The 144,179-nt window shown below is 38.5% G+C and overlaps 2 long non-coding RNA genes across 3 annotated transcripts; both read right to left on the bottom strand.

The window, feature by feature from the left end:
• Positions 1 to 62,953: 62,953 nt before the first annotated feature.
• LOC138739950 (uncharacterized) lies at positions 62,954 to 130,125 on the bottom strand. The gene is made up of 3 exons (XR_011342601.1): positions 130,083 to 130,125; positions 76,258 to 76,308; positions 62,954 to 63,194 (listed from the first exon to the last, which is right to left on the bottom strand). It is a non-coding gene; the product is annotated as an uncharacterized lncRNA (long non-coding RNA).
• Positions 102,122 to 129,790, bottom strand: LOC138739949 (uncharacterized). Of its 2 annotated transcripts, none has more exons than XR_011342600.1 (2): positions 129,674 to 129,790; positions 102,122 to 103,028 (listed from the first exon to the last, which is right to left on the bottom strand). It is a non-coding gene; the product is annotated as an uncharacterized lncRNA (long non-coding RNA). The 2 variants fall into 2 exon arrangements; XR_011342599.1 differs by lacking the exon at positions 129,674 to 129,790 and adding an exon at positions 129,520 to 129,659.
• Positions 130,126 to 144,179: the final 14,054 nt, after the last annotated feature.

Here is a 144,179-nt window from a genome sequence, read left to right as displayed (position 1 = left end):
CCCTGAAGGTAGAATCTCATGTGGATAGGGTTGTGAAGAGTGCTGTTAGTATGCTGGCCTTTATAAATCAAAGCATAGAATAGAGGAGTTGGGAGGTGATGTTGAGACTGTTCAAGGCATTGGTGAAGCCAAATTTAGAGTACTGTGTGCAGTTCTGGTCACTGAATTATAGGAAGGATATCAACAATGTAGAGAGAGTGCAGAGAATAGTTACAAAAATGTTACCTGGGTTTCAGAATCTAGATTACAAAGAAAGATTCAGCAAATTAGGTGTTTATTCTTTCGAGCGTAGAAAGTTGAGAGGGGATTTATAGAGGTATTTATGATTATGAGGGAGATAGATAGAGTTGATGTGGATAGGTTTTTTCCATTGAGAGTAGGAGAGATTGAAACAAGAGATCATGAGTTAAGGGGCAAAAGTTTAGAAGTATCATGAGGAGGAACTTCTTTATTCAGAGAGTGGTGGCTGTGTGGAATGAGCTTCCAGGAGAAGTTGTGGCGGCAGGGTCCATTTTGTCATTTAATGAAAAATTGGATAGATATATGGATAGCAGGGGAATGGAAGGTTATGGGCAGGGTGCAGGTAGGTGGGACTAGAGGAGAGCACTTAGTTCGGTGCAGACTAGAAGAGCCAAAATGGCTTGTTTCCATGCTATAATTGTTATATGGTTATATGGTTAAGATCAAAAGCATTATGGAAAATGTAGGGATTATTATTGTTTCTTTTGTCAATTGGTTCCTTAATCAATCCATTAAAGAACATGTTCTTTTTCTTGAGGAACTGGTTTCAATTCTTTGTTGATTTTTGGGTGATTATTTTTTGAGAGTATTTCCTTCTTCCATGGCTGCTTTGATAATTTCCAGTTAGCCACTAAAGTAAATTTATGAATTGATATGAATGGGTCAAGCTGGGAAATTAAAAGCAATAGATCATCCCATTTCTCCTTAAATACGCTCACAATGGACTGAAGAAAGTTAATTGATAGAAATTCACTTAGTAATTTATTAAATTTGACCATCATGACATTGACCTGGACATTTGTCCTCTATCGTATTCACCCATTAAACAGAAGTGTCTGGAATGTATTAACATTGTAATTTCGATGAAAAGAAAATTTCAGAAATAGAGTTTAACATGCATATAATTGAAGGGAAATTCCTCCTGGAATTCCAATCTGACTGCCAAGCTATTTTATAAGCTCTCTAATATAGTAGAAAAAGCTATGTTCAGAAAGTCCTAAATTTAAGCCTGTTCAACTTAAAAAAAAAATCACTATTAGATTATGAACTCTGTGCTTGCTTCAAAAGAAATTTCTTGTACGTCAGTTTCTCTCTAAGGAGAAATGAGCCCAATAACAGTGTTAAGTAAATTCCTTGTTTAAAAATCAAATTTTACTTACTGGTGAAACAGAAGAAGCAAACACCATCACAGTGCCTGAGTCTACAGTGTTTACATTTTTCAGGGATTCAGAGTAGTATCTAGGTATATGATACAGTACTCACTTGGGAATCAAAGGTTAGGAACTACAAATTCATGGGTGTCACTATCTCAAAGGACCTGTCCTGGACCCATAATATAAAAAAAAATGTTTTTGCAAAGAAGGCATAACAGAACCTCTGCTTCCTCTGGAGTTTGTGGAGGATTGGTCATATCATTAATAACCTTGGCAACTTTGTTACAAGATCAAACTAGCAACCACAAAGAAGGCATATCACACAGGGGTAAAGATGAGCAATTACTTTATTAACCAAAATTCACCTTCAAACTTTAATTCAAAATTCCCCCTTTTATAACAATGCCCACTGGTTACTATGCAAATTTCTAGAACAGTATAAAACTAATAAATTCCCCAGCCTAAATATAACATATGTAATTAAAATCTAAGTTATATTTCCAACCAGCCCCAGAAGAAGATTTTCTTCTTCCATAAGAAAAACTTAGACACAAAACAAACACAAAACACACAAAACTTCGATCTCAACCGAAGCAAAGATCATAAACAAAATTCAGTTTGTTCGGTAAACTGAAGCCAAAAGATCTTTGAGAGAGAGAGAGAGCGAGCACAAAATTCAAAGTTGTCTTGTGTTGCCTTCAGAGAGAGGAACAACAGGCTTGGTCCGGATCCTTCTGGTTGCCTTCAGAATGTTCATCCTTTTTGAAATCCCCAACATTCTAAACTGTCCTCCAGACAATGACTCATGCTCTGGGCCTTCTTCCACTCCGCAGCACCACCCAGTGGTGGTTTAGCAGCCAAGTCCAGATTTTTTTTTTCATTTCCTGTCTCCCACTCTCTCAACAGTCCACTTTCACCTTGTCTCTCTAAGGCAAACTGTCACTTTTTAACATAAAACAACACAACACATAGGCCAATACACAACACAGAACTCTGTAACAACTACAGATGTGTGGTGAAAAGTGAGCTGACTGGATGCATCATGGCCTAGTATGGGAACACCCATACCCCTGAGTGAAAAATTCTGCAAAATGTAGTGGACCCTGGCAAAACCCTCCCAACCATTGAGATTATCCATATCAAATGTAGCCGTTGGAAAGCAGCGCCAATTACAAAGGATCCTCAATTCCCAGGCTATGTTCTCTTCCCACTGATGCCATCAGGAAAGAGATACAGGTGCTTCAGGACTCACAATAAAGAATAGTTACTACCCCTCTAATATAAGTCTCTTGAACAATACGGGATACTATATTCATTTAGGGAATCATTAATGGGACCTTATGCTCATTATTTATTGCTGTATATTTATATTTGCATTTGCACATATGTTTACTGTTGATAGTTCACCATGTTTACATTTGAGTTACTGGTATATAGATTTGCTAAGCATGGCCTACAGGAAAAGAATTTCAGGTTGTAAGTGATGTCATGTATGTACTCTGACAACAAATGCAACTTTGAACTTTGACATTTTTAATTTCGATTTACATCCTCTCTCTCCTCTTTTGAATCCTCATCAAAAACTTTACCCCTTTGACATAGACTCTCCCTTCCTGCTAAATGGTTCTTTGTCTTTTGCTTGGTGAGAGGAATAACAGCAAATATGTCTGGGTGAAAAACACTGCTTTAAAAAGTCAACATTGCTTTGAATATTTGCTAGCCAATGTTCTGTGGCATTATAACTGGTGAACTAATCAGTATTTCTATCAGCACAGCCCCAAGATTAAGCAGGCATCACATCACTAAGGTTTAATTCTATCATTTACTTTTCCTTCAGAACTGTAACTAAAAAAAAAAGCGAGGAGAACAATGTTTCAGTTTGTTTTGTATTTAAGCCAGCTTGGAAGTGTACGGAAAGTGGCACTCAAGTTGGATTGTTGCTAAAACCCCTGGCACTGATCCAATGATCTGATTTGGGTCAAGCACCTTGACATGATGGTCAAGAAAAAAACACACCAATGCCTCTACTTCCTAAGATGAACAAATGTTGGCATGTAACCCTTGTTCCTCAATAACTTCCACAGGAGCTCCATTGCTTCCTGGGTGCTTCACAGTGTGGCACGAGAACTGCTCTGCTCAAGATCAGAAGCTGCTAAATGTAGCTCAGGATATAATCTGAAACTTCCCAAGATCGGAGTCCATGGATTAACATTTCCTTTGGCTTGGAAAATATTAATGGATCCTTCACTCCTGGAGACACATTTGTTCTCCCTTCTTCGATGGGAAAGAGAAATTATGCGCCACAGACTGAAAGACAGTTTTTCCCCCAAGGATAACATGCCAAATGAACCCCATAACAGTATTATCATGCTGTCTGTACTACCAATCAACCATAATCAGGCAGAGAATTGTGATTAATAGGCTTTAATCACCTTAAAGTGTCAGCACAGCTTTCATGTCACTGGCCTGGTTCCAAGGCAAGTACTGAGGGAAGGATTTGGTTGTAACAGACTTTATGGGGATATCTGGGAGGGAGGAGTCACAGCTTCAGGGGGTGGGACAGCCCATACAATACATACGTACATCTATATACCTAGTGCTAGCTCCACATTCACCTCTCTTTTTTAAAGAAAGTCCAGCGGGGTGGTGTGGTTTACTGTTTGTTGCAGCTTTGCGATACTTCAAAGTTCCTTATAGATTCAGTCTGTCCGATGGTCTCGTCTGTCGCTGCAACCATCGCAGAATCTGCTGTGGCACTGCTGTTGGTTCTCAGGCGGTGTCTTATGCAACAGGCAGTGCCCTTGGTGGCTGAGGGGGTGTTGGTACTGTGATGCTGCTCGAGTCAGTTCTAGTTAGGGGCATAAATTTGGGCACCAATATTGGGGCCAGTTGGTTGGGGTTATTGGGGGAAAGGTTTGGCTGGTCGGTCAAGAGGTCTCCTAAATGAGCCAGCTCGCAGCTGGAGGTCCTCTTGACCATCCTGATACTCTGCATAGACATATTGAGGGTTGGTGTGGAGGAGGTGGACCTTCTTAACCTGAGGGTCAGTTTTGTGGTGTGTGATGTGCCTTCAAAGCAAGGTTCATCAGCCAGGATGGTAGTATGGTTCTGGATGCCGATTTCTTGGGGAAGGAAAAAAAGCCTTTCATGTGGTATTGTGTTCATGGCCATACAGAGAAGGGACCTGGTAGCATGGAGTGCATCAGGGAGGGCAGTCCTTTCAATTTAAAAGCTAAGAGATCCACCTCCAAACAGTGGCATTTCCCTTTCTACCTGCCCATTTCCCTGGGGGTTATAGCCCATGGTCCTGCTCATGGCTATGCCCTTGGCCAATAGATACTGATGCAGTTCCTCGCTCATAAAGGAGTACCCCTGATTGCTATGGATATAGAAGGGGTACCCAAACAGAGAGAAGGTGATGCGTAGTGCCTTCATGACCATGGCCGTGGTTATATCCAGGCAGGGGGTGGTGAAGGGGAAACAGGAGTATTTGTCCATGATGTTTAGAAAGTATACATTTCTGATGATGGATGGGAGAGGTCCCTTAAAGTCCATGCTCAGCTGCTCGAAGGGGTGAGTGGCTTTGATAAGATGGGTTTTGTCCGTCCAGTAGAACTGGTGTTTGCACTTGGAATAGACCGGGCAGTTGCATGTCAACTCCTTGATGTCTTCGACCAAGTAGGGGAGGTTGCGGGCTCTAACAAAATGGTAGAGCCTGGTGAGTCTGGGATGGCAGACATTGTTGTGGAGGCTTTGGAGGAGATCCAACTGCTTGTTGGCAAATGTCCCCTTGGACAGGGTATCAGGATGCCTGTTGATCTTGTAGTTGTAGGTGGATAGCTCAATTTTCCACCTCAGGATCTTGTCATTCTTAATTTTTCCACACTGTTTCTTGTTGAAAAGAAAAAAAATGACTGGACATTGCCTAGTCAGCAGGATGAACAATTTTCCGGCCAGATAATGCCTCCAATGGTGCACAGCTTCCACTATGACTAGGGCCTCCTTGTCGATGGCTGAGCTCAGGGCCCTGGAGGGTTCTGGAAAAAAATTCTACGGGCCTACCCACCTGGTTGAGCCTGGCAGCCAGGGCAGTCAGATGCATCTCTATCCACCTGGAAGGGGATGGATTCATTGACAGCATGAATCACTACCTTGGTGATGTTGCTCTTGATGAATGTGAATGCCATTTGGCCTTCTGCCGACAAGGTGAAAGTGGTCAATTTGACCTGGGGGGCAGCTTTGTCTGCATAATTGGGGACCCACTGGGCATATAGGAAAAGAAGTCCAAGCACCTTTTCAGGGCCTTGAGGGTCTAGGGTAATGTTAGTTCTAACAGAGGGATGAATGTGGTCCAGGTCTGGCCCAGTGATGGGCAGGATGAGCAGCTGTAGAGTGTTAAGGATGCATTTCTTTTGATTATAGGTCAGATTGAGGCTTTTGACTGCCTGGAGAAAATTGTGGAGGTTGGTGTCATGGACCTGGTGGTCATGACCACAGATGGTCACATTGTCCAGTTAGGAAAATGTGGCCGAGTCATCGACTATGTTGTCCATCTCCATCTGGAAGATAAGAGACCCAGTTGGTGACACTGAAAGGGATGTGGAGGAAATGGTAGAGGCATCCATCCACCTCGAAGGCAGTGTATGGACTGTCCTCTGACCGGATTGATAGATGGTTGAGAAATCCTGGAACTGGGTGATCTCATTGTCCATGTTGGCAATATAGGGAAGTGGGTAGGTGTCCAGCAGGGTGAAGCAGTCAATGACCATTCATCGTTTCTCTCTGCTCTTTACCTCCTCTACTTTGGCTCTCCATGGGCTGGTGCTGGATTCTACGACCATTTTGCTAGGAACCGTTTGACCTCCACATTAATGAATGCTCTGTCCCTGTTGTTGTACCTTCTGGTCTTCGTGGCTACCAACTTTCAGTCAAAGGTAAGGTTCTCAAACAGGAGCAATGGTCGGACCCAGAGAGTAGAAAGGCCACAGGTTGTGTTCGGGGTTGGTGGGGGGGGGGGGGGTATTGGCCAGTTCAAAATTTGCAGACCGTGAAGGGCAGGTGGGGGCTAATAAATTGCATGTGGGCGCTCTGTAGCTGGCACTGGAAGTCCAGAATCAGTATGACTGGCACACAGAGGTACAGCATGATTAGGAGTTTAAAGTTCCTGTATTTTGTGACCCCGCACAGTCAGCGTCATGGTGCAGCAGCCACTGATCTCAGCCAAGTTGGATTAGGAGACCAAGGAGTCCTTACATTGTGTTGGGGTTACCACAAGGGAGTATTGCTGTACTGTACCTGGGTGGGTGAAGCTCTTGATACTTCCCATGACAAATAAACAGTTCGTAGGGTGGCCATTTCCCTTGACTCTCATCATGGCTTTGCCCAGTTGGTGCAGGCTGTCTTGGTTGAGAATGATGGAAGCGAGGATCTGGTCTCCGTCCAAGTCAATACTGTGTTTGTTCGGGGGTGCTCACCAAAATGGCCACTCCCATGTTGTACACATGGTGCTATCCCTTGCCAGCAGAAGTGGAGCTGGAAGTGATGCCTCCTCAGCTTGTCATCCCCTGGGCCCCATCGATCCATCCCCGGTCACCAGAATTGAAATCTGAGGTAAAACTGGCGACGGCTGTTGGCTGCACGCAGCGCTGTTGGGGGAAGATTGCAACCTACACAATTTCACGTAGTGCCCTTTCTTCCCACAAGTGGATCATGTGGCACTTTGGGCTGGGGAGCTCTTTCAGGGGTGCTTCCTGTGACCATGGAAGTAGCACTTCTGGCATTTGTTGGTGATGGCAATGATATGGGACCCTGCATCCCAAGATGGTAGTATCCGTGTCCCCCACACAGCGGCCGCGTTGCACTGTCTCCAGTGATTTAGCCAAATCCACTACCGCCTGCATTCTCTGGTTGCCCTTTTCCAGGAGTTTCTGTCTGATGTAGTCAGAACTGAACCTGGCCACGCACGCATCCCATATTAGACCTTCGAGGTGGGCAGCTGCAGTCACAGGCTCACCCCAGCTGCCACAGTGCCCATATACACTCGTCAATCAACTCACCTGGTACTTGTTTTTGGCTGCCCAGGAGGAAACATGCATATATGATTTTCATTGGGGCTCGATACTGCTTCTGCAGGAACTCCATCATTTCAGAGTAAGTAGTAAAGTTTCTTATCACTTGAAAAACCTGGTGGCTGATTCGAGTGAAGAGCCTTCCCTCTTATATCCTTTGCTCCACACATCGCTGCGCATCATGAATGCGTTGAGGCAGTGCACACACTTGTCGAATTTTGTCGAGGCCTCTGGATCCTTAGGGTTTGTGCCTAATCTATTCGCCCGTATTACCTAGTCCATGGTCTAAAATTAAATTATACTACCAATCAACGACAATCAGGCAAACAGACAGAGAGTTGTGATTAATAGGCTTTAATCACCTTAAAGTGTAAGCACAGCTTGAATATTGCTGGTCCAGTTCCAAGGCAGGTACTGAGTGAGGGTTTTGGTTGTAACAGCCTCTATGGGGATATCTGGGATGGAGAAGTCACAGGTTCAGGGAGTGGGCCAGCCCGTACAGTACATTAGTACATCTATATACATAGTGGTAGCACCACACTGTCCTTGCTTGGTAATCATTAATCTTTCTTTTCATTGCCCTTATATATTCTCTAAATTGTGCTCCTTGCACAGATAAATGAACATGGTAAACTATGAGTCTGTTCACAGAAGGACCCTTCAAACTATGTATTATCTGACAGAGAATCCAGCAGGTCACGATGCAAACTGTTCAGAACAAAGGAATTTCCATGTGTTTGCACATCGGCCTATCAGACACACCTCGAGATAATGCTGAGCTCCACTTCAGGTGGTGAGGCATGGATGATGCTGGAAGATCAATCATGAGGAAACTGATCCAATTTGGGAGCAGTGGGCGATGCTGGAGAACCAGTTATGAAGTGTATGCCAGTACACAGTGGGTGCTATTTTGGCATACAGCCAGGAGAGACTACCACATCTCATCCATTCTATACTTAACTACACTAGTGTTCTTTTCCTAATTAATGTACTGTGCCTATCTGCTGTTGAGGGGATGACAGGCATTTTTAATTTAATCCTCACTTCACAATGAAAGTTGCAATCATCATTCATTCATTAATTAGTGTCTGATATCAATGATTTGGGTGTTACTGTTTTGTAGGTGTGTGTGAATGTGTTTCCTTTTGTGAATTTTCCAATGTGTAAATAAAGACGAGCTTACTACTAAAGGGTCCAGGATTTGTTGCTTCTTGAACCCTTTGAAATTGTTCTCACCATCAAACTATTCTGTGGCAAATGTACTTAAACATAACTAACAGAATAAAGTTAGTAAAAGACAGACCACCTTCACTGTCAACATATTCGTGAAAAAAAATTGACCATGACTTAATGAATACTTTTTTTAAATCATGAAATGGTTAACTTCACAAATACATCCTATCTTGACTGAAACTACCTGTTGAAAAATCAGCAAACTAAAGCTAGAAGTTTTAACTTTGAGCAAAAAAAACATACAATGTAGCAAAAAAATTGGAGGCATTAATTTTCCAAGATCTCCTTTATATTGAAAAATGCCATTATACATAAGTGACCACAAAAGTGCAGTTTTCAACTTTTGCTACTATATTGTCTGCACTTGTGTAACGATATTAGATCCCTTCAAATATTGCAACATTTGAAATGTTACCATTTTAAAGGTGATGTTTTATTGAAGTAGGTATGTCCTTGTCTAATAGTTTGTTTCTGATTTACAGACTTTTGATCTATTGTTAAATACGTGAGTTCATTAAAATTTTATACAATATAAATACATTATGTATTGTTCATTATTTTAAAAAAAGTATATATTCAAGGGTTACAACACAATCTGCATATAATCTTTGCCTTGATATTGAAGTATACTGAAACCTCTGAGCCACATCCTTTTTAACTTCATTTGCACAATTGATCACAAACATCAGTAGAATTTCCCTTTGTAAAATTTTAACATAATAAAGGCTGTTTTACTGGCATCTCTTCATAGCAAAAGTAAATAGAATCCTATAATCCTGCACTGAAATGCCAATGTCAGTAAATATTTTGAAAAGCTGTCAATATATGAAGTAAGGAGCTTTGCTGATTAGATGGTTAGTATGTTTACAGTGAAGTTTGGTAGCTGCCTACCACAATGCCTGGAATGACAAGGATCATTCCTATTAATTGGATACCCACTATTGTGACACTGTTGCATTTAATGAAAGCACCCAATCAAGTTTGCCTTAAACAATTTCAAAACTGTTCAAAAGCAAGTCTGATACAAAATCAGTTTAACATGCAGAAAAAACACAACGTATCCAGTTAATACGTTCATGACAGCAGCTTAATTGAAACATTGGTTCCGTGAAACCCAGTTAACACAGACTCTGACTCCATAGATAAACAGGAGGCTATAGGGACAAGGGAAAGAGCTCTAATTTTCCGTGAGATGGACATAGATTTGTCAAGGGAACCTCGGAAGAGATTAAACAAAATCTATGAGGTATGTACCCTGATTGTCTTTCATTATGGTTACTATGTCCCTTTTTTGTTCATCTGCAGTAGGCACTCTCATTATAGGGATCTCTCAAGTAAGTATGGACTTCATTAACTTGAAATGACAGCCCCTCAAATGAACTCAATTAACCCTCCTATTCCCATGTCCACTGATCTGATCAAATTATTACAATATTGTTTACATTGGTTTACAATCGATTCAGAATTTAAAGAGATAATTTTGAACTCAAAGTCAAAATTAATGAAGTAATTGGACTGAGAGAAATCACTGTTTCAATTGAAGGGAAGGTTAATTTTGAGAAATAGTTCAATGTTCTCCTTTCAGTGTCAGTTTAAGATACAAGTTGCATGTTGAGTCGATTGAAATAAAGTTGATGTGCAGGATGAGTAGTAAAAGCATGATCATGAAGGTAAAACATGAAAGTCGGCAGACACCTTGGTTGAAGTAAAAACCATGCTGGAGAAACTCAGCAGGTCAGAGAGTAATCTTTATGATCATAAAGGTTACGGAGGGATGGGGAGAGAAGGTGAGGAGAGGTGTGGGGAGGTGCGATAACAGGAGGTGTTTGCTCTCCTGAAGGATGTAGGAGACTGGGGGCATTTCTAATGACCAATGTCAATACCTGCAAGAAGTGTTCGAGCTCTAGAGGTTGACAGTTCATTTAGGGAGTTGTAGAAAGAGTGGTGACAGAAAAGAAGGGTGGCTCGCTGTTGGTAAGGAGTCAGTATGTTCTCCCCATGTCTGTGTGAGTTTTCCCTGGAGGCTTTGGTTTCTTCCCACCTTTTGAAACATTTTGGGGGTGTAGGTTAATTGGGTATAAATTGGGCAGCACAGACTCGTGGGCTGAAATGGCCTGTTAACATGTGTGTATCTAAATTTTTAATAGATTTAAAAGTGATTCCCTTCAGTCATATCAAGTATCTGTGGATCCTGCTTCTGTAAACTCCATATCTGGAGGAACTCTCTGTCTGTTCCAGCAGTGAACCTGAGCTCCAAGCATCCAAGTTGCCCGCTTCAGTCTCCACCTCTGAACTCCCAAAATGAAGGAAGTTGTCAGCACCTGAGAACTTTGGGAGGCCTTGCTCACCATTGGCACCATCACGGATCCCAAACTCGACACCTGGTTCTCACGAGCCAGTCTCCTTCTGCCTGAAGCTTAATAAGAGTGCTTAGGTCACCAAACCCCTCAATGCTCTAATGCAGTGGTCTCCTGCCATGTAGGGTCTTTTCTCATGCTTCTCTGGCTCTGAGGGTGGAGGAGGCAGAGGTTGGAGGGGGAGTAGTGTTGGGGTTTAGATGAGCACCTGACCTGCATAGCCACAGAGGGCTATGGACCAAACAATGGGTAAAAGAATTAATATAGAAGGGTGGCCATTTGTCAGCATAGACAAGATGGGCTGAATGGGCCCTTTCAATGCTGAGAATTCAATGGATCCATGATTTTATGATATCTTTGGATTTTCTTTGTTCAAAAATGTAATTAACAGGCTGAAATTCTCCATCTGACTACTCAATGGCAATTTGAGATGGGAAATAAATGGCTGACACATAAGTGATGCCCACATCACTGGAAATAAAGAAACTAAAATCTTTAAAAAAAAATGTTTTCATGCAATAAATTGTTTACAGAAGCAGATGTGCACCTTTAATTGTTTGACAGTAAAGCTTGCATAGCTGGTAATTTAGGTGAATGGCAAGATGTCAATGGACAATAATATGAAAGCATTTTAACTTTCAAATGTCCCAGCACCAGCGTGTGAGATGCTTGTGGTACTGATGCTGCTGCGGAAGGCTCAATGTTAGTTACCAAACACGAGTTGCTATGGTTAGAGTTACTACTTGCGGATGCTGCAAGTGAGCGCCATTTGCAAATTCTTCCCCATTACAGGCGAGGTGAACGTGGAAAGAGTTCACAAGTAAATAATTCTGCTTCCATTGTAACCTGCCATGTGCAAAACAAATTTCATCTCACAATTATATGATTCAATAATCATTTAGGATAAAGTATCACATAGCTAATATTTGTATTGAAAATGTTAGAACATATAACATAGAACAATACAACACATTACAGGACCTTTGGCCCTTTGATGATGTGTTGACCCATATATTCCTTATTTAAAAAAAAGTACTAAACCTTCCCTACCCCATAACCCTCCATTTTTCTGCTATCCATATGCCTGTCTAAGAGTCTCTTAAATGCTTCCAATGTTTCAGCCTCCTCCAGAATCCACAATTCTCTGTGCAAAATTCCCCAATGCCTCTCCTAAACTTACCTCCCTTAACTTGGTATCTATGTCCTCTGATGTTTGCTGATCCTGCTCTGGAAAACAGGGACTGACTGTCCACCCTATGGCCCTCTTGATTTTGTAGACCACTATCAATCTCCTCTTATCCTTCTGCACTCCAAAGTAAAATGTCCCAGCTCTGCTAACCTTGCATCATAAGACTTGTTTCCCAATCCAAGCAACATAGTGATAAATCTCTGCACCATCTCCATTGCTTCCACATCCTTCCTATAATGAGACAACCAGAAATGAACACAATACTCTAAGTGGGGTCTTACCAGAGATTTGTAGAGTTGCAACATGACCTCTCTAATCCAAAATTCAATTGCTTTATTAATGAATCCCAACATCCCATAGGCCTTCTTAACTATCCTATCAAGCTTTACGGCAACCTTGAGGGATGTATGGATTTGAACCACAAGGTCCCTCAGTTCATCCCTACTCTTAAGATACACCATTAACACTGTATTCAGCCTTTTAGTTTGGTCCTTCTGAAATGCATTACCTCACATTTATGCAGATTGAACGCCATCTGCCACTTTTCTGCCCATCTCTGCATCCTGATTGCATCCTCTTGTAACCTTTGACAAATTTCAGCTCCATCACAACTCCTTCAACCTTCATGTCATATATAAACTTACAGACCCACCCTTCTGCCTCTTAATCTAAGTGATTTATAAATATCACAAAGAGTAGAGGTCCCAGAACAAATCATTGTGCCACTCTACTTGTCACTGACTTCCAGGCAGAATACTTTTCTTTCACTATTACTCTCTGCTTTCTTCCTATGCCAATTTCTTTTATCCGTGCAGCCAAGGATCTACTGATCCTGTGCCTCATGACTTTCTGTACGAGTCTCTTGTGGAAGACCAAGCCAAATGCCTTGCTAAAATCCATTTAGACAACATCTACTGGCCTTCTTTCATCAATTTCTTTGGTTACATCCTCAAAAAACTCAGGTTCGAGAGGCACAAACTTCCCTTCACAAAGCCATGTTGACTATCCTTGAGCAGACTCTACTTCTCTAAAAGTTCATAGATCCTATCCTTAAGAATCATTTTCATAAGTTTGAACACCATTGATGAAAGATTCACCAGTCTATAATTCCCAAGATTCTCCCTATTTACCTTTTTTTAAAACAAGGTTGACTAGATTTGCTATTTTCCAATCCTCCAGCACCTCCCCTGTGGCCAATGGGGATTCAAAGATCATCGCTACTGCCACAGTTAACTCTTCTCTCACTTCCCATAGAAGCCTGGAGCAGATCATATCCAGCCGCAGGGACTTAACAATCTTAATGTTTTAAGAAGATCCAACACTTCCATTTCCTTAATCTCCACGTTGTCCAGCACACAGGCCTGTTCAATATTGACCTCATCATGATCAAAGTCCTTTAGTCTTATGAATACTGACAGAAAGTTTTAATTTGGAACCTCCCCAACCTCCTCCATCACTAGGCACATTGTGCCTTCTTTATCCTTTACCAGCCCCATCTACATTCTTGTCATCCTTCTGTTCTTCAAATATACACAGAACGCCTTAGTGTTTTCCTTAATTCTATATGCCAAGAACTTCACATATCCTCTTCAAGCTCTGCTAAATCCTTTCTTAAGCTCCTTCCTCTCTACCATATATGTCTCATGATCCCTTCCTGCTTTCTGCTTCCTCCATCTAATGCATGTTTCCTTCCTCTTGACTAGTTCCCTAACCTGTGTCATCAGCCACAGTTCCCTTTTCCCATTATCTTTTCATTGTTCCAGTGAAATAAACCTATCTTGAACCCTGCACAAGTTGTCCCTAAACTTCCTCCACATTACTTTTGGTCATTCAGACTTAAAAATTTGTTTCCAATTTATTCTTGCTAGTTCCTGGCTCATCCTTTTATAATTAGCCTTTCCCCAGTTAAGTACTTTCACAGCTTGACTGTTTTTATCTTTTTACATAGCTGTTTTGAAGCTAAGGAATTTGTGGCCACTCTCACCAAAATGCTCCCCCACTGAGAGGTCCACCATCTGACCAGGTTAATTCCCCAGAACCAGATCCAGTGTGGCTTCTCCTCCAGTTGGCCGGTCCATATACTGTGTCAGGAATCCTTCTTGTACACACCTGACAAATTCAGCCCCAGTCAGTAGATGCCATTCAATATTTGGGAAGTTGAAATTACCCATAAATGCTATCCTGTCTTTCCCACACCATTCCAAAATCTGCCTGCTTATCTGGTTCTTGACTCTTTGGGGGTCTATAGACTACTCTCAGCACATTAATAGCTCCCTTCCTGTTTCTGACTTTCGCCCACACCAACTGAGTGGGCACTCTCTCTTCATCGACCTCCCTGTCTATAGCCATGATGCTGTCCCTGACCAGTAATGCAATTCCCCACCCCCCCCCCCCCCGGCCTCTTTTTCTACATCTCATCCTATTCTTTTTAAAAATCTAAAACCTTGTACCTTCCTCCAGCCAAGTTTCAGTAATGGCCACTACATTGTAGTTCCTTCATTTCAATAATAATGCTGCAAATATAGTTAATCCCAATTAATTAGACATTCATAGGAATTTCTATTTTACTGAAATGCTAATCAATTACTCCATAATCTATATTGTAGGACACTTCATATATTTCCAATTATGTACTAGCACTTCAATCCAGTACATTTCATGAACATCTTCATCTTCATCTGGTACATCTATGTGTTCACAGTAAAGCAACATTTTTCTCATGTAAACTGTCAAGTTTATTTGACGCTGATATTTTCAATTGCATCAAGAGCCTGTCAGCAGCAATTTAAACTGTAGTAATGACTAAAATAAGGGGTTTAATCAATGTTGAGCAAACAATGAGAAACTGGAGGATTTCAATGGGTCAGGCAGCATCTATGGGTAGAAATGAACAGTCACTATTTCAGACACTGATAAAGAATCCCAGCCCAAAACATTGACTCTTTATTTCAACCCTGACTCCTTGACTTCCTCAGCAGCTCACTGATGGTTCAAGCTTTCAGCATCCACAGATTTTTGTTGTTTCCCTAAATAAATATCATAAAGTACATCATAAAAAAATCAAGAATTAAAAATCTGTCTCTGGAGATCTGCACTTCATTTTTTGTTTGGAAGTCTCAATTTCTCTCAAAGATTTTTGAGTGGTTCCTTTTTCCTCAGTGTTGTGACTTCATGCCCAAATTTGAATTGTATATTCGAATTTGTGCTATATATCATAAATGAAATCTTTAGTACTAACAGGTATAAAATTTTATGTGCGATCATGTGCCATGAACAATCCTCTGTTGGTTGAAATTCAATGATCACCTTTGATCATTCCATAGTATCAATAGCTTGATACTTTCAAGCAGTAGTAACATATGATGCAATGCTTTATCATTTTTGTGTTATGTAGGGTCCCTGTACAAAAACAAAGGCGAGAAATCAGACTGCTCAAACTACAGGGGAATCACGTTGCTCTCCATTGCAGGCAAAATCTTCGCTAGGATTCTACTAAATAGAATAATACCTAGTGTCGCTGAGAATATTCTCCCAGAATCACAGTGCGGCTTTCGCGCAAACAGAGGAACCACTGACATGGTCTTTGCCCTCAGACAGCTCCAAGAAAAGTGCAGAGAACAAAACAAAGGACTCTACATCACCTTTGTTGACCTCACCAAAGCCTTCGACACCGTGAGCAGGAAAGGGCTTTGGCAAATACTAGAGCGCATCGGATGTCCCCCAAAGTTCCTCAACATGATTATCCAACTGCACGAAAACCAACGTCGGGTCAGATACAGCAATGAGCTCTCTGAACCCTTCTCCATTAACAATGGCGTGAAGCAAGGCTGTGTTCTGGCACCAACCCTCTTTTCAATCTTCTTCAGCATGATGCTGAACCAAGCCATGAAAGACCCCAACAATGAAGACGCTGTTTACATCCGGTACCGCACGGATGGCAGTCTCTTCAATCTGAGGCGCCTGCAAGCTCACACCAAGACACAAGAGAAACTTGTCCGTGAACTACTCTTTGCAGATGATGCCGCTTTAGTTGCCCATTCAGAGCCAGCTCTTCAGCGCTTGACGTCCTGCTTTGCGGAAACTGCCAAAATGTTTGGCCTGGAAGTCAGCCTGAAGAAAACTGAGGTCCTCCATCAGCCAGCTCCCCACCATGACTACCAGCCCCCCCACATCTCCATCGGGCACACAAAACTCAAAACGGTCAACCAGTTTACCTATCTCGGCTGCACCATTTCATCAGATGCAAGGATCGACAATGAGATAGACAACAGACTCGCCAAGGCAAATAGCGCCTTTGGAAGACTACACAAAAGAGTCTGGAAAAACAACCAACTGAAAAACCTCACAAAGATAAGCGTATACAGAGCCGTTGTCATACCCACACTCCTGTTCGGCTCCGAATCATGGGTCCTCTACCGGCACCACCTACGGCTCCTAGAACGCTTCCACCAGCGTTGTCTCCGCTCCATCCTCAACATCCATTGGAGCGCTCACACCCCTAACGTCGAGGTACTCGAGATGGCAGAGGTCGACAGCATCGAGTCCACGCTGCTGAAGATCCAGCTGCGCTGGATGGGTCACGTCTCCAGAATGGAGGACCATCGCCTTCCTAAGATCGTATTATATGGCGAGCTCTCCACTGGCCACCGTGACAGAGGTGCACCAAAGAAAAGGTACAAGGACTGCCTAAAGAAATCTCTTGGTGCCTGCTACATTGACCACCGCCAGTGGGCTGATAACGCCTCAAACCGTGCATCTTGGCGCCTCACAGTTTGGCGGGCAGCAGCCTCCTTTGAAGAAGACAGCAGAGCCCACCTCACTGACAAAAGGCAAAGGAGGAAAAACCCAACACCCAACCCCAACCAACCAATTTTCCCTTGCAACCGCTGCAATCGTGTCTGCCTGTCCCGCATCGGACTGGTCAGCCACAAACGAGCCTGCAGCTGACGTGGACTTTTTACCCCCTCCATAAATCTTCGTCCGCGAAGCCAAGCCAAAGAAGAAAAAAGGGTCTCTTGTGAGCGAAAAAGTGCTATATGTTGAGTGTTTTCATTTTATTTGCTCATTATGCAACAAAAATTTTGCAGGGATTACCAGGAAATAATGAAACCCGAAGAATCTTGGAACCAAATATGAGACCAAGCTTGGATATATTAAAAGAATCCGGATATAATGTAGACAACATTTTGCACCTTGTTTCATTGGGGATTGATTGGAGATTTCCATGCAAGACTGTATAGTGTAGCCCAGTGAAAAGTGGTAAATATGTTGCTTTTAGACTTTAGACAACATTGGAAAGATCCAATATAGATAAGGAAAAGTGTTAAGTTCAATCATACTCGTACATCTTCTTTCCAATATAATTTTCAACCATTCATGTGAAGGAGGAGATGTTGCATTAGGTAATGATCAAATCTGTCAATGACCAGTGAACCATTCAAGCTTCTCAGTTGCCTGAATGGAGATTGAATCTTTCAGATTCAACCTTCCAACAGTTTTTACTTTCAGGGAAATTTTCACCAGACCAATAGAAAGCAGATAGTCCCGCTGTGCAAGAGCAAACCTCAACAGGCTTAGGAGGTTGGGGATGGAAGAAATATAATGACATCATCATGAAGGGAAGTTAATCTGATATTCCCTGTTAAACTTAATCAAGACCTCAGATAAAGTATACATTTTTTTTAAACTTTATTTATTTGTTCAAAAAACAAATAATATATGATATATACAGCAATTAAACACGAACATGAACATTTAAAAAAAAATATATATAGAATAAAAAGAAAAAAAAAGAAAAAAAAAGAAAAGAAAAGAACCCCCACCCCTTCAGCCAACTCTCCTAAGGAGCCATAAAAAAGAAAAAAAAAAGAATATTTTAAAAAAAGTTAAATATACATATTAAAATCTAATCAATATAAATTGAAATGTAAATATTCTGAGTATAACAGCCACTTATTAATTAAAAAAATTACAATTATCATGTGAAACATACGTAATTTTTTCCATTATTAAACAATATGTCATCTCATTATGCCATCTATTAATATCAATCATATTTGTATCTTTCCACATACTAGCAATAGATTTTTTTGCTACGGATAAAGCTAAATATACAAAAGCAAGCTGGAACTTATATAACACCACATCTGACTGAAAATGCAGACCTTTTTTAAGCAAAAAAGTTAATTAGTTATAATAGCTGCAAAGTTTATGTCAGCACAGTTTCATACATTGTGAAAAAAATCCTGCACATTATAATTAGGGTCAATGTTGTACTTCTGGGAACAAGGTTTCAAAATTGTATATAAAAAATAATGACTGAAATGGAAATAATAATGCTGAAGTTTGATGCCATTCATATTGGATAAATAACTATTTATTTGTATTTGTTTGTATTTATTTACTTGTATAAGATGTTTTCTATTCTTTCATCTTCCATTTGGGCAAAATATCAAGGCTCATTACAGTTACCTGGGAAAACAAACGATGCCATGCTTCCAATCAATCCTATGTTTATTCTCTCTATTTTCTATCGACTGGCCTAATTCAAATCCACATCACAGGCCATTGAGACTATTTGGTGAGTAATAGGAGCTCGGACTCCAGGAGATTCAGGAAAGTAAGCTTTATTTTGGGTGTGATGTAGCTATGAATTAAATAGGTGTAAGGTTTCTACTCTTCTCTGAGTGTGTTTCTAACCTCTCCTTAACCCCCCCCCACCCTCCGCCAACCACTCACTATCCACCTCAGCCCATCTCCCAAACAGATTGTTCGTCCAGATTCATATCTATGATCTGCTGCCTCACTTATCACAAGCAATGAAATAAATTAGATCTGCAATCATTGTCGTTGAGAAGAGTTGCAGGTGATCTTATTGAAACATCAAATCCTCAGGAGGAATGGCAGGGAAAATATCAAGATATCTTACTGGGTGAGAGAAACATAAACAAGATGACATAATTCCAAGACATGGAATGGTCGTTCCAAGCTGAGTTGAATTGGAATAATTTGTTGCAGAGGGTGCGAATCTCCAAAACCCACTCTCATACTGGATAAAATAAGGCTATAGCATCATCGTCAAGTCATCTTCAAAAAAGAAAGTTGATACATCTCCAAAAGATCAGGGAATTCAAGGTTATGAGGAATTGGCACAGAGATTGGCCTTGGTGCAGATCAGACATCTATTAAACTGCAGTGTCTTCTTGATGGACCATGACCTACTCCAGCAACTATTTTCATTTTTTCAACTCTAATCTGCCAGATTGAGAAGTAAAACTGATTCAATCAATGCAGAAGTTAAAGACTCCCTGGTCTCACAATTCCAATTAATTATATATATTCTGCATTTTTCATCTTGAAATATGGGATTCAAGCATTGCAAAGTCGCACATGTATTAATTCAGGTGGTTTGCACTTTTCCTTTAGAGATATTTTCTATTTTCTGCATGATTGTTAAGCAAACAGTAGCTGACAGTTATTAGCATAAGATGCCTACATAGGGTATTAAATCTTCATTAGCATGTACTTTATATAATCATTAAAATTCATTTGGCTTATTTTTGTGTTTGGCAATTAATATTAATACTTTAAAAATGTTGAACAATAGTTTTGCACCACCAGTCAGCAAGATCTTTTCTGTCAGCATATGAATTGTGCTAAAGTAGCAAATTTATTTGATTCAATCCTTGAATAGATTGACCAGTAACTTTGATTATAATAAGCTATAAATGCAATTCACTGTTCACAAAAGAAACAATACAGCATATTTTCAGATAAAATTGTCAAAAAAGCATTGTGCATAGTTTTTTTTTAATGATCTATGACTAAATTTGAAAATGTAGGTTTCATTTCACCAATTTTGCAATATAACCAGGTAAAAAGATCATCATGGAAAATATTATAGTCTAGCTCATTAATTCTCAAACCACAGATCACAAATCACAGAAACATTTCTTTCTCCTACTTGCTCTGTCACTCTCTGATCTCAACAGCACTGCACATCTCATTAAGAGGTTGATTTATTTTTACATTGAGGAAGAGCTTGTCATTTTCCTCATACCTGTCCTGCCAAAAGGAAGAGTATGAGGAAGAGAGAAACAGAGAGTGGTGGTGTGCATTAGTCCTCAAGGAAACAGTTTGGGAGTTCCCACAGATCCTAGTTCAGAACAAGCTCTGTGAACCTTGAACTTGGTTTGAGAGGTATTTGATTGATGGTAGCATTCTTACAGAAAGTATAGTTCAAAATCATATACTGGTAATAACAAAACAAAAAATCTTGTGCTCTGCCAGAGATCTCTGTGCAAGTGTATCGCCCTGGTGTTCCCGACTTACCATGTTTTCTTTCTCAGAAGATGTGGCCTATCAACTGTCGTGAGACGTATTACTTGCATTGCTCTTCTGAACAGACAAACTGTTTGTGCAGCAAGACTGCAGTCATGAGAAACACATGGATAATATTAGTTCAAAGGAAATATCAGCTTTCATAACACACACACACACACACACACACACACACACACACACACACACACACACACACACACACAAACACACGTACTTGCGAGTTCCTCTCTAACTATTAAAGTAAACTAATGAATTTCAGGGTTAATTGGGGCATAGAATAAATCATTTTCTGAAGACAGAAGCCTTGACTGAAGTACTTAATGAGATTTCATTACTGTCTTCATAAAAATAGACAAAGATAGTGTTATAGCTGAGGGTGAAGTAAAGATTTTTTTTTCCAAATGGAAAATTAATAGAAAGAAAATGCGGAATAAGATGACAGAACTTAATTGGCATTACCCACTTCAGATGGAGACCTTCTGTCAAGAACAAAAATACTGCTATTTTGTAAAATTCCAGGCTAATAAGGGCTTGCCAACATGGATTTTTTATGGAAAACCATTAATGTATGAATGACCAAGTTAAGGAAAAGCAATTGATGCTGTTTGTAGGAATTTTTAAAAGGGAAGTTATGAAATTCTGCAGAACAGATATTAAAAAAAATAGAATGATGATCATTAATCTGAAGTGGAAAGTGATAGGAGGCAGCGGATATTGGTGAGTTGCTGTCTGCCTGGCCCGTGGCATACAGTAGTGTTTCCCTTTCACTTTGTCTTAATGTTGGAATGGGAAGAACATTACCAAATTTTGCAGATGATTGAAAGCAAACATATCTTTGAATTAGGGACAAAGTATGGCTCTTTAGGATGGTACAGTCACACTGCTGAAATGCATTGAAGATATCAATTACTGTGGATAACTGAAATAGAAAATATAATATGGAAATTATCTACAAAGAAAATAAAACAAGGAAGGCTGGAAATAGTCAGGAGGCCAGACAACATGTGTCCAGAAAGAAACCAAAGGAAAAAAAAATATATAAAGAGTTATTACTTCAGGTTGATATTCTTCCATTAAAGTAGTTTGCTGGCCTGAAACATTGACCCTATTTTCCTCTTTTGCTTGCTTAACTAGTTCAGTATTTTCTCATATTTTCTACTTTATTCCCAATTTTTAGCATTTGCAGGATTTGAGATTTTGATTGTGGAAATAGCATCAGTTTGAGAGAAAATCTACAGGTCAGCATGCAAAGGATGTGGAATATTTCAAAGCTGATTGGGAAACTGAGCAAATCTACGGACGCTCAGTGTTGAAAAAATGCATCAAATACCAAATAAAGTTAACTTCCCAAATAATTTGAAATATCATCTTGCCATCAGTTGGAGATTGGTGTACAATTCTGGAGATTACACAAAGAAAGTAGATCAGGACTTTAGAAAAAGATTAAGATCAATTTTAGTATGATAACACCATGTACAGATGGGTCCTGGGTTACAAATACCCTGACTTATAGACCACCACATATGAATGAGCTTGCATTACATTCAACATGCAATGTACATGAAAATGTTCGATCCTACAATTGCCAAAACTCATTTCCTCTCTCTCTCTACTTCTAGCTCTTGTCCTTTCCTGTCAATCTTGTGCTTTTGATTCCATTCATTATAGCTCGATTGGCGTAATGGTTTAGCGCAATGCCTTTACAGCGTCAGTGATCAGGACTGGGGCTCGAATCCCATGCTATCTGTAAGGAGATTGTATGTTCTCCCCATGTCTGCATGGGTTTTCCCCAGGGTATCTGGTTTCCTCCCACTGTTCAAAATGTGCCAAGGATGTACATTAATTGGGTGTAAATTGGGTGGCACAGGCTTTTGGGCCTACATGGCCTGTTACAGTGCAGCATGTCTAAATTTAAATATTCCAAAAAAATTACCAGAATGGATCTGTAAGTGTTTAGTGAGTCAAGCAGAATACCTAATATATTTCATTGATTTTCCCAAACTATTGCATTTTTTAATTTAGAAAAAAAAATTAAAAGTGGTACTGTTGACACTTCAGTTAAATTTGAAAGAAAGCTTGGAGGCCATTTATTCAACAAATTCATATGATGTAATTGTTTAACTGCTGAAACATGGTAGCCCAGCTTTTGTTTCCTTTTTTTTGTTTTGTTTCTTAGTTAGGGGGATATTTTTGTAATAAAATTTGATTACTTTTCATGTTTGGCTTTTAAGAGATTGGAAGACTCAGTTAACATCTGTGATTGTATATGTTAACCATTGTTAAGGCAATCCTGATCACTTTGTATCATTCTTGTGTTTATTAATCTGAAACTTAACAAAACAGATTGAAAAAGAAAGAAAGAAAGAAAGAAAGAAAGAAAGAAAGAAAGAAAGAAAGAAAGAAAGAAAGAAAGAAAGAAAGAAAGAAAGAAAGAAGATTGGTTTAAAGCCAAAATGGGTGGTTATAATAAATAACAAAATGTAATGGAAAGGTTAGCAACTATTAAGCAAGATCTGATGGATTAAATTTAAGGAGCATGGCAGAAAGAGAAAAATAAATAGTAAATTTTAGTATCAAAATGTCAATAATTCCATGGAAAATGGAAAAGTAAGCTTGAGTGATGTAAAAGAAAATAAAAGGTTGGGTGTTCACATTTGTGGTAAGGCTATGATGGTAAATCTGATGAGGCAGAGGGCTCTGTTACAACGGTTTTGAAAGCAAAGGCTGAGGTGAAGAATGCATGTCAGAAATACTTGATCACTCGCAACTCATGATAAAGAGCCCCTGCTTCTTTTTTTTTTCTGTAGCTGCAGAAATGAGACAGTCCTTCCAATATTTAACACAATTATTGGTTTGTAAGATATCATACAGTATGTCAGATGTTGCCTTAATATCTGACTTTCACTGAATTGTTTTAATTGAATTTCCATTATAGTCATTTGGAGGATCATAGTTGACTATGACTCATTCTAACAAATTCATACTAAAGTTAAGCTGAGTTTTCGCAAGATTGTAAACATTATTAAACATTGTTAACCTTATTTAAAAAAAAATAAATAATTGGTGCCAGTTTTATAGTGGTTAAATGTATTTCATGCTCACAAGCAGTCTGTGCCTTTTTTGTTTAACATTTTTTACGCTGTCCCCTAGCAACTTATTTTCTTCAGGGACCTAACTAATTTATCTTTGCTCACCAGGTCATAAAGTGCTAGTTTAGTTACTTTTGTTCTAAGAAATCAATGATACAGAGAATATTCCGTCATATTCTATTGACCGTCTATTAACATTTATTAACTTGTAACAATTTTTCACAACTTATAACATTAACAATATTTAATATTGTTTAATAAACTTTAGAACACTCAACTTAACTTCAGTATGAATTTGTTTGAATGAGTTATAGACAACAACAAGATTATTTTTACCCTCTAAGCGACTATATTGGAAAGTAGTCTCCATCAGGCCACTAAAATGATCAGAACAAATAATGGTCTTCATTTGGTACTTTTACTTGGTGGAACATTGCTTCAATGTCTGCAGTGATGACAACAAGTTCATTATAGAATCTAGTTAAGACTCCTATCAAAGTAGTGGTCAAACCTATACCTGGTAAGAGCTGAGAATTTAGTGAAACTTCCCGAAAGCTTGCTCCACAGTCAAATACCACTCAAAGTATTTTTTTATATAGATGCAAATCCTCATGGTGTGGTAAGTACCATTTATGCTGTCACAATATTCCAAGATATACTCTAGTACCTTTTCTGCATAACCTTAAATTATCATGTCAGACACACAGTTGGTATAGTCTGAATGAAAGGAAATATCTTTCTTAAATCTTCTCTTTAAATTCAGTGTACATTTTTCGACAATACTTCTTTTATCAGGCATGCAAAACTCCCTTTTCTTTAAAGGTAAACAATGCAAAAATGATTAATTATGTAAATTATAACATTAAAATAAAATAAAAATGCAATAAGGCAGAGCTCTGGGAGAACTACACTGTTCAGGGTGGGAACTTCTCAGCCAGTGCCAGGTGTTGCTCATTCTCCCACATGAGGTCCCTTCTCAGATGGTACTTGAGTTGTCTGAAACTAGGGAAGAGATTTTTTTCAGGGCACTTCCATTCAAGTCAAGTGCTAGCAGTTGTGGGCCTCAGAGACACAAAGCCTTACTCCCGTCCACTGAGAATGCCAAACTTTCACAGGTGCTAGGTGATCAATTCAGCTCCATACAATCTTACAACCACTCCCTCCTCAATCCTCACTAAAACTGTATAGATTGAATAGTAACAATTACTTCTGCCCTAACACAATACTAAATTCTGGATGGTCTGGTACAGAAAAACCTTGAAGAAACAATTCAGGAAAGGCCAAGAAAGGCAGATAATATCTGATTAAAATGACTCAAAGAAGAGATCAGATCTAGGAACCATTCCAACCAGGGCAATACTTGCAGGGCTCCTACTGTGGGAAGCTGGGGAAAGGGTTTTTTTTTTAAATATTTGTTATTTTTACAGTTCATCCTTTATCCTATGTTCAATGTAATATTTAGTCTTCAGTTTTAGTTCCTCACTAATGATCTTGCCATCTTTGTTATAGTTATGGTTCCCAAATATGTCCTGTAGCAATCTGTCGCAAAAGACAGAGACGTCCTTTGTTTGCTCCACCTGTGCCACAATGTAACTAGAAAACTCCTCAAATAAGATCTCTTCATCTTTGTTGAGGTCCAGTTCCTCATGCATCTCCATTCCAGACAAACATTCACTGCATTGGATGTGAGAGTTTATCAATTTCAGTGATTCAGTTAGCCAAGTACATTGTATGATAATGATGGTCACGCACATTGAGGTTTATAATGGGAAAGGCGAGAGTGGCTCCATTAAAGCCAACCTTAAATGGAGTTGACTGTTGCACTATGGTGAGCAGAAAGTACATAGTGTGGAGAAAAGTGCTCCATTAGGAACTAGCAGACTTCGTATTTTGGACCGATAGCACCTCTGTGCTCAAATACATCAACAATCAGACCACCAGGTTTCAAACTTTTGTGGCTAACAGAATCACTGAAATTGATAAAGTCTCATGTCGAATCTAGTGGAGATATGTTAATGTAATTAGCAATCCTACAGATTTGGCTTCCCGAGGTTTGAAACAGAAGTCTTTCTGTAGAAGAAATCAATGCCCGGACACACACATTTCTTCTTTGAGAAAATATTTGATTTTGAAACATTGGAAAGTCATGTCCGCTGGATTAATAATGCAGTGATTTCAACTTGCCTTCTCATGCCTGAGCATACATTACTTTGTTCACCTGGATTTCTATTATCTGATGTGGTACAGAATCATAATTATTTAATAATGTGAAGCATTAGCTCCACATGTCTTTCTATAAACTCTTCATGACTCATTGAATATTACAAGCATGTTTTGATTTTATGTCAGGTTGATGGCATCTGCATTATTTTATTTCAGTTCAATGGTTCAGTTAGGTGACTGAAGGAAAGTGAAACAAATCAATAGGATGACTAATTATAAAAATGACATTTTAACTCCTAAATAAGTCAGTCATAAAAATTATATAAAATTATGGTCATGTATCTATGTACAGTAAGTTCCATGGACCATCATGTCACTGCTTCCAAAAACAGGCCACAGGTTAATCTGAGTCCTAGATCATGATCCATAGCCAAGTAACATCTGAAATGTTTAAAATGTGATGAGATGGAAGGGGTCCTCAATGATTTTGTGTTACTTTCACATAGTGAAATCTTGATCCACCATAGCATTTGAATGAAATAATTCCTACACAATTCTCTTCACTATCAATGAGTTTAAATCAATGCACATCCTCATTGTATCTCCATGAGATGAGATAAGATTGTATCAATTTCAGTGATTCTGTTAGCCATGAAAATTCGAAACTTTGTGGTCTTATTGTTGATGTATTTGAGCACAGAAGTGTTATTGGTCCAAAATATGGAGTCTGCTAGTTCTAACTGCAGCTCTTTTCTCTATACTATGTCCATTCTGCTTGCCATGGTGGCAGCAGTAATCTCCATTTGAGGGATAGTAGCTGGCTTTAAGGGACCCACTCTCGCCTTTCTCATCACAAGCACATTATCTTAATTAACTTTTCTCACTGTGTCCTTGGTGCCACAGAAAACATTCTTCTTCTGGCCAGTGTAATAAATGTCAATTCCCTGACTAGTGCTCTCATTTCATTCCTGTGACAGGATGAAACAGATGGTAGCCGAATACTTCAGGAGTGGTCAACTAATATTTAATAACAATGATACTACCTCATATCCGTGCAGAACTAAACAAGTTCATTAACTTCACTGCCAATTTGTGCCTGGCCCTGAAATTTATCTAGACTATTTCTAGCATCTCTTGCCCTTACCTTGATCTCTTGGTCTCCAGCTTTATCTCAGGGGAGGAAGTATGCAATGATATCTATTACTAATACTCACAGCTATCTCTTCCTATCCTCTCTCATGTAAAGGCACCATCACTTTCTCCAAGTTCCTCCCCAGCACAGTATCTGTTCTCAGGTTGAAGCTTTTTACAGTGAGCTACATCAAAGTGTGGTATGTCCGCTGCAGAGAAATGGATCAGAAGTTAATCACCGGACCATAAGTGTGGCAGAGTGGGTTGCTGGAGTTTCCCAACTGCCACGCCCCGTGCCATCGACGTGAACTATCTGGATCATTGTCTGAAGATGGTGCACAAAATCATTGAGGACCCCTTCCATCCAGCACACAGCATCTTTCAGCTCCTCTGAATAGGGAAGAGATACAGGAGTATCAGAGCCAGCACCACCAGGCTAAGGAACAGTTTATTCCCACAGGCAATGAGAATGCTGAACAACCAAAGGAACAACTCACACTAACCATCCAAGAATCTCATTTGTACATAACAACATCTATGTATTTATTTATATAGATAAAATATTTGTCCTGCATATGTACTGTTTAACTGTATCTGTGTTATGTTTGGTTGTGTGTCTGCATGCTCTACACCAAGGGTCTAAGAATGTTGTTTCGTCAAGTTGTACTTGTATAGTCAGCTGATGATAAACTCATATAAGTTTAAAACAACACAATAAAACACATAATTAAAGATAATTCAAAACAATATAAATACATGTGGCATTTAAAATTAAAAAAAAAGATAGGAATCACCCCTCCCCCTTCTATCCTTCTACAAAGAGAAGAAGGAAAAAAAGAAGAGTAAAAACAGGACAGGAGACCCTCAACAGAGGTGCCTATTACTTTAAAATATCTTATAATATATGAGACTTTAAGGAGAAAGGGAATGTCAGAGCTTCATTTGAATATGAACACCCATATTTTGTAAATAACAGCTCTATATCTTCCAAAATATATAATATTTGTCTCTTAAAATATAAGTAATTTTCTCAAGTGGTGTAAAACTCCAGACTTCAGTGTGCCATCTTTCTATACCTAAATCTATATCAGACTTCCAAGTTATGGCAATACATTTTCTTGGTATTGGTAAAGCAATTGGATCAAACTTCTTTTAATACATAATCAATTTCAACTTAGGTTCAATATTCTTAATATCAATAAAAATAATATTGGATGCTGTGCAAATTTAATCCTCATTATTTGTTCCAATAATTTACCCATTTCTAACCAAAAGGTTTAACGTAAGAATGCAAAAATGTGCCAATTTCCTGTCTACTTCCAAAACGTAAATCCAAAGGGTCTGATTCAATTTTGTTTAATTTATATGGTGTTAAATATAACTGATGAATAAAATTATATTGCAAGATTCTATATCCCACATTTATTGTACTTTTCATATTTTCTCTACATACCCCAATCCAATCTCATTCATCTATTTGTTTATTCACATCTACTTCCCACCTTTGTCTAGAATTATGAAGCCCTATTTTTTCAGACATTCTTTTGAATTAACCTATACATCATTGAAATAAATTTCTTTATATTTCCATTACATAACAATTTATTTTTGTCTCTGTGTTAGTACAGATTCGATCACCAATGTGTATATGTATAGATTGTAGTATAGGACGATTGTGATTGACTGAGAGCATAGCCATGGCTACTGTGATTCGCTCCAGTCTTCTAGTTAATAAAAGCCTTGGTTTGAATCAACAAGCCTTTGATTCTTTTCACACACTCTACAGTCTCTACTGGTAATAATGACCTTTGACCATATATTTCACTTCAAAATTTCATAACATGATAATAACAAAATCCAGTATTTTCAGGTATCTTGAACAACATCTTCAGTCTGTTAAAATAAATATATTTCCCTGCTTCAAAAAACATCTTCTGTCTTCTTTATTCTATTGTCAAATCTTTAAAAAAAAATATTTCCCATGGAAAACAGAATCAATTTATTCTGAAATAATTGTGTTTTTTTTTCAGACAATAAACCTCCTCCCCCAATCTCTTTATCAACCTTATTCAAAATCTTAATTAAATACTTCAATATAGGAGTCTCTCTATTCATTGTTAACAACTTTAAATTCTATTTATAAATAAAATCCTGTGGGTTTGGTTCCACCATTTTGCTAAGTTCTATATATACCCAAGCTTGAACTTTATTTAAATCATGCATTATATTAACAAAATGCAACTGGGTATCTTCATAATAACTCATCAAATTAGGGAGCCGAAAACCTCCTAAGTTGTAATTCCAAGTTCATTTATCAAAAAAAAAAACACTCTTGCCATCTTTCCTTTCCATAAAAATGTCCTAACACAAGCATTTAATTCTTTAAAAAATGTTTTTGAGTAATTGGAATAGGAATCAATTGAGAAAAGATATTGTATTATTGGAAAAACATTCATCTTTATACAATTCACTCTACCTATTAAAGTAATAGGTAACATATTCCATCTTTCCAAATCTTCCTTTATTCCTTTTAATAATGGGAAATTATTTAATTAAAAAAAAATTCAATTAATCTTCCACCCTAATACCTAAATATTTTATTCCCACACCCCTTGCATTATCCCCTTTTACTAAAAGCATAATTTCACTTTTTCCCCAATAAATTTTATAACCAGATTCTTCTCCATATTCTTTTAATCTAAATTTAAATTGGTGCAACTAATTTAACAGATCTGTTAAATAGATCAAAACATAATTCACTTTAATACACATTATTTTTGAATCCTATTTTATTAATTCAGCAAAGGGTTCAATTGCTAATATAAATAAAGCAGGCAACAGTTGATAACTTGGTCAACATGATCTATTCAATTAAAAATTTGTTTAAATTTGACCATTAGTCACTACTTTTGCAGTAGGATTCTATATATTGTTTTAATCCAACCAGTAAATATTGACTCTAACCCAAATTTCTCTAAGACTTTAAAAAGGAAATCCTATTCTAATCTACCAAAAATTTTTTTTCTGCATCTAAAGCCACTGCAATACTTAAATAACCTCTTTTTTTAAAACTAAATGTCTTAAACTAATCAACTTTGCCTCATTATCTGCAAATTTCCTATTTTTAAAAAATCCAGCTTGATCCATATGTATTTATTTAGGTAAATGTTTTTTATCAATCAATTTGCTAAAACTTTAGCTCAGTGGCTCTATACTTTTTTTTCTTTCCACTCACATTCATCTTTAAATGTTCCCAATGCCATGGGTACTCTGTGATTAGTAAAGGATTTATTAAGGTGGTATGTGGGTGGAAAGAAAAAGTTTAAAAACCACTGTTTTAATCATCCCTAATTGGTTATGTGCATGGTTTCATAACTCCAAAGGAAATGGGCCAATGACAATTTTTCTCAAGCAAAATATTTCAGTAACAATTGGGTCTAGAGCAGTGATCCTCAACCTTCCCTTCCCACTCATATACCACCTTAAGCAATTTGTTACTGATCACAGAGCACTGATGGCATAGGGGTTACTTAAAGTGGCAAGTGAGTGGAAAGAAAAATGTAGTGAACAACTATTTTAGCTAATATCATATAATCAACATTTAATAATTAAATCAGTCTATATTAAACTGGTTTCATTGAATCTCTGTCTTTCTTAGCTAGTGCTGTAATAATTGCTGTTAAAAAAGAATCCAGAAGAGAATGTTTTTTTAAATGTTTGATTTAATACTTCCATCAATGGAGGTATCAAAAGATCCCTTTATTTTATAGAACTCTACAGGAAACCTATCTTCCCCTGATGACTTACTATTTTGCAATGAACTCATTACCTTAATTACCTCCTTCATTGTACAAGGAGAATTCAAATCTTTGTTTTTCTTTTAAGGATTCAAACTAGGTAAATCTATTTGAGATAAAAAATATTAATTTTATTTTCATCTTGAATTGATTCTGATTGATATAACTGAGAATTAAATTTTTTAAAACAGTCATTTATTTCTTGTGGTTTATATGTAATCGTCCCAGAATGTTGTTTGTTTAGCTGCATTAATTATTCTGATTGCCTGTTTTGCTTTCAATTATCAAGCTAAATTTTTGTGAGCTTTCTCCCAATTCTTAATATTTCTGGATATTTTTAGATGAATTTTTCAGTTCTGTATGTCTGAATATTTTTAAATTGAAGTTTTTTTATTTATTATTTGTCTCTTGTTTTCTTCAAAAGATTTATTTTGCAACTTTTTACAACTCTTCTATATTTTGTTCAAACTGATTAATCTCTTTCAAATAATCTATCTTAATTTTAGCTGAATAACTAATAATTTGTCATCTTAAATAAACTTTAAGTGCTTCCCATATACCAAATTTATTCTCAACTGAATTAGAATTTATATCTAAAAAATATTGAATTTGTTATCTTATAAAATCACAAATGTCCACTATTTTGAACAACATAGTATTAAACCTCCATCAATATGGTGAATGCTTTTTTTAATCATGCACTTTGTAAACAATTAAAAGTGGAGAATGATCTGATAATATTCTAGATTTATTTTAGACAAAATTAATTATTCCCTGCAGAAATTAAAGAAAGACATTTCTTGATTAAGTATTATGTCTATGGGAATAAAAAGAATAATCTCTCTCCTTAGGATTTAACTTACATCAAATATCTATTAAATTCAATCCCTTCATCAAAATCAATGTAATTTTAGCCATTTTACTTTTTTTTTACCAATTTAGTTGATTTATTAAATATAGGATTCAAACAACAATTAAAATCACCACCTATTAATATTTTTTTTCACATGAATCTGACAAATGTATAAAAAAGTATCACGTAAAATTCTGATCATCTACATCTGGTGCATAAATACTCATAAGTGTCCACATTTCAGAATAACTTTGACAATGAACCAAAATATATCTTCATACAGGATCTATTATAACACTTGCATTTTCACCAATAATGTTTTCTTTATTAATATTACAACTCCTCTTGCTTTGGAATTTAAGGATGAAGTTACCGCTTGTCAAATTAGTTTTTTTTAAAGTGCTATATCAATTTTTCCTTCATTCAGATAAGCATATATTCTATTTTTTTTTTAATTTTTCTATGAAGCCCATTAATATTAAACCTAAGAAAATTTAATGTTTTATTACTATTCATTATTTAAATCTAATTCTCTTCCATTCCCACCCTCCATCATCCAACACAAGAAACTCATGTGAACATCTCTGTCCCAAAGAAAAAAATATAGAAAAAGAAAAAAAAAACATAGATATAAACGCCCCCCCCCCCCAAAAAAAAATGCTGTAAAAAATAAACAGCACTACCTCCCTCAACCATACAAGTTGTGGCTCCCTCCACAAATGGCACATGATGATAAGCAAGCAAGAAATCAAGCATCCACCTCACTGGGAAAGAAAATATTAATTATATTCAAAATAGTCTTTCAGCAGCCAGTTCCAAATCAGCATTTACTTGATCATCATTGATTATAACTGTTTGACTTTGTTCTTCTGAACTTGTTTGCAACTCTGTTGACAGTATAACTCTGTAATGGTATGGCTCTCTTCAGTGTAAGCTGTATCTTTATGATCTCCCTTTGCATTTCTCGTTGATAACTTATACCTCCTGCTCCCTAGTGTTCTTCTTTAATTGAAGGAAGAAAATTTACAAAAACCCTTATTTCTTCCGCTGCCACTCACAAAAAAAAAAATCTAGGTTGGTTATTATCTAGAAACACCTTTAATGTAGCTGGGTTTCTGAACATAAATTTATAACCTTTCTTCCAAAGAATTGTCTTCATTGTATTGAATTATTTTCTTTAATTCACCATGCTTACTCAAATCAGTATAAAAGAAGATGTTATTCCCATCAATTTCATTCCCATCAATTACCTTTGACAGCAACTGCCCATCTTTGCTGCCTTCCTGTCTGTGTGTCTCAGTTACTGGACTCCTCCCTGGTCTTCTTTGGCTCCACGATCATCTCTGCCCCCCTCACTCATCCTGAAGGATGGGATGGTCGGGGCAGGCTATGGCGGGTATGGTTCCACCTCATCCAGTTCATGAGGCAGTTCATGGACCTTAGTATCAGTCATTCCTCATAATTGGTCAATGTGTCATTTCCACAATCTGTTCCCCACTAGAACAGAGTATGAGCAGGGGCTCAATTTTTGTAAGATTACTCCTACAACCCATGGGTCTTTATATTTTCTATAATCTTGTACCAGAACTCTCTAGCCCACTTCTAATGTTCTAAGTGAGGTTTGTGGTGATGCTGTCTTTTGGAAGCGGAGACCCAGATCTGGATGAACTGTAGATAGCCTGGTCCAAAGGTTGCAGACAAACTTTAGTTCTGATGGGGTATGTTTTGTGGTAGAATGTGGCATGTTTCTATACCCCAATAGGAAATCTGTGATTTTGAATGTCCAGGATTTTCATGGTTTTCATTGCTATTTTGAATGTTTGCACAAAACATTTGCTTCCCTATTAGTACTTGGGTAATAGGGTGTGGACAAAATATGTCTGATATTGTTGTCGTGCATAAATTTATAAAAATGTTCTAATGTAAATTGAGGCCCATTGTCCATAACTAATTCATGAGACAATCTGTAAGTGGCAAAGATAGCTCGTAGACAGCCAATCATGCGATCTGCTTTGATGTTTTTCAGCTGTGAAACTACTGACCATTTGAAGTGTGCATTTACAGCTAGTAGGAAAGTTTCACTGATGAATAGTCCAGAGAAGTCTACATGAATCCAATACCAGGGTTTGGATGACCATTTCCATGATTAGCTTTGGCATGTGGTATTTTTGGCTGCATTGTCTGACATACTTTGCACCAGGCATGCACCTGGGCGAATGCCTTCAATCCTACCACTCCAGAATGATTGTAGTGCAGTTCTGATAACATGGTAGGTTGTCATTTGGCTGGAATAATTGTACAAGTACTTCATTATAAATATCCTTCTGCTGTCCATTTAATAATTTCTTCTCATTGTTCTGTCTTGGGTAGCAGCACGGCTGTTGAGTGTTCCTGGTTTATGTTTTATATCATAGTTATTTGCCACTAATAGCATGGCCCATCTTTGAATACTGGCCACAGCTAATACTGGTATACCTTTGTGTGGCCCCAGGATTAATGTAAGAGGCTTGTTGTCTGTGATCAGGATGAATTTTCTTCCATAAAGACTTAGGTCGAATTTTTTTACACCAAAAATTATTGCCAATCCTTTTTCTAGTTGGGTGTAATTGTGTTCGCTTGTGGTTAATGTTCACATAGTATACGGTACTGGTTGCTCACCTTTTTCTGTGATTTGGGATAGTACCGTTCCTAGTCCCTAGTACAGCATCCACGGCTAATGTAACTTCTTTACTTAGGTTGCAGTGGATCAGCACCTTATTTGTTAATGTTAGTATTTCCTTTATTTGATTGACTGTGTTTTTAGTTTCTGTGTTCCTATACCATGTTTGATCTTATGTAATTGGTTCAGTGGGCTGCATAATGTAGACATATTAGGGATATGTTTTCGGTCATGATTAACAAGACCTAGGAAGGACTGTAATTTGAATTTGTTGGTTGGGTATGGGGCCTTGTAAATGGCTTCTGTTCCTGCTGGATTCATTTGCACCCCCTTGTTGTTGATTGTAAACCCAAGATATGTTACTGAATGTAAGACACATTTGTCCTTTCATAATCAGCCTGTTGTAGTCTGGTTAAAACCTTTTCAAGGTTTTGTAAGTGTTCACTGTCATTTCAGCCCGTGATGATGATATCATCTAGGAAACACCCAACTGAGAGTCCATGTAGTAATTTAAATCACAGGTTCTGGTGAAATTCCGTAAAGCCCGTGTGTACAGGTGAATAGTCCCAGATGGCTATTGATTGTTACATATTCCTTTGACTTTTTATCCAATTCTATCTGTTTATAAGCTTGTGACGAATCTAGTTTTGAGAATTTTTGCCCGCCATTTAGTGCTTGGAACAATTCTTCCGCCTTGGGCATGGAGTGTTTAGGTATTTTGTGTGATGGATTGATGGTGACTTTGCAATCACCGGAAATGTGAATCTCACCATTCACTTTTTGCTCAGGTGTGATGGGCATGGTTCTAACATGCCTTTATGTTTTAGTCTATTTAATTAAGCCTCAATTTTCCCTTTCATAGCAAATGGGACTGTTTTGGCTTTGAAGAATTTTTGTTCTTCATTATCTTTAATCGCAGTTTGGCTTAAACACCTTTGATTTTCCCCAATTCTTGTTGGAAAACCGTTGCGTGGTTGCTGAGAATTTGGTTGAGTTCTGGCTAGGAGGTGTCCGTATGGTATACATTTAGTATTGAACCAATTTCCAGCCAGTCTAGGGGAATGTGTTGTAGCCAGTTTCTTCTGAAAAGTGCTGGTCCCTGGGTATCTATGATGTAGAGAGGGAGTGTTTTTAGTTGCTGTTGTTTGTATTGTACTTGGACTGTACATTTTCCAAACACTTTGATTCTGTCTCCTGTAACAAATCTTAGAGTTCCTTTACATGTAACGGCATTAGGGACACATCTGCCCCTGTGTCGAACTCCATCTTCAGGAGGTGTCCGTTTATTTTTAGCTGTATAAAGATTGCTTCGTTTTCTCCGCTTATTCCTCAGATGTGTAATATCTCAGGAGCTAAAATTTCAGGAATTTGAAGGTCAGCCGTTGGGCTGTTATCATCTTTGTTGCTGGGTTGTCTCTCACTCTCTCTGCAATTGTTTTGACTTTAGCTGCCTGCTTATTTGCAGGCCACCTGCACTTTAGTAGCAGACATTTAGCTTTGATGCGTCCTTCTGTTTTGCAATGGTTACATTTAGAATTTTTGAAGAAATACTTTTCCGGTCAGTGGTTGTTTTTCCCACAATGGAAAAAAAATTGTTAGCGGGAAGACCTCCTGACCAGTAGGTCTAGTTAACCCGCATTCAAGTTTTTATCTGCCATTTCAGAGCTGCAGGCAATTTTGTATGCAATTTGTAAAGTAACATCTTCATCCATTACTAATAATTTTTGCCTTGCTGAGTAATTTGCCAGCCCCATCACTAATCTTCCTTGCAGTGCATGATTTAGAAACTGCTCAAAATGACAGTGCTCTGCCAGTTTGTGCAACTGTTTCTCCTGGTCCTTGTCTCCTTTAATAGAATTGTGGCCTTTCTGCCATAACAGGTGCTTTGGGGCTTAAATGGTTCCTTAAAGTTGTTCATAAATCATTGAATGTCTTCATCCCAGGATCCTCTGGGGCCAGCAAGATCTTAAGGAGGTTGAATGTTTTACTGCCCATTAAACTGAGGAAGAGGACACAATTTACTGGACCTTCCACAATATTGTGGGCTACGCAGTATTGGTTAGACCATTCAGCGTAGTTATCCCAACTCTGTTCTACTTCGTTGAATTCCCTGAACTTTCCCTCTGCCATCTTGGCATGCTTTCACCTTAATCTTTTGGCGGGAACTTGTTGGGGTTGTACAGTAGTTGTTTTCTATTGTTTTCCTTCTCACAGTTGGTCAATGGAGCGTGTGTAGGGTTTGCTTCATTTTTTGTCACCACTGTTGTGCATGCACTCATTCAGTTAAGACTCAGACATGATGCTTCCTCATCCTTTATTATATTAGACTAACATTTCTTCTGAAACACAGGGTTATATATATGGAAGGGTGACAACATTATGTGGGCATCAGGATTCCAGCAGAGGGTGGGCTTGTACACAACACTTTATGTAGCGTGACTGAGAGCACTTAAGACAAGAGAGAGTACAATACACTTATATTCAATAAGAATAACACGCAATATACTTTGGGTAAAATTGGGGTTTTGATGGGGATCCAGGGTTTATATCAGGAAATGTGGGGGTGGAGTTGGGGGAGCAGCCAGTCCTTAGCACATCACATCAGTAGTGAATTCTCAGTTCACTACACTTGAATAAATGTAGATTCCCCTTTACTGTCATTGATAAAACCTACACCCATATTTCAAACTTGTGCTCTCACTACACCTCCCTCCAGAAGGTGAGTCACTTAAGTCCTTGCCCCATGTTTAACCAGCAGTCTTAGCATCTGTCACATTATCCTCCGATGCCTCCATCACTTCGGCAAAATCCTAGTACCAGATATTTCCCTCCCAATGGCTACTGGTTTTGAGCAGAAAATTCTCACCAGGGTCTAAGTTATAGAGAAATGTTAAATAATTTAGGTCTTTATTCTTTGGAACATGGAAGGTTCAGAGGGGATTTGACTGAGGTACTTAAATTTTTTTTTGCATGTAGAAAGAGTAAAACAGTTTTTCTCTCTGAGAGAGAGAGAGAGAGAGAGAGAGAGAGAGAGAGAGAGAGAGAGAGAGAGAGAGAGAGAGAGAGAGAGTGAGAGAGAGAGAGAGAGAGAGAGAGAGAGAGAGAGAGAGAGAGAGAGAGGATTTCAGTTCTGCAGTTTTACAGTCAGCAGCAGCTGAGGCCGGAACAGGACAAGCTGGCAAGCTTGTGAAAACCCCACTTTGGAAGATGGGTTGTGTGTGCTTAGTTCAGCCTGGTCAAAGCCCTTGTGGTTCATCCAAGAGGAGAGGACTGGATGTCTAATGTTTCATTTGAAATAAGAGAAATGAAAAGGAACTCTGGTTACCTGAAAGAAAGAGGTTATCATCTGGAGAATCCTGAGGGGGCAAGTTTCTTCATCAAGACACTGAAGTGGCAGATGAAAAAAGGAATCAGTTGTGGGCGTCCAGCAAACAACAAATCTCACTCTGAAAACCAACAAGAACCTTCCTGAGCGGTAACCATTTACCTTTCAAGCACTAAAGCCTGGTGAAGATTCATAAATGTTAAATTCTGTGCACAGTATAAGAATTTCTTGCAACCAGTAAACTTGGAGGAATGAGAAGTAAAATTGGACTGTGAATCAAATAACTTTTCTGAACTTATACACATCTTACATACATGTGCGCTTAGAATAAGAAGGGGGTTAAGTTACATTAGTTAAGTCAATAGTGATAAGTTAAATTGTGATTCTGTTTTCATGTTTGAAGATAATTTAAAGTAATTTTTGTTTAAGTAACTATTTGTCTTGGTGAATATCTATTGCTGCTGGGTTTTGGGGTCCTCTGTGCTAATTACAATATACATATGGATGGAAAGGAATGGAAGGTTACAGGTTGAATGTAAATCAGTGGGGTTAGGTGGGAGAAAGTATTCAGCATGGACTAGAAGGGCCAAGTTGGCCTGTTTGTATACGATAATTGTTATACAGTTAAATAAGCTTCACTAGTCCACACTTCCCTCCCCTCCCACACTATTAACTTCTCTGGCAGTTCTTGCTTTAATTATGAATGGCATGGTAAGCATCACAGTTAGCACCAGTGATCAGGACCAGAGTTCAAATCACATGCTGTCTGTAAGGAGTTTGTCCGCACTCCCCATGTCTGGGTGGGGTTTTCCTGGCTGCTCCAGTTTTCTGGCACCCTTTAAATCATACCGGGGGTTTAGGTTAATTGGGTGGCATTGAACATGAGCCAAAATGGCCTATTACCATGTTATATTTGTAGAAAATGACATAAAATGCAAGACTTGATCTTTCATCTTCCAACTCACCTCCATCCAGGGCCACAAACAGACCTTCCAGGTTATGCAGAGATCTACATATACATCATCCACCTTGATCAGTATACTTAGTGTGATCAAATGTAGATTGGGTGACAATTTCTACAGCCAACTATTTGAAGTACCTCATCCATTCCTGCACAGCTATGTCTGACCTCAGCTTCATCGATTGTCAGGGTGAGGAAAATGTAAACGTGAGCGACAGAAAATTGTATTCCTCCTGTACAACATTAGGCATAATCACATGAACATTAGGCATAATGACAAGAACATTGAATTTTCCAATTTTGGAGCATGTCCCATCCTCATCCAGTTCTATTGTTTCCATCTCTTATTTACACATTATTGAACTTGTTTTTTTCTCTCCTGCTATCTCACATCTTTTGCCCTTTACCCTATTACCATTTGGCCCTTCCACCAGCTTATTTACCTCTTTACATACATAATATCACCTCCTTTTTACCTTCACCTCAATAAAAGGTCCTGACTTGAAATGTTGACTGACCATTTCTACCCATGTATGTTGTCTGACATTCTAAGTTCCTCCAGTAGAACACAGTATGTTCAAGAATCCAGAGTTTCTATTTCTCTCATAATAAATACAGTTCTGTCATGTTCTCTCTGATCTTGTGTTTATGCCTTGACAACTAAAGGCAAATATCTTGTATCCTAAATAACACAGTACTAAAATGTATTTCTACTTATAGAATATTGTGAACATGTACTTCCAAGATAATTTGTTGTGTATTCCTTTGCTTTATCTGTCTTTCCCAAACACATTACCTTACTTTTTGAAATTGAATTTACTTTGAACTTGTGTGCCTACCTAAGAGGTCATTGAATATCTTCAAAATGCCTCATGCTTTTTTTTCCCCTCACCATCAAACAAGCTCACTTTTCATTTCATTTACAAATTTCAAAATTGCATACACATGATTAAGGCCGAATCATGTATATATACCACAGAATGCAATGGAGTACCAAACCCCCCAGAATCCAACTGCATGCAATGCACTAGTCACTAAATCTCCTGTTAACTATTGTCTCTTGCTTCCTGCAACAAAGTTTGTATTATCCAACTTCCCACATTTCCTTGGTTTCTCTTTTCTGTTCTTGATTGATTGCCATGTGGGATTTTGCCAAACCCCTTGCTCACATTCATGCAAAAATATCTCAGTATTCCTTGCTATGACATCAATAAAGTCAGCTATATTAGTAAAACATGATTGGTAACAAATCCATGAGTGTCCTTGATTAATCTGTGACTCACTAAAATGCTCAGATATGCCATCAATCAGAATTTAGACACTGTTGAAGGTGAATGCTGCTTGAGGTAAACAGTCGACTTACACTTGTAGTTTCAATATAATGTTAACTATTCACCTCATTGCTTTTATTACACCATTTGCCTTGTGCCCTCGTAGAATCTCAATCCCATATGCATCAAGGGAATCATGGAGCAGCTGTAAAAAACTCATAACTCTTCATGTTAACCTTTCCCCTTCGTTCCATAAATTGAAATCTGGCCAGATCTTTACCCTCATTCCACAACTAAAGATTTGCCCAAATTTATCTCACTAAAATTTAAACAAGAAAGTTTGTTGATGCTGTGATTGTAGTACAATATACAAAAGTACATGAGAAACTCAGCAAGTAATGCAGCACTTCTAGGAAGTAAAGGATAACCAGCATTTCAGGACTGAGCACTTCATCATAATGTATCCGTGAATAGATACCTTTCAACCATGCTGGATGCATCAGTTAATGCTTCCTGTCTGAACGGAAGGGAAGAAGGATAGAATATCAGTGAAAGAAGCAGCACCATCTAGAACAATCTCATAGAAGATGCATTCACATAGATGTCTTATTTCATAACCTGCACTCCTCATCTTCCTCCTTCCTCCCTCCTCTCCTCACCACTCCCATCTTCTTATTCTGTGCCTGCCTGTTTTTTGCTCATTCCTTGATGAAGGGCTCAGGCCCAAAATGTTGGTAATCCTTTAGATGTGGCATGGCCTGCTGATTTCTCCAGTACATTTGTGTATTGCACTACAATCACTATATCTGCAGACGCCCTTTAACTCCCTTTCTTTTTTTAGATTTTGTTTCAGATTTCAACAGGCTGCAGTTTTATTTTCTTTAGCATCATTCCAAAGATGTGATATGAACTCAAGACTTCAGATGGCTCTCTTTGTGACAGAAGAAAGATATCCATATTTTTGATTTCCAAAATCCAACACTAATCAGATCATGTCATTACTTTTTTTATGATTATGTAAGATCCTTTAGTGATTCCTTTGTTGCTATAATTTATTGCTTTTTGAGATTTGAATAATTATTCACTCTGCTATCTATTTCCCTTGTCTACTCAAGTTAAGAATATATTTCATGTATTCTTTCCCTGACTCATCAGCAACAAGTTTTGGGTGGATGTAGATGATGTCATAGGAATTATACGCCTTGTTTTGGCCAATCCATCTATTGCAAGTAATCTTATTGAAAGAGAAAAAAAATCAATTTATCGCATCATAAGTACAAGGTTGTTGCTGAGAACTGTGCTCCATTTCCTACCTAATGACATGTCAAAAGTATTTCATTACTTGTAAAATGCTTCATTATACAGGTGGTCCCCTTCTTACGATGAACCGACTCATGATTTTTCAAAGTTATTATGGTTTGAATCCGTACTTTCAATTTTAAATTCTAATCTGTTCCTGCACTTGCCATATGCCTTATGGTATTCTCTCACATCATCCAGCAATTAATTTTAGTTCAATGCTTCAAACGTTTTTCCTGACCAGTGTACATTAATGTTTTTTTTAGTGTGGACTAATGGTATTCAAAATCTAATTGTAAAAAATTGTAATTTTTTTATTATTCTTACAGGTAAATTATAAATAAAATGTTTGTACTGGCTAATGTTTTTGCACTGAATATGGATGAACCTGCTTTTTTAAAAAAAAAAATTGGCCCAGCCTGATTTAAATTATTATTCACTGATCTTGGGAGGGGATGTTAATTGTTGTTCAGATTTTTTTTTTAATGGTTTTTCTCCAAAATCAAGTACTCTTTCTAAATCGACATCTTTAATACACTCTTTTCAATCCAATTAAGGTGTTTCAGATGTATGGCGATATTTGAATCCTAATAACAGAGAATACTCTTCTTTTCAACAAATGTACATCATTCTTACTCTAGAATCAATTATTTTTAATTGATATGCAACTGATCTCTTTGACTAAAGCATGTGATTATCAGGCAATAGTTATATCTGATCATGTTCCTGTAGTTTTAACCTTGAATTTTTTTCTGATATCCCTGTCTTTAAAAGAGAATGGAGATTAAATACCTCTTTATTAACGGATAAAGGATTTTAAAGTTTTTTGGAACAGCAAATACAGTTTGTCTTTAATCCTAATTCCTCACTAACAATGTCAAATTTGATTGTTTGGGATACTATGAAAGCCTATTTGAGGGGACAACTTATTTGGTACACAGCTAATCTCAGGAAAAAGTCTAACAAAGAAAGTCTCGAATTGATTAATCAGATTATACAAATTGATATATTATTTGAACAAAATAAAGATCCGGAGTTACATTAAAAAAAAACTTAAAACTAAATTTGATTTTCTTTCTACATACCCTATTGAGCAACAATTGTTGAGAGGTAAAATTTATTTTTATATTTTTTTGTGACAAGACTGGTAGGTTACTGGCAGATCAATTGAAAGGTATTGCAGTTTAAAAAAAAAACAAATTAATAAGATTTGAATGAGTGATGGCACAATTACAACAGATCATTTTAAAATTAATTAGACTTTCAAACAATTTTATTCTAGTCTTTATACTTCTGAATTTAAAAAAAATACTTCAGTTGTAGAGTTTCTGGAATGTTTAAAAGTACCTGTTCTTTATCATGATAAATATACAAGGCTGGAGGAGCCTATTTCTCAGGATGAAAATCTCTATAGCTATCTCTTCTATGCAGACTGGTAAATCTCCAGGCCCAGATGGATTTCTTGCAGAATTTTATAAATCTCTTTCTAAATGCCTTATGCCTCATTTCAGATCTGTGTGGGGTGAAGCATTTAAAGAAGGAATGCTTTCCTCATTTTTTTTTATGAGACTAGTATTTCTCTTATTTTGAAAAAAGGAATAAGCTACAGACCAAGCTTCTTATAGACCAATTTCATTACTTAATGTTGATATGATTTTATCTAAAGTCTTAGCATATAGATGAGAAAATATTCCACCAACAATTATTAACACCAATCAAACAGATTTTATTAAAATTGTTATTCTTATTATAACATATATTGCATATTGAATATAATATACTTACCTTCTACTCATGCAACGAATGTGTCATTTCTCTAGACTAGTGGTTCCCAACCTTTTACTTTCCACTCACATACCACTTTAAGTAACCCCTATGCCATAAGTGTTCTGTGATTAGTAAGTGATTGCTTAAGGTGGTATGTGAGTAGGAAGGGAAGGTTGAGAATCACTGCTCTAGACCCAATTATTATTAAAATATTTTGATTGAGAAAAATTGTCATTGGCCCATTTCCTTTGAAGTTATGAAACTGTGCACATAACAAATCAATTTGGAATGATTAAAACAGTGGTTTTCAAACTTTTTCTTTCCATCCACATACCACCTTAAGCAATACCTTATTAATCACAGAACACTTATGGCATAGGCAATAATTAAAATGGTATATGAGTGGAAAGTAAAAGGTTGGGAACCACTGCTCTAGACGCTGAAAAGGTGTTTGATCGGGTTGAATGGAAAGATTCATTTGCTATATTAAAGACATTTAATTTTGGTTCAGATTTTATTAATTGGATTGAAATATTACATTTAAATCCTACTGCTTCAATCACTTCTAATTTACAGCAGTCTAAAATGTTTAGGCTATTTAGGGAAACACAACAAGGATATCCATTAAGTCCTTTACTAAAACCATTAGCAGTAGCCCTTCGAGAATATGTAGAATTTAAAGGATTAATTAGACATGGAATTGAACATAAAGTATCTCTTTATGAAAATGACTTATTGCTTTTTACTTCAAATTTGAAGGTTTTGGTTTCTTCTTTGGCTTGGCTTCGCGGACGAAGATTTATGGAGGGGTAATGTCCACGTCAGCTGCAGGCTCGTTTGTGGCTGACAAGTCCGATGTGGGACAGGCAGACACGGATGCAGCGGTTGCAGGGGAAAATTGGTTGGTTGGGGTTGGGTGTTGGGTTTTTCCTCCTTTGTCTTTTGTCAGTGAGGTGGGCTCTGTGGTCTTCTTCAAAGGAGGTTGCTGCCCGCCGAACTGTGAGGTGCCAAGATGCACGGTTTGAGGCGATATCAGCCCACTGGTGGTGGTCAATGTAGCAGGCACCAAGAGATTTCTTTAGGCAGTCCTTGTACCTCTTCTTTGGTGCAACTCTGTCACGGTGGCCAGTGGAGAGCTCGCCATATAACGCGATCTTGGGAAGGCGATGGACGTCCATTCTGGAGACGTGACCTGCCCAGCGCAGTTGGATCTTCAGCAGCATGGATTCGATGCTGTCGGCTTCTGCCATCGCGAGTACTTCAATTTTAGGGATGAAGTCGCTCCAATGAATGTTGAGGATGGAGTGGAGACAATGCTGGTGGAAGCGTTCTAGGAGCCGTAGGTGATGCTGGTAGAGGACCCATGATTCGGAGCCAAACAGGATCATGGGTATGACAATGGCTCTGTATACGCTAATCTTTGTGAGGTTTTTCAGTTGGTTGTTTTTCCAGAATATTTTGTGTAGTCTTCCAAAGGCGCTATTTGCCTTGGTGAGTCTGTTGTCTATCTTGTTGTCGATCCTTGCATCCGATGAAATGGTGCAGCCGAGATAGGTAAACTGGTTGACCGTTTTGAGTTTTGTGTGCCCGATGGAGATGTGGGGGGTGGGGGCTGGTAGTCATGGTGGGGAGCTGGCTGATGGAGGACCTCAGTTTTCTTCAGGCTAACTTGCAGGCCAAACATTTTGGCAGTTTCCGCAAAACAGGACGTCAAGCACGGAAGAGCTGGCTCTGAATGGGCAACTAAAGCGGCATCATCTGCAAAGAGTAGTTCACGGACAAGTTGCTCTTGTGTCTTGGTGTGAGCTTGCAGGCGCCTCAGATTGAAGAGACTGCCATCCGTGCGGTACCGGATGTAAACAGCGTCTTCATTGTTGAGGTCTTTCATGGCTTGTTTCAGCATGATGCTGAAGAAGATTGAAAAGAGGGTTGGTGTGAGGGTACTGAATATATTAACTATGTTCACTCAGTTTGGACAATTTTTAGGATATAACCTAAATTTACATGAGTTAATTTTTTTTACCTTTAAAAGGATCTATTTCTATGTATTCTACATTTCCATTTAAAATAGTTCATGATCATTTTCAATATTTAGGAATCACTATAACAAAAAGTCATAAGAATTTTATGAAAGAAAATTTCATAATATTACTTAATCAGATTAAAATATTATTATCAGGATGGTCACCACTTTCAATTACAATGATTGGACAGATTAATATGATTAAAATGAACATTCTACCTAATTTTTCGTATAATTTTCAAGTCTTACCAATTTCTTTACCTAAATCATTTTTTAATTCATTAGACTTGGTCATTTCTTCATATATATGGCCGGGAAAACATGCATGTATAAGTAAAGCCCTTCTTCAGAAAATATTAGGAATGGGGAAATGTATCTTCCAAATTTTTGATTTTATTACAGGGCAATTAATATATGCAGTTTACTTTTATTATAAAAAATGATAAATTAGCAAATTCCCTTCTTGGGTAGAAATGGAACTGAACTTTTGTAAGAAATTGTCTATGTTGGCAACTTTAGGTTCAGTTTTACCCTTTTTATTTTCTAAATTGACACATAATCTGATGATTAGAATTAGATTGGGAATATGGGCTCAATTTAGGAATTTTTTGGTTATAAAAATATTTCTCTGGCTAATTCTATTATAGATAACCATCTTTTCCTGCATTCAGTATTACATGAGGTTTAAAGGAATGGTATAGATTTGGTATTAGAAATTTTAAAGATTTATTTATTCAAAATAAATTTTCTTCTTTTGAACAATTGTCAGTAAATTCAAGCTTTATAATAGAGACTTTTTAGACATTTTCAAGTTAGCAATTTTGTTAGGTCTAAATTGGACACTTTTTCTCAAACTGCGGATTCAAATGTGTTGATTTACTTTTTGATTTCCAATTTGTTCATAGTGGATTGATATCATATATTTACATTGATCTATGGGATTTAAGATTAGCCTCAATGGCTAAGATTAGAAATGATTGGGGCCATGATCTTATTATAATTTTTTAAATGAGGATTAATATTCCACTCTTGGTATGATCAATGATTCTTCATTTTGTGCAAAGCACTGTTTGTTACAGTTTAAGGTGGTACACAGAATACACATGTCTAAATTCAAATTATCCTATTTCTAAGCAGGTGTTGATCCATTTTACGAAAATTCTAAAATTTTTGAAGCCTCACTTCAGCAATATCCTCATTATTTGCAGAATATTTTTAATTCTTTTTCAATTATTTTTTAAAAGATTAAATTAGATCCTTGCCCTTTAATTGCACTGTTTGGTTTTTTTAATTAACCAGATAAACATTTATTGGCTCCTCAAGAGAAAGTTTTAGCTTTTAGTATTTTGATATCCAGACGAGCAGTTTTAATGAAATGGAAAGATGAACTCTCACCGACTCATGCACAGTGTTTACATGATGTAATGATATATTTAAGTTTAGAGAAAATTAGGTATAATATTAAAGATAAAGAGTTTCAGTTTGACAAGGTATGGGGCCTATTTAGAGAATGCTCTCATAATTGGCAGCTTTTGATGATTTGGGTTCTCTGGTTCTGATCCCCTGACTTCCAGAGGTCACAACTTGATCCATCTTTGGATTTCCCTTGTAACCTTGATTAAATGGAGGGGTTAGATTAGTATTAGTTGTAGGTTTTTTTTTTCTTTTAAGTAACTGGTTTTGTTGGCTTAATTATAATTATCCTGTATAATAGCCCCTTTTTTAATATCTTATTAAGATATAATGTGATTTGTTACAATAGTATTTAATTGATTATATGTATAATTATTTTAACAGATAATCACATTTAATAATAAGGAATGGAATTTAAATTATGGCTCTTTGTATTTACTTTAATTTCATGTTATATATGTAATTATTTTGCCTTGCTTTATTAATATCTTGTATACTGATTGTTATGTTAAACTCAACTAAAAATATTTTGAAAAGAAAGAAAAATGGTAGGTACAGTATTCTTTCTTGACTTACAATTTTTTTCAACTTATGTTGTGTTTGCCAGAAAGCAACCCCATTGTAAGTTGAGGTGCACCTGTACTATTTTAATTGAACCTTGTAGCACTAAGTCTAATCTGGCCAAAGCAATAGATGAAATTTGAAACTTATTCTATTGGTAATCTCCTGATTGGTGATTACACTGGACATAATATTGTAGAAATTTTCAGAGACAAGAAATAATTAAGAAAAATTGAAACAGAAAAAGATATTTGCTCAGCATGAAGATGAAGAGACAGTATTGTGAAGTCATGCTAACATTTGAACACATGGCTAGTGCTAGTGTAGATACACAGTTGTAGTATTTTTTTTCAGCTAAGACAGATATAACTGTGAACTTTCCCACTATTACTAACAACTTTGAGGTACTTTGTACCAGGGATACCAGGGAGAATATTCTCGGCGACACTAGGTCTTATTCTATTTAGTAGAATCCTAGCGAAGATTTTGCCTGCAATGGAGAACAGTGTGATTCCCCTGTAGTTTGAGCAGTCTGATTTCTCACCTTTGTTTTTGTACAGGGTGATGACGGTGGCATCACGAAGATCCTGAGGCAGTTTTCCTTGGTCCCAACAAAGCTTGAAAAACTCATGCAGTTTGGCATGCAGAGTTTTGCCGCCAGCCTTCCAGACCTCTGGGGGGATTCCATCCATACCTGCTGCTTTGCCACTTTTCAGTTGTTCGATTGCCTTATATGTCTCATCCAGGGTGAGGACCTCATCCAGCTCTAGCCTTAGGGGCTGTTGAGGGAGTTGGACCAGGGCGGAATCTTGGACTGAGTGGTTGGCACTGAAAAGAGATTGGAAGTGTTCTGACCATCGGTTGAGGATGGAGATCTTGTCGCTGAGGAGGACTTTGCCGTCTGAGCTGCGCAGCGGGCTTTGGACTTGGGGTGAGGGGCCGTACACAGCCTTTAGAGCCTCGTAGAAACTCCTGAAGTCGCCAATGTCCGCGCTGAGCTGGGTTCGTTTGGCGAGGCTAGTCCACCACTCATTTTGGATCTCCTGGAGTTTGCGCTGAAGATGGCTGCATGCGCGACGGAAGGCTTGTTTCTGCTCTGGACAGGACGGCTTTGTAAGGTGAGCCTGGTGGGCAGCTCGCTTCTTTGCCAGCAGCTCCTGGATTTCCTGGCTGTTTTCGTCAAACCAGTCCTTGTTTTTCCTGGAGGAGAATCCCAGTACCTCTTCAGTGGATTGCAGTATGGTAGTCTTCAACTGATCCCAGAGGGTTTCAGGGGACGGGTCCGTGAGGCGGGTTGCATCGTCGAGCTTTGCTTTGAGGTTTGCCTGGAAGTTTCCTCTCGCTTCGTCTGACTGCAGGTTTCTAACATTGAACCTCTTTCTGGGGGCTTTACTGTTCCTGGGCTTTGGCTTGAAGTGAAGGTTGAGCTTGCAGCGAACCAGCCGGTGGTCAGTGTGGCATTCCGCGCTAGGCATGACCCTGGTGTGGAGCAAACAGAGGAACTACAGACATGGTATTTGCCCTCAGACAGCTCCAAGAAAAGTGCAGAGAACAAAACAAAGGACTCTACATCACCTTTGTTGACCTCACCAAAGCCTTCGACACCGTGAGTAGGAAAGGGCTTTGGCAAATACTAGAGCGCATCGGATGTCCCCCAAAGTTCCTCAACATGATTATCCAACTGCACGAAAACCAACAAGGTCGGGTCAGATACAGCAATGAGCTCTCTGAACCCTTCTCCATTAACAATGGCGTGAAGCAAGGCTGTGTTCTCGCACCAACCCTCTTTTCAATCTTCTTCAGCATGATGCTGAACCAAGCCATGAAAGACCCCAACAATGAAGACGCTGTTTACATCCGGTACCGCATGGATGGCAGTCTCTTCAATCTGAGGTGCCTGCAAGCTCACACCAAGACACAAGAGAAACTTGTCCGTGAACTACTCTTTGCAGACGATGCCGCTTTAGTTGCCCATTCAGAGCCAGCTCTTCAGTGCTTGACATCCTGCTTTGCGGAAACTGCCAAAATGTTTGGCCTGGAAGTCAGCCTGAAGAAAACTGAGGTCCTCCATCAGCCAGCTCCCCACCATGACTACCAGCCCCGCCCCCCCACATCTCCATCGGGCACACAAAACTCAAAACGGTCAACCAGTTTACCTATCTCGGCTGCACCATTTCATCAGATGCAAGGATCGACAATGAGATAGACAACAGACTCGCCAAGGCAAATAGCGCCTTTGGAAGACTACACAAAAGAGTCTGGAAAAACAACCAACTGAAAAACCTCACAAAGATAAGCGTATACAGAGCCGTTGTCATACCCACACTCCTGTTCGGCTCCGAATCATGGGTCCTCTACCGGCATCACCTACGACTCCTAGAACGCTTCCACCAGCGTTGTCTCCACTCCATCCTCAACATCCATTGGAGCGCTTTCATCCCTAATGTCGAAGTACTCGAGATTGCAGAGGTCGACAGCATCGAGTCCACGCTGCTGAAGATCCAGCTGCGCTGGGTGGGTCACGTCTCCAGAATGGAGGACCATCGCCTTCCCAAGATCGTGTTATATGGCGAGCTCTCCACTGGCCACCGTGACAGAGGTGCACCAAAAAAAAGGTACAAGGACTGCCTAAAGAAATCTCTTGGTGCCTGCCACATTGACCACCGCCAGTGGGCTGATATCGCCTCAAACCGTGCATCTTGGCGCCTCACAGTTTGGCGGGCAGCAACCTCCTTTGAAGAAGACCGCAGAGCCCACCTCACTGACAAAAGGCAAAGGAGGAAAAACCCAACACCCAACCCCAACCAACCAATTTTCCCCTGCAGCCGCTGCAACCGTGTCTGCCTGTCCCGCATCGGACTTGTCAGCCAAAAACGAGCCTGCAGCTGACGTGGACTTTTACCCCCTCCATAAATCTTCGTCCGCGAAGCCAAGCCAAAGAAAAAGAAGAAAAAAAGAGTTGTTAAATGGTACAAGTCTATTTTCTGCTAATATCAGATCATGTGGCTAAGTGGTTTATGGAATACAGCAGATATATACTGTATATATATGTCTTAGCAGACTGTTGGCTGGAAAATTAAGACAAGCTCTGGCAAATTTGTAAAGAAACATATAAAAAGGTAAGTCTTCGAATGACTAATATTAACTCTGGAGACCAACTATTGCAGAAACTGACCTCAAGTCTCTAACTCGTTTGCTACTGTAAAGAACTTGTCACATTAGCCCCTATCCAGGGTTTTATAGAGCAGGCTATGTCTAAATAAAATTACTGAGCTTTTAGAAGCTTTAAATCTAATTAAGAGAGTTAAGAAACTAAAAGGTTGATGAGATATCTGTGTAGTACATGATGAATCTTTGAGCAAAATATATATAAAAAATTACAATCTGTTTGAAGAAATCAGTGGGCTGAGCAGGATCAGTCGGTGAAAAATAATTGTCGACATTTCAGGTTGGAAGCCTTCATCAAATCTAAATTATTGAGTTGTCTGAACTAATTGCTATTAATAGAAAGGTATAATTGTTATGCAAAGTTCTAATCTATTGTGATTTGTCATGTGTTGCCTTCAATTAATGGTAGCAAAAACATATTTATTTTAAACGAGTTAATGCTGGCAGTAAAAAGCTGACAGTTATCTAAGTTCCTACTGAAGTAAAAAATGTAAGCTACTTTGTTGCTCATCAAAACTGTGCACCGAACAAATCAGTAGACATTGTGAACTATAAATTTGAAAAGTAATTTTTGGAGTTTCATCTAACCTTACATATGTAAAATAAGGTTTAGTCGCAAAGCCATATCCTGTTTTGTACTGCTGATGCTCTCTTAAATGAACCAAGAAATATAAGAAGTTCCCATCTGTTAATCAAAAATTTGTTCATATCTCACTGTAATGTAATCATTCAACTCAGCCTTTTACCAAGGAGAATTAGGCAGAAGTCTAGTTTGTTTGACAGATAATTTTGTGGTTCTGCCTGGATAGTATTTGAGATTGCTTCTCTCTAGTATGTATTGTGGATGTGGAGAAGTAACATTGGATGGTAGAACAATCAAAGGGATAGTCAATGATATAAAAGTTTTTTTTCTCTGTGTGGAGTGAAACCTACATGGAATGCCACCATGATTATCACAGGCCAGGAATCTTGTTTGCATACCATGTACTGTTCTGAGTTCTAAAACTACCAGAGTTACAAAGTGTTTCCATGGAAGTAGAAATTCAATCAAGAATTTCATTTAAAATGATTACATTTATGATTATACTGGGGATAACATATTTTGCTGTGCTATCTGGGATCTACCAAACTTCATCTTAATGTACCACATCTCAGAGCTAGTTAGCAACTTTTGCCATATTTCTTAGCTCTGGATTTGTTAGATATTGTGATAATGTTGCCTATGGCCCTTGTGGATGGTGCCAGAAGACAAACTCTTGCATTATTGTTGAATGGCTTCATTCTGTTATCCTGGAGCGTGAAGATGAAACTTGATGTGCAATATTTTTTGTTTATTAGTTGGGAGCCACAAATTCTGTTCAATTGATTTGAAAGATAACTGACTTTGCCTCAGGGATTCTTTTGGTTTGACCATTTTTATCAGCATCTGTTGACCAAATTCAATCTTACTTCAATGTCTTTTAGAAAAGGCATGCAGATCTAAATTAACATCTGCCATTTGGATTTCAACAATATTTATCTTCTGCACTTTATTCTCCTATAAATTATAGCAACTGAAATGGAAGAAAGATGATGAGATGAAGAAGAAACATTAGGGAAAAAAAAACATTGCTGGTCAATGTTGTAGTTTATTCTCTCACATATTTGAATTCTGCCAGATTTCCAATTGCATGCTGTCAGAGTTTTTAGGTCCAAAATTTGTTAATATTCCTTCACACCTCAAAGCTTGTTTTAACAATTCATTTTGCACCATGTTAGAATGGAAATCTCAATCAATTTTTAGTTGTGTTGGTTCATCATATGTGAAGAGTGCACTCTGCAACCAAGTACAAGGATCCATCTTCAAATGACTGAAAATCTATTTCCTTTGAAATTGTTCATTAAGTGGGGATGACACTAGACACTTTGGGGACAAAGCCTCCCTGTACAGGAATAACATCACTACCTTTAGCTCGGATTGATGGTCAGCCTGAAGACTGACGAAAATTTGTGACAGTGGGCTGCCTTCGGAGGCTCAGAGTTAACCACAGGAAAAGGAAGGATACTTCTGCAACTGCCCCAAGCAATCTTATGTTCTCTTCTCTGTCAAGTCGGTCTACCTGAATGTGCTGGTTGAGAGGAGGTGGGTGTGTATCAAAAATTGGTTGAAGAGGATAGCTAAAGTCAAACAAAAACTGGAACTTGGCCAATGGTACATCCTCACATTGCATCTTTTGTTCTCGTTTGTTCCCCAACCTCTGTAACAGAATGGATTACAGTTGTATTGGTGCTTGCCCATCCCTCTGTCAGCAGTAATCCTTCACTCAAGCACAACTCTGTCTTATCTTCTATATCCACTGCATGTTTCATGGCAAGATAATAGGTTGCAGTCACTTGCACCTTTTCTTTGAGTTCTATCCAAATGTCCCATAGAAGTCATAAGAAGAAAGAACAACGCAGACCCTTTTAAAAGTGTATTAATGTGCAGCAAGCATCATAAAATAGCACAAATACATTTATATTATATTATATAATACATGATATTAAAAGAAACTTCCAAAGATTATATGGTATAACCAGTTAGAAAATGTTGGGCATTCATATGGCTGCTATACTCTCATGACCTTGAACACCTTTAACCCTTTACTGGAACACTAATTTTTACAAACATGCATTTTTCTTTAATCTAACTCTGAACGCCACTCACTCCATGATGACTGAAGCAAATCATCCTCAATCACTTCTTTCCTCAGTTCCTTTGCTGGCTTCCTGTTACAAGCCCAGAGGTCCACAAAATCCAGCAGCAACAGAAATTCACCAAGACAAATGGTTACTTAAACAAAAGTTACTTTTAATTTTCTTTAAGCATAAAAACAGGATCAAACTCTAAATTATTACAATTAACTTAACTAACCCAACTCAACCCCCTTTTAATTCTAAGTGCACGTGTATGTAATGTGTGTATAAATTCAGAAAAGTTATTTGATTTACAGTCCAATCTTACTTCTCACTTCTTCCAGTTCACCGGTATCAGGCAATTCTTATACTGTGCACAGAATTTAACATTTATGAATCTTCACCAGGCTTTGGTGCTTGAAAGGTAAATAGTTACCCCTCAGGAAGTTTCTAGTTGGTTTTCAGAGAAAGATTTGTTGTTTGTTGGACGCAAACTGATTCCTTCTGATCAGCCACTTGAGTGTCTTGCCGAAGATCTTGTCCCGTCAGGGTTTTCCAGATAATAACCTCTTTCTTTCAGGTCTTCACAGAGTTTCTTTTCTGTTTCCCTTATCTCAGGTGAAACCTTATACAGCCAGCCATCTCCTCTTGATTGGACCACAAGGGCTAAGAACTTACAACTCATCTTCAAAATGGGGTTTTCCACAAGTTTGCCAGCTTGTCCTGTTCCAGTCCCAGCTGCTGCTGCTGAACTGTAGAATTGAATTTCCTCTCTCTCTCTCTCTCTTCAAGAAAACCACATAATCCTCTTCGAACTGCAAACTGCCTTCAAATAGACTTCAGCACCAGACCCAATCTTCTGAGCCGTTCATTTGTGACTCTCCAAAACAACAATCCATACTCCACAACATGTCCAATTAACACCAACTTGTTAATTTCAGAGGAAATAGATTATCAGTCTTCCAAGTGTTTGCAAAAGCACTCGGAACCTGGCCTGATTGGCTTGAGCTAAGCTCTTGCATTTTAAGTGAGATCTGTGTTGTGAAATGTTTGTGACCTACACTAAAAAAACCCCATAATTTATCTCCTTTAAAACATATCTATGTATACTACAAAATATAACATAATCCGTCACACATCCCAACAAATTTCAATATTATTCTCTCTTTAACTGGGGCTGTCTTTCCTTCTTTCATTTTATCATCTTTATCCTGTTTAACTTAAGTGAATGACTTAACAAATTTTCAACAATTAACACAACAAAAAATCATCATATTTGAGGAGTCTGAGCTTGTTAACTTTTCAAAGATTCAGAAAATGTATTTTACTCCTGATGATAATTCCAATGTGAAACATTTTAGGAACCTGAAATGAAGCCAAAAGTTGAAGTAAAATCTCAACTTGTCTGGGTTGTGACAAAGTGTCCAAGACTTGAAATGTTAACTGCTTCTCTTACTTTGTTATACCCAAACCAGCAACCATAGAGGATACAATAAAAGAAGGTTAAATTTAACTCTCTCTATATTAATGACTATTAACAATCTTCTATCTTACCCAAATTAACCCCACTATATGCCTCTAATAGTAAATAGACAGAGATTATTCATAAAAAAGTGTGTAAGTGAAAAAAAAACCCTGACCATTTCAGAATGTGCCCATTAGTCAAAAACAAAAACTGACTCCCAGGTTCAGTTTTGGGAATTGGGCCAACACAGTCCTTTTCTTTTTATTACTCTGGGGTTCAACAAAGTTTCCTTTGACTACAATGGGATTCAACAAGTCCACTTTGATCACGATTGGATTCAACAAGTTCTCTTTGACCATGATAGGACGTCATAAGTCCCCTTTAACCACAATGGGATTCACAATGGGTAGCATGGAATTTAACAAGTCTGTTGAGCTTTTCCTTTAATTATCCTCTGTCTGTCTGTTTTTCTCTTTTTTTTCCATTTGTGGTTCTACTAAAGCAATTGCCAATTCGTCACCAACTCGTATTGTGCCTTACCTGCTGAGTGCTTCCAACATTTTCTATTTTGATGCAAAAGGGAAGTTGTTAAAATATGAGAATGTTACTTTCAGAGGTTATGTTGTGTTTTAAGAAAATAGAATCAATGAAAACAAGACTGATATTTAACAAAAAGCGTGTGAAAATATCTGAGGTCATGACATCTGGATGAAAGGATTTCAGGGCTGTACATGTCAGATGATCATGGATTCCCTCACATGATACCACAAGTTGAAAGAGCTAAGAGAGGAAAACAAGATGGATTAAATGGGCCTGCATTTTGAATAATCTTCAGTTGTAGAATTGTGATCAAAAACAAAGACAGAAATGCCAGAAGCACTCAAGATGACAAGCAGCTCCAGTGGGGAAAGAATCAGGATTGATGTTGTAGGTCAAGGAGCCTTCAGTAGAACTGGAAAAGTGAGAAAACAAGAGTGTTTTAATGATATATGAGAGAGGTAGTGGAGGGTGGGGATGGGTCTCGATGAAGGGTTTTGATCTGAAATGTGAACAATCACCCCTCTTTCCCCCCACAAATCATGGTTGATCGACCCACTGGGCTCCTCCATCAAATTGTGTTTTTTTTTGGCCTCAGATTGTTACCATTGAGGTCAATCTGTGAAAATTCTGGAGAAATATTCCATTTTCATTCAAAAAAGGATGGACTTATATATGGGTAAAATGAGAAAGATATTTAGTCAGATTCTTAAATGGGCATGGAATAAAAGGATACTGACTTCATGCAGGCAAATGACACTAGTGTAGATTGCCATGGAATTGGTAGGCCAAATGACATATTTCTGTGCTGAACAACTCCATGAAGCTACAATTGTTCTTGGAGGTGTGTACAAAGAGGTTTGTCATTCTAACTTATTTACATTAGTTTATTATATGAATCAATGATGTCCTTTATTCATCAGTAATTGAATGCTCAGTATTATTTCAGATACATTTGCTACAAGAGTTTTCCCTAAATCAGAAAATTAGATGTGAACAATTATGTAATGAAGTTCTCAGATTAAAGGTTTTCTGTTTGATAGATCATCAGACATAATTGGGGCAGGGATTCACACAATGCTTAAGGTTTTCAAGAAAAGCCCAGTAAGTGGTATGATGTATTATACAGCGGCCACTCTAGGACTGTATGTTTATTTTAATTTTTTTTAGTTATAGAGTTATATTGCGTTAAATAATGTGTCTAATTTTTTAAAGAAACACATAAAATATGTTTACACGGCACAACTACAATCTCCAGTACTTAATGATATTCAGAAACTCCTCTACTTACCTCTGGGAAGATCTGCGGGTCAAGCTATGCGACCATGGGCTGCTGCGGGGACTAGGCCTTAAAGGCTTGAGACTGTGGAGAAGACGGAAGATGCACATGAGGTGGAGGAAGTGCAGTAAGCGAGCAGGGGATTGTGCTACGGTGAGAGTGAACCACTGCTGCCTGGGTCTCCCATGCATCCTGGTCTCCAATGTCTGTTTTTCTGGAAAATAAAATGGACCACATCCGACTCCAGAGGTCTGTGCAGGGTGAGTACAGGGAATGCTGTGTTTCGGTCTTCGCTGAAACGTGGCTCAGTGACAGAGTCCGAGACGCTGCCATCCAGCTGGATGGGCTCATTTTATTTTGGGTTGGCCAGATGCTCATCTGTGTGGTAAAGTTTGTGGCTATGGCTTGTGTGCTTGCATCAACACAGATGGTGTCAGGTCTCTGTACTAGTCTCCACTCACTGCTCAGCACTAGTGGAATTTGTGACTGTTAGATGTATACCATTTTATCTACTGCAGGAATATACCACAGTCCTTATAATTGGAGTGTGCATCCCTCCCAGTCCTAACACTAATGAGGCGATCTGGGAACTCAATGGAGCTATAAGCGAACTGCGGACCGCACACCCTGATGAACTGTTTATTATCGGGGGGGGGGGGGTTTCAAACAGGCAAACCTCAAGTTAGTGCTTACCTAAATTTCATCAGTACGTGGACTTTGCTATGAGGGGGGGTGAATGCATTGGATCTTGTGTACATGAACATTTCCAACATGTGTCAGGCAGAGCCCCACCCCCACTTCAGATACTCAGACCATAACGCTGTAATGCTGACGCCAGCATACGGACTGCTCATCAGATGTTCCAGACCTGTTCTAAAACAGATTAAAACCTGGCCAACAGGAGCCATCCATGCACTTCAGGTGAGCATACTGACTGGGAAATGTTCAAGGAAGCAGCAACTGATGGTGACTGCATCAATCTGGAGGAATATACAGCATCTGTGACATTATTAAGTGTTCTGACAATGTCACTGTGCCCAAGACCATCATTATTCACTCATATCAGAAGCCATGGATGACTGTGGCAATGCATGTACTGCTGAGGAGCTGAGACTGCCTTCAGAGCGGGCGACAAGGTAGTCCTAGCTATTGTGAGAGCCAAGCAGTGTAAGGCCATCAGGGAGGCAAAGCTTCCACATGCCCAGTGAATTCATTGTCATTTTCAGGATAGCAAGGACACACGACATTCAAGATATCACCAACCACAAGACTACACCATCTGACTGTACTGGTGATGTCTCTCTTCCAGATATACTGAACAACTTTGGCAAGGGGTATTGCATCCAGCTGGACTACTAGCTACAACCCCCAGGGGAACAGGCAAGTTGTAAAGGAAAACACCATGGTCTGGAAGGTTCTGAAGTCAAAAGTCCTTCCAGATTTATGCTGGCAGGAAGTCCTTCCTATGGTGCTCCATTCTATCTGGTCGCTACTAAGTACCATGATCAATGCTACTCCTCACGAGCTCTTATTCAATTTTGAAAGAAGGTCAGCACCAGGAACTACACTCCCAATCCAGGCTCATCACTCCTGGCCCAGTTCTTCTCAGAAAGCAAGACCGACCCCCTAGTGGAAAGGATGAAACTGCCCCACACCAATCTCATGTACACCTATGTGGAGTACCCCGATGGCAGAGAGGACACTGTCTCCATCAGGGACCTGGTACCCGGCAAAACCGAGGGTCCATTGCCTCAAGTGCCCTGCGAATCATGGAGCTCATTCTCACCACCCCCAGTCATGGCCTTGGGGATCCAGTTCAGGAGGAAAGTGTATCCCCCTCCACCATTGAACCAGACAACCAGCTCACCTTTCCTCCCTCACAAGGGAACCAGGAGATCCAAAAGAGTATAAGATCACCCAGGACTAAGGTGCTGGATCTCTAGACCCCTGGATCTCTAGACCCCTGGACCAGGATCTCTAGACCCAGGATCTCTAGACCCCTGGACCATTTAAATCTGTAAATTTGAAAATAACTGTATATTTTTAAACCATTTTTTTCTGAACCCATGTTCATGAACCCATATTTTCATTCACAGACACTAAATTCTACAGGAAGGGGTGAATGCAATGAACTGGGATTCACTGGTAGGGTACTGTGCTGATGGCTGGCTCCACTGCCATCTGCTCATATATAGCCCTGGTTTCCTGCCTAAACCCAGATCTTTTCCAAAGACCACTGTGAAACCCTACCCATAGCTAATAAGCTAATAAAAGTGTTTGATCTCCCTCCAGTTGTGAGAGCTTTTATTCACGTGACAAGCAGCATTTTGAACATAGAAACAGTTTTTGGTCAAAGACTCTTCAACAAAATTGAGGAAGGCAGACATTTTGATGAAGGCACAGGAGACTGAAAATATTAGAACCTGTAGCAGAGACCAAACTGCTGAGGATTGATAAGGGTAATGGTAAAGGTTCCATTATTATCACATAATATTACATTTAGAATGTAACTTACATGAAATTCTTTAACTTTGTCTACTGTAAGACAGAGATTTTCCACCTTGTCCAGAACCCCTCACAGAAACCTTCAGCACCTAGTGTTCCAAGGCGGTCTCCCCTCCAAGTACTGACCAAGCCTGAGTCTGCTTAGCTTCTGAGATCAGACAATCTCAGGCTATTAAGCTTCTGCAACAACATCTGTCAATTTGGGGGCAGGAGAAGAAGTTGTTCCAAGATCCTGTATCAGAACTGAGAATCAGGAGTGAAGTTAGCCAGTATATAGAGGAGAAAGGGAGAAATGGTCAGGGGCCAGGAGGTGATAGGGTGTCAAAGAAAAGGATGAAGAATGACAGGCAGTTCTGTTAGGAGAGAGGGGGACTTAAGAGTAGAAGTGTGAGAAAACACAAGAAATGAGGATTCTATAAACTACAACAAAAGAAAGTCAAATTTCTCTGTCAACCACAGATACAGTCAAACTTGCTGAGGGTTTTCTCGCACATTCTGTTTTTATTTTAGATTTCCAGTGTCTGAGATTTTCTTTGAATATTCAACATATATATTATTAATTGAATTAACCAGCTGATGCTAGTTCCACACTTCTACAGCCCTTTGTTTGAATTGAGTTCCCTCATCTTAAAACTAAACATTTGGCTCTGATATTAATTTTATGTTCCATGTTCTGGACTCCTCAGCCAGCTGAAAGATGTTCACTCCATCAATTTACAAAATCCTGTAAACATCACATGACTTATTGTTTTTTTTACATTGGAGTGTTTAGCAATCTGGTTTATTCAGTCATTCCCAATCATTTAACTTTGAAGTTTGTGTAACTGTGCAACTTTCCTTCCAAATTTCTTTTGTGCTTCTTCAGATGAAATAGTGAGAAATGTATCCAATTTTCAAATGTTATCTAACCAGGACCTTTAATAGCTGAAGCAAAACATTCAATACTATCCCTTTAAATAACACTCTTTGAATACCAGCTCATTAAACAAAGATAAATCTTCACTTTGGTTTATACAGTTATCACCAACTGATTCATTTCCATGATCTATAAGAATGCTTCAAGGTTTTTAGCCTTTCACTCTCACTAATATCTTACCATTTAATAAAATATTCAGATCTATATCTTATTTCATCTAAAATAAATAAAATCATATTGACTGGAGCAAACTTCATCCATGAAGATAGTCACCAGTTATTTGTCTCCAAAAGGTCTCTAAAATGTTTGTATCACAAAAATCAGTACAAAATTTGGATTTTTGTTTCAATTATGCTAATGTAATGCATTAATTAATGGTTAATTGAGACTGCAGAATATTACTTGATTTTTCCTTTGAGTTGATATGTGTTCTCCCTTCTCCATCTTCCACAACATAACCAATCTATTCCTTATCAATAGTCTTCAAAGAATTCCATGAGCTTAAGTATTATTTACACACCCATGTAATCAGCGTCCAGGGATATCCCCCAGCCTGTCAATTTTGTTATCTCCTCCTTAAAAGTTCAATAAACGTGAATTTAGATGCCCACATTGGTTCTTTCTATTAGCTCATTTATTTTGTTAAAAGCTCAGTTAGTATGTGTAAAATTATGATTTCTCCTAATTTTCTACCAAGAGATCTCAAATTAACTTTCCTAAAATCACTTTGTTTTCTTTGTTGTCACAAATAATGAACAGGCATCTGCAATTTCCAATCAAAACAAACAATTCTATCAGTTTAGATCTTTTGAAAATGATTGAACTATCACATGTTCTCATCTACTCACTTTGTTCCTGGAGTAGAAATCATTGGAACTTGGGAATTTTTAAATATTTGGCCATGCTTACATGCTTTATGTTAATATGTTTCAGGCATGGATTTATCATTGGTTCCCTTGGAACACTAACTTTATTATATGTTCACTATATTTTTTGAATATTTTATTTATATGTTCCATACATGTATTTAGCAATTAGTTAATACAACAATAACATTCAAAAATTACACTACACAATATTTATAATCCCCCACCCCATAAAGAAACTATTTAAAAGTAAACTAAACTATAAAACCTATATAAACTAAAGAAAAGGGAAAATCTTCAAGGATTGCTCTGAGAAGCATAATCAAACACACAAGATATTAAACAATCTTCTATATAATCAATTTAGAGAGGATCTCTACAGGGCGCAAGGGAAAATAAGACTATTACATATTTATGCCTAATGTTTGCATATATGGGCACCATAATTGCAAAAATATACCATATTTATTTCTCAAATTGTATGCAATTTTCTCTAAAGGAATACAGCTCTGAATTTCTGCATTCCATTTTTCCATACCCAAATGTGAGTCTGATTTCCAAGTAGTTGTCTCTGCTAGTACAATTTTAACAAATTCCACTTGATATGTTGATTATTTTAATTTAGGTCAAATCCCTTGAATATTCCCCAATAGAAAAACATCTGGATTTTGCAGAAGTACAACATTTGTATTCTGCTCTAAAAAGTTCCCAAAATCCACCCAAAGCTGACTTACTTTGGGACATGACCATGTGGAATGCAAGAAAATCCCCACTCTAGACCATTTCTAAAACATTGATCTGATAGATCTGATTTCATTCTATTCAATTTTTGCAGCATAAAGTATAACTGATGTAAAAAAAAATATACTGAACTAGTCTATACCTTACATTAATAGTATTCACCCATCTTTGTTGAGATTTATAAACTCCATATTTAGGAGTTACTGTTTGTAATAAAAGATGCATTAAATATATATTTTTTAATGTTGCCCTTTCTACTGAGATTTTCCACCTCTACAATTAGCTAATAATGTCACAGCTGAACTCAGTTTTTCTCTTAAATATCTTCTTAATTGGAAAAAACAGAAAACAGTATTTTCAGATATCCTATATTTATCCCTTAATTGTTGAAATATCAGTTGATCCTGATCATAAATATCTTCAATATTCTTGATCCTTTACAGGACAAAATACTTGAAAACTGATATTCTTTGAAAAAAAAAGTATGAGATAATTTTGAAATACCAGTGTTACAGTGTTTAGGTGACACACTCCCTTAATTCCAATTCATAATTTATCTTATTCCAAACATTAATTAAATGTTTCAACATTGGTGTTTCTTTTTCACCAACCGTTCATTTTGTATGTCATTTATATATTAATTCTTCTGGTGCTCTCTCTGCTATTTTAACCCATGCTGATTTTCACTCTCCTTTAAAGAAAGAAGTAAGAAATCTTATTTGATCTGCTTGATAACAATTTTTAAAATTAGGAAGCTGTAATCCTCACAATTCATATATCTGTAGCAGCTACTATAGAAGAGTTACTAAATTAATACACACACACACACACACACACACACACTAGATTAGTCAACTCAAGACAGACTTTATTCAGGATTTACAATCTTCTTTTATACCCTCATGTCCCGGGCTACAGGAGGCAAGGCTACTGGAGTGCTTGTGATCCATGGGACTGGCAGGTGTAAATTCATTCTTGTGAGTGTCCTGTGCCTTCTGGAAGGATATTCAGCAGGACAAAGCACTGTTCTCCAGCACACAGTACCATTCCGTTAGGTGAGTATTCACCTGTTTGTTTAGTTGTTCCACGGCCTGCAGAACCACGTTGCACACTCGCTCGGCTCGCTACACGGTCGCTACATAATCCATGTTAATTTTTCTATAGAGACTCTTGATATCTTACCTTTCCAGAGGAATTTCCTTACATGCTTATTTGGATCTTTTTTTAGAGGTTATAATATTGGCAAAGTTTTGAAAAGATATTGTATTCTTGGAAAAAATAATCATCTTAATGCAATTCACCCTACCTACTAATAATATAGATAAATTCATCCATTTATTTAAATCTCCTTTAATCTTATGAAGTAACAGTAAAAAATTTAATTTATACAATTTTTTAAAATTGTTATCGAAAGAAATTCCTAAATTTTAAATTACATTTTTTGACCATTTGGATTGAGTTTCTTTTTGACATGGTGACTAATCTTCCTTCATAGGGGGCATGATTTCACTTTTATTGCAATTGACTTTATACCCTGAAATTCTTTCATATTCTTCAAATTTAACATAATTTTTTTGCAAAGAATTCTCAGGTTCTGTCAAATAAATTAATACATCATTTGCAAGTAAAGTAATTTTATACTCTCTTGACCAACCCTAAATCCTTTTATTTCCAAATCATTTCTAATTGCTTCTGCCAGTGGTACTATCGCTAATAAAAATAAAGCTGGAGATAAACAAGATCCTTGTCTACTAGATCTTGTTAATTATTGAATCAAAGTATATATTTCCTTACTTTCATGTGCAAAATAATTCACATTTATTTTAAGTCACCCCTGAAAATTTTAAAGAATATTTGTAAGAACATACAGTTGAAATTAACTCTGTTGCTTTCAGTAATTTTTTTTGCATTAAATTCCCCCTTTGAAATGTGGTTTAATGCAATTACACAACTGTCTTGTTCAATTGTCACTTAATTTGGTAAAAAGAGATGTTTCCCCAGCAACAACTTTTGTCTTTTCTCTTGAATAGAGCTCAGAATAGTGCTCTACCCGACGTTTATCTTCTCACTTTTATTGGTGATTATTTCACTGCTGGACTGCCATAGCTGTGTGGTGGGACTGGGACTGCGAGCCATGCTGGGAGAGATGTTCTGATCCCTGATTTCCTGGGGAATGAAAACAGACGTTTGTGAGGGTTCTCGTTGGAAGCCATGCACAGGAGTGACGTAATGGCATGGGGCAAAACTTGCCAGTATTCTACGGACCACCCCTTTGACTTAAGGGCCAGTAGAACTGCCTTCCAGATCACCCAGTTGTCGCATTCCACTTGTCCATTACCTCTCGGGTTGTAACTAGTCATGCGACTAGTTGCAATGGCCCTTTCTGTCAGGTACTGGTGCAATTCCTCACTCATGAAACTAGACCCCCGGTCGTTGTGGATAAATGCAGGGTAGCCGAACATGGTGAAGATCTGTGTCAGTGCCCTGATGATGATGGCCGTAGAGATGTCTGGGCAAGGGATCGTGAAGTGGAAGTGGGAGTACTCATCTAGGACCGTGAGGAAATAGATGGTCTGATTTGTGAAAGGCAGGGACCCCTTGAACTTGACTCCAAACCAACCATTGAAGACCTCAGTAAGGCAATTGACAGTCTGCCCTCAAGCAAAGCTACTGGCAATGATGAGATCAAAAACTGCATGAGTTCGCTCCTGTAATCTTTACACCAGGTCCTCTGTCAGTGCTGGAAGGAAGGAGCAGTACCACAGGATATGCACTACTCCAAAATCATCGCTTTCTACAAGAACCAGGGTGTTAGGAGTGACTGCAACAACTACAGTGGTATCTCCCTCCTAAATATTGTTGGCAAATCTTTTCTCATGTAATTCTGGCATGTCTACAACTCTGGCAGAACAAATCTATCCAAAGTCTCAATGTGGTTCTTCGCACAGGGAGTTCAACTGATGACATGAGTTCCTCACTCTATCAACTCCAGGAGAAGTGCAGGGAACAACAGTCTCCCTCTATGTCACTTTCATTCACTTGATCAAAGCATTTGATCTTCTCAGATTTTCCCCAAGATCAGCTGTCCCCCAAAACTCCATAGTATTATCATGTAATTCCATGACAACATGAAGGCTACTGTTCAATATGATGGCAGCTCATCAGGACCCTTCGCCATTTGTAGTGGAGTTAAAAAGGATGTGTGTTTTCCCCAACATTATTTGGCATCCTTTTCTCTCTGCTATTGAAGCATGCATTTTGGACATCAACAGAAGGCATCTACATGCACACCAAGTCTGATGGGCAGCTGTTCAAACGTGCATGCCTGAGATCAAGTACAAAGGTGCAAAGTAACTTAGGATGTTTATACTCTTTGCCGATGATGCTGCTATAACCTCACACACCAAGCAGCAACTACTGACTTTTATGGACTGTTCTCCAAGGCATGTAAGGACTTTGGACTTACCATCAGTCTAAAGAAAATAAATATTCTTGCCCAGTATGTAGTGAAGACACCAGTCATTACCATCGACATTTATAATCTACAAGTGGTCCACCAATTGACAATCATGGGATGAACCATTAGTCACACTCTCTCTCTAAATGTTGAAATCAATAGACATGTCAGTAGAGCAGCATCGATCTCTCCCTGCAGGTCTGGGAGACACTACAAAGACCAAAGACAAAGTACAATGCATGCATTATCATCACCCTCCCATATGGTAGCAAGATTTGGAATATCCACTCGAAACAGGAGAGGAAACTCAATAATTTTCACCTGTGCAGCCTTCACCACATCCTCGGAATCATCTGGAGAGACAAAGTCCCAAATTCTGAGATCTTCTCCGGCGCTTGACTTCTCACAATGTTCACACTTTAAAGACAACACAGACTGTGCTGGCTGGGCCACGTCCATCATATGAAGGATGGTAGACTGCCAAAGGACATCCTCAATGGAGAACTAGCAATAGGCTAGAGGAACATTGCTAGACCCTAGCTTCACTTCAGGGACCTCTGCAAGCCCAACATGAAAGCTTTAAAAATCTACCAAGAGTGCTGGGAAGATAAAGCAAATGACCACAACAAATGCTGAGGTATTCTTCATCACCTAGAGAAAGGTGAAAGAGTGATCTTTGGACAGTTTGAGGAGAGCACGGTGGACAGTGGACAACTATTCAATGATGCCTTACACATGCAGCAATTGTGGCAGAGCCTGCCATTCCAGGGTTGGCCTCAATAGCCACAGACGATGCTGCTCAACAAACCAATGACTACCAGAGCGCAGAACCCATGACTGACAGAGGACTAAAAGATGTTTCCCTTGCTTTCCATGAACACTACATGTTCCTCCAGCTTTTTCTGTGTTTTCCAATATTTGCATTCTCTCTTGCTTGCCTTTGATATGCTGTTCCACTTTGAAATGTCTTTGAGCTATGCCAATTTTGAAGATTTCCTCCTGTCTTTAATGGAAGTTATGTGAGACCCTCTCTCACTTCTCTCCCTCTGTGATCCCTGCTGCTCTCAAACCCTTTGACCATGTGATCATCCATGTGCTCCTCCACAGCCTCATCCATCACCTGCCACCAATGCTTCCCCCCTCCCAAACCCCATGTTTTTATTCAGGTATCTGCCCGATTCTTGTTATTCTTGATTAAGGATTTTGGCCTGAAACATGGTCTATCTATACCTTTCTGCGGATGCTGTTTGACCCATTGATTTCCTCCATGTTGTGTATTTCTTCAGTATATACTTAATTCTTTTTTGAACAACTACTATATGCAATATTACCCCATGATATGTTTCTGAATATCATCGATGTTATGTCTCTTGAGTTTCTTGCAAGGCTTCTTAAATAACTTAGAGATGCAATATTTCATTAACAGATAAAAGACTACTTACTCATGCCTTCCACCATCTAAGGCAATGGTTCTCAACCTTTTTCTTTCCACTCATATACCACTTGAAGCAATCCCTATGCCATCAGTGCTCTGTGATTAGTAAGGGATTGCTTCAGGTGACATGTGAGTGGAAAGGGAAGGTTGAGAACCACTGCTCTAGAGCCAATTGTTACTGAAATTTTTGCTGAAGAAAAATTGTCATTGGCCCATTTCCTTTGGAGTTATGAAACCATGTACATATCAAGAAAATTAGGAATGAATTAAAACAGTGGTTTTCAAACATTTTCTTTCCACTCACATACCACTTTAAGTAATCCCTTACTAACCACAGAACACCTATGGCATAAGGGTTACTTAAGGTGGTAAGTAAGTGGAAAGAAAACTTTTGAAAACCACTGAATTCGACTATTTTGGGATGAATCTTGTGAAGGGTACTCAGCTGTTCCTCCATAACACATCTCAGTCATGGGAGACCAGCTCTCTGAGCCTGGATAGAATAAGTACAGACAAGAACTATGAATGGCAAATGCAGGTTGACGGAGCAAATAATTGCTATCAGATCCCTTCATGAAAGATTAATAACTAAGTGTGGCAATGTTGTTATTCAGCTTCATGTTTCATCTCAAGATTTAATTCCTCAAAAAAAAGTCATGAAATCTCAGAGTCAATATATTTGAATTGATCACATCCAATTTAGCGTAGCGGCTAGCACAATGGTGTTACATTGCCAGTGATTGGGACAAGGGTTTGAATCCCATGCTGCCTGTAAGGTGTATGTTTTCCCCGTGTCTGTGTGTCTGACATGATCTAAGCCAGATTTTGAAATGCATGCACATATTTCCTGTTCATTTCCTCTCCATCTTGATATTGGATTGGGTGATCCCAGTCACAATTCCCCTAAGAGCAATATTTAGCTCCAGATATGTATTGATATATTATTATATTGCGTGCAATGTCCATTAATTAATTATCAACCATAAATGGCTCAAACGATTACAACTCAAAATTTTCACATCTAATTTGCATCTAAAGTGTACCCCCATGCAGACCCAAATCTATGCATATTTCCACACATAAACCTTGCTTACTGGTAGACTACATTATTATATAGGTTTCAATTAAGTAATAATTTTACAGTAGTTCAAGGATGTATGATTCAGAGCTTCCAATAGGAGTGAGGTTACACAATAGGCTACATTATATTCAGGGGATGGGGGTCTGGACCAGAAGACATATCAAGTATTATCTACCTCACCACCTGCATTTACCCATCTCCATTGCCAGTTTTTAAAAGGATTTCCTTCCCTTCAACTTCCAGTGGACCTTATTTCCATGTGTTAACAATGATGAGATCTCTTTAACATCACTGACCCATTTCCCTTGGGTTTGTCTACATTGAATGAAAAGCAAAAGTCGGCAGATGCTGTGAGTGTAGTAAAAAAACAGCAAAATGTCAGCTGGTCTTTTCAGCATTCATAAAAAGCAATGATATATCGCTGACATTTCGGGGCTAAGCCCTTCTTCAAGGAGTAAACAGAATGAGCCAGAAGCAGGAAATCTCAGGAAGTCTCAGAATTCAGATAATGCTGGCTGGGGGAGGAATCCAGACCAAGAAAATGTGGTAATTGGATATGATAAGGGAAGAGGTAAGAATTTATCATGCTTGTGCAAAAGGAGAAATGGAGGGGACAGAACTGGGGGAAGGTGACAGAGGAGGAAGAAGTATGTGTGTGGGGGGTGGGGGTGGGGTTGGTGTTTAATGAAAGCCAAAGAAGTCAGTATTAATGCCATCTGTTCGGAGGGTGCCCAGTTGGAAGATGAGGTGTTGTTCCTCCAATATGCGTGTGGGTGGTCTCAGTCTGGCAGCGCATGAGGCCATAGACAAACATGTCAGCAAGGGAATGGTGATATGCTATCAATGACTCACAACAGTCTAGAATAGGCTTTAATCACCATAAATTGCAGGCACATCTCACATGTTGCTGGCCCAATTCCAAGGCAGGTACGGAGGGAGGGGTTTTCATGTAACCACCTTCAATAATTTTCTCCACCTTGTATCTTTAGAATGATATTAATTAATAAACATTTTTCATTCTAATGAGATTATTAATATTCACATTAAAAGCCATCCTTATTGAAGAAAAGAATATATTTGCCATTAAGAACGTCTGGTGGAGGAACTCAGCATGTTGATCAGCATCAATGGGAGAGAAAAAAATTGTCGATGATCTTGGTGGGACCCTTCATCAACTCAATGATTTCTGATGGTTGTGAGCCTTCAGAACTCTCTTCCTCAAAGTGTAGTAGAAGTAACTGAGGTAAATAGACACTTGACAAACAAAGGATTAAAGGGTTTATGTGGGTAAATCTAAATGTAGAGAAGATAGCATTCCAATCAGCATGAATATTAACTGGGAGTCCTGGTTTGATAGACCAAATATCATACTATTGCTCCCAATATTAAGACTGTCAAAAAGGAATGTATTCAAAATATTAATTTTCTTAAAATATAAAGATATTCTTGGTACACTTTTTGATTTACAATTTGTTCACAGCGGACTGATATCATGTATTTATGTACTTAAGATTAGCCCAATGGCTAAGATTAAAAATATTTGGGATGTGATCTTAATATAACTTTTTCAGATAAGGATTGGTATTCCACTCTTAGTTTGATCAATGAACCTTCATTTTGTGCAAGGAACCATTTATTACAATTTAAGGTGATACACAGAATACACACGTCTAAACGTAAATGATCCCATTTCATGTGGATATCGATCCACTGTGTGAAAAGTGTGAAAAGTCTCACTGATTCATAGGCTTTGGGAATATCCTAAATTAAGAAGATATTGGCAGAATATTTTTTCATCTTTTATCAATGATTTTTAAGATTAAATTAGATCCATGCCCTTTAATTGCCCTGATTGGATTTTCACATGAACTGGATAAACTTTTATTGGCATCTCAAGAGAAAGTTTTAGCTTTTAGCATGTTGATAGCCAGACAAGCAGTTTCAATGAAATGGAAAGATGACCTTTCACCGACTCATGCCCAGTAGTTACATGATGTAATGTCATATCTAGATTTAGAGAAAATTAGATATAATATTAAGTTAAAATGTTTCAGTTTGATAAAAGATATGGGGCCCATTTATAGAATATCATAATTGACAGTTTTAGATGATCTGGGTGCTCCAGAGTCTTCTGGAGGTCACGACTTGATACTGCTTTGCATTTTTCTTGTAACATTGATTAGAGGGAGGTATTAGATTAGTATTAGTTTTCAGGGATTTTTCTTTATTTTTTTCTTTTAGTTAAGTGGATTTATGGGGATTAATTATGATTATCTTGGATAATATCCCTTTTTTCCAGATTTTATTAAGGTATACTGATTTCTACATATAATTATTTTAATAGATAATCTCATTTAATAAGGGATGGAATTTAAAATTTGTCATATTGTGCATTAACTTTAATTTCATATATATATCATGTTATTATTTTCCCTTGCTTTATAATATATTTTGTATGGATTATTATGTTAAACTCAATAAAAATATTTTTAAGAAAAAAATGACAAAAAGCTTGTTATTTAAAAACATATTAACTGTGATTAAATAAATCTGATCAATTAATTAATATGTAATAATCCAAATCATGCCACTCTCCCCTTATCTCTTCCTTTCCTTTTGAAATAAATGCAACCAAACCTGTCCTCTCTCTCGAGTGCAGGATATTTAAGAGTGAACGTGACAGTGCAAACATGCCTTCAGTGCATTAATGGTCCATTCAATTATATTGCTGGTAAACATGTTTGTAATGTCAATTAAAGGAAATGAATTTGAAATTCCAGTCATTTAAGTTAGAATTTATTATTGACCATCTAATGTTGATGTGAACAAGCAGTTTGACAAGAATTGTTAGGATGGACCAATATACAAGTGGCAGCATTGTTCATTTTAGACTCTTGGGAAGATCAGTGCAGGTAAATACTTTATATTATTATAATGCTCCTAATTGGTTGTTTTTTTTTAAATTAAATCTATTTGGGTTTTTTTAAAATTTTTTTTAATCAATTTTAATGATTTTAACAGTCTATCAGCAATACTTAATGATTGGTAGTAAGCCTTTGACAGGCTATCATTTGTCAGAGGCTGTCATGACTCCTGAGGACTGCTCATTGCAACCCATTCTGCCTCACTTGTCAGGTTTGCAATAAGTAGTGGTGCTGAGATATCTGCATCCAATCCAGCTCATTTGGCTTTACACAACTTTGAAACATATAAATGCATGCAGGAAGTTTGGGTCGGATGTCAAGAGCCATAAAATGGGACTCATTGATTTTCCAGACAATTTTTCAGTTTGAACCATCAACTACTACAAACAAGAATGCTCGTTGTGATAGCAAAGCACATGATGCAGAAAATACTCAGAACCTTTGGCACTATCTGTGAAGTGAGAAAGGGAAATAATGTTTAAGATCAATGACCTTCTTCATAATTATGAAATGTTAACAATCAAGCATATTTTATATCTTAAGAAGTTGAAAGAATTGAATATTTGTGACAGGATAGAGACCAAAAAAAGATATAACCTTTGACATTGCCGCACATTGAGCCCAGACCTGAAAATACAATTTAGAGAAGGAATAGACAAATACAGGCCAAACTCCAATGTCTGCATAAACTACCACTTCATAACCAACTGAACATGATAAAAATGCAATATAATGACCTGTTATGGTGCTGTGCTTTATTCGCAAGTAACATGAATTTGACAAATGATGCCAAAAATAAAATTCTGTTTTTATTTAAGCATGTGGTTAGATTATAATCAGCAGGCATATTAACTGATATTTTATCCCTTGAAATTGAAACAACTAATGTGTGTATAGAAAAAAAATACAATATATTTGTGCATAAATGGCTCTTAAGAATCAAAAATGCCAAACCAGCATTATTTAATACTCTTTATTCTAATTACCCCATTTATAAACCAGTTCATTTCTCTATCCATTTATAATTATCCTTTATTTCAAAAATCATTAAGAAGCCATGCAGCGTTTCAAGTCTCGTCTCTAACGCTTGACTTCTAATTTGCTTGTACTATGAGCTGATTCATTAATATTCCCTAAACCGATTACTTATTGTATAATGTATTCTACTTTTTCAGAAGCCAATAAATTCTTATGGTAATAACAAAATATTTTAAATTCTTTTCACTGCAACGCACTCTGTAAACATGTTTTGATTATCATCCTATGTTTACCAAAGACAGTGACAGAAACTGGACTGCTGCCCAATGGCACTGACCTCCACCATTATAAAATGCTTCGGGACATGAGACCCATTTCAATTTGCTTACAGATGGTACCATGCCACTGACAATGCTGTAACCTTGCTCCTCTACCCCATCCTGACCCACCTGGGGAATGACACCTCATATGCACCTCCTGTGGCCACAGGGGAAGGTGATGGGAGGAAGGGGAGGAGATTGGTGGGGAGGGATGAGTGCACAAGGGAGTCACAGAGGGAGTGATTCCTTTGGAAGGCAGAGAAGGAAGGAGAGATGAAAATGTGTCTGGTAGTGGGATGATGTTGTGTGTCAGAAATTCCGCAGGATAATATGTTGGAAGTGAAGGCTGGTGGAGTGGTAGGTAAGGACAAGGGGGACTCTATGTTTGTTGCATCTTGGGGAAGGGGGTCCAGAGCAGATGAGTGGGAAATAGAGGAGATGTGGTTGAGGGCTGACTTAATGCTGGTGGAGTGGAAGCCACATTTGTGGAAGAAGGCAGACATTTTGGAAGATCTGGAATGAAAGACCTCATCTTGGGAATTGAGATGAAAAAAATGAGAGAAGGGGATAGAATCCTTGCAGGGGACATGGTGCGAGGAAGTGTAGTGAAGGTAGTTGTGGGAGTTAGTAGTCTTGTAATATATGTTGGTGGATAGCTTGTCTCCCGAGATGGATACAGAAAGATCCAGGAAGAGGAGAGCATTGTCAGAGATGGACCAGGTGAGTTTGATATCAGGGTGGAAGTTTGCCACAAAGTGGACGAAGTTGACAAGCTCATCGTGGATGCATGAGGCAGCACTGATATAGTCATTGATATACCAGAGGAAGAGTTGAGGGGTTTTGCCTGTGTAGGCTTGTTGCTCCGCAAAGCCCATAAACAGATAAGCATAGCTGAGACCCATGCGGGTACTGATGGATACTACTTTAATTTGGAGGAAGTGAGATGAGTTAAAAGAGAAGTTGTAGGTAGTGGCAGAGGGTGACTGGTTGGGTCTCTGGTCCAGAAAGAAGCAAAGTGCTTTAAGTCCTTCTGTATGGAGGATGGAGTTATAAAGGATTGGACATCCATCATGAAGATGAGGTGGCCCAGTTCAGGGAATCTGAAGTAATTGAAGAGATGGAGGGCATGTGACATATCACAGATGTTGTTGAGGAGCGATTGGACCAGGGGAGAAAAGATAGAGTCGAGGTAAGATTAAACTAGTTTGGTGGGGCACAAGCAGGCATAAAAAAATCGGTCTACCTGCATGATTGGGTTTGTGAATCTTGGGTAGAATGTAGAAACGAGCAGTACGGAGTGGGAGACAATGAGAATGGTGGCCATGGGTGGGAGGTGACCAGAAGTGATGAGGTTGGAGATGCTGTTAGAGACAGTGGCTTGATGTGCCTTGGTACATCAAGCCTAAACCGTCGGTTATGTATTTTTACTTTTGCTATATAAAGGACACTGTTTGACCAGCTGAGTTTCTCCAGCATTTTGTATTTTTACTTCAACGATAGTGTTTATAGATTTTCGTGTTTTACAACTATATAATCCTCTTGTAAAATGCTGAATCCTGCAATTCATCATAACTGTACTGAGAATGTTTAGTTTGAGTCATAGAGATCATAGAGTCATAGAGTCTGGATGGTCCAATGATTGTTCACACTCTTAGATTGACCACTGATCAATGTTATAGTTCTGACGAGGAAGACATTCAATTGATTGATTAAGGATCAACAAAATATGAGTGGGACTGTGCATTTTAAAGTTTGTTTTCAGGACAGGGAAAGTCACATATTTATTATTTCTCATAGATGCCCCTGATGAGATATCAGAAAGCAATATTTAGGAACTTAAACTAATTCTCATGAGGCTATTGGCATTTCCATGATTCTGACCCATTAATTATGAGGGACAAAACTTCTGCACAGCATGATGTAAAAGAGGAGGGTAACTTGAAGGTGTCACTTTCCCCATGCAATCACATTACAGGGATTGGATACATTAGGTCTCTGGAGAGACAAAGGCAGCTGAAAATTCTGACACTGCAGGCCCAAGATGATTTACAATCCAAGAAATACAAACTTAAATATAGGGGTACAGAACCAGTGGCAAAACAAGTTGAGAAGGCTACTAAAAATGCATTATTAATATCTATTCCTTCCTCATGACTTGGTCTAACTTTTGGAAGATCAACAAGGTCTACAGGGACACATGAATAACTATTCAATGGGTATTAATTCTGGCCTTGCCAGCAACACCGATGTCCCATAGAATAATTTTAAGAAGAAACATGAAGTGACAAACAAAACATACTAAAACTTTTCAATATTCTTCCTCAGCTGGAATACTGCATTTATTTTCAGGCACCCTGCTTTGGTAGTGATCAAGTCCCTAAAGAGCTACAGACCACAATCTTAATGGAATCCCCCAGCATTTAAACTATAGGATAGGCTCATGAATCCCTGGATGATCTGGAAGTACGTTTTTGTCAAAGGAGGTTTATGTCTGAGAAAGAAAGGTTAGAGCAAAGAAATTAACTTTTAAAAAATAATTTGTGTTGAGCAATGTTTTGGAGTTTTACTTTTTAATTATTACTATTTTAAAATTTAGACATACAGCACAGCATCAGGCCCTTCCAGCCCACAAGCCTGTGCCGCACAAATACTCCAATTAACCTACAATGCACCCCCCCCTTACATTTTTGAAGGGTGGTAGGAAACCAGAGTGTCCGGAGGACACGGGGAGAATGCACAAACTCTTTACTGACAGTGTGGGGTTTGAACCCTGGTCTTTGGCACAATAATAGTGTTGCCATGACCACTACACTAATCATGCTCCCCGAGAATTAATGACTTTAAAGTTTTAAACATACCTTGCTTATTGCAACTTTTAATTGTAGAAATTAAAATCGAAAAAAATAACATCTGCCAAAGGAGGCTTTCTTCAATCAAAGACTTCTCTCCTGATAAGCACTCAGTGAAATATTGGGCATTTTTTGTTTATATATCAAACATAATGGACTGAATATTAGCACAAAAAATGATTGTACTGCAGCTGACATTGGATGAAAAATGCAAAAACCATTTACAACAGGAAAAAAAAATGTACCCACTTCCAAGGCTAATGGAAGCAGCACAAAGGGCAGACAGCCAAACTCTTCACAAGAAGCAGGTTGTCCATTTAAATACATAATAATTGCCTTGACTTTGATGATCATTCTTATTTAAATCACAGGCTGCTGAATTCTACAACCATCTCAAACCTAAACACATGCACTCTGACATCCTGTTTGTCTGCCCTCCCCACTACTTTCTCTAAACCAAGGGTCTCCAATGTGGTTGATATCGATGCCTGGGGGTCAATGGGACAATCTAAAGGGTCAATAAGTGCCAAGGGGTCAAAAGGGTGGGATCGATAAATGCCAGGAGGGGAGGGTTTGATTGAACTTTTGCAGTCGAAACTAGGGGCATATCTATGGAAAATAGTGCCTATGGCAGGGGTGGCCAACCTCTAGCAAGAGCTGGCCTGGGTGCCAGCCATGTTATATTTGGCTTTGGCCTTTTAATAAGTTTAGTGCAAACGGGAGGATGAGGAAGGGTGGATGGAGTGAAGAAGAAGAAAAAGGTATGCTCCCCCACACAGACAGCACTGCAAACCCCACCCCCCCAGCCAGTGGTGTTACCCCACCCCCCAGTCACACCCCCCCAACATACAAAGAATGTAATTGGCAGGGGTTTCCATGCCTGGTGGTCGATGAAGGGTCAAGAATTTCATGAAGGGGTTGATATCTAAAAGGTTTGGGGGTCCCTGCTCTAAACATTACTTATTTCCATAATCATGATCCACTCTGTCACTCATCAGTTGTCCACATTTGCCTAATTGCTATTTTACAGCCCCTCAAACATTCCAAATTCCCTTTCCACAATGAAGATAGCCACTGTGCACTCAGCTCTTCCAGCTAAAATTCACAGCTACATTGACTTCTCCAGAAATGCACATCTTTGAGTAATTGGAAGGACTTTTTCCCACTGATAAATGCTAAAAAGGAATTTAAATAATAGGATTATTGCTTCTAGTCAGTGGCAAGTGGTCATTGATTTAAAATTGTCATTGTAACAATTCAGAGAAAGGCACAGTGTAAATTCATTCCACAAAGTGTCTTTAGAAGAGAAGATTCCAATTACATTTTTCAAGAGAAAAGCTGGTAAATATTTAAACCAGGGAACTTATTTTTCAGTCTTCCATGCCTTGACTGTCTATAAAGAGCCTTTATCTGCTAAATGCACATTTTTACATGTTAAGCACAGGCTTGAACAGAAGTAGTACATTTTATGGATTTAAAATGCTATTAAGAACATAAATTATGGAGCATTGCCTTGTATTCATTGAGTTGTTGTGTGACAGATCTTGCAAAAAGATTTGGTGGCTATTTCATGGATGAAAAATTATTTTTACACTCTAGCTCACTTTGTTCCTATGGTAACAAAACAAGCTCATTTCAACCACTACCTCTTAAATATGTAAATATGCAAAACTCATTATCATATGTGACCCCATGATGAGATATGTATATGATCTCCATAACATATATTTCCATATGCAAAGATGCCAGTGCATATATGCTGCTGAAGTGCTCATCCATCCCTTTATTCCCTGTAAAATTGACTTCCATAAAAAAAACTCTAGCTAACCTTTTTCATCACACTCTCCATCAACTTGATCTCACCAAGAAGCCAACTGCTTGCTCTGAAGTGAAAAGTGCAATGACTAAGGGTTGGAAACACAACAATTTTAAAATACATAACCTCATATTTTTAATCTCCCCTTGATTAGATCTTTCCTTACTTCTGGAATTTCTCTCAACCACATCACCCCTCCATTCTGACATCTTGGACATCCCAGATTTTAACTCCAATATTTGTGGTTGTTTATGACTAGTGGTTGTTTATGACTAATGGCTGTCAAGACCTCACATGATCAGATTCTCCCTTTGAATATTTCTCCTCTTCACTCTTTTGATAAGATATTCTTAACACACTTTTGATTACCTGACTTGACACTTCCTTACATGCTTTGCAATCTGGTGTTTACCAATGTTCCTGTAAAACACATTAAGAATGGTTTATAACATTGAGGGCACAAGTATAAATCAACAATTGTAAAATGGGAAAATCAAAGATAGCAACTGAATTAAAAGAGTATCATTCCCAAAAATATTTATTTCTCAGAAAAACAAGCTGTGAGTTAAATAGGATAATGATTGGAGGTAAGTGCAGGGACCATGATGCATGAGTTAAATCATGATTATTGAGTGGGTGGAGCATCAAGCCAATTTTATATTTGCTAAGCTCCATGAGTGGAGTGCTCGCCTGTGTTGTTCATTGATTCTGCAGCTGTAGAAGACTAGTGCGGTGATTGGCGAACATGGGTTTGAGTGGATTTGCACCACTGCAAATCTTTTTCTTGAAGTGGAGCATGAAGAAGATTAGACCTGGAAAACAACAAAGGAGAGAGACCAGGCTCCATATTTCCATTGGTGGAGATTCGGAGAGCAGTTTTCCATTGCACTAGGTCAGGAGATACTCCCGATGAATATAAAGAGAACATTGAGAACAATGAAAGACTGATCAGTTAAGACTTGGAACACAGCAATTGTATTCCAAACAGTATAACCACATACTTTGCATTATGGGATATCTCATTGCCAAACTTCACTCTTTTGACAGATATCTATCTATAAAGCCATGGTAGTCACAGCACCCAACCTCATTGTATGGGTGCTGACTAAAACATACCCCTCTCTCATGTAGGACAGTTAGACATGCATGTCTAATGTCCTAAACTCCATGGAAAAATTAATGTTAACCATTATAGGCATATGCATTTCTCATGCTGTGATAGTTAAAACAAATGTCCTCCATCGAGCTAGTTCCTCCCAGCCTGTAGTCAGTTCTGATTTAGGAGTAGAAAAGGTATACACACTGATTTCTGTGTGACCCCGTTACTGCACCATAACCCTACTCTTCTTAATGTTTCTTATGACCAAGGCAGAGTGTATTTAGCCCATTAAGCCTCTGCTAAGTCATAGAGAAACCTTATTCTCCCTTATTAATTTTCCCCATAACCTATTCTCCCGACATTCCACCATCCACCTAAACAAGAAAAAAAATGTTCTTTCAAATACAAAAAAAAAATGCAAGCCAGTCATGCAATACTTGTCAGCAATCAGTGTCATTAGTCTAGAAGTGAGACTAGTCTGAGTTTGATAGTTAGCAATTCATTCAATAGCTCAGGAGGGTCTATGTTACTGCTGTGTTATCAAGGGCAGGAATTCAGTAAATTAATAAAATGGAAAGATGTGCTGACTGGATCCATCATGGGGACACCAATAACCCCAGCGTAAATCCCTGCAAAAAGTAGTGGAAACAGCCTAGGACATCACAGGCAAAACCCTCCCCTCTATTGAGAACATCTACGGAGAATGCAGCCATTGGAGAGAAGCAGCAATTATCAAGGATCCACTCCACCCAGGCCATGATCTGTTCTCGCTGTTACCATCAGAAAAGAGGTATAGGTGCCACAAGACTCGCACCAATAGGATCAGGAACAACTGCTATCCCTGTACCTTCAGACTTCTCAACAACAAACTCAATCAGGGACTCATTTAAAGACTCTTACTTTTCCACTTTATAGTTCGTTTTTTTTTTCTCTGTATATTTCATCGTCAGGTGTTTACATTTCTTCATTTGTTTACATGTGTACATTGTGAACAATTTTTTTTGGCACTACAAATAAGTGGTTATTCTATCTCCCCTGGAGGAAAAAAAAACAGGGTTGTATGTGAGTCTGACAATAAATCTGAAATCTGAAAGGTCTGACTTCAGATCTCGCCATCCCAGTTTGAGCTACTCCTCGTGTTCCATTTGTGAAGCAAGTGGCCACACCTCCCTTGGTATGCCTTTGTCCAGAATTGCCTTGGAGGTTAAAAAGTGGAATGTTGTCATTCATGTCAGGGGTGAAAATAGGCAGGTTCGCAATATGGGGTTGGAGGTGGTAGGCAGTGGACAGATGGAGACAGTGGACAGGATGAGACAGCCTTGCATGGAAAACATGAGTTTCCCTCATAGAACAATCCAAGCTATCAGAATCCTTGTCACCAAATCCAACACAGATAGATTCAGACCTATTAATTAAATTGATTCTCATGACATTCAACTGAGATAGAATTTCCTCAGGCATTTTATTTGGGCTTGGGGCACCTGGGACTGTCGGCTAATAAGAATTCAGTTAAAATTATATCATGTCACAAATAGAAAGGTTGAATCCCTTGCCAATATTTCTGCACAAGTTTATTCTTTCTTGACTCATTTACTTTACGGTTTCTTCTCAAGGAGTTGTGCATTGACTGAAGAAAGATTACATTCTTTCTGCAAGGTGACCTCACAGGCATTACAAATCACAGAGTTTGTAGCCATCGAAGAAGCTCTGCCCTCTCTGCAGATTTTTGATTGCTTTTTTTTAAAACCAGAAATACATCTTGTGGTGTCTGGAATGACAGATTGTGTTGATCAATGATCAGTGTCAAATTTTCTGCATGCTATCCTCGGTGTTACCTCTCTCAAGTGCTGCAGTGCACTGGAAAAACCTTGCATTTGTTTTGAATATTCGAGATTTTTATATATATAGCTGATCTCCAGCAAAATAATTATTCCAATTCTTCTCCAAATTCTTTCAAAAAAAATGATAAGGGCACAAAGCCTATTTCTGTGGAATGTGTTTTTAAAGTGGAATGAGTTTTGTTTCTCTTTCAAAACAGCATCCAGGTTTTCTTAGACACAATTTTGTGAGTGTATTAATGTTATTATGGTGTTATTGATACCCCTGGTATCCACAATTCAAGCAACCAGAAGCCTCAAACAACCAGCAAAAAAACATTGGAAAATAAATAAAAAAATAAAATAAATAAGCATAAAATAATTGGTACTCAAGCAAGGTTTGTTTATCTTTGAGAAGGCAGAACATCCTCCAAATGGGGAAGTAAATCACGGAAATGTGTAGACACCATGGTTGAAGTAAAAACACAAAATCAGAATGAGAATATATTGTCACGAACAAGTCATGAAATTTGGTGTTTTGTGGCAGTATCATATAGCAAACATTCATATTATAACCATCTTACAAAATTACTGTAAAAAATAAAATAATAATAACAAAGAGCACGAAAATAAGGCAGTGTCTTTTGTTCTTTGATTATTCAGGAATCTGATGGCAGCGGGGAAGAAGCTGCCCTTGAGCCGTTGAGTGCTCATCTTTAAGCTCCTGTACCTTTTCCCAGATGGTAGCTGAGTGAAGAGGGCATGACCTCTGTGGTCAGGATATTTGAAGATTGAGGTTGCTTTTTTTAAAGACACCATCTCATGTTAATGTCCTCAGTGGAGTGAAGTCTGGTGCCTTTGATGCTGCACACTGTGTTAACAATCCTCTGGAGTTCTTTCTTGTCCTGAGAGTTGGCGACTCCATACCAAGCAGTGATGCATCCAGCCAGAATGCTCTCCACGGTACACCTGTAGAGGTTTATGCGAGTCCTCGATGACATACCGATCCTCCTCAGGCACCTCACAAGTATAGCCACTGGCAAGCCTTCTTTGTGATTGCTTCAACATGGAGGCTTCAGGACAGGTCCTCAGAGATGTTAATACCCAGGAATTTGAAGTTCTTGACTCTCTCCACTACTGACTCCTTGATGAGGACTGGGTCGTGTTTCCCTAACTTACTCATGAAGTTCACAATCATCTCCTTAGTTTTGCTGACATTGAGCACAAGGGTTGTTCTTGTTACACCATTCAAAGAGCTGATCTATCTCCCTCCTGTACGGTTCCATTTTGCCCTTGTAATTCTGCCGACAACTGTGGTGTCTTTGGGAAACTTGTAGATGGCATTGGAATTGTGCCTGGCCACACAGATGTGGGTGTATAATGAATAGAGCAGTGGGCTAAGCATGTATCCTTGGAGTGCGCTTGTGTTGATGATCAGTGAGGAGGAGATGTTGTTTCCAATTCATACTGATTGTGGTTTTCCAATGAAAAAGTCAAGGATCCAGTTGCAGAGGGGAGTACAGAGACCTAGAGTTTGTAGCTTCTTGACCTCCACTGAGGGTATAATGGCATTGAAAGCCAAGCTGTAGTGAATGAAGAGCAGCCATATGTATGAATTGCTGTTTTTATGGTGATCCAGAGCTGAGTGGAGAGCCAGAGATATTGTACCTACTGTGGTGCGATTGTGACACTCCACAAAATGCTGGAGAAACTCAGCAGGTCAAAGGATGTCTTTTATGTAGCAAAGTTAAAGATACATAACTGACGTTTCAGGCTTGCACACTTCATCAAAGTATGAGAAAATGCCAGCAGACTTCTGAACAAAGAGTGACGGGGGGTGGGGGGGAGGGGGAAGAAAGGGTGTGGCAAAAGCAGGAGATGATAGCTGGAGAAAGGAGGGAGAGAAGGAGGAGGAGGGGTGGCTGGGTGGGTGAGGGGGAAGGGAGGGAGAACTGGAAAAGACAGGAAAGGGGAAAAGAGAAAAGTTGATGTTAATGGCAACTGGCTGGAGAACGCCCATATGGAAAATAAGGTGCTGTTCCTCCAATTTATTGGTGGTCTTTGTGGGATAGCAGATAATGCAATGGACAGACATGTGAGTTTGGGAGTGTGATTCAGAATTTAAATAGTTGGCTACTGGGAGATCATTGTTGCTGTGGATGGAGAGAAGGTGCTCCTTGAAGCGATCTCCCAATCAGTGCCCAGTCTCTCCGATATAGAGAAGGCAACAAAGGGAACACCAGATGCATTAAATCAGTCCTGCGGATGTACAAGTGAAGTGTTGAAAGAATGTCTGGGGCTCTGGACCATGGTGAGGGAGGAGTGTGGGCGCAAGTGTTTCACCTCCTGCGGGCACAGGGAAGGTGCCAGAAATGCAATAAGTGTGGAGGGATGAATGCACGAGGGAATCACAAAGGGAGTTGTCCCTATTGAAGGCCGAGAGGGGAGGAGATGGAAAAATATATCTAGTGGTGGAATCCTGTAGTACATGCTGGAAATTCCGGATTATAATGTGTTGGATGCAGAGGCTGGTGGGGTGGTAGGTTAGGATGAGGGGGATTCTAAGCTTGTTGTGTCTAGGGGCAGAGGGGGCCAGGGCAGATGAGTGGGAAATGGAGGAGATGTGGATGAGGGGTGAGTTGATAGTAGCAGAGGGGAAGCCACGTGTGTGGAAGAAGGCAGACATTTCAATGATCTGGACTGGAAGACTTCATCTTAGGAACAGATGTGGCGGAGACAGAGAAATTGAGAGAAAGGGATGGAATCTTTTCAAGGGACAGGGTATGAGGAATTGTAGACAAGGTAGATGTGGGACATTTAATAGATATCTGGGGCAAGATAGATGAGGAAATTGGACAAAGGTATTTCCCTTCCTCCAAATGGGGCTTCTTTCTGCAGGCAGAGAAGAATATTGTGTGATAGGTCTTTCCTTTAAAGAGCTGTCTTATATTTTGCAGCAACAGGTCCACTCGAGCTCAGCAGCGAATGGACTGGATGTTGGGAATGTAACCAGGACACAAAGGAAGAATTTTCTGCAAGGATGCTGGTGATTTGAGGCTGCATCCCCTTTGCATTTTCTTCTTTGTTTCATGTGGATAGGTTCCCTATCATCCTGCTTGTGTACCCGCTTTGTGAAGCAAAGGGACACATTGCTACTTTTTTTTTTTTTTTTTTTAATTTTATTTTTCACACCATAAATCACAATAGTCATGATATACACTTTTTCTTTTCCACACATTTACAGTGACTTTTTCTCCCTCCCCCCTCCCTCCTCCCAAGCCACCCCCCCCCCCTCTCATCCATTTTAGGTATACAATCTAGGTTGCATTAATTCAGTCAGACAATGTTGTCATTCATCAAAAATACACCAGAAATTCTACTGAGTCCATTCTTTTCTTTTCTTCTCCTTCCATCAACTTAGGTAATGTTTGTTCCCGGTAGGTTTTCGCTATTGTATTTAATGTAAGGCTCCCATACTTGTTCGAATATTTCAATATTATTTCTTAAACTATATGTTATTTTTTCTAATGGAATACATTTATTCATTTCTATATACCATTGTTGTATTTTCAAATTATCTTCCAATTTCCCGGTTGACATAATACATTTTTTTGCTACGGCTAGGGCTATCTTGACAAATCTTTTTTGTGCATCTTCCAAGTCAATTCCAAATTCTTTATTTTTTATGTTACTTAGGAGAAAGATCTCTGGATTCTTTGGTATATTGTTTTCTGTTATTTTATTTAATATCTGATTGAGATCATCCCAAAATTTTTCTACTCTCTCACATGTCCAGATTGCATGAATTGTTGTTCCCCTTTCTTTTTTACATCGAAAACATCTATCAGATACTGTTGGGTCCCATTTATTTAACTTTTGCGGTGTAATGTATAGTCTGTGTAACCAATTATATTGTATCATACGCAGCCTCGTATTTATTGTATTTCTCATCGTTCCAGAACATAATTTCTCCCATGTTTCCTTTTTTATCTTTATATTTAAATCTTGTTCCCATTTTTGTTTATTTTTACCATTTGTTTCCTCATTCTCCTTTTCTTGCAGTTTGATATACATATTTGTTATAAATCTTTTGATTAACATTGTATCTGTAATCACATGTTCAAGGTTACTTCCCTCTGGTAAACTCAAATTGCTTCCTAATTTATCTTTCAAGTAGGATCTCAGTTGGTAATATGCCAGCGCTGTATCTCCAGTTATATTGTACTTATCTCTCATTTGTTCAAAGGATAAGAATCTACTTCCTGAAAAACAATTTTCTATTCTTTTAATCCTTTTTTTTCCCATTTTCTAAAGGAAGGGTTGTCTATTGTAAAAGGGAGTAGCTTATTTTGCGTCAATATTAGTTTTGGTATTTGATAATTTATTTTATTTCTTTCTACATGAATCTTCTTCCATATATTGAGGAGATGGTGTAATACTGGAGAAGTTCTATGTTGTACCAATTTTTCATCCCATTTATATAATATGTGTTCAGGTATCTTTTCCCCTATTTTATCTAATTCTAGTCTCGTCCAGTCTGGTTTTTCCCTTGTTTGATAAAAATCTGATAGGTACCTTAATTGTGCGGCTCTATAATAATTTTTGAAGTTTGGCAATTGTAGGCCTCCTTGTTTATACCATTCTGTTAATTTACCTAGTGCTATCCTCGTTTCCCCCCTCTCCATAAAAATCTCCTTATTATTTTCTTTAACTCTTTGAAGAATTTTTCTGTCAGTTGCATTGGCAATGCCTGAAATAAGTATAGTATCCTTGGAAAAATGTTCATTTTAATACAGTTTATCCTTCCTATCAGTGTTAGTGGTAGCTCTTTCCAATGCTCTAAATCGTCCTGTAATTTTTTCATTAGTGGATTGTAATTGAGTTTATATAATTGGCCTAGATTTTTGTTTATTTGCACACCTAGGTATCTTATTGCCTGCATTTGCCATCTGAATGGGGATTCCTCCTTAAATTTTGAGAAATCCGCGTTATTCATAGGCATTGCTTCACTTTTATTTACGTTTATCTTGTATCCCGACACTTCTCCATATTCCTTCAATTTCTTATATAGTTCTTTTATTGATAGTTCTGGTTCTGTTAAGTACACTATCACATCATCCGCAAATAGACTGATTTTATACTCCCTGTCTTTTATTTTTATTCCTTTTATATTATTATCTATTCTTATCGATTCTGCTAGTGGTTCTATAACTAGCGCAAACAATAATGGTGATAGTGGGCATCCCTGCCGCGTTGACCTGCTTAAGTTAAATTGCTTTGATACATGTCCATTTACTGTCACTTTCGCTAACGGTCCCTCATATAATGCTTTAATCCAATTAATATACTTCTCCGGTAAACTGAATTTTTGCAATACTTTGAACAAGTAATTCCATTCTACTCTGTCGAAGGCCTTCTCTGCGTCTAAAGCAACTGCTACTGCCGGTGCTCTATTTCCTTCTACTGCATGAATTAAGTTAATAAATTTACAAATATTGTCTGTTGTGCGTCTTTTTTTGATAAATCCAGTTTGGTCTAAATTTACCATTTTCGGTACCTGTTCTGCTAATCTGTTTGCTAATAGTTTAGTTATTATCTTATAATCTGTGTTTAGCAGAGATATTGGTCTATATGACGCTGGTGAGAGTGGATCTTTCCCTTGTTTTAGTATCACTGTAATTATTGCTGTTTTACATGAGTCTGGTAAGTTTTGTGTCTCATCAATCTGGTTGATTACATCCAGGAGGGGCGGTATTATTAGATCTTTAAATGTTTTGTAGAATTCTATTGGGAGTCCATCCTCTCCTGGTGTTTTATTATTTGGTAAATTTTTTATTATCTCTTGTATTTCTACTGTTCCAAATGGTTCTGTTAATTTATTTTGTTCCTCTATTTGTAGTTTTGGTAGTTCAATTTTAGTCAAAAATTCATCTATTTTCCCTTCTTTCCCTTCGTTTTCAGTTCGGTATAATTGTTCATAGAATTCTCTGAAGTTTTCCTTAATTTCTTTTGGATTATATGTAATTTGTTTGTCTTTTTTCCTTGTTGCCAATACCATTTTCTTAGTTTGCTCTGTCTTAAGCTGCCATGCTAAGATTTTGTGTGTTTTTTCACCTAGTTCATAATATTTCTGTTTTGTCTTCATTATGTTCTTCTCCACCTTATATGTTTGTAATGTTTCATATTTTATTTTTTTATCCGCCAATTCTCTTCTTTTGGTTGTATCTTCCTTTATTGCTAATTTTTTTTCTATGTTTATTATTTCCCTTTCCAACTGCTCTGTTTCCTGATTATAGTCCTTCTTCATCTTGGTTGCATAACTTATTATTTGTCCTCTAATGAATGCTTTCATTGCGTCCCATAGTATAAACTTATCTTCCACTGATTCCGTATTTACTTCAAAGTACATTTTTAATTGTTTTTCAATAAATTCTCTAAAATCCTGTCTTTTAAGTAGCATGGGGTTTAATCTCCATCTATACATTCTTGGAGGGATGTCCTCTGGCTCTATTGCCAATAACAGGGGTGGGTGGTCCGATAATAGTCTAGCTTTATATTCTGTTTTCCTAACTCTCCCTTGAATGTGGGCTGATAACAGGAATAGGTCTATCCTTGAGTATGTTTTATGTCTAGTCGAGTAGTATGAGTATTCCTTTTCTTTTGGGTTTTGTTTCCTCCATATGTCCACAAGTTTCATTTCTTGCATTGATTTAATTATAAATTTGGTTACTTTGTTCTTCCTGTTAATTTTTTTCCCCGTTTTATCCATATTTGGATCCAAATTCAGATTGAAACCCCCTCCTATTAGTATGTTCCCTTGCGTATTAGCTACCTTCAAAAAGATATCTTGCATAAACTTTTGATCTTCTTCGTTAGGTGAATATATATTAAGTAGATTCCAAAGCTCCGAATATATCTGACATTTTATCATAACATATCTCCCTGCTGGATCTATTATTTCCTCTTCTATTTTAAATGGCACATTTTTGCTAATTAATATAGCCACTCCTCTTGCTTTTGAATTATACGATGCTGCTGTTACATGTCCTACCCAATCTCTCTTTAATTTCTTGTGCTCCAATTCAGTTAAGTGTGTTTCTTGGACAAATGCTATATCTATTTTTTCCTTTTTCAGTAAATTTAGTAGTTTCTTCCTTTTAATTTGGTTATGTATTCCATTAATATTTAGAGTCATATAGTTCAGCGTAGCCATTTTATATTTTGTTTATCTTCTCTTTCCGTTTTTCCATCATTACCTTTCCTCCTTTTCCATTTCTGTTTTCTTATTTTCAACTCTTTACCAGACAACATTCCTACAACATCTAACATTTTCCTTATTCTCCTATTTCTATCTTCTTTATCCCCAACCTCCCCTTCCCCTCCTGAGTTGTCCTTTATCCCTTGTCGGACAACCACATCTCCCCTCTCCATTTGGATTTGCGAATCCACTCGCAAGCGTCAACTGATTTTGCAGTGACCGCTCTTTTCCCCCACCCAGCCCCCCCCAGAAAAGATTTCACTTTTTATATGTCACAAAGGTCACTCTTTTAATTCCCTCCTTATTCTCTCTATTCCATTACCTTCCCTTATTAATTCTTGTCTATACTATCTATGTTTTCCTCTAATTACAGATACTTTCACGTATGCCCATTGTCTCTATTCACTCTTATACCTCTTTACCCGCATACATATCAATCGTGGTCATTTTTACCCTCATTACCCGTCTTCATCCCTCAGTCTATTTTTGTCTTTACCCACATACATATCAATCGTGATCATTTTTGCTCTCATTACCCGTCTTCATCCCTCAGTCTATTTTTGTAATTGTTCTGCAAATTTTCGTGCTTCTTCTGGATCCGAGAACAGTCTGTTTTGTTGTCCTGGAATAAATATTTTCAATACCGCAGGATGCTTCAGTGTAAATTTATATCCTTTCTTCCATAAAATCGCTTTTGCTGTATTGAACTCTTTTCTCTTCTTTAGGAGTTCAAAGCTTATATCTGGATAAATGAAGATTTTTTGCCCTTTATACTCCAGTGGTTTGTTGCCCTCTCTTACTTTTTCCATTGTCTTCTCCAGTACCTTTTCTCTTGTAGTATATCTTAGGAATTTTACTACAATAGATCTTGGTTTTTGTTGTGGTTGTGGTTTAGGGGCCAATGCTCTATGTGCCCTTTCTATTTCCATTTCTTGCTGTAGTTCTGGACATCCTAGGGCCTTAGGGATCCATTCTTTTATAAACTCCCTCATATTCTTGCCTTCTTCATCTTCCTTAAGGCCCACTATCTTTATGTTATTTCTTCTGTTATAATTTTCCATTATATCTATTTTTTGGGCTAGTAATTCTTGTGTCTCTTTAGTTTTTTTATTAGATTCCTCCAATTTCTTTTTTAAGTCTTCTACCTCCATTTCTGCTGCTATTGCCCGTTCTTCCATCTTGTCCATTTTTTTCCCCATTTCTGTTAAGGTCATATCCATTTTATTTATTTTCTTTTCTGTGTTGTTTATTCTTTTTCTTAAATCATTGAATTCCTGTGTTTGCCATTCTTTAAATGACTCCATGTATCCTCTAACAAGAGCAAGTATATCCTTTACCTTGCCTTTCCCTTTATCTATTTCACTGTATTCTTCCTCTTCTTCTTCCTCTGGGTTGGCCATCTGTTGTTTCTTTGATGCCCTTTCCTCCTCTTCTTTCTTGTTTCCATTGTTTTCTGTGGTCTCTTCTTGCTGCAGGTGTTCTGCAGCTGTCGTTGCCGGCTGTGGAGATCGACTCCCCAGCTGGTCCCCCCTCCCGTCGGTGTGTATTTTTTCATGCGCATCGCGCATGCGCGACTCCTCGCGCATGCGCGGTTGCGCACTTTTACTCGGCTCTGTGAGCCATTGTTGTAGTTCTTTTTCTACCGACCTGAGGTAGTGGGTCCTCTCTCCACAGCGGGCCTCTTCGGACAGGTAAGGCCTTCACCTTTTTCCTCCGTTGTCTTCTCTTCCTCTCTTCTTTCCGTTGATTTTGATTTTTCTCCTTTTGTCTCCATCTTCTTTCCACCTTTATACTCACTTTTCTTTAACTTGTATTTCTGTGCCTTTGTATTTTCTCTTGTTTTTCCCGACTTTTCTGGAGAGGGCTGGAGTTCACCGTCCGGCCACTACTCCATCACGTGACTCCCCTTCGACACATTGCTACATTGATGCAATTCCAGCCCGCTGATTTGCTCAATCTCAACCAATGAAAAGGGGAAGTGAGCAGCAAACAGAACTCCATCAGGTCCTATATTGACAAGATCATGACTGGCACAGAAAATATATGGAGGTTTTACATATTATAATGGGAGTGCAGCTCACTTAAACAACATTCAGGCACTGCAGATCTAGTTGTGTTGTTAAGTACAATAAAGTATTTTTGTCTTTTATCTTTTAAATAATTTATTCTAAATGTTGGTGTATTAGTTAGACATTGTAAGAATAAATCTCAAGCAATTGGAAAATACACTTATCTGGCATCTACTAATCCCCATACATGCTGGATATGGGGGTGTTACTCAATAATTGTGCTGTAAAATTGGAGTTCAGCAACCTCATTAACATCATTGCTTAAATCTCAGATTGTTTAACACGTATGCAGTAGTAGGTAGAACATCCAGCATATTCAAAACTATTATCCATTTCCAGGTTGCTAGATGATTGAAACTTATTGGCTGTTGCGATGGTTTGAAGGGTCTTTGGCAGTTTCTCATGCTATTAAAATTTACAGGGTGGGATCTCACAGATGCATAAATACTTTGCTCTGATTTCAAAATACATGCACAAATCATTGTTTTCCAGACTGGGGCACAGTCATTGTCAGGATTTCACCATTGGGATGTTGGAAGAGGCAGAGGATTTTTATTTTTCAAAGTATTTCTTCATTCATTGCATTTGGTATATATTCAATTCCACCATGAAGACAAAGCCAAGAGGAATGACTTAGGTGGGAAAGGTGTTAACTTGTTCGACATGTCTACATGTCTGTAATATTTTCTACATCACTCCACACTTCGTCTAAGTTCTGCTCTGAGTATTCTGCAGAGGCCTGCGATACTTAAAGACTACATTATGGCTTGTTTGGAACTGAACATTAATCTCCTGGAGGTAACATTCTGGGAATTGCCCTTATGCAGCTGTAATTCTATTCTGGTCATATGAAAACTTACAGAGTTATAACATTGTTTTCCAAAAGGAAATGAACAATCAGAACTTTACTGGTGCATGTTTTCAGTCCAAGGTCAAAGGAGTTTTGGAGGCTCAGTGGTATGAAATTAAGCAATGCACAACATCATGGGCATTTTACACTGTTGATCAAGATCTTGTACACTTGAGGCTTTTAATTATATCTATATAAAATCAGGTAGCAGCAAGACCTGGGTTGAGTCCAGAAGGATGAGAATGCTAGGAGTTGGCAATGAGATTCAGAGATCATGAAGACGTTGGGGCAAAATTGTCAGGGCTGACTGCCAAATACACAAGAAGCAAGATTGATAAATGGGGGACTGTTTGGCAGATGGAAGTAAGGTTGATGACCATCATTTGAATTTGTAAGATTCTGAGGGAAGAATTAGCATGAGTGACTTGACAGTTAAGAGATGCAATTAATAATAGAGTATTTGGGAAGGTGCTATATTTGGGCAGGCATCAGTAGTCAAATGATTAGTTGATGATGGTGGGAGTTGGCAAAGGTTTGTGAAATTGGGAAGTGCCAGGATTTCTCCAAAGGAGGGACAAAAATTGATTTAAGGAGCTGGAAAAAGAGCCAAAGAAAGACTTCCTTGAGTTTAAGGAAGCACGATTAACGTAGCAGTCAGCACCACGCCATTACAGTCCTGGTCGAGACTGATGTTTGAATTATGCGCTGTCTGTAAGGAATTAGTATGTTCTCCCCTTGTCCGTGTGGGTTTACCCTGGAGGCTCCGGTTTCTTCCCACTCCTCAAAACGTATGGAGGTTTTCAGGTCAATTGGGTGTGAATTGAGTGGCACAGACTCCTAAGACGAATTGACTGTTACCGTGCTCTATTTATAAATTTAAATTATATATATATATATATATATATATATCTGGACACGGTGAAATCTTGGTCCAATATCAATGACCTACACACTGAGCAGCTCACAGATATGCAAATAAAAATTATACAAACGGTAACAGGCAACATCACTGGACTGCATGGGAACTTCATAGATTTGAATGTCAGCTGCTTAGAGAATTTAAACTGAAAATGGCAGCACACAAAAAAACATGTTCAAATTTCACTAAGTTCACAGCTTTAATTGAAATTGGATGAAAATGAACAAAAATATTTCTTTGCAATCCAATTTCATTGCAGCCATCAATTGTTCTATTTCTAGAAAGCTGTTAAGCAATGATATTAAATGTTACCATGGAAATCATTTCACTAAGTAACTTAGCATGCAGAAATGAAGAATTTCTTACTTTTTTGGACTTTTTTGTATCATTCCTATTGATGTTTCAGCATGAAACATCTGAGTTGAACTTTTGATGGCAAAGGAATGTTATTAAGGGACCAAAGATGATCAATGTAGCCCAGATCCAGATAGTGATTATCATTTTGAACAGACAAAAGCGGATGACTATGCTATCTTTTTCCTTTCCTTGGATTTTAATCTTCTGAACTCTGCTCATCAGATCATCTTTGGCAATTGTCTTCATTGAAAGCATTGAGTGAAATTTGACACTAAAACCAAACCACCTGCATGGTTAATTGTTGTAAAGAAAAGGTCATTCATATTGGACCAAGATTTCACAGTGTCCAGATATATATATATTTAAAAATTTAATTTATATATACAGCATGGTAACAGGCAATTCGTCTTAGGAGCCTGTGCCATCCAATTCACACCCCCAATTGACCTGAAAACCCCATACGTTTTGAGGAGTAGGAAGAAACCAGAGACTCCAGGCAAGACCCACACGGACAAGGGGAGAACATACAAACTCCTTACAGACAGCGCATAATTCAAACACCAGTGCTGACCAGGACTGTAATGGCATTGTGCTGACCACTACGCTAATCGTGCTGACCTTAAACTCTTTCTTTGGCTCTTTTTCCAGCTCCTTAAACCAATTTTTGTCCCTCCTTTCCTGCAATCCTGGCACTTCCCACTTTTCTTTTACAGATGCCGATGTCAACATGCTGCTCAATATAAAATTGTGCTGCTTTATCCACCAACAGCTGAAAACAATTTTGACAGCACCCGAAGTCATGCCCTGAACTATGTTAGCTACCAAAACTACTAAAGAGTTGAACCTCTTCTAAATGTTCCACACAATCAAATAGCAGTGAAAATCCATAAAAAAAAGATAAATGATTAGTGTTTTGAAAGCAAAGTGATAAATCAAAAAATAATTCAATATTTTTGGATAACTTCAAATCTTAAAGAACACTTTATTAACCCAAAAATTATTTTTACATTTGCCTTCAAAATACCTCCAGTTCATTTAAGGGAATGGCCTCTTCTCTTCTGGCTATCCATCCCATAGGATGATGATGGTTCCTTTCAGTTAGTTCATGGGGTTTGATATATGCATCCTGGAGTGGCTGTACAGGCTGATCCTTTGAAAGGAACAGCGTGTGCGTGAATGGATGTAGGTGAGTGGGGAGTTGCACAGGTCCAGACCCACCTTCTCGACATCGCTTCCTTGTTCCAGCAACATGGTGAGGTCCAAGATGACTGGGGGAAGTTCTGTTGAAGTGAATGGCCAGACTAAGCTCCGATGGAACGGATGCCCTTTCTGCATTTCATGGCATGTGTTTTCTAGATGTCCTTTGACCCTATGAGAGGGTTCATCCACCCTTTAACAGGTCTTGTTTTTCATCCTGCAGGTATCTAGCCATGCTGCACACCAGGCAAGCCTGGTGGGGGAGTCGGTTTAGTCATCGACCACCCAACCATCTGACAGATAGTACTGGGTTACTTGGTACCAGTAGCACTCAGACGAGTGACCTGATGAGAAAGTGAATGGCCATCAGTTCCTCAGTCAACCAGAAGGGATACAACACTATTGGGTTCACTAGTTTACATCCATATGACTTTTATGACAATGTAGTTTGCATGGTTATCAAGTTGTCGAATTACACTAAAACTGCTGTTATGGTGGAGAGTGATCATCTAAAACAGTGATTTTGAACTTTTTCTTTTCCACTCACATACCATCTTAAGTAATCTCTATGCCATAGGTGCTCTGTAATTAGTTATTGATTACTTAAAGTGGTATATAAGTGGAAAGAAAAAGTTTGAAAACCACTGTTTTAATCGTACCTAATTGACTTGTTATGTTCACAGTTTTATAATGCTGAAGGAAATGGGCCAATGACAATTTTTCTCAAGCAAATTATTTCATTAACAATTGGGTCTAGAGCAGTGATTCTCAACCTTCCCTTCCCACTCACATACCACTTAAGTAATCCCTTACTAATCACAAAGCACCAATGGCATAGGGATTACTTAAAGTGATATGTGAGTGCAAAGAATAAGTTTGAAAATAAACACTGATCTAAAATGTCAACAGGTTTCAATGAACTGGGAAAATTCTCCAAGGAATGGCAAGTGGATTTTAGCCCACAAGTGTGAGGTGTTGTACTTTGTTGGTCAATTAAAACAGCACAGGACTTACAGGTTAAATGTTAGGCAGCCGGGGAGTGCAAAGGGATATTGCAAAGAGGGCAAAGAGATATTAAGGTACTTGGACGTACAGGAACATAGTTCAATGAAAGTAATAATATGGGTAGACTGGGTGGTGAAGAGTGTGTTTGGTCTATTTTGCTTCATTAGTCAGTGCACTGAGTACAGGATAAGGGATGTATGTTACAACTGTACCTGGCTTTGGTGAAACTACACATCATTGCACACAGTTTTAGTCATCCACCTATAGGAAATAAATTGTTTTGCTGGAATGTGTGCAGAAAGGATTAAGGAGACTGCTAGGTTTGAATTACAGGGAAAAGTAGGACGGGTTGGGACTTTTCTCACAGGAAATTAAAACCAAGGGTAGATATTCTAGAGATTCATAAAATCATGAAGGATGCCAATAAGGTAAATAGCCTTTGTGATAAAAAATGATGACTGAAACTAGAGGACATAGATTTAAAGTGAGGGGAAAACAATTTAAACAGGACCCAGGAGCAGCTTCTGGATCCACTGTGGTGGGTATATGGAACCATCTGCTTGAGGGAGCAATTGTAGGATTCAAAAGAGATTTGCTGCACAAACAGGGAAAGTTTAGAGGGATATCGGACAAATATAGCAAATAGACTGAATTTGGTTTGCATGAACAATTTGGGCAGAAGGGTCTAGTTCTTTGCTTTAAAATTCTTTGATTCCAATTTGGATTCTGTTAAAACACAAATTTCTCTAAGTTGTCTCATGATACAGAAGTTTTATTTACTTTGTATTTAGTAAAAACAATCAATTGCATGGCCATGGGACCTAGGCAATAAAATGGGACTGTTTAGGAGGTGAGGGCAACCTCTTCCAAAATGCATGCTCTTCCTCCACTCAATGTCTGTGGATTTTTAAAATTACTTTTAAGGAATTTTATGGTTGTTAATTTATGTAGAGCTGACAGGCACTGCAAAATTAGCCATATATATTTGAAGCAATGATGCCTGTGAGATGCAGATTTTACAGCATTAAAAGCAAACAAGAGATGACAAACAGTGTCAGTGTCATTAGCTCAAACTGTGACTGCACAAATCCAAATCTCATATATAGACCTTGCAATGCAAAGAAATTTTTTTATTAGACTAAACTGGCCCAGACAAAATGGTCTTGTCATTATGAAAACTACAGGTGTATTAATCATCTTATCACACACTACAGTGGGGTGAAAAAAAGCTCTTAAAGTACTTTAGCATGCATTTTAGCCTGCAATAAAAGTAGAAATGGATAAAGAGTGCCAATCAGAGTTAGAAAAACAAACTAAATACAGTAACATCCCAGTAAATTCAAGTAACCAGCAGCCTAAAGCAAATGGACAAAAAAAAAATCAAGGAAAATAAATTTAAAAATAAAATAAAATAATAGATAAAAATACATAAGTTTAAATTGTAAATGTTCTCTGAAGTAACAAATAAATTGTGCGGCCAGGCACAAGTCCAATGCTATCTACAAATTTGATGATGGCACGACAATTGTCAGCAGAATCAGAAATTGCAACGAGGAAGTGTTCAGAAGGGAGATAGATCAGCTTGTTTAGTGGTGTCCACATCAACAACCTTGGACCCAACATTAGCAAAACCAAGGAGATGATTGTGGACTTCAGGAAGAAGCTAGGGGAACATGACCTAGTCCTCAACAGGGGCTTAGTAGTGGAGAGGGCCAAGAACCTCAAATTCCTGTTTGCATCTCCGAGGATCTGTCCTGGAGCCTCCATTTCGAAGCAATCATGAAGAATGCTCACCAGCGGCTATAATATGTGAGGTGTTTGAGGAGATTTGGTATGTCACTAAAGACCCTTGTAAACATCTATAGGTGTACAGTGTGCTTGTTTGGCTGGTAGCATCACTGTCTGATATGGAGGAGCCAACTCTCAAGACAAGAAAATACTAGAGGGTTGGCCTGCGACATCTCAGGCATCAGCCTTCACTCCATCAAGACATCTACAAGAGGCAGCATCTTAGAAAAGCAGTCTCTATCTTCAAAGAACACCACCACCCAGGCCATGCCCTCTTCAATCTGCTGACATTGGGAAAAAGATACAGGAGCACTCAACGACACAAGGACAGCTTCCATCAGATTCCTGAATAATCAATGAACCAAAGACACTGCCTTACTTTCCATGCACATTTTAAAAAAAATATTGTTGTAAAAGTGGTTTATATGATTGTTTGCACTAAGAGGTTGCTGCAAAACACCAAATTTTGTGTCTTGTTCATGACAATAAATTCTAATTAGTGACTCGTTCATGACAATAAATTCATGAACCTTTGGTGAAGATACCTAGTGAAAACTGGCAGAGCAAATATTCAACCAGTGGAGTACCATAGTTGTGCTTTGCTTGTAGCAGCTGTTTGAATAAAATTGTGTGAAACAGCAGTGGTGTTGCCCAGGATGAAGAGTAGGTTGATGTAACTCAATGTTCTGGTGAGTCTCATAAAATGTCTTTTTATCCCTACTTGGTAAGAGTTGCCCGTTTGAGGCTTTATCTGTAAATTTGAGGGGGTCGGTGGGGGGGGGGTGTTTGGAGTTAATTATCTATAATGTTATTGTTCATCTTTTGGGGAGGGACCTACAGATACAGTGATGGTTGAATGTTTTCAAAGAATGTGAATGAAAATAAAATAAAATGCTTTAAGGTTAACATCAGATTTCAGATTTATGAGATTATTGTCATTCTTTTTTTTCTGCAGATGTGGCAGAATTTCCACTAATTAGTAGTGCAAAAAATAAATTGTACACAACATAAAATATGTAAATAAACAAAATAATTGTGCATTACAGAGAGAACCAAAAGAAAATCAATAATAAGAGTAATTAAATGAGTCTCTGATTGAGTTTGTTGTTGAGGAGACTGATGGCGGAGGGGTAGTCTTGTGGCACCTACGCCACTTTCCTAATGGCAGCAGCATGAATAGACCGTGTACTGGGTGGTGTGGGTCTTTGATGATTGCTGCTATTCTCTGACAGCAGCACTCCCTGTAGATATGCTCAATAGTAGGGTCATTTTTGCCTGTGAAGTCCTGGGCTGTGTCCACTACCTTTTGAGGGGATTTATGCTCAGGGGTACTGGTGTTTTCATAGCGGACCATGATGCAGCTGGTCAGCACACTTTCCACCACACCTCTGTAGAAATATACCAGGGTTTCTGGTGTCATTCCAAACCTCCACAAACTCCTGAGGAGGTAGAGGTACAACATGTTCCCTTCAAGATTCCATTGGTGTGTTATGTCCAGGAAAGATCCACCCAGATAATGACTCCCAAGTACTTAAATTTGCTCATTCTCTCCACCTCTGATCCCCCAATGATCACTGGATTGTTCACCTCTGGCTTTCCTTTCCTGAAGACAATAATCAGCTCCTTAGTTTTGGTGACATTAAGTCAGTGGTTCCCAACCTTTTACTTTCCACTCACGTACCACTTTAAATATTCCCTATGCCATAACTGTTCTGTGATTAGTAAGTGATTGCTTAAGGTGGTATGTGAGTGGAAAGGGAAGGATGAGAATCACTCTTCTAGACCCAATTGTTACTGAAATATTTTGCTTGAGAAAAATTGTCATTGGCCCATTTCCTTTGGAGTTATGAAACTGTGCACATAATGAATCAATTTGGAATGATTAAAACAGTGGTTTTCAAACTTTTTCTTTCCACCCACATACCCCCTTAAGCAATCCCTTATTAATCACAGAACACTTATGGCATAGAGAATATTTAAAGTGGCATGTGAATGGAAAGTAAAAGGTTGGGAACCACTCCATTAAGTGCAATGTTCTTGGTGCACCATTCAGCCAAGTTTTAAACCTCCCTCCTGTATGCTGATTCATCTTCTTCCTTTATACAACACACTACCATGGTATCGTCAGCAAATTTGTAGATGATGTTACTGTCATATTGAGCCACACAATCATAGATATAAAGTGAGTTGAGCAGAGGCTAGGAATACAACCTTGTGGTGATGAAGTGCTGATGGAGATTGTGGAAATCTTCACTGATTGAGGAAATCCAGGATCCAATTACACAGTGGGGTGTTAACTCCCATGTCTTGGAGTTTGCTGATCAGTTCTGAGGGGATAATGGTGTTAAATGATGATAAAGAGCATCCCAATGTATGCTCCTTGCTCTCTGAGTGTTCCGGATGTTTGTGAGATGACATCCGCCTCCTGTTACTATGATAGGAAAACTGGAATGGATCCATGTCACTGCTCACACACACCCTGCTGGAGTAAGGTATTGAAAATATCCATGAGTACCTCGGGAAGTAGGTCAGCACAGATTTTTAATACTTGCCATATTTTCATGCAAGTGAAGTTTGTTCTGTTCTGTTTTTGTATTTTGTCTTTTAAAGTTTTTATTCTTGATGCAGGTGTTTTAGTTAGGCATTATAAGAATAAATATCAAGCAACTGGAAAATACACTTATGCGGCATCTACCAATCCCTATAGATGTCGAATATCAGTGGTTTTACTGTACCTTCCATACCTTTTGGGCAAAGCCCATTTCTCTGCAATTTTTTTTATGTTTGACAAATTATTCAGTACATTTTTTTTGGAATATGGAATTTAATTTAATTAGTTTCATTCCACAATAAATTGGAAAAGAAAAGAAAAAAAAAAACTGTTCTTGAAGCTAGAGCAGGTGTGGGAAACCTACGGCCCACAGGCCGTATAATATATCCACCCCTCAACCCAATGCAAAAGTCTTACCTTGCATCGCTGCCCATCAGGGCACATGGGTATCACAGCCAAGCAATGGGGCTCCTACTATTTGGCAGGGGGACAAACAGAAGAATGGGTGAGCAGGCGGATGCCATGGATTCGGCGGGCAGAAATGCAGTTGTCTAAGCCTGGCTCTAGCCCCGCTGGATAAAATTGCCTTGGAAAACCATGGCAAGCCTGACATGTGCACTGTGCCAGAGATTTTACACTTATTCAGTGTGAGTACATGCATTTTGAGATGGAGAAAGAACAATGGGAATTGGAAAAAGCCGAGCTGCAAGTAAGTGGAGGGAGGGAAAGGAGGGAGCAAGGGAGGGATGGGGAACATTGAGAATATACTGACCTGGTAGACCCTGGATTAATCCTTACCTCATGGGGATCAATTGCTGAGGTAAAGCAAGTTTAAAAACATATTTTATGCAGAAGAAATCCAGCAGAATATTTTTTAACTTCTATTGTTGCAGATGGCGCCTTACAGTGGCAAATCTTTGCATGCAGCTCTGATGGGAATAATCAAATATTCCCTTTCAGAATTACTGAAATTCAACCTCAGAACCAGAACCATAACATCAGTCCTACCCGTTAATAAGGATATTCTCAGAATGCTGGCAGATGTCTGAAGTGGAGAAATAGCAGACTTCGTCAGACCACAGGACCTTTAAACAGTCAGTGCCCAGGCAAATACAGCAATCACAGCACCACTGGAGTTTTAAACAGCCAGAGAACAGTCCATTTAAACTTCACGGGAGTCACAAAGAGCATGCTGTGTCAGAATATGATGTGTTTGAATTGTAAATAGATATGTTTTTAGGAGATAAATTGTGGCAGGCAAACACTTCAAACAGATCTCATTTAAAATACTGGAGCTCTGCTCTAGCTCGACAGGCCATCTCCGAGAGCCTTTGCAAAACCTTTGAAGAGTGTCCAAGGAACCACTAATGGATTGTTGTTTTGAAAAACAACAGATGAAAGAACTCAGAGGATTGGGTTCAGAGATGCAGTCTGTCTGAGTGGAGGTTGCTGTCCTAAGAGGGTCATGTGGATTTGCAAGCAGAGAGAGTAAAACAGGCTTTTCTCAGAGAGAGAGAGAGAGAGAGAGAGAGAGAGAGAGAGAGAGAGAGAGAGAGAGAGAGAGAGAGAGAGAATTTAGTTCAGCAGCAGCAGCTGGGACTGGAACAGGACAAGCTGGCAAACTTGGGGAAAAACCTCATTTTAAAGATGGGTTGTGAGTGCTTAGTTCAGCCTGGTCAAAGCCCTTGTGGTCCATACAAGAGTAGAGGACTGGCTGCCTAAGGTTTCACTTGAAATAAGACAAAACAAAAAGGAACTATGTGATGACCTGAAAGAAAGAGGTTATCATCTGGAAAACCCTGATGGGGCAAGTTTCTTCAGCAAGACACTGACATGGCTGATTAAAAGGGATCAATTTGTGTCCAAGAACAACAAATATCTCTCTCTGAAAACCAACAAGAACCTTTCTGAGTGGTAACCATTTACCTTTCAAGCACCAAAGCCTGGTGAACTTTATAAATGTTAAATTTTGTGCACAGTATAATAATTGCCAGATGCCAGTGAACTTGGAGGAATGATGTGAGATTGGAATGTGAATCAAAGAACTTTTCTGAACTTACACACATTTTACATACATGTGCGCTTAGAAGGGGGTTAAGTTAGGTTAAGTAAGTTAATAGTAATAAGTTAGAGTGTGATCATGTTTTCATGTTTAAATATAATTAAAAGCAACTTTTGTTTAAGTAACCATTTGCCTTGGTGAATATCTATTGCTGCTGGGTTTTGGGGTCCTCTGAGCTCATAACAAGGCGTTCAGTACATTTAAGCATTGTGGGAGATTCAAAGGATCATCACATGGACCATTTAAATACTGCGGGAACTACCAGCAGTGGACCCAGAGGCCATGTAAAGAAGACCCAAATATGTGGATGGGTTGGGAGGTGGGGGCTTCAGGTCAAGCTGAGACACAGGGCCCTGAGGCTTCTGCTCCCTAACATCCTCCTCACCAAAGTACAATCCTTAGGGAACAAAATTGATGAACTCCAAGCCAGACTTCAACATCAGAGAGACGTTAGGGAGTGCTGCGTGATGTGCTTTACAAAAACGTGGGCAAACATAGGCATTCAGGACATGGCACTACAGCCCAAGGGCTACAACATCAATCACGCTAACTGAACACCGGTGTCAGGAAAACCAGGGAGGCAGTGTTGTATCATCATCAATTCATCAATTCATCACGGTGTGTAGATGTGATGGTCATGTCCCAGTCCTGCCCCCTTCACCTTAATCATCAGGCGATCAAATGCTGCTCATTCTGCCGAGTGAGTTCACTACCATCATTCTGGTCGCAGTCTACATTCCACCCCAGGCTAAGGTCAAGCTGGTGCTGGAGGAACTGAGCACTGTGATAAACAGCCATGAGACAGCACTTCCTGAAACTACCATCAACATGGCCCCCAAGGTCTCGAATGTAACAACACACTCAACCACTGCTACATCACTATGAAGAACACCTACCAAACCATACCATGAACACATGAAACAGAGACTGAAGAACACAGCGCGCAGAGGTGAGGTCAAGGGAGGCAGGCGAGCATCTGCAGAACTGCTTTGAATCAATGGACTGGAACAAGAAAACATCCACAGACTTGAATGAATATGCAACAGGTGTCACTGACTTCATCAACACCTGTGCGGATGAATGTGTGGCCAATGCTACATATCGGGTGTTTCCCAACCAGAAGATCTGGATGAATCAGAAGATTCACACTGTCTGAGGTTTAGAACAAGGGCATTTAAGGCCAGGGATCTAGATCTCTACAAGGAGACCAGGTACAAGCTGCAGAGGTCATCTCTGAAGCAAAGTGCCAATTCTGGAGGAAGCTAGAGATGGAAGCAGATACACACCAGCTATGGTAGGGAGTGTAGGCCATTACAGCCTACAAAGCGAGGGCGAACACTGTAGATGTCTGTAATGCTTCATTATATGATGACGGAATAGCATCATGAAGAAAGCCTCTACTTCCTCAGGAGTTTGCAGAGGATCTAGTGGAGTTGTTCAAGTGAACCGGTACGGACTTGAAGGGCCGACATGGCCTGTTTCCGTGCTGTAAATGGTTATATGGTTATATGGAACAACTTATATGTCCGCTTTGAGAAGAAGAATTCTTGCAAAGGCTGAGGACTCTGTGATAGCTGTCTCTGGAGATGATGTCAAAACTTCATTCAAGAGGGTGAACTCTCACAAGACATCAGGCCCTGAAGGCGTACCTGGCAGGACATTGAAAATCTGTGCCAACCAACTAGCTGGAGTGTTCACAGACATTTTCAACCTCCCATTGCTTTGAATCAATGGACTGGAACAAGAACACATCCACAGACTTGAATGAATATGCAACAGGTGTCACTGACTTCATCAACACCTGTGTAGATGAGTGTGTGCCCAATGCCACCTGTTTCAAAAGTGCATCCGCCATCCAGGTGCCCAAGAAGAGTAGTGTGATCTCCCTCAATGACTAACATCCGGTAGCACTAACCTCTACTGTGGTGAAATGCTTCGAGAGGTTGGTAATGGCCAGAATTAACACATACCTAAGCAAAGATCTGGATCTACCACAAATATTCGAGTATAATATGAAAAAAATTCTCCCCCTTTTTCCCCTCAAAAATGGGGGTCGCATTATACACAAATATTTACAGTATTTCAATTCACCTGTCATCACAAACATTACACAACAGATGCAATATCGCTGGCTCTCCACTCAGCCCGAATCACCTAGAAAACAGCAACTCATATATGCGGCTTCTTTTCATCGACTACAGCTTGGCCTTCAGCAACATTATTCCCTCAGTGCTGGTCAAGAAGCTACAAACTCTAAGCCAGTGGTTTGCAACCTTTTTTGCCCTAGGCCCCACTTTAATTTTTCAAAAACACATACACCCCAACATTAGTGGAATAAGCTATATATTCAAAATAAATTTTAATTAAATCATTTACTGCAAGTGTATTTCAATGCATTTAAGGTCGGGAATACACTGGAACACACATTTCACATTCAACTATTACTTCAACAATTGTCGTCGCATCAACGGGAACCTTGGCCCTGACACTGACTGCAGATTTTTTTTTTGATTTGAGGGACTAATTTTGTTTGTTTCAATCTTAAAACTCCATGTTTCGTAATTTCCAGTCAGCTTCTCTTAGCTTGTATCAAATCACTATTTGCCCTGAAGTTCCCTTGCTAAAGTAGTCAATTTTAGGTATTTGTTTTTGATCTCGTTAGACAGCCACATCATGGTTCCTTTCACTTTGAACAGAGATTTCACAGATTCACCATGTTGTAACTCAGATAATTCCTTTTGGTATTGTACTGGAACCTCAAATAAGTCCACCATCAATGGCTGAATTAACTAAGAGGGTAATCCATTGCCTTTAAATCACAAAATCTATCATTGAAGTCAGTAACCAACATTTTCAAATGGTCAACAATGACGTTTGTAGCAGGATTAGTTACCTCACACTTAATCAACCAATAGAATTGACTGAAATTTCTTGCAGAAATATTCCTTTGGCATAACTCTGGAAGTGTCATGAATCCAAATATGTTTTTGCATCAACAAGCATCATATTTGCTACTTGGAGTTACTTGTTCAATGTACTTAGTTTCTCAAAAATGTCCATCAAGTTACTCACGTAAGCTTTGCCACCTGTTGTTTACAAGGGCTTCATTTCAGGTTTGTCCTTCAAAAACTTGCTGAGGAGATCAAACAGTTCCATAAACCCTTTGAAGCAGTTTCCCTTTGACAACCACCTTTCTTCAGTGTGAAGCAATAATCTCATGTGTTTTGCATTTTTATCGACACAAAACTGCTTAAACAGACATTCACATTTAGCAATGATATATTTGATCATAGAATGCAGTATCTCGTGTAGAACAGGAGAAACTTTCTTGACAACTACATTTTTTCAGTGGATAACACAATGCACAAACAACATGTTTGGATTTTCATCATTAATTTTAAATATCCTGTCATAGCAGTTGCAGCATATGTAGCACAAGGTATGATGTTTCCTTTTGATATTTCATTTTCATCCAGATAATTTTTGAGCTTGCTGTAGATATCAACTGTAGTAATGGTTGTTTCTAATGATTCACAAAACATCTCTTCTTGAAACACTTCCTGACCAATATATCTCACAGTTGCCAATAACAGAGCCTCACTGTCCTGTACAGTAGATTCATCCAGTTGTATTGAGAACTTTCATAATTTCAACTTCTCAATAAGCCATTATTCAACATCTTGACCCATATCCTTTATTCTGTTGCAGACAGGACTGTTACTCAATGGCATTACTCGGACATCTTTGTCATCCTTTTGTAGAACTATTATGAGAAACAATGATATTGGGGGTTTAATCAGTAACTTCCCAGTTGAATGATTTTTCCCATGTTTTGCTATCAGCAGAGAAAGTTCATAATTAGCTTCAAGGGTACGATTCAGGGCTGTAGTTTGTGCAGCAAATAATGAAGTGATTTTGATCTATTTTCAAACTTCTCTTTCAGTGATTTAAAATATTCCAATTTCGATTTGACACGCTTAGGATGTTTTACCCCCAAATGAGCTTCAAGATGGCCTGCTTTGTCAAAATCTGTTGGCATAACAGGCAAAAAGGTGCACGTTCATCTTGTGCAGCAGGTATAAAGCCAAACTTCAGAACTCTACTGAATATTGATGATACTTTTGTTTGGTTGGTCACTCATTTTGAATATACAACAGTGCATCCTCCCCTGAAATAGATTAATCAATATTTTATTATGTCTTAGAATTGAAAAATGTAATAAACGTAATAATCAAATCGAAAGAGGAAGAATACTAACTCTTAAAAAAAAGCAAGAAAAAAAAAACATTAGCGTAGTTTCTACATTTTTTCTCACAGAGTGTGCATCAAAACTGCACTAGCCTCATGCTTTCCTTTCTGGGGTCCTTATTTTTTTCCTGATTTTAACATCCCCCTCAGGCTGGTGCCTGGGGCAGATCTCCATCAACTACTGAACTGAAAAAGTAAAGGGGTATGGACTGAAACATGATTGTTAAGATCATTTGGAATCCTCATCACCAATGAGATAATTTGGAAATGATGATAATAAAACCAGACATAAAAAATATAATTATAATGTTAACCAAGGATAACAACAGTTAAAATAAGAGAAACAGTGGAGAAAGAACGGAGAAACATTGGAAGAGCAAAAACACGTTATGAAAATAAAAAGAACAAAATGATTTTATTTGAAATTTACTGCAATTGTGTGGTACCGACAGTGTTGCCAAGTCACATCTTTCACGTCAACATAACGAGTTAACTTTTTTTCAAACCATCCTTTTTAATTATTTCCCCAAATTTTCCTATGCCCCACCAAAATATTTCCATGCCCCTCCTTCAGAAACTATGCCTCTGTACTCCTCTCTGTAACTGGATCCTTAGGAGACTACAGTCAGTATGAATTGGACTCCTCACTGATTATAAACACAGGCACACCCCAAGGATATGTGCTTAGCCCACTGCTCTACTCATTATACGAGTAGAGCAACATTACAAGCAACATTACAAACCTATCGGCAAATTTGCTGATGACACCACAGTTAGCCACATTACAAACAGCAATGAGGAAGCATACAGGAGAGAGATAGATCAGCTCATTGAGTGGTGTCACACCAACAAGCTTGCACTCAACGTTAGCAAAATCAAGGATATGACTGTAGACTTCAGGAGGAAGTCAGAGGAACATGACTCAGTCCTCATCGAGGGCTCAGTAGTGGAGAGGGTCAAGAATTTCAAATTCCTGTGTGTCAATATCTTTGAGGATCTGTCCTGGAGTCTCCATGCTGATGCAATCTTGAAGAAATGTCGCCAGAACTATATTTGGTCAATGTTTGAGGAGATTCGGTATGTCATCGAAGACTCTCAAAAACTTCTACAGGTGTATCATGGAGAGCATTATGACTGGTCACATCAGTGTCTGGTATGGAGGCGCCAAATTTCAGGACAAGACCACAAGGTCGTTAGCTCAGTCTACGACATCAAAGGCACCAGATTTCACTCCATCGAGTACATCTACATGAGGTGATATCTTAAAAAAGCATCCCCACTGAATCAATGCCCTCTTCACTCTTCTACTATTGGGAAACAGGTACAGGAGCCTAAAGATGAGCACTCAATGTCATCAGATTCCTGAATAACCAAAGGCACTGCCTTCCTTTTGGTGCACTATTATTTTTTTTTATATTTGTTGCTGTAAGATGGTTTATAATATGAATGTTTGCACCATGAGGCTGTCACAAAACACCAAATTTCATAACTTGTTCATGACAATAAATTCTGATTCTAATTCTGGTGTGTGCCACCATCTTAAATTTAAGGATGGAATCCCCTGGTTCTGTCATAAGCCAAATTACCCTAGGCAAGAAATAACTGAAATTACTATTTTTTTAATGACTGGTAGCCTCAGTGCGGCCCATCGTTCAATCAGTGACACACTCTCCAACCCACACAAGGTAAAAGGTTGCCCGCCTCTGAGCTAGAGGTTTGATATCTCAGTTCTCTCTTCTACTCTCATTTATCTTCTTCTATTTAAATCTCTTCTCAACAGATCAGCAGAAATTCACACACTTTTGCATTCCTATCACATTCTACACCATCATTTATTTCTATGATTCAGTCTCTTTATCTAATTTTCTCTTTTTTCACCCCTCTCCCATCTTTGCAATTTAAATCTTGCTTGATTTATAACTTTTCTAGCTGCTGACTCAAGGTTATCGGCCTGAAACTTTGACTCTTATTTCTTTCACGACAAATGCTCCTTCGACTTCTGGGCGCACCCAACATTTTTGTCTTTTTTTAAATTTCAGATCTCTTGCATTCACTGTATTTTGTTTCGCTTTCCCACCTCTCCAACATCATCCTGCTGCTCTTTGTGGGACTTTCCTCCATGTTCTTCAATAAATGCAAATCCAAATTGAGAAACACAATGGTTCATAGACGGCCATTTCAGCCCATCAAGTCCTTGATCTCAACAGTCCACGAGCCCATCAGTTTTCCCTTCAACTTATTTTTCAACGTTCGCATCAAATCCAAGATTCCATCTCTAACGTGCGTAATTTATAGTGGCCATTTAACCTATCAACCTGGAAGGAAACCAAAGTATTTATGCAGTCACTGGGAGAATGATCCTCCCTGTGTTGAGTTCAGGCTGTCTGATGGAGCTGTGAGGCAGCCGCTCTATCAACTGTACCACAGTGCTGCCCATTGCAATATCTTCTTCAAACACACAGACTTCTTAATGTATTTCTTTCTCCAGGAAACTCAAGTAATTAGAATAAGTCCTTCTTGAAAAATGTTATCAGGGATTAGACTGTGTTATTATCCAATAAAATGTTATTACACTCCTCAAAACAAAGTGTAAATTCACAGTAGATATTGTTTAATGAATACAATTTGCCACAGTTATTAATCATAGATGATTAATAATCTGACAATGATATACTGCAATTAAATATTTAGATAAGGGCTGTCAACCAAAATCTTGAACATGTGTAATAACAAATAGATGGCAATACAATTAGATCATCTAATCATTTGCAAAAGTGTCTGTCTACTAGCTTAATTGAAAACAAAAGAAGTTGGAATCTTGTTCATAAATCATTATATGGCTAATTTTCTAGTTTTCTCACTTCTAGCAGTTAATGAGGAGCATTCATGTTAATTTAATGCTAAAATGCTGAAACAACAGTTTTAGATTAATTATACAATTTTTAATGCTATTTATTAATTAAACAATATTCAGAAAATACAGAACAATTGTCCTTTGTAAATGAGGTAAGCAGATAACACTGTGAGGAAAATAAAAGATAATAGTTGAATTCCATCTCACAACAAATAATCTTTCTACAGGCTAACCATTGAAGCAGACAATCATAGTCTATCTGTGCAGGGCAAGGAGGCAAATGGCCAATGAATGTCTAAAGTTTAGAATAAACCAAAGTTCAAGGAGAGCTCCTTTACTTCTTTAAAGAAAATAAGAGCTTTGCACAAAGCTGATGGGTAGGCAAGGTCTTTTTAATGCATCAACTTGGAGACCCATCATGAAGCAGGACATACATGCTTACAATGTGTCAGTAACAACATTTCACTTGAATCAGCAGGGGTCACCTACTGCATCTGGTGCTCACGTTGTGGTCTTGTCTACCTCAAAGAGACTGGACACTGACTGAGAGATCACTTTGTTGAGCACCTCAGCTCTGTCTGCCAGAATAGTGTGGATCTCCCAGTAGCCACGCAATTCAATTCTCCATTCCATTCCCTTACTGACATGTCTGTTAATGATTTCATGCACTGCAGACCAAGACCATCCGAGGAAAAATTGGTGGAACAGAATGTCATCTTCAACCAGATGCCATTAATATTGACTTCTCTGGCTTCTGTAAAAAACATTCCTGATCTTCTTCCCCCATCACCTTTCCCTATCTCTGATTCGCTATTCCATCTCCTTTTAGACACACAATATATTCTTACCTCAACCCTTATCATAACCGATTAACCCCTTTGGCTAGTCTGGATTTCTCCCCCATTGTCTGTATTCTGAGACTCTGAGATTTCCTGCTTCTGTATTATTCATCTTATTTCTAGAAGAAGAGCTCAGGCCTGAAACGTTGGCAATATATCATTGCATCCTTTAGATGCAGAAAAGACTGACTGAGTTCTTCCAGCATTTCGGTGTGTTTTTACTACAATCACAATGTCTGCAGACTTTTGTGTTTCACTCTCTTTTTTTTATTAATCAGTTCAAGGACCAAAAGAGAAACTGGTGGAAAAACTCAGTTGGCTGAGCAGCATCTGGAGACAGGAATAGGAGAAGAATTATTGACCTTTGTGGTTGAGATCCTTTATCAAGAACAAGAGTAGATAGCCAATTTAAAGAATAGTGGAGGAGGGGTGAGACAGGAGCCTGTAGATGATTCTTGGACTGAGAAAGGGTGAACAATGATTGGCAGATGAAACCAGGGGAATCGGGTAGAGTTGGGAAAAAGGTATAGGTCAGTGATAGGTGGAACTAGAGAAGGAAAGGGCAGATGGGACCACGTGAAGTGACAGGAGGGTGAAGGTGGAGAAAGTTGCTCGGTGATAAGAGGGCACAAAGGCCATCAATACTGTAATTAAATCAAAGGATGGTAATAATGGGCACCATGAAGGAAGACAAGGCAGCATATTTGGTTTAACGGTTAGTGCAATGCTTTTACAGCACCAGCAATCAGGAGCAGGGTTTGAATCCCGCACAGTCCATAAGGAGTTTGTGCATTCTCCATGTCATCATGGATTTTCCCAGGGAGTCTGGTTTCCTCCCACCTTACAAAATGTAGTGAGAGTTGTAGGTTAACGGGGTGGCATGGATGAAAGGGCCTGTTACCATTCTATATGTATGTATATCTAAATTAAATTAAAGACATAAAGGGCAAATTGAACCCAGGTTGGGGATCTGGTGGGAGAAATGTGTGGATAGTAGATGAGTGGAACAACAAAAGGAGGGGATGAATGACCTTAAGATTGGGTTCCAGATGACCAAGGTGTGATCTTAATAGTTTAATCAATCTGAACTCTTAACATTTTTACCTTCTCCTCATGTTGGCTATCAACAAAGATTTAGATGGATTTTTTGTGTGTCTGTGTTTGGTGTTAAGCTACCTTTCTAATGACCAACTGGCACAGCATTATCAATAAACTGTCCTCCATGACCAGCCATGAAGTTACCAGAGTGCAGTGAAATGGAGATTCTGATTTGAAAGGTGAACACAAGAAAATTTACATCTGCAATGTATTCCTTACTTCAATTGGAAATCCCAAATGGGAGTTATATAAATCAAAACAAAGATGGGAATCGGAGTTGAATATTCGCATTGGTGACCAATACAATTTACCTAAGATATAGATAGTGCAATATATATTTTTTTGCATGAGTTATATCTTACACCGCAGAAAATGCACAGATTAAATTCTAATATATTGATATATGTTTAGATGCGGTGAAGAATGGGGAACCTTTTTACATTCCACCAGGTCATGCTCTTGAGTGAAACCATTTGGGAAAATTTAAGAATTTTATTAGACCAGATTATTGGGAAACAATTGCTACAAAGTCCAGAATTGTTTCTTCTAGGAAATATTGTTGACATAAGACCCAAAATGAAACTGTCTAAGTATCAATTAGAATTTCTTAAAATTACATTGGCGGTGGCCAGGAAGTCCAATTTCCCTCTGTATATAGCCTGATGGAATGCAGAATATATAGTTGTTTTTACCCTGGAGAAAATTATTTACAATCTAAGGTAGAAGAATAATATGTTTTTGCAGATATGACAGCCATATTTGCAGAATGCAGGGTTGAAAATTTAGGGACACTTAACCTGTCCCTGAGTTCTATGCCCTGGTTTTCCCCAACCAGAGATCTAGGTAAGAAATTGAAAATTTGAATTCAATCATTTGAACTGGATACCAAAAAAACAAAAGTTCCTTCTCTCTACCTTTTTTTCCTACATTTTTGTTCTCTCTTTTCTTAATTGTTTTCTTTTGTTTGGGGGAGAGGGGGGACAACATATACCAATTATTTTTTTTAAAATTCAATTTATGTATTTAAATAATGGTTATTTCTTGATGAATGTTATTCATAAAATTAAAATAAAGTATTTTTAAAAAGTATAGATTTCGTATTAAAACGTTAAAGATATATTTATTCAAAATATTTTTTTCTTTTTTAGCATAATTGTCAGTTAATTTTAAACTCTCTAATAGACATTTTTTTTAGATATGTGCAAGTTAGGAATTTTTTTCAGTCTAAATTAAATGTTTTTCCTCAAATCGCAGGCTCAAATATTCTTTTTTTATTGAATATTTTATTTAAAATTTTATAAACACAATGCATTCAATTAATAATGAATTATCTCTCTCTCTCTCTCTCTATATATATATATATATATATATATAGAGAGAGAGAGAGAGAGAGAGAGAGAGAGAGAGAGAGAGATAAAACAATACATGTTATAAGCTAATCCTTCCCTCCCCCCTCCCAAATACCCATAAGAAAGAAAGAAAGTAGATTATCATTGGATTTAAAATCAACCACCATGAAACCGAGAACCACCATCAGAACAAGTTATTGAGAGCTTAAATTTTCAAACTAACTTGCAAATATGGGCTGCATATTTTCAAAGAATAAATGATATTTATCATGAAAATTATGTTTCTTTTAAGTGGAATTCAATATATAATTTCAATATGCCATCTCTACATTCCCAAATCCATATCAGATAACCAAGTAATAGCTACATATTTTCTTGAAACAGCTAAAGCCAATCATAAAAATTTGATTTGATACATAGTTAACCTTAATTTTAAACTAAACATTTTAATATTTCCTAATAAAAATAACATTATATCTCATGGAAATTTAACCTTTTGCACTTTCTCTATAAAGGCTTTAATTTGTATCCAAAAATTACTTAACCTTAATACACTGCCAAGTCGAGAGTAAAAAAAGAACCTATCTCTTTATGACATCTAAAACATAATTCTGAAGAATTTAAATTAAATCTTTTTTTTTATTTTATTTTTTGTGCTGTTAAATATAATTAATGTAAAAATTATATTGTACTAATCTATATTTACATTAATAATTTTAGTCATATTATCTTTATATAACTTTCTCCAATCATCTTGATATATTGTTCTACCTAAATAATTTTCCCACTTTAGTCTATATCTAATTTGGGCATTTTGTGTTGAAGTTATTTATACATTTCTGAAATAAATTTATTAATACCTCTTTTAGTAAATAATTTTCTGACTCAGATTGTCGAGGTAACCTTTGACCTAATTTATCAAGTAAAAATATTTTAACTTGATAATAACAAAAAAAAGTATTATTTGGAACATTTTTCTTTCATTAATTGAAAATAACTAAAATAACCAGCTTTAAAACTATCTTCCATTATTGTAATCCCCATTTGACTCCATATCATCAAAAATTGATTATTAATAGTAAAAGGAAAAAATGTTTATTTTGATATAAATGTGCCTTATGTGAGATCTTACCTTTCCCACCTATCTCATAATCTATTTTATTCCATAATTAAATTAAATATTTCAGTATAGGTAGGTCATTATAGGCAATTAATAATTTGGTATCCCATTTATAAATAAATTCTAATAAAAACTTTTCATCTATTTTAGTTAATTTGTATATGAGTCCATGTTAAAGATTTATCTAAATCAAACATTCCATTAATAAATTTCAACTGAGCATTTTTATAATAATTTTGAAAATGTGGAAGTTGTAAACCTCCTAATTCAGATTTCCAAGTTAATTTCTCTGAAGATACTATTACAGGATCAAACCAGCAACCACAAAGAAGGAATATCACATAGGGGTAAAGATGAACAATTACTTTATTAACAAAAAATCACTTTCAAACTTTAATTCAAAATCCCCCCTTTTATAACAATGCCCACTGGTTACTATGCAAATTTCTAGAACAGTGTAAGACTAATAAATTCCCAAGCCTAAATATATAATATGTAATTAAAGTCTAAGTTATATTTCCAACTTCCCACAGAAAAACTTAAACACAAAACACACAACACTCACAAAACTTTGATCTCAACCGAAGCAAAGATCATAAACAAAATGCAGTTTGTTTGGTAAACTGAAGCCAAAAGATCTTTGAGAGAGAGAGAGCACAAAATTCAAAGTTGTCTTATTGTGTTGCTTGCAGAGAGAGGAACAACTGGCTTCAACAGGATCCTTTTGGCTGCCTTCAGAATGATCATCCTTTTTGAAATCCCCAACATTCTAAACTGTCTTCCAGACCATGACTCATCCTCTGGGCCTTCTTCCACTCCACAGCACCACCCAGTGGTGGTTTATCTTCCAAGTCCAGAATTATTTTTCATTTCCTGCACATGCTCAGTCTGTCTCCCACTCTGTCAGCAGTCCACCTTCACCTTGGCTCTCTAAGGCAAACTGTCACTTTTTAACATAAAACCACACAACACATAGGCCAAATTACAACATAGAACTCTGTAACAATATTCTTTCCATTTTACCTTTCCACAAAAAAAATCATAATTATTAAATTTAGATTCTTTAAAAAAATTGAGTTATATTACAAGAAATAGATTGAAAAAAAGATTTTGAATCCTTTGGAAAATATTCATCATGATTCAATTCACTCTGCCTATTAAAATTATAGGTAAATCATTCCATCTATTCAAATCCTCTTTAATTTTATTAAATAATGGCAAATAATTCAACTTTAAATTATCCAAATTTTATCAATTTTAATACCCAAATATTTAATTCCATTATCTGACCATTTAAATTGAATGTTTGTTTACACCGAGTATAATCTCCCCCAACCAAATGCAACATTTTATCACATGATATTTCACCATATTCCTTTTATTTCACATACAATGAACACAAAGAGTTTTCAGGATCTGTTAAATAAATCAAAACATCAGCAAATAAATTGATCTTAAATTAATCAGAATTAATTTCAATTCCTTTAATATTAATATCTTGTCTAATTAATTGTCTAAAGTTTCAATAGTTAAAACAAATAAAGCTGGGGGAAAAGGACATCATGGTCTAGTTGATCTAGTTAATGAAAAAAAAACCAGAAGATATTTGTCCATTTGTCACCAATTTAGTAGAAGGGTTTTTATATAAAGTTTTAATTCGACTAATACACATTGATCCAAATCTAAAATTTTCTAATACCTTAAATTAAAAAAAAACTCCATTCTAATCTATCAAAGGCTTTTTCATCATCTAATGATATAGCCATTGCTAAGTCAGATTTCTTCTGAGAAGCATGAATTAAACTAATTAACTTAGCAATATTATGTGCCAAATACTGTATTTTAACAAATCCAGATAGATCTAAATGAATTAAATTTGGTAAATATTTAGAAAATCTATTTACTAAGATTTTAGCTACAATTTTATAATCAGCATTTAATAATGAAAGTAGTTTTTAAGATTCAGTCTTTTTACAAATCTCTATCTTTCTTAGGTGTTACTGTTGTAATTGCATTTGAAAAAAAGATTCTGGTAAAGAATAGACTTCCATTGGCTGTTTCAGTATCTCCATTAATGGAGGCATTAACAAATCTTTAAACTTCTTATAAAAGTCAGATGGAAAACCATCTTCACCTGGATACTTTTCATTTTGCATAGAGTAAAGTGCATTAATAACTTAGTTAACCATAAATGGGAAATTCAAATCTTCATGATCTTGACAATTGAGATGTATATAAATTAACATAAAATCTAAAAGAATGGGCTCAATAATCAACTTAAGTGGAAAAAAAGCTTTAACTTATATTAAAAAGTTGGAAGTTGATATTGCTTTTTTAACAAGAGACTCATTTAACTGAGAAAGAACATCAAAATTTAAAAAGGGAATGGGTCAGTCTTTAATTCAAAAGCAAAATGAGTTGTTATTTTAATTAATAAGGAGTTGCCTTTTAAATTGAAATCTAATGTTATTGATTCTGTGGGAAGGTTTGTTTCAGTATATTGTCAAATTTATTTGGAATTTTGGACCCTTATGAATATTTATGCTGCTAATATAGATGATGAGACATTTATTCAGGATTCTTTTCTTAAACTTGTAGAAGCATACGAAAATGTGATAGTTGTTTAATTGTTGTTTAGATTCATGATTAGATAGATCACAAAAATCAATCACAAAAATGAAAACTGCAAAAGGAATCTTAATATTGATGAAAGATTAGAATTTAGTTGATATTTGGAGAAGATTAAATCTGAAGGAAAAGCATTATTCATTTTATTCTTTCAGATTTGATTCTTACTCTAGCATAATTTTTTTTTCTTAATTTCGACTCAATTACAAGGATGAGTAATGCATGCAGAATATAAAGCTAGGATATTATCAGATCATTCACCTTTACTGATTTCATGTTTAGGTTCTGAAAAGATTAACTCAGTTTACAGATGGAAGTTTAATCATTTATTGTTAAGAAATGTTGATTTTTGTAATTATATGAAGAAATAAAATTCAGGAATATTTAGATATCAATACTGTTAGTTGACAATAAATTTATTTTATGGGATGCTTTAAAAGCTTATTTTTGGAGATCAAATAATGTTTCTCTACTAAAATTAAGAAAGATTATCTTAAAGAAGTAGATAAATTGGAGAAAGAAATAGAGAATTTAGAGAAAGATTTGCAGAAATATTTGTCTGAAAAGAAAAATTTTGATTTAATAAATAAGAAAAAAAAAGTATTATAATTCGATACAGTCTTATAAGACAGAGAAGATAATTCAGAGAACTAAACAGAAATGTTATGAATTGGGGAGAGAGCTCATAAGCTGTTGGCTTGGCAAATTAAAGAGAGATCTGGCTTCTTTTAATGTTATTAAAAGAAATTCAAAAATTACCTATTTAAAATCAATTTAAAAGGCAACTCCTTATTAACACAATGCTCAAATATTCTTGATAACATTTTTGATCTACAATTTGTCCACAGTGGATTGATATCACATTTTTTATTGATCTATTGGATTTAAGATTATCCCCAATGGCTAAGTTTAAAAATGATTGAGAATGTGATATTAATATACCTTTTTCAGATAAGGATTGATATTCCACTCTTAGTTTGATGAATGATTCCTCTGAAAGGCACTGTTTATTACAATTTAAGGTGATACACAGAATCACATGTCTAAACTTAAATTATTCCATTTCTATGCGGACGTGATCCATTTTGTGAAAAGTGTACATTTTTTAAAGTCTCACTGATTCATATATTTTGGGAGTGCCCTAAATTGGAAATGTATTTGCAGAATATTATTCATTCTTTATCAATGATTTTTACAATTAAATTAGATCCATGCCCGTTAACTGTCCTATTTGGTTTTTCATGCCAATTTTTATTGGCATCTTGGGAAAGTTTTAGCTTTTAGTACATTGATAGCCAGATGAGCAGTTTTAATGAAATGGAAAGATGAACTCTCAATGACTCATGCACAGTAGTTACAAGATGTAATGATATATCTAAGTTTAGAGAAAATTATGCATAATATTAAAGTTAAAACATGTTTCAGTTTGACAAGGTATGGGGCCCATTTATAGAATACTATTATAATTGCCAGTTTTAGATGATTTGGGTGCTCTAGTCCTGATCTGTCCATCTTCTGGAGGTTGCGACTTGATCCACCTTTGTATTTCTCTTGTAAACTTAATTAGAGGGATGGGTTAGATTAGAATTAGTTTCAAGGTTTTCTTTTTTTTCTTTTAAATAGATTTATGGGGTTTAATTATAATTTCCTGGATAATATCCTTTTTTTTCAGATTTTAAGATATAATGCAATTTGTAATATAGTATTTAACTGATTTACATGTATAATCATTTTAACAATGAATCACATTTAGTAATAGGGGATGGAATTTAAAAATTGTCATATTGTGCATTTACTTTAATTTCATGTTATGCTTAAGTTATTATTTTGTCTTGCTTTATTATTATCTTGAATATAGATTATTATGTTAAATTCAATAAAAATATTTTAAAAATATAAGAAAAATAAATACATAAACTGTCCTCAATTTTGCAATTTCAGGAAAAGGATCTACTTAAGACAAAGTGGAAAATAGATGAAATTTGTCAGTACATTATTGTTGTCCTTCTGAAGATGTCAATTTTTATATCTGGAATTGGCAAAAGAAAAAAAGTCTGTCTCAGTCTAGCTACGCTCTAGGTAAATAAAAGACAATAAGTAGGCAAGTTTCATGGTCTTGGTGACACTGAGTGAATGGTTGTTATTAATGCACCATTCAGCCTAGTTTTCAGTGTTATTATCAACAGCAAATTTGTGAAACATGGAAGTCTGCAGATGCTATTATTGTAGTAAGGAGAAACATTTCTTGAAGAAGGACTTAAGCCTGAAGTGTCAGGAATATATCGATGTCAAATCCTATGGATACTGAAAGACCAGCTGAGTTCCTCCAGCAATTTGGTGTGTGTTTTTCACTAGCAAACTTGTATATGGTGTTGGAGTTGTACCTATACCTAGCCACTCAGTCCCAACTATAAAGCAAATAGAGCAGAGCGCCAAAGTACACACTCCTGTGCTGCTCCGGATTTTGATGGAGATGGTGGTCCAAACAGGACCAAATCCATAACGGGGCATTGAGACCCAGGTCATGAAGTTTACTGATTAGTTTTGAGTGGATGATGTTAATTAATGCTGAGCTGTAATGGATATAGAACATCCTGTAATCTAAATAGATCATATGCATTAAATGGTAGGCTATTGAGATGTTCAGAGCAACAAAGGGATTTAGGAGTTGTGGTAAATAGTACCCTAAAGGCTGATACTCAGGTAGATGGTGTGGTGAAGAAGGCATTTGGAATGTTGGCCTTCATAAATTGGAGTATTGAATTCAAGAGTAGGGAGGTTATGATGAAATTGTACAAGGCATTGGTGAGGCCAAATTTGGAATACTGTGTACAGTTTTGGTCACCATATTATAGGAAAGATATAAACAAAATAGAGAGAGTGCAGAGAAGGTTCACAAGAATGTTGAAAGGATTTCAAGGTTTGAGTTACAGGGAAAGGTTGTGCAGACTGGGGCTTTTTTCTCTGGAGCGTAAAAGATTGAGAGGGGACTTGATAGAGGTGTTTAAGATTTTAAAAGGGACAGACAGAGTAAACGTGGATAGGCTTTTTCAATTAAGAGGGGGAGATTCAAACTAGAGATCATGGTTTAAGATTGAAGGGGGAAAATTATAAGGGGAACATGAGGGGAAATTTCTTTATGCAAAGGGTGGTAGGGATGTGGAATGAGCATCCGACAGACGTGGTCGAGGCGGGATCATTGGTTACATTTAAGGAAAGACTGGATAGTTACATGGATAGGAGAGGACTGGAGGGGTATGGACCGGGTGCTGGTCAGTGGGACTAGGAGGGTGGGGATTTGTTACGGCATGGACTAGTAGGGCCGAACTGGCCTGTTCTGTGCTGTAAGTGGTTATATGGTTATATGTATCTTTGGTGTCGTGTTAATCCAGGGTTTTGTGAAGAACTAGTAAGATGGCATCCACCATAGTCCTTTTGCTGCAGTTGGAAAATTGGAATGGATCCATGTCACCATTCAAACAAGAGCTGATATGCTTCAACACCACCTCTCAAAACACCATCGCTGTGGAATTAAGTACCCCTTGGTGATGGTCATTTAAACACGTTATCATGCTGTACTTGGGCATGAGTACAATTGAATCCTTTAGGAGATGAAAATTATTTGCTTTATAACTGTGACTCTCTAGCTAAATACAACTCCAACACCATATACAAGTTCTCTAATTAGAAAAAAAATACCAACAGAAGTAGATGAAATATGATGTGTGCTGGGTAGATGGGGTCCTCAATGATTTTGTGCACCCTCTTCAGACAATGATCTTGGTAGATCACGTCAATAGGGGGTGGGGGGTGGTTGTGGTGGGAGGCCCCAGTGATCCTCTCTGCGACTATTATGGTTTTGTGGATTGACCTCCAATCCATTTCTCAGCAGCAATCATATCACACTGGGATGCAATGGGCCAGGATGCTCTTGATAGAGCTCCTGTACAAGGACTGAAGTCTTGTCTGCTTCGGACTTCTCAGGATGTGCTGTTCCTGTTGCACTTTCCTGACCAGTGCTGTGTCTACAAGATGTTGTGTGTAAATGAAAGGTCATTAGTTAAGTGAACTTCAAAGAGTTCCAAGAAGATCTCCACTGTTTCCACAACAGAGTCGTTAATGTGTAGTGGAGGGTGGTCATGCCTGGTCTTCATGAAGTCCACAATTATCCCCTTCATTTTGTCCATGTTGAAACTTGTATTGTTACTCTTGCACCCTTCTCTTCAACCTCTTCTCAGTAGTGCGACTCATCATTGTTGCTGATGAGGCCAACGACTGTTATATCATCTGCAAACTTGATGACACAGTTGGAGCTGTATCAGATGATAAAGTTGTAGGTCAGTACTGTAAACAGGAGTAGGAAGAATACACAGCCCTGAGCCAAGATGGGTACACTTACAATGCTTAAAAGACATTTGCTTTGATTAACAGAAAGGACATTTTTCGAGTGATATGGGACTAATGCAGGTAAATGTGATTACATAAAGTTGGCAACTTCGCTGGTAAGATGTTCTAAATAGCTTTATTATAGACCAACTATGGGAAATTACATGTCATTTTTATATTCATGTATGAATAGGTACAAAGCAAACAAATCAATCTAATTTGCAACTTCCCATGTTTGATATGGAAAATATAAATCAACTTTTCTGAAGATTATTGTTTTAAATTTTAAACTGAACTTACACAACCAAAGTTCAAAATTCAAATTTATTGTTAGAGTGAGATCACATACAATGCTAAGATTCTTTTTTCCTATGGGCCAGGTAGAATTTCTACATATTGGTAGTGTAAAAAAAACTTAAATAAAACAAAGATACGTATACAAAAGAGAATTATAAACAAGAAGGAAGCGCAAACAAACTGTGCATTACAGAAAATATATACTGTATACATAATACAATTAATAAAAAAATAATGTGCAAAGTAGGAGCTCTTAAATGAGACACTGATTTCATTTGATGTTTAGAAGTCTGATGGCATCAACTGTTCCTGAAATTGATGGTACAAGTCTTGTGGCCCCTCAACCTTTTTACAGATTGCTGCAAAGCATGTTCTGGATGGTGTGGATTCTTCATCATTTCTGCTGTTCTCTGACTATAGTATTCCATGTAGATTTTGCTGATGCTGGGGTGAATTTTGTGGGCTGTGACTATTCTTTTTTTCTGGGCTTTCTGCTCAGAGATATTGGTGCCCCCATACCAGATCATGATGCAGTCAGACAGCACATTTTTCACTATGCATCAGTCAATGTTTGCCCAGGGTTTTCGATGTGGTACCAAACTTCTGCAAATTCCTGAGAAAGTAGAGGTGCTGACGTGCTTTCATCACGATGGCATTCAAGTGTTAGTTCGGATAAGATCCTCCAAAATAGTGATTTCCTGGAATTTAAATTTGCTCAACTTCTCCACCTCTGATTCCCCCAATGAACACTGGATTGTATACCTCTTGTTTACCCCTCCTAAAACTCACAATCAGCTCTTTGGTTTTGGTGACATTGAGTGAAAGGTTGTTGTTGGTGCACATTCAGCCAAGTTTTCATTCTCCCTCCTGTATTCTGACTCATCCCCTTTTATCCAACCCATTACTTTGGTACCATCAGCAAATTTGTAGATGGTGTACTTTGCAAAGCATCATAGGTGAAAAGTGAATAGAGCAGGGGGCTAAAAAATAAAGAAGCACATTTGTGCTCTGGTACTGATGGAGATTGTGGAAGAGGTATTCTTACCATTCTTTACTGATTATGGTCTGGAGGTGAGGTAATCCATGATCCAATTATACAGTGTGCTGATCAGTTTTGAGGGGACGATGGTGTTAAATGTCAAACTGTAGTCGATAAAGAGCAACCTGATGTATGCATCTTTCCTGTCCAGCTGCTTCAGAGATCTGTGTAGAGCCAGTGAGATAGCTTCTGCCATAGATCTGCTGCTGTTGAGGCAAATTAGAATGGATCCACACAGACAGGAGTTGATAGACTTAAACACCAGCATCTTAAAACACTTCATCACTGTGGATGTGAGTGCCACTGGTAGATAGTTATTTTGCCAGGTTTGCACCTTCTTCTTGGGGACAATTGAGGCCTGTTTGAAGCAGATGGGTACCACACCCTGCCGGAGTAAGATGTTGAGGATATCTATGGACAAAACTTGGTAACAATACAACCCTAGCACTAAAAGTCACCTGACTTAAAAAGAACATTCCAGATTAAGACATTTAAGTTGGAACTAGAAACTGAACATCTTTGGTTCTTTCAAGGCCAGGACTGACTACAGCCACTAAGGTGGATGAATGGTAGTTTGAGAGATAATCTACTTCTGCCATCTGCAGAGAGACATTTCATGCTCGAAATATATGCCTTCTTAATACTATCCTTATCTCTTTTCAGCAGTCAGATCTTGCATTTCCCAGGAGTCAGGGGGGATGTGCATTTCTTTTTGTTTTCATATTTTGTTTATAATTATTAAATCATATTACATTAATTATAACATATTCATACAGATATTACATAATTAAATAACCCTCCCCAACCTCTCACATTCACCCCACTAACACCCTCCCTCCTCCCACTTCCACCTACAAAGAAATAAGAAAGGATATCATCACTTAAAAACAACAATAAACAACTTTTTAGCTGCGGGAACCAAGACACCCACCAGAGCAGATTAGAGATTAAATCTTCAAACCAAGAATTTTTAGGTATGGGCTCCAAACTTTTACTCTATATATATATATATATATATATATATATATCCCTCAAATCATACATTAGCTTTTCTATAGGAATACAGGATTTAATTTCAGTGTGCCATCTTTCCATTCCTAAAACTAAATCAGATTTCCAAGTGATGGCCAAACATTTTTTAGAAACAGCCAAAGCTAGATGTAAAAATTCAATTCAAATTCTTCATGGTCTTTACCTCTTGTTTACCTTGTAATCCCTTCTCAAGGCATTCAGAATAGAGTGTCATCTTCAGGATTCTGGTGTCAGGCATGCAAATGTCACCAACTCTAGGTAACTTCCTACCTGGGGATGATTGCATAGGAAAGGATGCTAAAGAGAGTTTCATGAGTTGAGTGCCAGGTCCGAAGTCTTGAGTTTCAAAGATACTTTTCCTTAAGCAACAAGAAATTGATTTCTGACTAAAGCTCTTCACCACTGTGTTTTAGGGTTTCTGCAGGGAGATCATGTGCTCCAGAAAGCTATTTTTTTTTTTGAGTTGGAATGTAGTCTTCTCAACTTCATTTGGTTATGATTAAAAGCAAAGCTAGACTGGATAGGTTGCTGTGGGACAGTATCAAATGAACTCATGTCAAGTCACAGTTGAGGACGTCTTCCATTTGATGGTGGCTACTTCTTGATCCCTGATGAAATCTCCTCCAGTGTTTTTATTTATCTCATTGGGTGAAGATTTTGATGTTGGGAATGGAAATGGTTTATGCAGCATTCAAGAACCTAGGTATAAGTAGTTGTTGATGAGTTACTCTCCATCCACCATTATCTTTCCATCTCATTATTTCTGCTGGATCTTTGCATTCAGGTGCTGATAAAGTTGTTTATTTTCCTTTGATGAGAGGTGGAATTTGCAATCAAAACTGTATTTTGGTTAATTAACTCCTCAATCTCATCCAACCAGTCCTGCTTCTTGTTAAAATGCCAAGGATCTCTCCACAAAACTCAATTGTAGTGAGTTTCAGAAAGGCCTATAATCTCTGAATATTTATGGCTTCTTTAGGTTGGGAGATCGAGGCATTGCCTGATCCAATACAGCTTGTGGGTGTCCTTACAAACTTTACCATGGTTCTTATTGTGGCCAAGGTTTAATCAACAATGATGTTTGGGGGCCAAGTTGATAGATGTCCTGGTGAGAATGATGCAGTGATTTTTATGAAGATGATAGAATCTCACTAGTGCTGGTGCTTGGAGTAGCTATGAAATCATGTGCTTTTCCTTTGGCTTAAAGTGAATTTGTTTGAGCAGTCTGATTTCTCGCCTTTGTTTTTGTACAGGGTGATGATGGTGGCATCACGAAGATCCTGAGGCAGTTTACCTTGGTCCCAACAAAGCTTGAAAAACTCATGCAGTTTGGCATGCAGAGTTTTGCCGCCAGCCTTCCAGACTTCTGGGGGGGATTCCATCCATACCTGCTGCTTTGCCACTTTTCAGTTGTTCGATTGCCTTATATGTCTCATCCAGGGTGGGAACCTCATCCAGCTCTAGCCTTAGGGGCTGTTGAGGGAGCTGGAGCAGGGCGGAATCTTGGACTGAGCGGTTGGCACTGAAAAGAGATTGGAAGTGTTCTGACCATCGGTTGAGGATGGAGATCTTGTCGCTGAGGAGGACTTTGCCGTCTGAGCTGCGCAGCGGGCTTTGGACGGGGTGAGGGGCCGTACACAGCCTTTAGAGCCTCGTAGAAACCCCTGAAGTCGCCAATGTCCGCGCTGAGCTGGGTTCGTTTGGCGAGGCTAGTCCACCACTCATTTTGGATCTCCCGGAGTTTGCGCTGAAGATGGCTGCATGCGCGACGGAAGGCTTGTTTCTTCTCTGGACAGGACGGCTTTGTAAGGTGAGCCTGGTGGGCAGCTCGCTTCTTTGCCAGCAGCTCCTGGATTTCCTGGCTGTTTTCGTCAAACCAGTCCTTGTTTTTCCTGGAGGAGAAGCCCAGTACCTCTTCAGTGGATTGCAGTATGGTAGCCTTCAACTGATCCCAGAGGGTTTCAGGGGACGGGTCCGTGAGGCGGGTTGCATCGTCGAGCTTTGCTTTGAGGTTTGCCTGGAAGTTTCTTCTCGCTTCGTCTGACTGCAGGTTTCCAACATTGAACCTCTTTCTGGGGGCTTTATTGTTCCTGGGCTTTGGCTTGAAGTGAAGGTTGAGCTTGCAGCGAACCAGCCGGTGGTCAGTGTGGCATTCCGCGCTAGGCATGACCCTGGTGTGGAGCACATCTCGTTTGTCACTTTCTCGCACCAGGATGTAGTCCAGGAGGTGCCAGTGTTTGGATCGGGGATGCATCCAGGTGGTCTTAAGGCTGTCCCTCTGCTGAAAAAGGGTGTTTGTAATGACAAGCCGCTGTTCTGCGCAGAGCTCCAACAGGAGGCGCCCATTGTCGTTGCACTTGCCGACGCCATGCTTGCCCAGGATTCCTGGCCAGGTTTCTGAGTCTTTGCCGACACGAGCGTTGAAGTCGCCCAGGATGACAACCTTGTCGGCTGTAGGGGTGCGTTGGATGAGGTTGCGCAGGGGAATCACGTTGCTCTCCATTGCAGGCAAAATCTTCGCTAGGATTCTACTAAATAGAATAATACCTAGTGTCGCCGAGAATATTCTCCCAGAATCACAGTGCGGCTTTCGCGCAAACAGAGGAACGACTGACATGGTCTTTGCCCTCAGACAGCTCCAAGAAAAGTGCAGAGAACAAAACAAAGGACTCTACATCACCTTTGTTGACCTCACCAAAGCCTTCGACACCGTGAGCAGGAAAGGGCTTTGGCAAATACTAGAGCGCATCGGATGTCCCCCAAAGTTCCTCAACATGATTATCCAACTGCACGAAAACCAACAAGGTCGGGTCAGATACAGCAATGAGCTCTCTGAACCCTTCTCCATTAACAATGGCGTGAAGCAAGGCTGTGTTCTCGCACCAACCCTCTTTTCAATCTTCTTCAGCATGATGCTGAACCAAGCCATGAAAGACCCCAACAATGAAGACGCTGTTTACATCCGGTACCGCACGGATGGCAGTCTCTTCAATCGGAGGCGCCTGCAAGCTCACACCAAGACACAAGAGAAACTTGTCCGTGAACTACTCTTTGCAGACGATGCCGCTTTAGTTGTCCATTCAGAGCCAGCTCTTCAGCGCTTGACGTCCTGCTTTGCGGAAACTGCCAAAATGTTTGGCCTGGAAGTCAGCCTGAAGAAAACTGAGGTCCTCCATCAGCCAGCTCCCCACCATGATTACCAGCCCCCCCACATCTCCATCGGGCACACAAAACTCAAAACGGTCAACCAGTTTACCTATCTCGGCTGCACCATTTCATCAGATGCAAGGATCGACAATGAGATAGACAACAGACTCGCCAAGGCAAATAGCGCCTTTGGAAGACTACACAAAAGAGTCTGGAAAAACAACCAACTGAAAAACTTCACAAAGATAAGCGTATACAGAGCCGTTGTCATACCCACACTCCTGTTCGGCTCCGAATCATGGGTCCTCTACCGGCACCACCTACGGCTCCTAGAACGCTTCCACCAGCGTTGTCTCCGCTCCATCCTCAACATCCATTGGAGCGCTTACATCCCTAACGTCGAAGTACTCGAGATGGCAGAGGTCGACAGCATCGCGTCCACGCTGCTGAAGATCCAGCTGCGCTGGATGGGTCACGTCTCCAGAATGGAGGACCATCGCCTTCCCAAGATCGTGTTATATGGCGAGCTCTCCACTGGCCACCGTGACAGAGGTGCACCAAAGAAAAGGTACAAGGACTGCCTAAAGAAATCTCTTGGTGCCTGCCACATTGACCACCGCCAGTGGGCTGATAACGCCTCAAACCGTGCATCTTGGCGCCTCACAGTTTGGCGGGCAGCAACCTCCTTTGAAGAAGACCGCAGAGCCCACCTCACTGACAAAAGGCAAAGGAGGAAAAACCCAACACCAAACCCCAACCAACCAATTTTCCCCTGCAACCGCTGCAATCGTGTCTGCCTGTCCCGCATCGGACTTGTCAGCCACAAACGAGCCTGCAGCTGACGTGGACTTTTTACCCCCTCCATAAATCTTCGTCCGCGAAGCCAAGCCAAAGAAAAAAGTGAATTTGTTAAGAGATGTACCTCATTGGAGTTAGATTTCCTTCCTATGGCCTAACGGAGGATCTTGTTTCTTCCTAACCTAGTGTTAGTCACTTGGAAACGGTAGTATATCCCCCTTTAGAATGTCAATTAGAGTTTTTCAGGATCATAATAAAAATCTTCCTAGATTTATTTAAAACTTTTGGGGTTGGGTTGTGTTCATTCCATGTTAGAAATGTCCATGTTTGTATTTTGATTAATTTCACATTCTTTGAATCTTTCATCTAGCTCAATAATGATGACAGTCCTCTTCCCATCTGATGCTGAAGAAGTAGATCAACTGTTCCTAAAACTGGCCATTTTCTGTCTATTGTATTACACTTAGTGTTGTGATATTAATATCAATCCATACACATTCCTGAGCAACAAAAGTAGTGTTGTACAAATCTATGCCACTGGAATAGAAATTGCCTGAGTGTGATTTAATTTAATTTGGATTAACTGCTGTTCACTAGTTGTATCAATGGTTTACAATTTCCACCCTAAACTCACATTCCACTTTAAGCAATCCCTATGCCAGTGGTCCTCAACCTTTTTCTTTCCATTCACAAACACATTAAGCAATCCCTATTTCATCGGTGCTCTGTGAATAGTAAGTGATTGCTTAAGGTGGTATGTGAGTGGGAAGGGAAACTTGAGAATTACTGCTCTAGACCCAATTTTTACTGAAATATTTTGCTTGAGAAAAATTGGCATTGGCCCATTTCCTTTGGAGTTATGAAAGCGTGCACATAACAAGTCAATTAGGTACAATTTAAATAGTGGTTTTCAAACTTTTCTTTCCACTCTCATACCAATTTAAACTTCCATTAGGAAGTCCAGAATCCAGTTGCAGAGAGAGAGGCATTGAGTCCCATTGAGGACACCTTTGTTGTGTGCGTCGAAAGAACCAAAGACTTGTTGATCCAAACTAAGGCTTTTATTAACTAAAAAACTGGAGCATACCACAAGTAGGTTGACCAGTCCAGAATGACCTCGTCTGGCTCAGAGCAATCCTTTAAGACCTCCCAATAGGTGTGGCTACACTCTCAGCCAATCACAGTCATCCTACACTACAATCTGTGCATGTACACATTGGTGATAAAATCTGTAATATCACATTTACCACTTCTTTGAGAACAGACCCCAGGGTGGATGGAGGTTAGGGGATGTCAGGAGGCCTGACCATGCAGCGTGACTGCCGTGGGTCTGGGATTGGGGTCGCTAGAGTCGTATCACCGGCAGGCCCGTAGGGTGCAGCCACTGCTTCACTTAATTCCCCAAAGGCATTGTCGACAGTCTGGCCTGAGCTGGTGGGGTGGTGCTGGTCCTTCTGTTTAAGCACATGACCTGGGGGAGAAGGAATAGGGGGAGGTTGGGTTAAAGGCATTGCTGCGCCTGATCCTGCTTGGGCTAGGACCCTTACCGAGACTGTGTCCTCCCGCCCCATCCAGCTACTCAACATAGGCATAATGCAGGTTCGCATGGAGCAGAGTCACTCAGTCAACCAAGGGGTCATAAGTACCGGACGTGGTGTCATAAGAGGACCAGACCAGGAACCGTGAGCCACGTCGGTATGGTTGTACCTGACTCGGATTTCCTCAGGAAAGAGAACATTCTTTCATGCGGAATGGCATTGGTTGTGCTGCATAGGAGGGAGCGGATGGAGTGTAGGGCACTAGTGAGCACATTCTGCCAGTGAAAGGTGGGGAAACCTTTGGACCAGAGGGCAAGCGTAACCGCTTTCCAGATGGTGGCTTTTTCTCTTTCAACTTGCCCATTACCGCGTGAGTTATAGCTGGGTCCTTCGTGAAGCAATACCTTGCTCCAGAAGGTACTGCCACAGCTATACTCTTATAAACGAGGACTCCCTGTCACTGTGGATGTAACTGGGGTACCCTAAGACGGCGAAGATGCTGTGCAGGGCCTCTATAACTGAGGAGGCAGTCATGTCTGAGAAGGGCACAGCGAACGGGAAGCGGGAGTACTTGTCGATGGCCGTAAGGATATAGGTGTTACAGATGGTCGAAGATAGGGGCCCCTTGAAGTCTACGCTGAGATGCTCAAAGGGGCGGGTGGGTTTGATGATGTGGGTGTTCTCCAGATGGAAGAAATGGGGCTTGCATTCAGCGCTCGGATCATGGAGCGAATCTCCTCGACCATGTAGGGCAGGTTGCGAGCTTTGACAAAGTGTGCAAACCTAATGACCCCTAGATGACAGAGGTCCTCGTGGAGGTTCTGCAGCCTGTCCAGTTGTATGTTGGCGCAAGTCCCCCTGGAGACCGCATCTGGTGGATCGTTGAGTTTACCTGGCCATACAGTATGTCATAATTAAAGGTGGAGAGCTCGATTCTCCTCCTGGTGATTTTGTTATTCTTGATCTTACCTCGCTGGGTATTGCTAAACATGTAGGAGACCACGCATTGGTCGGTCAGCAGCATAAAGTGCCTGCCAGTGAGATAGTGTCTCCAACATATTGCTTCAACTATGGCCTGGGTCTCCTTCTTGACAGGAGAATGCTGGCTCTCAGGACCCTGGAGGGTTTTGGAGAAGAAGGCTACCAGTCGGTCGGCCTGGTTCAATGTGGCTGCCTGTGCAAAGTCAGACGGATCACTCTCGACTTGGAATGGAATGGACTCGTCGATGGCATGCAGCGTTGCAGCAGCAATGTCTGATTTGATGTGGTCAAAGGCCGCTCTGGCTTCGGTTGACGGGGGAAGGAGGTGGTCTTGATGAGTGACCGTGCCTTGTCGGCATAGTGTGGAACCCATTGAGCATAGTAAGAGGAAAATCCCAGGCAGGATCTGAGTGCCTTCTGGGTGTGGGGGGGTTGGGGACAAGTCCATGAGGGGGCGCATGCCATCGGGGTCCGGCATGACCAACCCGTTCTCCAACCCAGAATTGTGAGCCGAGTGGTTCGGAAGACACACTTGTCGAAATTGTAGGTCAAGTTCAGCCAAATTGCAGTCTGAAAAAATTTCTCAAGTTTAGCATCAAGATCCTCTGTGTCATGGCTGCAGATGGTTACATTGTTCAGATACGGGAAAGTAGCAATCAGCCCATTCTGGTCCACCATCTGGTTCATTGCCCGCTGGAAGACCACGATGCCATTTGTGACCCCAAAGGGTACCCTGAGGAATTGATATAGCCGCCCATTTGCTTCCAAGGCCGTGAAAGGTCAGTCTTCTTGGTGGATCGGGAGCTGATGATAGGCCGAACGTAAGTCAATGATGGAAAATATACGGTATTAGGCGATCTAATTCATCACATCCATGATCTGTGGAAGGGGGTATGCATCCAAAAGCATGAAGGGGGTTGAATGTCTGGCTGTAGTCAACTACCATCCGCAGCTTCTCCCCATTTTTAACAACCACCACCTGGGCCCTCCATGGACTCGAGCTAGGTTCGATAATGCCCTCATCCAGCACTCTGCGCACCTTGTTTGTGATAAATTTCCTGTGTTCAGATCGATATTGCCGTCTTTTGGTGGCCACAGGCTTCCAGCCAGGGGTGAGATTTTGGAAAAGCACTGGCGGAGCAACTCGGAGGGTGGAGAGACTACAGGTGAGGCCCCGGGGCACGGGAGAGGGTGGCTTGGGCTGCCATTGGCAGGAGGTTTCTGGGGTGGAGTGGTTACAGACAGAGAGTGGAGCGTGAGGCCTCGCAAAGTGCAGGGAAACGGTTTGAAACTGGCACTGAAAATCCAATCCCAAGCAGTTCAGGGGCGCACAATTGGGGAAGGACTAATAGTTTGAAGTCTGTGAATGTGATGCCCTGGACTTTCAGGGTTGCCACGCAGTACCCCATTACCCCAGTCGCCAATGAAATTCTCTGTGCAGTGGGAAGAATAGCCAGTCCTCAACGATGGGCCAGGTCTGGGTGGATAAAACTGTCAGTTGATCCCGAGTCTAATAAGCAATTGATATAATGTCCATGGACTTTAATCAGTTCCATTGCTTTTGTGAGGGGCTGGGGGAAATCCAGGTCAAGGATTATTGATGCAGAGACTTGTAATGGGGACAGTAGAGTCATGCGTGATGACGCCATGCAATGTGTGCAGCCAACGGTAAGTGTTGGGGGTCGCTGCTTGCCATCGGCTGTGGGACAGTCAGCGGTGGGGCATTCAGTGGTGGCGTTGGGTCCCCAGTTGGCAGCGTCAGTGGGTATCGGGTCGGCAGCATTGGTCGTGGTGGCATGTCCCCATTCAGCAGCGGAGGCAGGTTCTTGGTCAGCAGCGGCGGTGGGTACCCGGTCAGCTGCCTCAGTGGCAGCTGGACCCAGTCGGCAGTGGCCGCGGGTCCACGGTCGGCAGCGGTGGTGGGTCCCCAGTTGGCAGCTGTGGTGGGTACCTGGTCTGCTACCTCGGTGGTGGCAGGTCCCCGGTCAGCAGTGGCGGCGGGTCCCTGGTCGGCGGCAGTGGCAAGTCCCTGGTCAGCAGCGGCGGGTGCGGGTCCCTGGTCGGCAGCGGCGGTGGCCGTTGAGGTTGGGGCTGGGGCCTGGTCGGATGTTGCTTCATGAGGTAGGGTAGTTGTGGCGAGGGTGAGTTGTACCTTGCGCACTCGGCATCTGCCCCGTGATGTCAGGTGCTGCCGTGCGGTGGAGTCCTCACTCTCATTGGAGGAGAGCTCTGAGGAAGACGTGTTTGAAATGGAGAGTGGCGATTGGGCTTCACACGAGGCACTGTGTTTGACAGCAAAAGTGTTGGTTTGGATCAACATGTCTTTGGTTCTTTCGAAGCGCACTACAATTTTAAAAACTAAAAGACTGGAGCATATCACAAGTAGGTCGACCAGTCCAGAATGACCTGGTCTGGCTAGGAACAATCCTTTAAAACTTGCCAGTAGGTGTGGCTACACTCTCAGCTAATCATAGTTTTCCTTCACTACAATCTGTACATAGACATATTAATGATAGAATCTGTACTATCACAACTTTCTCCACCAACCTTTGGGGAATGATCGTATTAAGCAACTGGCTGAACTGATGAACAGCAGTCTGGTGTATGAGGCGTCCCTTCATGTGGATTAGAATGGAGTGGAGGGACAAGGCTCTCGCATCATCAGTTGAAAAGTTTCTTCTACAGGCAAATTGAAATAGGTCCAGTGTCTCTGGGAGGTGGACTTTGATGTGTTTCATTACGAGGTACTTGAAATATTTCATAATAGTGGAGTTCAGAGTGAAGACCCAACTGCGCTGGGTGGAGTTTCCAGCGCAGTTGGGTACTTGCTGGAAACTGTGCTGAGTGGGTCACATCTCTAGAATGGAGGACCATCGCCTTCCCAAGATCGTGTTCTATGGCGAGCTCTCCACTGGCCACCGAGACAGAGGTGCACCAAAGAAGAGGTACAAGGACTGCTTAAAGAAATCTCTTGGTGCCTGCCACATTGACCACCGCCAGTGGGCTGATCTCACCTCCAACCGTGCGTCTTGGTACCTCACAGTTCTGCGGGCAGCAACCTCCTTTGAAGAAGACCGCAGAGCACACCTCACTGACAAAAGACAAAGGAGGAAAAACCCAGCACCCAACCCCAACCAACCAATTTTCCCTTGCAACCGCTGCAACTGTGCCTGCCTGTCCCACATCAGACTTGTCAGTCACCAACAAGCCTGCAGCAGACATGGACATACCACTCCATAAATCTTTGTCCGCGAAGCCAAGCCAAAGAAGAAGAAGAAACATTGAAGCCTCCTACTGGCACCCACTTTGGTACTGGGATGATGGATATTGAGAATGTTTCTATTCTTCTGTATAATTTCTGTTACTTTCACAATACCATGACAATGCAGTTTTATACAAAAAAAACTGCTGCTTGTCAAGAAGTGCATCACTTGTACATTTGAAGAACTAGTGTCTCACCTGTCTATCATCTGAAATGACCTCACATTTTTCCTGCTGAGGGTATAATTACTCTCTTTTGTTCAGTCATCTGACATCACAAAGTGTTGCTATTGACTGATTTTGAAGCAAGTGACATTTCTTAATGTCAGGGAACATCGGTGGATGAAGGCACCTGATTAGGATGGCTAAAAATTGAAGGATTAGGCTGGCACAGCTTTCCTAAGCTAAATACAGAAAACAATCAAGTTATTGGTTTAACTGGAATGAGTTCCTATTTTCATGATGTTTCAAAGTTATCAAAACATTCATTGGAGAATTATTGAATAACAAATAATTTCAACATATTTTCTAAGTCAGCTTTAGAACAATAAATATTGTTTTCTATTTCTCATCTAAATAAGATCACATTTCTTATAATATTTCATACCATAATGCTTTTTACTTGATATGTTGACATATGTTGTTTCCACAGTGTTGGACATGGGTGATATGCTTACGCATTTAATAATATCTTATTTATCAGACATCTTCCAAAACAGTGAAACGATCTGGCCAAGCTGGCCCTCACTCAGCAAGAGCTAAATTTGAGTTATCAATTCCTTCTACAATTTTAAACAACCATATATTTTGCCTACAAGTTGACTGCCGTATAAATCGAACCCCATTTTTCAGACTGATTTTAAGGGTTTTATGGTATATCTGTTGACCCCAATTTTTCAGGGTTTCTGGGCCTCCCAGGAATAACCCAAATTTAAATGGCCCACAAACTGGAGCGGCGACATTATGCTCCGAGCTAGAGCAGGAACCTCGGCCTACCAGGCAGGAGCAGCGATAGCGACCTCATGGTTCCAAGTAAGAGGGGTTATGGTGGCGCCCAGCAGTGGGGAGGTGTTTCCAGCATCGACTTATACACCAAATTAGTGTCAATCTTGTTTTTTTTTGTGAATTTATGGTCTCAAAATGCTATCTGGCATATAAGTTGACCCCCCTCATTTTGTGAAATTTTTAAGATTTCATGACTCAACTTACATGTTGAAATATACCATAACCTGTTTCCTTTCTTTCCCAGTTCTGATAATGGGACTTTGAGCTGAAAAGTTCACTCTATTTCCTCTTTTGTAAATGCTGTCTGGCCTGCTGAATGTTCCAAACACATCCTGTTTCAGGGTGCCAATTATTTGCAATTTTCAATGATTTCTACTTATTTTCTTTAACTGATCTGTTCATAATTTACCAAATAAAGTCAACCTTTAACTCTCTAAAGAATTATGTACCCAGATGGCTTAGTCCATTGATAATAATACTATTATCATAAATTGCTATTGTTCAAGGAAGACATTTGATGAAATCTTGTATTTGCTGGGATTTACATTTCTTTTTAGTCATACAGCTTGGTAACAGGCTATTTTGGCCTATGAGTTCATGCAACCCAATTAACCTATTTTTTTTAATGGTGGGAGAAAACACACCCAGACATGGAAATAAAGTTTGTTATAGCTTTGTGTTGTTTCAGAGACTTCTTAAATAACTTAGAGATACAAGATTCAAATAACAGAAGAGATTTCACTTACTGATGTCCTCCACAATCTCAGGAAACTGTTCACACAAACACACACACACACACACACACACACACACACACACACACACACACACACACACACACACACACACACACACACACACACACACACACACACACACACTCACACACACACTCACACACCCACAGTGGTACACTACAGTTATGACAGTGAGAAGGGTGTATACTTATGTGGTTACATAATAGTTCACATTATTCTGACTATATAACATCCCTCCTTCTCAAGGTAAAGAAAAAAATAGTGTTCTTTATCACTTACTTATGTAACTGAACTTGTACACTAGTTTATTCACACATTTTTTTAGATATTTTTTATCGATATTGCCATCTTGTGGATTTGGGTTCCAAGATCCTGGTTCATGTGTAGGTGATGTAGCTTGTTGTGCTTCACCTGATAACTGCTGTGTTGATCTTTCGGTATTAGTGGTTGTAGTCTCTTCACTTGATACTTGACTTGATATTGGTGTTTCAGGCTTTGCTGGTATTAAATCTTTTTGCTTCATCACATCTTGTGTCAGCTGGATGCCAATTCTGTTCCTCCTCAGCTGATTTCCAGAGTCTGTCTCGACAATGTATGATCTTGGTGTCTCAGATTCTCTGATGACCTTTGCCAGGTTCCATGTTTTCATTATCGGCTCTTGAACATGCTGCCTTCTGAAAACTTCTGGGAATGTTTGTACAGCTTTGAAATAATGCTAGTGTCTTTCTCCTAGCGTGCCAGCCAGTCTTCTAGTTTCCTCCTAGTCTTCTGGAGTGTGCATTTTGCTTGGCAGAGTTATTTTATATTTCCTGCCATTTATAAGTTCTGCTGGGGACTTTATGTCAGCCCTTAAAGTGTTGCTCGTAATCATAGAAGAGCTAGGTATAGTTATTATTTTGTTTTGGGATGTGCATTTCACAGTTTGCACTTGTCTTTCAATGAACCCATGACCTTTGAGGTAGTATTCCTTGTTCAGCAAAGAGCGTTCTCATTTCTGAGGTGGTAGTTGGCTTTCTCAAGTCTTTCATCCTTTTGACGAATGAAAACTTAGAGTAGTAACAGGCTACTATGAAATACCACTCTTAATTCTCAATGAACAAGTCTGCTCCCACTGTCTGCCATTGCCCTGGCAGGTACCTCTGTGGAAATCATTTCCTCTTTTTGTTGTGTGTCTCTGTTGATCCTTTTGCAAATCTTTTTCGTTTGGATCTCATAATTGAAATCAACTGCAACTCCTGGCAGCTATCCAGTCCTAGAATTACTGGTCCATTTGGATCTATCACATAGAAGGTACAGAGGATGTTCTTTCCCTTATGGCAGCCATTGATCTTAACTCTCCCTAGCTGCCTGTTCATGGGTCCAGAATAAGCAGTTAGTCTGGCATTTGCTGTTTCCAATGCACTGTCTTTTGGATACCTTTTAATTATGTTCTCTGGGAACATCTGGTGGTAGAGTCTGAGTGGAAGGATGTTGCTTTGTGATCCATTATCCAGCTTCACCTTTAGGTTAAATATCATAGGTTTGTTCTGGATTGTCCTCTGTATTTGGATCCTTGTGTGGAACTTGCTTCCTTCTTTCATCTCATCTGACATCTCATGAAGGTGTATGGATTCTATGTCCAGTACCTGAGTCTCAGAGTCCTCATTGTTGTTTCCTTTATGTGGTGGATCTTCTTCTTGACTTTTTTCTTCACTGGTATTACCCTCTTTCTTCATACCAGACTTGCACATCTTCGCCCAGTGGTTGGCTTTACCACAGGTTCTACCTTCAGAACTGTATGAGGGGCATTTGTTTCCATCATCAAAAGGGTGTTGTCTGCCACACCTCCTGAAGGTCTTGGGGGGTTTGCACTTTTCTGTTTGTGTTCTTTATAGCATCAACCCTTCCTTCTCTTTGCTCTGGGTGCGTCTGCATAGATAGGGATTTCATTTGTGTCCTCGTGACTTCAAAGGCTCTGGCTGTGCCTATAGCTTTGGCCAGCTTCAATCTATCCTTCCCTATAATAGACTTTTGCACTTCAGGATGGGCACTCCCCCATATTAGTTGATCAACTAATTTTTCTTCTATATCATTAAATCTGCATTTTGCAGCAATAATTTTGAGTCAGTGAGTAAATGGTCTCTCATATTAAGCCTTGAAATTTATAGCGTTTAATTCTATGATTAGACCTGGGTTTAAGGTGAGAAAGAAAGTTTGAAAATATCAGCTCTGGATCATTTTTCTCCACCTCTGTAAGCTCTGTAAATAAGTCAAGGCCTCACTCTCCTGTCCAGAGAAGTATATCACTGACCTTCTCCACTGCTGTTGCATTTTTAAAATAGCTTTTGAATGCTAAATTGCATTTCTGCTGAGACCTTTTAAACAATTCAACAATGTCTTCAGCCTCCTGGTCCATCACTGGGTGAACTGCTGTTGCTCCAGCCATGTTTTTTAGTATTTTTTTTCTCTTCTTCCCCTTCATATTTCAGTGACTTACAATCAATTGTAGGACTTTATTCTTGTTCTCTTATACCACTGTTGCCATGTTATGTGCCTGTGTCACTATCTCAGGTAACTGTTCACACACACACACACACACACACACACACACACACACACACACACACACACACACACACACACACACACACACACACACACACACACACACACACACACACACACACAAATATACATATACATATGCCCACAGCGATGTACTACAGTTACTACAGTGAGAAGGGTGTACTTTTACTCAGTTACAAAATAGTTCACATTATCCTGACTTTATAACAATGTACAAACTCCTTACAGACAGTGCGGGCTTCAAACCCGTCTTGATCACTGGTGCTGTTAATTTGTTGTGAGAACTGCTACGTAAACTGTAGTTTATTTTTTTAACTGCTGGCATGTATGCTAAGTTCTGCGTTTAATTCTATGATTAGACCTGGGTTTAAGGTGAGAAAGAAAGTTTGAAAATATCAGCTCTGGATCATTTTTCTCCACCTCTGTAAGCTCTGTAAATAAGTCAAGGCCTCACTCTCCTGTCCAGAGAAGTATATCACTGACCTTCTGGTCACAGCCTTTCGAAAACAGATCCAATTTAACATGCAAACATATTTGAGTCATTAAAGGGACCCATTTCCTCGGAATGATCTTATTAAAATATACCTCCAGGACCTTTATTCTTGCTTGGAGACCTTTTCAGATAATCAGCTCAGCAAATTGCTCATATGTCTAAAATGTTATTCACCTGCTTCCCCATTATTGTTTGATTTCCAAATGAAATTAACAGAAGTCATATGTTCATCATAAATTAGAGAGTTCAGTCATGTTGCATGCCTCTCTTTGTGAACTGTGTGACTTTCATATTTGAAATCAAATAAATACCCTGTGAATTTTTCATGAAAGAGAGATCTATTGGCCATTTAAATTTAGTCATCACGCAATGTTGAATGAGATTGCAGTGTAACATGAGCCTTAAAAATGCTCAGGTGGGCTCTTGTATTTACTGCATATTTCATACCTCTGCTGAATAATTGCTTTAATATGATGATTATGTAGATACTCCTGCCTGCATGTCAAAGGCACAGAAAAGAGGTTGGGATACTGAGACTACTTTTACTGACACAACCAGCTGTGATGCCAGGGCATTGTCAGCTGCTGATATCATTTCAAATGTTTAATTTCATAATAATTGAGAAATGCTTTGAAGCTAGTTATATTTTAAACCTGCTCTTAGAAGTTGTTGAGTAAATAGTTAAATAGAAATCCTTATTGCAAGCCTAGTTTGATTTTAGTAGAACACTAATTCAAAAATATTACTATATTACATTATTATTTCAGCAAAAAACATCCAAGCTCCAAACATTTTCCTCAATGAATAAATATAACTACAGTCCGACTAAAAGATAAAATTTTGCTAACAATGGATCCAAATTGCAATTTTCTAAACCACCTTTGAAATTATTTCAAATGCTTTTCCATCTACATGCTTGCAACAGATAATGTAAAACAAGAAATTGGCACAATTAGACACATTCCAGAAAAAAAAAAAAACCAAGGGGTTGGCTCAATGTAACAAATATGGTGATGAAGTTCAAATAGACAAATTCATAGTAAATTATCTAAATTGTTAAAGGGAGGAATCCAATCAGTTTTATGATTTAATCATAAATATTTTCCAATGGCTAAGTCAATGGACAGAAGCAATAAACATTTCATCATACCACATCCCCTTCACCCCTCTTACTACAGATTAGTTTGTCTGGACAGCAAAAAAAACCTGATAAACTTGACTTTCCTCTTATTTGGAGAACAAATAATAACTCTCCTCAGAGTACTGAAGGAAATAGCATGTGTTGGTATTAATTTACCAAAATTCTCTGGATTCTGGGTAGAACCCAGCAGATTGGAAGATAGCAAATGTCAGGCCACTTTTTAAAAAGGGATGTAGGAGGAAGACGGATAAGTTAGTTTCACATATGTAGTTGGGAAAATGCTTGAAACTGTCATTAAGGATGAAATAGTGAGACATTTAGAATGAAGGGGCTCCATCAGGCAGACGCAGCATCCAGTCAGAAAGGGCAAATCTTGTTTGACAAATGCTGGAGTTCTTTGAGGATATAATGGATGTGGTAAACAAAGGGGATTTCCAGAAGATGTTTGGTAAGGTGCCACATTATCAATAAGATACAGATGAATGGAATCGGTGGAAATATATTGGCATGGATTGAGGATTGGTTAACTGACAGAAGGCAGGGAGTCAGGATAAATGAGAGCCATTCTGATTAGCAGACAGTGGTAAGTGGCGTGCTGCAGGGATCCGTGCTGGGCCCAAAGTTGTTCAACATATACATTGATGATTTGGAAGATGGGACAGAGTGTAGTGTAGCCAAGTTTGCGGATGATACTAAATTGAGTGGAAAAGCAAATTGTACAAAGGATGTGGAGAGGCTGAAGAAGGACATAGTTAAGTTAGGTGAGTGGGCAAAGGTCTGGCAGATGGAGTACCCTGTTAGTAAATGCAAGACCATCCACTTTGGCTGGAAAAATAGAAGAGCAGATTATTAATAAAATGGTGAAAAACTGTAGCATGCTGTAGTGCATATGGACTTGGGAGTGCAGTGGATGAATCACAAAACATCGGGTTGAAGGTGCAAAAAGTTATTAAGAAGAAAAATGGAATGTTGGACTTCATTGCTAGAGGAATTGAATTCAAGAGCAGGGAGGTTATGTACAAGGTACTGGTGGGGTAATACCTGGAGTACTGTGTGCATTTCTGGTCTCCATATTTGAGGGAGGATATACTGGCCTTGGAGTCAGTCCAGAGAAGGTTCACTAGTTTGATCCTGGAGATGAGGGGGTTGACCTTCGAGGAAAGACTAAATCGTCTGGAATGATACTCACTCAAATTCAGAAGAATGAGAGGAGATCATATAGAAACACAAAATTATGAAAGGAATTGATAAAATAGAGGCAGAAAAATTGTTTTCACTTGTAGGTGAGACCAGAATTAGGGGATACAGCCTCAAGGTTCAGGGAAGTAGATTTAAGACGGAGATGAGGAAAAACTTTTTTCCGAGAGAATAGTGAATCTGTGGAATTCTCTACCCAGGGAAGTGGTTGTGGCTACTTCATTAAATATATTTAAGGTTTAGTTAGATAGATTTTTACATAAAGAAAGGAACTAAGGGCGAGGAGGAGTCACGCGATGGAGTAGTGGCCAGACGGTGAACTCCAGCCCTCTCCAGAAAAGTCGGGAAAAACAAGGGAAAACTCAAAGGCACAGAAATAAAAGTTAAAGAAAAGTGAGTATAAAGGTGGAAAGAAGATGGCGACAAAAAAAGAAAAATCAAAATCAACGGTAAGAAGAGAGGAAGAGAAGACAACGGAGGAAGAAGGAGAAGGCCTTACCTGTTCGAAGAGGCCCGCTGTGGAGAGAGAAGCCCGCTTCCTCAGGTCGGTAGAAATTGTACTACAAAAATGGCTCGCTGAGCCGAGTAAAAGTGCGCAACCGCGCATGAAAAAAAAAACACACCGACGGGAGGGGGGACCAGCTGGGGAGTCGATCTCCACAGCCGGCAACGACAGCTGCAGAACACCTGCAGCAAGAAGAGAACACAGAAGACAATGGAAACAAGAAAGAAGAGAAGAAAAGGGCAACAAAGAAACAACAGATGGCCAACCCAGAGGAAGAAGAAGAGGAAGAGTACAGTGAAATAGAAGAAGAAGGGAAAGGCAAGATAAAGGATATACTTTCTCTTATTAGAGGATACATGGAGTCATTTAAAGAATGGCAGACACAGGAATTTAATGATTTAAGAAGAAGAATAAACAACACAGAAGAAAAAATGAACAAAATAGATATGACCTTAACAGAAATGGGAAAGAAAATGGACAAGATGGAAGAGCGGGCAGTAGCAGCAGAAATGGAGGTAGAAGACTTAAAAAAGAAATTGGAGGAATCTAATAAAAAAGCTATAGAGACACAAGAACTGCTAGCTCAAAAAATAGATACAATGGAAAATTATAACAGAAGAAATAACATAAAGATAGGAAGATGAAGAAGGCAAGAATATGAGGGAGTTTATAAAAGATTGGATCCCTAAGACCCTAGGATGTCCAGAACTACAGCAAGAAATGGAAATAGAAAGGGCACATAGAGCATTGGCCTCTAAACCACAACCACAACAAAAACCAAGATCTATTTTAGTAAAATTCCTAAGATATACTACAAGAGAAAAGGTACTGGAGAAGACAATGGAAAAAGTAAGAGAGGGCAACAAACCACTGGAGTATAAAGGGCAAAAAATCTTCATTTATCCAGATATAAGTTTTGAACTCCTAAAGAAGAGAAAGGAGTTCAATACAGCAAAGGCGATTTTATGGAAGAAAGGGTATAAATTTATACTAAAGCATCCAGCGGTATTGAAAATATTTATTCCAGGACAACAAAACAGACTATTCTCGGATCCAGAAGAAGCACGAAAATTTGCAGAACAATTACAAAAATAGACTGAGGGATGAAGACGGGTAATGAGAGTAAAAATGATCACGATTGATATGTATGTGGGTAAAGAGGTATAAGAGTGAATAGATACAATGTGCATACGTGAATGTATCTGTACTTAGAGGAAAATATAGATAGTATAGACAAGAATTAATAAGGGAAGGTAATGGAATAGAGAGAATAAGGAGGGAATTAAAAGAGTGACCTTTGTGACATATGAAAAGCGAAATCTTTTCTGGGGGGGCTGGGTGGGGGGGAATAGCGGTCACTGCAAAATCAGTTGACGCTTGCGAGTGAATTCGCAAACCCAAATGGAGAAGGGAGATGTGGTTGTCCGACAAGGGATAAAGGACAACTCAGGAGGGGAAGGGGAGATTGGGGATAAAGAAGATATAAATAGGAGAATAAGGAAAATGTTTGAGGTTGTAGGAATGTTGTCTTATAAAGAGTTTAAAATAAGAAAACAGAAATGGAAAAGGATGAAAGCTAATGATGGAAAAACGGAAAGAGAAGATAAACAAAGTATAAAATGGCTACGCTGAACTATATGACTTTAAATATTAATGGAATACATAACCAAATTAAAAGGAAGAAACTACTAAATTTACTGAAAAAGGAAAAAATTGATATAGCATTTATCCAAGAAACACACTTAACTGAATTGGAGCACAAGAAATTAAAGAGAGATTGGGTAGGACATGTAACAGCAGCATCGTATAATTCAAAAGCAAGAGGAGTGGCTATATTAATTAGTAAAAATGTGCCATTTAAAATAGAAGAGGAAATAATAGATCCAGCAGGGAGATATGTTATGATAAAATGTCAGATATATTCGGAGTTTTGGAATCTACTTAATGTATATTCACCTAACGAAGAAGATCAAAAGTTTATGCAAGATATCTTTTTGAAGGTAGCTAATACGCAAGGGAACATACTAATAGGAGGGGATTTCAACCTGAATTTGGATTCAAATATGGATAAAACGGGGAAAAAAATTAACAGAAAGAACGAAGTAACCAAATTTATAATTAAATCAATGCAAGAAATGAAACTTTTGGATATATGGAGGAAACAAAACCCAAAAGAAAAGGAATACTCATACTACTCGGCTAGACATAAAACATACTCAAGAATAGACCTATTTTTGTTATCAGCTAGTATGCAGGATAGAGTAAGAAAAACAGAATATAAAGCTAGAATACTATCGGACCATTCACCCTTAATATTGACAGTAAAGCTAGAGGACATCCCTCCAAGAATGTATAGATGGAGATTAAACCCCATGCTACTTAAAAGACAGGATTTTAGAGAATTTATTGAAAATCAATTAAAAATGTATTTTGAAGTAAATACGGAATCAGTGGAAGATAAGTTTATACTATGGGATGCAATGAAAGCATTCATTAGAGGGCAAATAATAAGTTATGTAACCAAGATGAAGAAGGACTATAATCAGGAAACAGAACAGTTGGAAAGGGAAATAGTAAATATAGAAAAAAAATTAGCAATGAAGGAAGATACAACTAAAAGAAGAGAATTGGCGGATAAAAAAATAAAATATGAAACATTACAAACATATAAGGTAGAGAAGAATATAATGAAGACAAAACAGAAATATTATGAACTAGGTGAAAAAACGCACAAAATCCTAGCATGGCAGCTTAAGACAGAACAAGCTAAGAAAATGGTGTTGGCATCAAGGAAAAAAGACAAACAAATTACATATAATCCAAAAGAAATTAAGGAAAACTTTAGAAAATTCTATGAACAATTATACCGAACTGAAAACGGAGGAAAAGAAGGGAAAATAGATGAATTTTTGACTAAAATTGAACTACCAAAACTACAAATAGAGGAACAAAATAAATTAACAGAACCATTTGGAACAGTAGAAATACAAGAGATAATAAAAAAATTACCAAATAATAAGACACCAGGGGAGGATGGATTTCCAATAGAATTCTACAAAACATTTAAAGACTTATTAACTCCGCCCCTCCTGGATGTAATCAACCAGATAGATGAAACACAAAGCTTACCAGATTCATGTAAAACAGCAATAATTACAGTAATACTAAAACAAGGGAAAGATCCACTCTCACCAGCGTCATATAGACCAATATCTTTGCTAAACACAGATTATAAGATAATAGCTAAACTACTAGCAAACAGATTAGCAGAACAGGTACCGAAAATGGTAAATTTAGACCAAACTGGATTTATCAAAAAAAGACGCACAACAGACAATATTTGTAAATTTATTAACTTAATTCATGCAGTAGAAGGAAATAAAGCACCTGCAGTAGCAGTTGCTTTAGACGCAGAGAAGGCCTTCGACAGAGTAGAATGGAATTATTTGTTCAAAGTATTGCAAAAATTCAGTTTACCGGAGAAGTATATTAATTGGATTAAAGCATTATATAAGGGACCGTTAGCGAAAGTGACAGTAAATGGACATGTATCAAAGCAATTTAACTTAAGCAGGTCAACGCGGCAGGGATGCCCACTATCACCTTTATTGTTTGCGCTAGCTATAGAACCACTAGCAGAATTGATAAGAATAGATAAGAATATAAAAGGAATAAAAATAAAAGACAAGGAATATAAAATCAGTCTATTTGCGGATGATGTTATAGTGTACTTAACAGAACCAGAACTATCAATAAAAGAATTATATAAGAAATTGAAGGAATATGGAGAAGTGTCGGGTTACAAGATAAACGTAAATAAAAGTGAAGCAAGGGCTATGAATAATGCGGATTTCTCAAAATTTAAGAAGGAATCTCCATTCAGATGGCAAATGCAGGCAATAAGATACCTAGGTGTACAAATAAACAAAAATCTAGGCCAATTATATAAACTCAATTATAATCCACTAATGAAAAAATTACAGGACGATTTAGAGCATTGGAAAGATCTACCACTAACACTAATAGGAAGGATAAACTGTATTAAAATGAACATTTTTCCAAGGATATTGTACTTATTTCAGGCATTGCCAATACAACTGACAGAAAAATTCTTCAAAGAATTAAAGAAAATAATAAGGGAATTTTTATGGAGAGGGGGGAAACCGAGGATAGCACTAGATAAATTAACAGAATGGTATAAACAAGGAAGCTTACAATTGCCAAACTTTAAAAATTATTATAGAGCCGCACAATTAAGATACCTATCAAATTTTTATCAAACAAGGGGAAAACCAGACTGGACGAGATTAGAATTAGATAAAATAGGGGAAAAGATACCTGAACACATATTATATAAATGGGATGAAAAATTGGTACAACATAGAACTTCTCCAGTATTACATCATCTCCTCAATATTTGGAAGAAGATTTATGTGGAAAGAAATAAAACAAATTACCAATTACCAAAACTAATATTGACACAAAATAAGCTTTTACAATAGATAACCTTTCCTTTAGAGAATGGGAAAAAAAAGGGATTAAAAGAATAGAAAATTGTTTTTCAGGAAGTAGATTCTTATCCTTTGAACAAATGAGAGATAAGTACAATATAACTGGAGATACAGCGCTGGCATATTACCAACTGAGATCCTACTTGAAGGTTAAACTAGGAAGCAATTTGAGTTTGCCAGAGGGAAGTAACCTTGAATATGTGATTACAGATATAATGTTAATCAAAAGATTTATAACAAATATGTATATTAAACTGCAAGAAAAGGAGAATGAGGAAACAAATGGTAAAACTAAACAAAAATGGGAACAAGATTTAAATATAAAGATAAAAAAGGAAACATGGGAGAATTTATGTTCTGGAACGATGAGAAATACAATAAATACGAGGCTACGTATGATACAATATAATTGGTTACACAGACTATACATTACACCTCAAAAGTTAAATAAATGGGACCCAACAGTATCTGATAGATGTTTTCGATGTAAAAAAAGAAATGGGAACAACAATTCATGCAATCTGGACATGTGAGAGAGTAGAAAAATTTTGGAATGATCTCAATCAGATATTAAATAAAATAACAGAAAACAATATACCAAAGAATCCAGAGATCTTTCTCCTAAGTAACATAAAAAACAAAGAATTTGGAATTGATTTGGAGGATGCACAAAAAAGATTTGTTAAGATAGCCCTAGCCGTAGCAAAAAAAAATGTATTATGTCAACCTGGAAATTGGAAGATAATCTGAAAATACAACAATGGTATATAGAAATGAATAAATGTATTCCATTAGAAAAAAATAACATATAGTTTAAGAAATAATATTGAAATATTCGAACAAATATGGGAGCCTTACATTAAGTACAATAGCGAAAACCTACCGGGGACAAACATTACCTAAGTTGATGGAAGGAGAAGGAAAGAAAAGAATGGACTCAGTAGAATTTCTGGTGTATTTTTGTTGAATGACAACATTGTCTGACTGGTTTAATGCAACCTAGATTGTACACCTAAAATGGATGAGAGGGGGGGAGTGGGGGGAGGGGTGGCTTGGGAGGAGGGAGGGGGGTGGAGAAAAAGTCACTGTATATGTGTGAAAAAGAAAAAAGTGTATATCATGGCTAATGTGATTTATGGTGTGAAAAATAAAAAAATTTAAAAAAAAGAAAGGAACTAAGGACTATGGGTAAAAGGCATGTAGGTGGAGTTGAGTCAATGAAAATTTCAGCAATGATCTTATTGAATGGCGGAGCAGGCTCGATGGGATGAATTGCCTACTCCTGCTCCTATTTCTTATGTTCTTATGTTTTAGAAGATAATACTCCAGTTTCATAGCCTTGCTATCATTTGAATATACCCAACGAATAGCATGTAGTTCCTAAAAATGCTTAGAATATTTTGTATCAGTTCAGAGTTGGGTAATATTTTCAATCAGTGTAAAAATATATCATGATCATTTAACCATTTTAGTAACATTTTAACCTTGAGAAAAATCAGAGGTAAACCAAAAGATTAAAGAATTGAGCAGGTTCAATCATCCATAACCAAAGGAGAGTTAACAATGTCATAATGCAAAACAAATACAGTATAAATGTCCGCAGCATATGTCATGATCTCTCTGCAATGAGATTGGTCAGTCAAACAGCAGACAGTCACAGAGGCAGTAACAACTGTCTTCCTCTTGTTTTACATCATCTTGATCTTTTTCCGACTTGTCAAGACTTTAAGCCGAGACTAACAAAGTTTGCTTTAAATATTTTTCTTTGTAATTTAGCTGCTTTTTAAGCCAAAGGGGAGGCAAATGTTTTAAGGGGATGGTAAAAGATCTGCCACCAGCACTATGCTAATTAGTCTATTCATAAGCCTGTCATAACTGAAAAGATTCCCAAATATCTTAACCTGATCAAGTAAAATGGCTGTGATATTTCCTCACATGCCTTTATTGAAATGGTTTCAATATGTCCTGTTTAGAAAACTCCTGTAAAGCCTCCTCTATCTTTTCTGTTTAAAGTCTTATCAGACTTTACCCCTGATGCTGATCCAGAGCTATTCCTGCATATTTCTGTAGCATCAGTAATATTTATGGAATTTATGATTCAGGACCTTAAAACATCCTTTGCTAATACTATGTTTAAGAAATAAAAGGGAATGAAATAGTTAAGCAAAAAAAAAAATCATTAAATTCCTGCTTTCTTCCTTTTCAGAAATTGTATGGGAATAAAAGGCTCTCCAGTCCTAGATTTAGACATTTAGATGTACATACAGAACAGTAACAGGCCATTTCAACCCAGGAGCCCATGCAACCCAATTACAGCCAATTAACCTACACCTCCAGTATGTTTTGAATGGTGGGAGGAAAGCTGAACTCCCGGAGAAAACCCACGTAGACACAGGGAGAACATACAAACTCCTTACAGAACCCAAGTCCCAATCACTGGTGCTGTAAAGGCATGGCACTCACTGCTACACCACTGATGTCCAAGGATCATTGAGTTACAAGGCACAGAAACAAGACTTTCAATCCACT

Source organism: Narcine bancroftii, chromosome 7 (genome assembly GCF_036971445.1).
Source record: "Narcine bancroftii isolate sNarBan1 chromosome 7, sNarBan1.hap1, whole genome shotgun sequence".
Taxonomy (NCBI): Eukaryota; Metazoa; Chordata; class Chondrichthyes; order Torpediniformes; family Narcinidae; genus Narcine; species Narcine bancroftii.
The sequence above is the reverse complement of the archived record's forward strand: the minus strand, read 5'-3'. Positions and strand labels throughout refer to the sequence as shown.